Source organism: Oncorhynchus kisutch, linkage group LG2 (assembly GCF_002021735.2).
Source record: "Oncorhynchus kisutch isolate 150728-3 linkage group LG2, Okis_V2, whole genome shotgun sequence".
Classification (NCBI taxonomy): domain Eukaryota; kingdom Metazoa; phylum Chordata; class Actinopteri; order Salmoniformes; family Salmonidae; genus Oncorhynchus; species Oncorhynchus kisutch.
Window position 1 is genome coordinate 25838805 of NC_034175.2, and position 121896 is coordinate 25960700.

Genomic DNA, 121896 nt, shown 5'->3' on the forward strand with positions numbered 1-121896 from the left:
CTACTGTAGTAAAGCAAAAGGAATCTTAAGTGATGACCTTGTTTTTTATATGCTTCCAAACTCACTCATTGTTTAACTTTGTGCGAAATGAATCGATGCTGTCTTGCCCGCAACAGAGTCACTTCTGTTACACAATACTGTTGGTAGATTGGAGAGAGTTTTGATGGATGTGGGTGGACTTTGTCACATGTGGGTGTGTTATTTTCTGCCGTGTGAAACAAAAGTAGAGGAGTTGATGAGAAACCGGTGTGATATTGTCCAAAGTCCAACATGTTTCATTTGCACAACTTTGAAGTGTGAGATCATAGCTGTTAAGAGACAGAAATACAGTAGACTGATCTGATAACAAGGTACTAATATCCAATAAAAGGGTCTGTTAACACTTTATAATAATATCTCAATGAGCAAACAATAACATAATAACTGTAATGCATTTCATCTATTATCTATAACAACTTTCATATATAAGAATGAATGAAATGCTATTATAAACTGGGTGGTTCGAGCCCTGAATGCTGATTGGCTGACAGCTGTGGTATATCAGACCCTATACCACGGGTATGACAAAACATGTATTTTTACTGCTCTAATTATGTTGGTAACCAGTTAATATTAGCAATAAGGTCCCTTGGGGGTTTGTGGTATATGACCAATATACCACGCGTAAGGCCTGTATCCAGGCACTCTGCATTGCGTCGTACATAAGAACAGCCCTTAGCCATGGTATATTGGCCATATACAGTGCCTTGCGAATGTATTCGGCCCCCTTGAACTTTGCGACCTTTTGCCACATTTCAGGCTTCAAACATAAAGATATAAAACTGTATTTTTTTGTGAAGAATCAACAACAAGTGGGACACAATCATGAAGTGGAACGACATTTATTGGATATTTCAAACTTTTTTAACAAATCAAAAACTGAAAAATTGGGCATGCAAAATTATTCAGCCCCCTTAAGTTAATACTTTGTAGCGCCACCTTTTGCTGCGATTACAGCTGTAAGTCGCTTGGGGTATGTCTCTATCAGTTTTGCACATCGAGAGACTGACATTTTTTCCCATTCCTCCTTACAAAACAGCTCGAGCTCAGTGAGGTTGGATGGAGAGCATTTGTGAACAGCAGTTTTCAGTTCTTTCCACAGATTCTCGATTGGATTCAGGTCTGGACTTTGACTTGGCCATTCTAACACCTGGATATGTTTATTTTTGAACCATTCCATTGTAGATTTTGCTTTATGTTTTGGATCATTGTCTTGTTGGAAGACAAATCTCCGTCCCAGTCTCAGGTCTTTTGCAGACTCCATCAGGTTTTCTTCCAGAATGGTCCTGTATTTGGCTCCATCCATCTTCCCATCAATTTTAACCATCTTCCCTGTCCCTGCTGAAGAAAAGCAGGCCCAAACCATGATGCTGCCACCACCATGTTTGACAGTGAGGATAGTGTGTTCAGGGTGATGAGCTGTGTTGCTTTTACGCCAAACATTTTTGCATTGTTGCCAAAAAGTTCAATTTTGGTTTCATCTGACCAGAGCACCTTCTTCCACATGTTTGGTGTGTTTCCCAGGTGGCTTGTGGCAAACTTTAAACGACACTTTTTATGGATATCTTTAAGAAATAGCTTTCTTCTTGCCACTCTTCCATAAAGGCCAGATTTGTGCAATATACAACTGATTGTTGTCCTATGGACAGAGTCTCCCACCTCAGCTATAGATCTCTGCAGTTCATCCAGAGTGATCATGGGCCTCTTGGCTGCATCTCTGATCAGTCTTCTCCTTGTATGAGCTGAAAGTTTAGAGGGACGGCCAGGTCTTGGTAGATTTGCAGTGGTCTGATACTCCTTCCATTTCAATATTATCGCTTGCACAGTGCTCCTTGGGATGTTTAAAGCTTGGGAAATCTTTTTGTATCCAAATACGGCTTTAAACTTCTTCACAACAGTATCTCGGACCTGCCTGGTGTGTTCCTTGTTCTTCATGATGCTCTCTGCGCTTTTATCGGACCTCTGAGACTATCACAGTGCAGGTGCATTTATACGGAGATTTGATTACACACAGGTGGATTGTATTTATCATCATTAGTCATTTAGGTCAACATTGGATCATTCAGAGATCCTCACTGAACTTCTGGAGAGAGTTTGCTGCACTGAAAGTAAAGGGGCTGAATAATTTTGCACGCCCAATTTTTCAGTTTTTGATTTGTTAAAAAAGTTTGAAATATCCAATAAATGTCGTTCCACTTCATGATTGTGTCCCACTTGTTGTTGATTCTTCACAAAAAAATACAGTTTTATATCTTTATGTTTGAAGCCTGAAATGTGGCAAAAGGTCGCAAAGTTCAAGGGGGCCGAATACTTTCGCAAGGCACTGTACCACACCCCCCCATGCATTATTGCTTAAATAAACTATTAATAAATAAGTATGTAATGTCATTTGTAAACATCTATAAGTATTTCTAATGATTGTTCATGAAAGTTATTATAAAGTGTTACCAAGGGTATTAATATTATTATAAATTATTATTATTGTTTCCTAACGTGAGCCCTTACATGTCCTCGCATTGGTAAATACATGTAAGTAAATTACTGAAAAGCATTCATTGAACAGAATTCTGTCCGTTTGATTTAATTCATTCATATTTTGACATGATCTCCATCGCTATTTTACCTTATTATACAACATAACATGGTCTCATTATAATCAGAACCTATGAAACCACTGTATTTACACCACAGATAATAAGATAGATTAAGAGATTTAAAAAAGTAACCTAATTATGGAATATTGTTGTTTTGATTGGTTCCACATCTGTGTAACAGTCTCAGGGAGGGAGGGAAGGCTTGTCGTCTGCAGCTGTTGCTGCTGCTGCTGCTGTGTGTTGCTCTGTGTTGCTGTGTGCTGATGTGTGTTGCTCCCTGAGGTAGAGGTTGGTGGTCTGTGTTCAAGGGCCGCGGGCCCTCCGTGACTCACTGTGGGGAGTCAGACACAGCCTATGTTCACACGCACACGCACAAACACACACACACACACACACACACACACACACACACACACACACACACACACACACACACACACACACACACACACACACACACACACACACACACACAACCTGCACTTAATCCCCAACAGAGAGGCTAGGTCTCTTCTCTGCTTCTCTGCTCCTGGAGAAACTCCATTCTCCCTGGTGGAGGAGAAACACCTGCGCTTGATTTACTACAGGGCCCCAATGTTCTTAAAGAGGCCCCAGGGGAACCCCCCAAAACATGTGGAGAAACTGTTTGTTTACTGTCTTAATGTGTATACATAATATGAATGCTGAGCCATGTGTGTGTTTCAGTGTGTGTGTGTGTGTGTGTGTGTGTGTGTGTTTGATTGAGTTTGAGTATGTGCATGCGAATGTCAATTAAAGACAATTAAAGAAATAATGTTTCGGAGGAAGGTTGTTGGTACTGTATGTTTCATGAGATACTAGTTATCATAGCCATGGTCTAGACTATATTGTATATGATCTGTACCTGTTCTGTTAGTCTAAATCCTCCCTTATCTTTTATGTCAGGCTACCTTTCTCTGCTACGGTAAGTCAGAGAAAAGAGCAAATATAGCTCAGTACAAGCTAGTTCTAACCACCCTCATCTCTAAAGTGCAGTAGTGATACTACCTGATTTCAACTTACCTGTCCAGTTATGACACCTATTGAATGATGGATGTACCTGAAGGTATGGATTATTTGACAATCTAATGTCAGCACTGGCAATCTGGCAATGAGTGAAGGATAGTTCAGATATGTTGTCAGCTCCTGGTGCTGCTTCCACTGGCCTTGGAGTTCCAGAAACATGGAAGGGTGTTTGTGGGGGACCACCCTACCCTGACCCACGCTCCCGCTCTACACACACACACACACACACACACACACACACACACACACACACACACACACACACACACACACACACATTCACATACACACACACGCACACAAAACATTAATAACACCTTCCTAATATTGAGTTGCACCCCCTTTTCCCCTCAGAATGGCCTCAATTAATCAGGACATGGACTCTACAAGGCGTTGAAATGATTCCACAGGACTGCTGGCCCATGTTGACTCCAATGCTTCCCACAGTTGGCTGGATGTCCTTTGGGTGGTGGACCATTCTTGATACAGTACACACCTTGTTGAGCAGTTACTTGACACAAACCGGTGTGCCTGGCACCTACTACCATACTCCGTTCAAAGGCACTTCAATATTTTGTCTTGCCCATTCACCCTCTGAATGGCACAAACACACAAACTATGTCTCATTTGTCTCAAGGCTTAGAAATCCTTCTTTAACCCGCCTCCTCCCCTTCATCTGCACTGATTGAAGTGGATTTAACAGGTGACATCAATAAGGAATCATAGCTTTCTTGATGTTTTCTTAATGTTTCGTACACTCAGTGTATAGCCTCACAAGAACGCATACAAGCACAAACAAACAAGTGCTCATTCTCACAAACACACACACTCCACTTTACACACTGCAGGTGTAAAGTTACAGTGCACCGATCGCTAATTACCACCACAGTGCCAGCATCCTCTGCTCTGGCTCCAAATTACACGGCTCAACCACAACAAGGGCGACGTGCCCGGCAGTCATTTGTCAGACTAATTATTTGTCTTTGGCTTGTAATTGCAGTGCGAACAGGTACTCAGGTAATTGTCTGGTGAGCTGCAATGTTAAGTGGATGCTTTCCCTCCATTTGCAGCCAAGATGAAAGGAGAAGAGAGGGAGTGCTGAAGTGCGTGTGGTTCAATTCGGCCTCCCAATCAGTTGTGTCGTGGATTCTAAATATAGCGCGGTGGGACTGAAACGTTTGGAGGTACGGTGATAAGAGAAGTGTACCTTGATGTTAATATTATCGTTGGTAAAGGCTCTTCACAACAGAATTTCGGCTTCATGAGCTGCTGCGAGTAATCAAGTCTCGGGAGTATAAGAGATTTTAAGTTCATTAATCACAAGCCAGAGTCAATGAGGGGGAAATATATTAGACGTAAAGGGAAATAGTTAGTGTCAGGGAAGATTTATGTCTCTGGGAAATAGTTGTTGTGCTTTAAAGGGGCACTTTTTACTTCCCGCAGTATTTTGCTGCTGTTTACAAATGTAAAAACACACAGGCCACTGTCATTTGCAATGACGTCTGGTCTGCTGCCACTGTCACCTATCATCATAATTACGGATTCGGCCTCTCTTCTTGTTATTTTTAAACGTGTATCCGATGATTCCTCACTGGGGTTACTCAAGGCCGACTGGACATGATGTCAGGTTGAATATTATAATGAGCAAAAAATAACTAATCGCGAAATAGAAACAGAATTGTGCATATTTGTCCTGAATCCAATAGCTAGACCCCTGCTGTCTCAAAGAGTTGTCTGATCTCCACGATGGTCCATGTGGATTTCTACACGTCTCTTCCTGAAGACCAAATCAGTCTCAACGCGGGATCGTCTCTGGCCATCTTGGTAATGTTGTGCTGTGCAGAATAGCCCCTGGCTATTTTCGTTCCTCATGGTGGAGAACGCGCAAGCTTTTGAAAAGGATCCATAACTACCCAAGACAGCCAGGGCCAGAGCAAGCTGGCCTTACAGAGAGAGGCCAGCTAGACATGAAAAGGTAGAGGCAGAATATAATCCTTTCACCTCCCTGTACTCCTGCTGTCGTCCTGCAGTGGTCCTGCCATGGTCCTCTTTTTGATGTGCTTGAGCAAAAGAATGTCGGCCATGCCACTAAATCATCAAATAGACATGACAGGCATTTTTTATTTCTCTCTCTCTCTCTCTCTCTCTCTCTCTCTCTCTCTCTCTCTCTCTGATAAGCGTGGAATTGAATTGGCTTTCCATCTATTTTTCTTGTCACTTTTTCTCCTGCTTTTCCTCTGCCTTACATGAGTGAGGTGCGTCATTCCAGCCATCTTTTCACTCAATACACGACAGTAATGTATGTTCACTTCGTGAGTGAGTGTGCATGCGGAGGATGAGAATGTTGGAGTAGGCGTGTTTTTCTTTCACTCCCGTCTCCTCGCGGAGACACACGGTGCCATCTGCTTTGCATTGGTTCAACAAAGATTTATTGTGCTGTGGCACACTAATCCAAAACACACATCTCGCCTTCTCCTCCTCATCAGAGACCAGGGCTAAGTGAGGGATGTGGGATTGGAGACGAACGCTTGGCTCCATTCTCCTCCTTTTGTCAAACTCTCACTTGACAGAGGAGAGGAAAGCTAGCTGGCACACAGAGGTGAGGAATGCCAATTCTGTACCCTCCTCTGCCTCCACAGAAAAAGACTGATTTAGAGTTACAATTATAAACGTGTCATGGACGTCGTGTGTACCGAGAGGCGAACGGAAAAGTACAGGACTTTGGGAAAAGAGAAGAAGGAAATCAGAGGTACAAAATTGCTTCGCTGTAGCTCTTCTAAAGACAAGGTCATTCATTTTTAATGTGGCGCAGTGGGCGTTACATGTGCACATTAAAACATCAAACATGTTACTGGATGTAGGGATTTCTTGCTTTCAGTGAAATGAGGTCAAAGAAGCTCTCAGGAACAGCGTTTTTCATGTCAATTTGGGGAACATGAGCATGTAGCCTAGCCTGTTCACTCTTCCGTCCTGTCCAGCCACACTCTGCTTTCTGGTGACTCCCGGTGCCCCCTTTGTCACACACATGCCAGGTAAAAGAGAGGGGTCCCTTGGGGGCAGAAGAGAGGGGCCCCTCATGGCCTTTCTACTGGTGGAGGCCACCCAAGAGGGTCGGTAAGGCCCCTCTGATACGACAGTGGGGTGAGAGGGCCTCCGGGATATGGCAGTGGGGTCAGTGTGTTGAGACTCTCCCGAAACACTCGTCTCCATGTTTCTCCACTGTTAGGGAGGGGTGGTGGAGGTCTCCATCTGCCAACAGGCATTACTACCGTGTTCGTCATTTGAGCACGAAACAAACACACACACAGAAGTGTGAAAACACACACAGACACACACACACACACACAGGAATGCATACTCTGCAAATCAGGATGTACCCATGAACTCCAGTGCCAGTGTAGAGTGGGGGCCCTCCAACCCTGGGGTGAGGCCCCTGCCAATTGAGCTGCCATGTCTGAACAAGGAGAGAGCTCCCAAGCCCAGTCAGGGCCGCCCTTACACTCACATAGTCAACGTGGCAGGTCAAGGAGGCTTCGCCCGCGCTTCCATTTCCTCTCTGCCAAACACAGCCCCCTGTCGCCACATTGCCCCTGCCTGCCTCTCAACAACCCACCCCTCTACCCCACACAGTCTGCCAACCCTAGCCTGCTCACCGTACAGGAAGTACATTTCAGTGGTGGATTGTACCATAAAGATCCTATAATACACCATAGAGATATATACAGTAAATCACAAAAGTGAGTACACCCCTCACGTTTTTGTAAATATTTGAGGATATCTTTTCATGTGACAACACTGAAGAAATGACACTTTGCTACAATGTAAAGTAGTGAGTATACAGCTTGTATAACAGTGGAAATTTGCTGTCCCCTCAAAATAACTAAACACACAGCCATTAATGTCTAAACCGCTAGCAACAAAAGTGAGTACACCCCTAAGTGAAAATGTCCAAATTGGGCCCAAAGTGTCAATATTTTGTGTGGCCACCATCATTTTCCATCACTGCCTTAACCCTCTTGGGCATGGAGTTCACCAGAGCTTCACAGGTTGCCACTGGAGTCCTCTTCCACTTGCACTCCTTCCACCTTCCATTTGAGGATGCCCCACAGATGCTCAATAGGGTTTAGGTCTGGAGACATGCTTGGCCAGTCCGTCCCCTTTATTCTCAGCTTCTTTAGCAAGGCAGTGGTCGTCTTGGAGGTGTGTTTGGGGTCATTATCATGTTGGAATACTGCCCTGCGGCCCAGTCTCCGAAGGGAGGGTATCATGCTCTGCTTCAGTATGTCACAGTACATGTTGGCATTCAAGGTTCCCTCAATGAACTGTAGCTCCCCAGTGCCGGCAGCACTCATGCAGCCCCAGACCATGACACTCCCACCACCATGCTTGACTGTAGGCAAGACACACTTGTCTTTGTACTCCTCACCTTGTTGCCGCCACACACGCTTGACACCATCTGAACCAAATAAGTTTATCTTGGTCTCATCAAACCACAGGACATGTTTCCAGTAATCCATGTCCTTAGTCTGCTTGTCTTCAGCAAACTGTTTGCGGGCTTTCTTGTGCATCATCTTTAGAAGAGGCTTCCTTCTGGGACGACAGCCATGCAGACCAATTTGATGCAGTGTACGGCGTATGGTCTGAGCACTAAAAGGCTGACCCCCCACCCCTTCAACCTCTGCAGCAATGCTGGCAGCACTCATACGTCTATTTCCCAAAGACAAACTCTGGATATGACGCTGAGCATGTGCACTCCAACTTCTTTGGTCGACCATGGCGAGGCCTGTTCTGAGTGGAACCTGTCCATTTAAACCGCTGTATGGTCGGCCACCGTGCTGCAGCTCAGTTTCAGGGTCTTGGCAATCTTCTTATAGCCCAGGCCATCTTTATGTAGAGCAACAATTCTTTTTTTCAGATCCTCAGAGAGTTCTTTGCCATGAGGTGCCATGATGAACTTCCAGTGACCAGTCAGTATGAGGGAGTGTGAGAGCGATGACACCAGATTTAACACACCTGCTCCCCATTCACACCTGAGACATTGTAACACTAACAAGTCACATGACACCGGGGAGGGAAAATGGCTAATTGGGCCCAATTTGGACATTTTCACTTAGAGGTGTACTCACTTTTGTTGTCAGCGGTTTAGACATTAATGGCTGTGTGTTTAGTTATTTTGAGGGGACAGCAAATTTACACTGTTATACAAGCTGTACACTCACTACTTTACATTGTAGCGAAGTGTCATTTATTCAGTGTTGTCACATGAAAAGATATACTCAAATATTTACAAAAATGTGAGGGGTGTACTCACTTTTGTGATATACTGTATGTAAATTCGATAGATTGTTCCTACTTTCCTTTACCGCCATTCCTCTGCCTTTTACCTGGTATTGTATTGACTTTTCTAGTGTTGCGTCATAATCTGCAAGGATAGCTCATGCGAGGACATCTTCCTGTTCCAATTCAACCACTAGCTGTGAGAAAGCGGTACAGTTTGGTCAGTTTGAGATGGCTTCCGACACTCCTCAGTGTGACTTGGCAAACTCACAAGGATCTGCATAAGCTCCTCAGTCTGCCCTTAGCTTGCAGCTACTGTCTGCCTGCTGTCACGGACACACAGGGGACACATCATACCTACAGTACATCTCACTCCTCATCCATTTCACCTGTACCCTTCCTCCCATACCCACGTCTAAATTAAAACAACAGCAGAATGGCACCAAAGAGCGGAGGAGGTTCAATGAGAGAAACGTTGTTGCTGTGCCTTCCTCTTGTTTTCCAATGGCTTCTCATTCTCTGTCTTGCTCTCTCTCTCTCTCTCTCTCTCTCTCTCTCTCGCTCTACTTTGCTAATTTACTCTCTATCCTGCTGCTTTCCCCTTGTACAATTACAAAGGCGCATGCTATTTAATGTGCACCAATAATCTTCAAGCTGAGAGGCTTTGCAGCTAATAATGACTTCTTGCAGAATGAGTTATGGTAGTCACAAGAGGTGTTCAAAACACCTACTGTTGTTCTCGTTCATTTTATTATAATCCGTGCAATGGATTGTCCACTCCCTCTGTTTAAGTCTATATCATGACATTTTTCTTTTGATCTATTAAAGGAACAGTTCTGTCACGACTTCCGCCAACGTCGGTTTCCTCTCCTTGTTCGGGTGGCGTTCAGCGATCGACGTTACCGGTCTTCTAGCCATCGCCGCTCCACCTTTCATTTTCCATTTGAACCGGAAAATAACATAACATTTAGAGGAACTGAATCAGAACCGGGAACGAAAGTGATCTATACTGTTCCAGAACAGAACCATTATTTGAAAAGCATGTGAACTGATAATAATGTTCTTTTAAATTCAAGGCATATTTTTCCAGTCCAACAAAAAACTCAACAAAGAGCCTATGCAAAGCCCTCACTCTGTCACTCATAAATTGATTTCAGTGTCAACCTGCCAGCTGAAGATCTTTGCCAATGTGTGCGTGTAGGCTACCTGCCCTCCTCCCCCCTCTTCTCTGAAGCATAGTGTACTGTATCCTACTGACATTATAAGCGTGATTCAGAAATGCTAGTAAAGGATGCTATAGTATTGAAATTATTAACTACAAAAAGGCTAGATGTGTTTTTATTTTAATTCTGGTGCTGCTGTGCACATACAAGTTTGTTAGCTAGCTAGCGCCAGTCCAACGTTAAGCCAACTCTCTGAAGTTTAAAAACATTCACTGTTCCTTCATAGAAGCCGCTCCTCTGTTATAATTGTGTGGGCCTAATTCAGATAATGCATGTCATAACAACAAGATGTTCCGCGCTTCAAACCAAGCCTCCTGCTCCACCCTCTCAATTCAATTCAATTCAATTCAAGGGCTTTATTGGCATGGGAAACATGTGTTAACATTGCCAAAGCAAGTGAGGTAGATAATATATAGAGTGAATATATAAAGTGAAAAACAATACAAATTAACAGTAAACATTACACATACAGAAGTTTCAAAACAATAAAGACATTACAAATGTCATATTATATATATACAGTGTTTTAACAATGTACAAATGGTAAAGGACACAAGATAAAATAAACAAGCATAAATATGGGTTGTATTTACAATGGTGTTTGTTCTTCACTGGTTGACCTTTTCTCGTGGCAACAGGTCACAAATCTTGCTGCTGTGATGGCACACTGTGGAATTTCACCCAGTAGATATGGGAGTTTTTCAAAATTGGATTTGTTTTCGAATTCTTTGTGGATCTGTGTAATCTGAGGGAAATATGTCTCTCTAATATGGTCATACATTGGGCAGGAGGTTAGGAAGTGCAGCTCAGTTTCCACCTCATTGTGTGGGCAGTGAGCACATAGCCTGTCTTCTTTTGAGAGCCATGTCTGCCTACGGTGGCCTTTCTCAATAGCAAGGCTGTGCTCACCGAGTCTGTACATAGTCAAAGCTTTCCTTAATTTTGGGTCAGTCACAGTGGTCAGGTATTCCGCCGGTGTGTACTCTCTGTGTAGGGCCAAATAGCATTCTAGTTTGCTCTGTTTTTTTGTTAATTCTTTCCAATGTGTCAAGTAATTATCTTTTTGTTTTCTCATGATTTAGTTGGGTCTAATTGTGCTGTTGTCCTGGGGCTCTGTAGGGTGTGTTTGAGTTTGTGAACAGAGCCCCAGGACCATCTTGCTTAGGGGACTCTTCCCCAGGTTCATCTCTCTGTGGGTGATGGCTTTGTTATGGAAGGTTTGGGAATCGCTTCCTTTTAGGTGGTTATAGAATTTAACGGCTCTTTTCTGGATTTTGATAATTAGTGGGTATCGGCATAATTCTGCTCTGCATGCATTATTTGGTGTTCTACAATGTACACGGAGGATATTTTTGCTGAATTCTGCGTGCAGAGTCTCAATTTGGTGTTTGTCCCATTTTGTGAAGTCTTGGTTGGTGAGCGGACCCAGACCTCACAACCATAAAGGGCAATGGGCTCTATGACTGATTCAAGTATTTTTAGCCAAATCCTAATTGGTATGTTGAAATTTATGTTCCTTTTGATGGCATAGAATGCCCTTCTTGCCTTGTCTCTCAGATCGTTCACAGCTTTGTGGAAGTTACCTGTGGCGCTGATGTTTAGGCCAAGGTATGTATAGTTTTTTGTGTGCTCTAGGGCAACAGTGTCTAGATGGAATTTGTATTTGTGGTCCTGGTGACTGGACCTTTTTTGGAACACTATTATTTTGGTCTTACTGAGATTTACTGTCAGGGCCCAGGTCTGACAGAATCTGTGCATAAGATCTAGGTGCTGCTGTAGGCCCTCCTTGGTTGGTGACAGAAGCACCAGATCATCAGCAAACAGCAGACATTTGACTTCGGATTCTAGCAGGGGGAGGCCGGGTGCTGCAGACTTTTCTAGTGCCCGCGCCAATTCGTTGATATATATGTTGAAGAGGGTGGGGCTTAAGCTGCATCCCTGTCTAACCCCACGACCCTGTGTGAAGAAATGTGTGTGTTTTTTGCCAATTTTAACCGCACACTTGTTGTTTGTGTACATGGATTTTATAATGTCGTATGTTTTACCCCCAACACCACTTTCCATCAGTTTGTATAGCAGACCCTCAAAACCCAGCCAAATTGAGTCAAAGGCTTTTTTGAAATCAACAAAGCATGAGAAGACTTTGCCTTTGTTTTGGTTTGTTTGGTTGTCAATTAGGGTGTGCAGGGTGAATACATGGTCTGTTGTACGGTAATTTGGTAAAAAGCCAATTTGACATTTGCTCAGTACATTGTTTTCATTGAGGAAATGTACGAGTCTGCTGTTAATGATAATGCAGAGGATTTTCCCAAGGTTACTGTTGACACCTCTCTCGCCCTCTCGCTCTCTCGCCACCCGTAAAATTTCAGTCGCATCTTGCGCCCTACAGTTGCCTGTCCAATGTATGTAAATAGCTTGCCTGCTCCATAGCAAGTTTCTCTATTGCACTGATAGGTGAAGTAAATTAATGTCAGGCAAAATGTAACAAAAAAAGCAGATATCAGAAGTTTTAAAAAGGAACAGAAAGGAAAGATATAAACCGTTCTTTTTGGGGTTTGAAGCGGTTCAGAACTTTAATTTACTGGTCGGAACAGGACGCAAAAAAATGATGGAACGAAACAATAGAAAAATTATCGAGTTTCCTTTAATTTGTTGAATTTGTTTCCTTTACCTTGAAAGGAGTCTATGGATAAGGAGTGACTGCTTTCAAGGTTTCAGGATACAAATATCTATGCATGTGATTCAGCTGAACTACCCCTTCAATAAGCTTGCCATAGGTTGACACCATTGAGAAACAATTATCAATCAACATAGTGTGACGTGACTGAACCATACAAATGATACCGTCTTGAAATACAAAACAACTATTTCCATAGGGGCTGTGGACGGGTATATACGTACAGCATTGTGTCCCTCAAAGTGTATCAAATTCCAATCTCAGATTGCCTTCTAGGATAATGTGGAAATGTTAGAAAGGCCTTGATCTAAAATGGAGCATGGAAATGAAGTGGCAGTGTGTGTGTGTGTGTGTGTGTGAGAGAGAGAGAGAGAGAGAGAGAGAGAGAGAGAGAGAGAGAGAGAGAGCACCCTGAGGACAGCCAGCCAACAGATCACTTCGTCAGGCAACCATACCTTTGGGAGGGACCGCAGTCTGCCTCTCCTCTCTCTACTATGGAAATACCCCATTCCCCACATTAGTCATACTGCCTTAGTCTATGCTAAATTCTGCCTCGCCTTTTTCCCCCAAGACCCTCTGAATGTGCTGGTGATAAAAACCTAAGAGACTCCCACCCCCCTCGTGCCATAAAGTGTATAGGCACACCAGTGCTTGACTGGTTGGACACCGCAGGTAAACGGTGAGATTTTAAATGAGTTTTATGGTGATATGGTGGTTGATAGCTCTGTCTTGAAACTGGGAAATGCCAACAAAGACATGGATTTGTTTGAATATAGTTACAATGAGATGAACTAAACAAAATACCAAAATATCTACGATTACTTGAAAAGGAACAGGATTTCTGTCTTTAACATAGGAGGTAGTTTGATTACTCCGACCCATGTAAGTCAAATTGTGGTTACATTTCACCGATCAGTGCCTCTGTATGGATCTTCTTTAACTTTAGATTTGTGTGTACTGTTGTGAATCGCTCGATATTACAGCACTGCTGTGGCTAGGAACACGAGCATTTCGCTACACCCGCAATGACATCTGCTAAATATGTGCATGTGACCAATAACATTTGATTTGATTTTGAAGGACCCGCCAGCCACGTACAGTACCTTACCCGTGTCACGCCGACCGCCATCAGTCCCCAGATCTGAGCCGCTATTTCCATTGTTGAGTGTTCAGGTCTTGACTATGCTCGCTAATTTATTCCACGATTAATTGGTCTCTTGCTGTACGCCCGATTAAAACCTGTAATCGGTTACATGGGAAATGAAATGAGAAGAGGGGGATACTGCTGCTGGTGGAATGACTCAATTAAACGTTCCCGTGTCCAGTGAAGCTACACTGCTTCCATGTTGCATTGATTTTCACAACAGTTTAGTAGGGTGTCAGTCATAATGGATGCGTAAGTATTTCTGTTACATTGTTAAGCCCATATCAATGCAGATCCCACTTCAATCCATACAAAAGAAATGTCCACTGTAAATGAGTACTTTCAGCACATATGGCTCAGTGCTGGTACGTCAACACACATGCCCTATCTGCTCCGAATGTACACACATGAATTTGACAGTATCTTACAGGAAGCTCGGTGGCGAGTCACATCCTGTACTTCATATTGCAGTACACCTACTGTAATCTAAATACAGTACCAAAGCAAGAACTGTGTAATGACACACTGTACAATACCGTAAAATTGACTGTATTATAATGTAAAAAGGGAAATGATACGGTAATTGGAACAAATTACCGGACGAATGGAGGAATGGATGGATGAATGGGATGAATGAATGAAATTCATTAAGGGGAGGGGTTTGTAATTCACAGTATTTACTGTAATTACAAGGGATTGGTGCAAGCAGGTTGCCTGCTAGGTAAAATGTTTTTCACATTACAGTATATTCATGGATTTGGTGTTTTATATCACTTGCACTTCTAGAAGCCTTAACAATGGCTTCCTAACTGACAGCAACTACAGGGCACAACAGACCAAAAGGAAATGGCATAATGCTCAACTGTTTAAGGATTAAGACTTGCTGCCACTGAATCTGACTCCTATATTACCCTATACATTCATAGGGCACTATAACCACATAAGAGTTCCACTGGTGCAGCATTCTCACTTACAGGTGCAACAAATATAGCCCCTTACAAGGCATGCCTCAAAATATGTTTAATGAGCCAGAGACAGCAATACCATCCGCTAGTGGCTAAAAGGTTCTTGGTGCTCCAAAGATATGGTACTATATTCTGTGGGGTGGAATTATAGTACCATTTAAAATACAGCATTTTTTTACAGTATAATGCAGTATTATATTTTTTTTAAACCTTTGATAATACCTAAAATGACTTTATAAATGACTGTTTCCCGTTACAGTGTAGGATACAGGGAATTCGGAAAATATTCAGACTTATTCGTCACATTTTGTTACGTTACAAGCCTTATACTAAAATGGATTCAATTACATTTTTTTCCCTCATCCATCTACACACAATACCCCATAATGAGAAAGCGAAAACAGGTTTTTAGAAATGTGTGCAAATGTATAAAAAATGAAAAACAGAAACACCTTATTTGCATAAGTATTCAGACCCTTTGCTATGAGACTCGGAATTGAGCTCAGGTGCATCCTGTTTGCATTGATCATCCTTGAGATGTTTCTACAACTTGATTGGAGTCCACCTGTGGTACATTCAATTGATTGGACATGATTTAGAAAGGCACACACCTGTCTATATAAGGTCCCACAGTTGACAGTGCATGTCAGAGCAAAAACCAAGCCATGAGGTCAAAGGAATTTCCGTTGAGCTTCGAGATAGGAAAGAGGGAAAGATCTCAGGAAAGGGTACCAAAACATTTCTGCAGCATTGATGGTCCCCAAGAACACAGTGGCCTCAATAATTCTTAAATGGAAGAAGTTTGGAACCCCCCAAGACTCTTCCTGGAAATGGGGAGAAGGGCCTTGGTCAGGGAGGTGACCAAGAACCCAACGGCAGATCTCCAGAGTTCCTCTGTGGAGATGGTAGAACCTTCCAGAAGGACAACCATCTCTGCAGCACTCCATCAATCATTCCTTTATGGTAGAGTGGCCAGACAGATGCCACTCCTCAGTAAAAGACACATGACAGCCCGCTTGGAGTTTGCCAAAAGCACCTAAAGATTCTCTGGTCTGATGAAACCAAGATTGAACTCTTTGGCCTGAATGCCAAGCATCACATCTGGAGGAAACCTGGCACCATCCCTGCGGTGAAGCATGGTGGTGGCAGCATCCTGCTGTGGGGATGTTTTTCAGAGAAGACTGGGAAACTAGTCAGGATCGAGGGAAAGATGAATGAAGCAAAGTACAGAGAGATCCTTGATGAAAACCTGCCTCAGACCAGGGCAAAGGTTTACCTTCCAAAAGGACAATGACCCTAAGCCCACAGCCAAGACAACACAGGAGTGGCTTCGGGACAAGTCTCTGAATGTCCTTGAGTGGACCAGCCAGAGCCTGGATTTAGTATAATATCAGTATAATATCTCTGGAGAGACCTGAAAATAGCCGTGCAGCGACGCTCCCCATCCAACCTGACAGAGCTTGAGAGGATCTGCAGAGAAGAATAGGAGAAACTCCCCAAATACATTAGTGCCAAGCTTGTAGCCAAATCGACTCCAGGCTGTAATCCCTTTGAAGGTGCTTCAACAAAGTACTGAGTAAAGGGTCTGAATAATTTTGTAAATGTGATATTTAAATGTATTTTTTCTTTCCAAAAACCTGTTTTTGCTTTGTCATTATGGGGCATTGTGTGTAGATTGATGAGGGGGGAAAAACATTTTTTTAAATCAATTTTAGAGTAAGGCTGTGATGTAACAAAATGTGCCAAAAGTGAAGGGGTCTGAATACTTTCCAAATGCACTGTATAGAGTACCAAAAGTTGTAACTGAACCAAGTTGAAAGCAATAACCTTGTAGATGTGGGCCAGATTTGGGCCATAATATTTTTACTGAGTAGCTATGTAGATTTCTTTGGTTTGATCATCCAACCTGATGAGGGTGTCAAGTGGAAGAAAAAAAATCACGACCCCAACATAGTAGATATGTACGTGCTGGTCAGATGATAAAGATATTTCACCCTTTTCAAGTAGACCCACAGATAAGTGCACCAGACATTTTCACTATACATGAATTGGATATGATTGCCTGTTCTCCGCAGGAAGTAGTTCTTTGACGTACAGTACATCTCGAAAGCGCAGTTTTATACCAATTCTCTCATCGTTTTTTTTCATCGCCAGTACATCAGTCATATTGGACAGAATCAACCAGATAATCGCTATTCTCATCATGCCCTTTAACAGTGGACTCCTGGCTCCAAAACCTCCAACCAAGTTAATGTCATTAAATAAATAATGAACGATATGTATTATCTATCACTCCACCCAACACAGGATTATCTATGTATTATGCATTACCTGGTCTAATTGATTCATCAAGAGAAAACGAAAGTCTTGTTAGCCTCATTTTCCAGACCCAATCTTTGCTTATGCTGAATACAGAGACACACTGTATTTAAAAAAAATCTTCTTTGTGTTGGGAACCACACAATCTCTCACAGTTAACGTCAACTAGCTCAACAGCGATAGTAGCATTGTCAAGTAAAACTTTTTTTCTTTTTTTTTTTACTTAGTGACCCGCTAACTACGTTATCAATCATTAATGCTGTTTGTTCACACCATTGACTAGCTATTGCTTGTAGTTTTCTGTACGTGTGAACTGGGGAAAGGTGTACCTGACACTAGTAGACGTTGTAGCACGTTACCAGTTACAATGTGTTTGTGTGAGAACATCTCCTCCACCCTCATATGTTCCCACACTCACGCTCGGGAATAAGTAAACATTGATAAAAATACAAAAAAACTGGTTAAAAACTCCAAGCAAAGGAAACAGGCACATTGTATCCAGAGCAGCATATGTGTCACACACGGGGTTGATTTGCTGTATGTCACAAGTGATCTTAGCATGTTAGTGTGATCTCTTCTCCCCATGTATGATATCTTTCCTTGCGGTTCGGACCACACGAAAACACTTCTCAACATACTTATCTCACTAGGCATAAATTACAGGATGAATCCCTTCTCCCCCCGAAACATCATCAAAGGATGGAGTCATTGTGTGGTGTGCTGTTTTGACACCGTAATGACACGTTTTACAATCCCCCCTTCTCCTTTTCATTCGGAGGAGTGGACCTATCCACTTCAGCCCGAGAGATATTAGCTTCTCAGAAATTACCACCGCGTCCCAGGGGAGACATAAATGAGAGAGTGACATTGAGGAGACCAAATGTCCAGCGGGGCAGCCCGGTCTCATAGACTAGACGTAACATTAGCATGAAATGTTACGTTTGGTAGGTTACATAAGAGACAAGTTTATTTAAGGCAAAAATGAAAGTAGGGTGGTTGGTCGGGGTGGATGGGTGGGCATATAACATGCTCCGGTTGCGTGTTCGAATCTCGTCCCGGACAACTTTAGCATTTTAGCTAATTAGCAACTACTTACTACTTTTAAACTACTTTGCACCTACTTACCATGTTAGCTAACCCTTTCCCTAACCGTAACCCTTTAACCTAATTCTAAAACCTAACCTTAACCCTAACATTAACCCCTAACCCCTAGCCTAGCTAACATTAGCCAACTAGCTAACGTTAGCGTTCGCCACCTAGCTAACATTCGCTACAACTAATTGGAATTCGTAACATATTATACATTTGCAAACGTGTAACGAATTGCAATTTGTTACATACTGTATGAATTGCAAATCGTAACATATCATACAAATTGAATTTGCCTTGGTTTACATTTACGATGTTTTATGTCTACCTCTGAGTCCAGGTTGAGCTGGAGGAGAAAAAAGGAAATGGTAGCTAGGAGCTAGAATGTTCATTGATGCAGAGAAGGGGAAATAGAGTTTGTTCTTAATTACGAATGGGGGCTGCTACACAAGCAAGTGCATCATTACTTACCTGAAGAAGTGCCACAATCACAACTCCTGCTAATGAATACTTGTTATGAAAAAACCACAGTGAATACAAATAAAGTGAATGTCTGTGGGAGGTGTGATCTAGACCAGGTAGATATATCCTCACCACAGCAACCCCTCTCTCTCTCATTACCGAGGAAGCCATGCCGAGCTGCTTCAGAGAAAGCATGATGAGCCTTGGGAGAAATATCTACTGGGAGAGAGAGAAAGAGGGAGAGATTTTAATAAAATCTACTGACTTGTCTTCAAAGGAGAAAAAATAATTGAAATAGGTGGTGTGAGATTGAGTGCCATTAATTGAGGAAGAGAGTTGAAAAACTGTGTGGTCCTAGACTGACACCAAACTGACACACACAGATTGACAGAGGAAATGGCGAGAGAGAGAGGGAGAGAGAGATATGAAAGTATGGAAAATTACATTGAAAACAATGAAATTGGTCAGAGAGTAATGTGATAAACTGTGGGAGAGCGAGAAACCGAAAGGGGCAAAAAGAGAGTGCGAGAGGAGGAATATATATATATATATATATATATATATATATAGAGAGAGAGAGAGGAGGAATATGTATATATATATATAGAGAGAGAGAGAGAGGAGGAATATGTGTATATATATATATATAGAGAGAGAGAGAGAGAGAGAGAGAGAGAGAGAGAGAGAGAGAGAGAGAGAGAGAGAGGAGAACGATGCAGAGAGAGAGAGAGAGAGGAAGAAGAGAGCAAGAGAGAGTTCAAAGTGTGCACAGACTGAGTCCTGTCCTCGTGGTGTCCTTCCTCGAGCCCCGAGTCACGCATCGCTCATCTTGTCACATTGAACTCCAGATGCTCCTACCCTGGAGAATGCACTGACGGTGGCCATTTTTCTTCATTCTCGCTAACAATTTGGTAATGAAATATTGATTTTTAGTTAGATTCATATTGATGCTATTAGGTTTGCATTGATAAATCACGTTTGGCTGCTTCTCTGTGAGGCAGAGAGAGCCGCGGCAGGGCCGGAGAGATTACAATCAAAGCCACTAACGTGTTAATTTGATGGATATTTCCCAGCCCTTTCTCTATGTCTCACTGCGTTTCATAACATTGTTATTTTTTATTACAAAGCACCTTGTGAGGATATTTATGTCCATGTCCGTTCTTCCTACAATAGTCTTTCAGACTCCTGCCCATGGACAGTGGATACAGGAGAGCAGAGTATAGATATATTCTCTCCATACAGTAGGCACACATTACAAAATAGCAAGGCCATTTTCAGATTTGTTGAGGCAAATAGAGGATGTATGATAGAACAGGACATGTCTCAGGAGTGATGTTACCAAATAGCTAGTTTCTGCGTGAAATTTTTATTTGCCAAAATATTGTGCTCATAGCTGAGTGACAAAACCTCCTAACACTCATTTTCAGAGAGAGGGAGTCAGTCGAAACTCTCTAAATGCTACAGCTATCATCTTGTAGATTAGGGAGGTTTTAAATGAGTCTCCTGCTGCTGTTGATGCTGCTGCTGCTGCTGCTACACCTTACAACCGCAATATGTGTCTGCACACAGTCATCCTCGTTAAAGGAAATGATGGCGTTCCCTTTAATGATGTCGAGTTCAAGGACTGCTTATTGTTCCAGAAAAAAAGGCATATTTTCATGCTAATACGAGTCTTGTTTTTTTTCACGCCGCAACTTCAGTTGAGAAACAGACAAAGAAGGTTAAATGTGCTAAACATGGAACGGAAATCGGGATGTGAAACAGATATATTGATAACACCCTTGAAGATCGCATCATTTTGATAAAGCTCTGTCCTCTATTCTTCCGCTTTTTTTATCTTCCTGGCGATTATGCAAAACAGAGCGTAATCATAATTATCGCAGACACACGGACCATCCTTTTTGTTTCCCTTCGATTCAGAAACTCTTCTACCACAACCATCAACTCAACCACTCCCTTTAAACGCCCTACACTCATCGCTAGCATCTCAGCTATGAAAAATCATTCAACCATTGACAATCCAATTTACAGCATATTTACTGCGCATGTCATAAAGGAGTTCCTAGTTTACATTTCTCTGCTAATTTACTGCACAGCATGGAGCGAATCCCCAACGTGCTCGTTCTCTAAATATTTTGGTCCAAATGTGATTTTGTTTGATAGAATGACAAAAGCTGGTATTACGAGGAGGCCGATGAGTCCCAGACGTCTGGGGTGCACTGACATTTACTCCAAACGTAATTAACCCAGAAAGTTATGGCTGCTATGTTTTCCATAGTTTTGCTTTGAATCCCATAGTGTCCCCTTCTGTCATAGATTATAGGGCCATTCTGGCTCCATTGAAAAGGCACTGCCCATGACGTTACCGTGCATACAGATCCAAATGGAGTGGAATGGGAGCGTAAAAGTGGGAGAATCTCAATTCCGTTTCCCTGACTCCTCACATCCTCTCTCCTCGCTTCCTTGACAAAACCCATTGGATAAAAAAGTTAGAGGTCCCTCCCCTCTGACGTTCTCCTTATATGAGTTTTGAGAAGGAGGAGAGGAGAGTGGACGCAAGGAGTCAAGGAATTGAAATTGAGATTCTCCCAGGGAGGTCTTGCTTACTACGTCACATACAGTGCCTTCGGAAAGTATTCAGACCTTTTGACTTTTCCCACATTTTGTCACGTTACAGCCTCATTCTGAAATTGATTAAACTTCCTTTCCAAAGGCACTGTATGTGCACAAGTCATTGCGCTCTCTCTTGCTCTGCTGTGTGTGCATCTTGCTAGCTGTCACAAATGGCAAAGAGCTGAACCCTTGTCAAAATCAAATCAAATCAAATGTTATTTGTCAACATGCTCCAAATACAACAAATACCGTGAAATGCTTAATTATAAGCAACAATGACAACAATCAACAATGCAGTTCAAGAAATAGAGTTAAGAAAATATTTACCAAATAACTAAAGTAAAATTTTTTATAAAAAGTAACACAATAAAATAAAATAACGATAACGAGGCTATATAGAGGGGGTCAATGTGCGGGGGTACAGGTAAGTTGAGGTCATTTGTACATGTAGGTAGGGGTAAAGTGACTATGAACAGATAATAAACAGCGGGACTATGTAAATAGTCCAGGTGGCCATTTGATTAATTTTTCAGCAGTCTTATAGCTTGGGAGTAGAAGCTGTTAAGGAGCATTTTGGTCCTAGACTTGGCGCTCTGGTACCTCATGCCATGTGGTAGCAGAGAGAACAGTCTATGACTTGGGTAACTGGAGTCTTTGACAATTTTTTGGGCCTTCCTCTGATGGATGCCAAGCAGTTGCCATACCAGGCGGTGATGCAACCGATCAGGATGCTCTCGATGGTGCAGGTGTAGAACTGTTTAAGGATCTGGGGACACATGCCAAATCTCTTCAGTCTCCTGAGGGGGAAAAGGTGTTGTCGTGAAACTCTCAACCCGCTGTTCGGCCCTCCTTTTCCTGTAGTCCATGATCATCTCCTTTGTCTTCGTCACATTGAGTAAGAGATTGTTGTGACGTCCTCCCTATACGCTGTCTCATCGTTGTCGGTGATCAGGCCTACCACTGTTGTGTTATATCATCAAACTTAATGTTGGTGTTGGAGTCGTGCCTGGCCATGCAGTCATGAGTGAACAAGGAGTACAGGAGGGGACTAATCACGCAGCTCTCAGGGGTCCCAGTGTTGAGGATCAGCGTGGCAGATGTGTTGTTGCCTACCCTTACCACCTGGGGGTGGCCCGTCAGGAAGTCCAGGATCCAGTTGCAGAGGGAGGTGTTTAGTCCCAGGGTCCTTAGCTTAGTGATGTGCTTTGTGGGTGCTATGGTGTTCAACGTTGAGCTGTAGTCAATGAACAGCATTCTTACATAGGTGTTCCTTTTGTCCAGGTGGGAAAGGGAAGTGTGGAGTGTGATTGAGATTGTGTCATCTGTGGATCTGTTGAGGCGGTATGCGAATTGGAGTGGGTCTAGGGTTTCCGGGATGATGGTGTTGATGTGAGCCATGACCTGCCTTTCAAACATAAGATATTACAGTTTTTAATGTCCCGTTGGTAGGATAGTCTCGACCGTAGATCATTGAGTTTGTTTTCCAGTGATTGCACGTTGGCCAATGGTAGTGGCGATTAACTCACTCACCTCCGAATCATCACAAGGCACCCCAACCTTTTCCCTCTGTATCTCCGCCTTTTCTTCACGCAAATGACGGGTATTTGGGCCTGGTCTCCAGACAACACCATATCCTTCACATCGGACTCATTAAAGACATTTCTTTCATACAGTTTGAGGTGAGTAATCGCTGTTCTGATGTCCAGAAGCTTTTTTCGGTCATAAGAGACGGTAGCAGCAACTTTATGTACAAAATAAGTTACAAACAATGTGAAATAAATACACAAAATAGCCCAGTTGGTTAGGAGGCCGTAAAACAGCAACCATCCCCTCCGGCACCATTAAATATCCTTGAGGGTTAGTGATTCTTCTTATAGAATCCTATAGTATTCTCACAATCTTATAGGATTTTGTGTCCCCTCTATCAGAATCCTATTGGACTACTTTTTTCCTATTGGAAATCAAAAGTAATCCAATTGAATCCTATAGGTTTTTATCGGACTTGTAGGATTTTGTCACCCTAATCAGAATCCTAGAACTTTTCTTTCTTATGTTTTGAGCCCATTCAATTATATGTTTGTTTTGTTGTCATGCGTTCCAGTACAATTAATTTCCGTTTTATTGAACTGTAAGAGAGCCTGTCCCTTTCACCCGTGTCTGTGCAGAGAATCTCACGTTTTCTAACATTATCATTCGAGTTGTTTTGTCCTTCAGTGAATGCAAATACTGTGAATCCAAGAACTGTGAGTACAGTATTTGTTTCCTCATGTTTCCTGATAAGTTGTCAATATTTTGTCATTGTGCAGCATTTTATGTACCCGTTTCTATACTAGCCAATAAACTACTGTTAGCCACATTGTGCCTGTCAGCTGACTAGCTAGCGAGCTAAATTGCAGCCAATTGTGTCTTGTTTTTGTATTGTTATAGCAGATGAGACATCTTGTTTGTTATTGCTAAATACAGTGCTGTGAAAAGTATTTGTCCCTTTTCAGACTTGATCTATTTTTGCATATTTATTTTATAGGGAATGTTAACAAGATCTTCAACCAAAACCTAATACTTGATAACGGGAGCCTGAGTTTACAAATGTTATTTGATTTAGTTTATGCAACACCCAATTCCCTTGTGCGAAAAAGTAATTTCCCCCTTACACTCAACATCTGGTTGTGCCACCTTTTTAACTGCAGTGACTGCAACCAAATGCTTCCTGTAGTTGTTGATCAGTCTCTCACATCACTGTGGAGGAATTTTGGCCCACTCTTGCGTGCAGAACTGCTTTAACTCAGCAACATTTGTGGGTTTTCAAGCATGAACTGTTCGTTTCAAGTCCTGCCACAACATCTCAATTGGGATTAGGTCTGGACTTTGACTAGGCCATTTCAAAATGTCAAATGTGTTACTTTTTCGCCATTTTCATGTTGACTTGATTGTGTGTTTTGGATCATTGTCTTGCTTCATGACCCAGCTGCGCTTCAGCTTCAGCTTACAGACTGATGGCCTGACATTCTCCTGTAGAATCCTCTGATACAGAACAGTACTCATGGTTCCGTCTATTAAGGCAAGTCGTCCAGGTCCTGAGGAAGCAAAGCATCCCAAAACCATCACACTACCACCACTATTGGAAATTAATGTTGAAGGTTCCATTTATATTCCTAAAACATAAGTTTAAAATGATTCAGTTACTGCTTCCCGTTGACAAAATCAATAATCAATAAACAGTTTGTGATATATTGAAAACCTAAACATAAAATGTACAAAAACAACCCAATGAGTCATCGTATTGATTAGGGGGGAAATCAGGTTGTATGTGCTGTTGAAACTAACACAACTCAAAAACCACATGGAGACTGGACATATTGTTACATCACTCATATAAAGGACAACCTGCTGAAGACAACCAGATATATTTTTGAGTGACGCATTTTGATTTGGGGGGGGGGGGTCACCAAAATGGAAAGAGAAACGCAACACGTATTCGTCAAGCAATCATATTGATCACATTGAAATCAATAGAACGAGAGGGGGGAGTCGGGTTGCACGTAGTATTCAAACTAACCTTGCTTAAAAAGCACACCGAATCTGTGTATAGCATGCATATCACTGGTTAGAGGACAACTTGTAGAAGGGAATCAGCTCCATTTTGGATTGTTGCATTTTGTTTCAAGTGGGTCGCCAACACAGAAAGCTAAATACAACGCTATCTTCTTCAGCACTCATATCGATATAAGTTTGTCCCTGGAGCAGCGACAAGACGTTTCACCGTGCATGCACCGTTTTAACCAACACAGTTCGAAGGCCACACTTCAAGTCATTTGTATATCACTCGTTGGAGGGGAATTTGCTGAAGATGGTCGCATGAGAAAACTCAACAGTACAAAACCAATGATGCTGGTCTGTTTGAAGCAATCGATTTTGTGTCCTTGTGATGACTATAAACGTTTACACTAACATCTCTAATCTGAGGTAGGAAAAGGATGCGTAAATTACCCTCATTTCAACGTGGTCCACCTACGGGAAATTAGACAAGTAGCTTTGTTGGAAACCAATAGCAAAATCCTATTAGACTTTGGAACCAGGCATGTTGGTCAGTCAGTCGGTCAGTCAGTCATGTTGGTCAGTCAGTCATGTTGGTCAGTCAGTCATGTTGGACTCCTAGGGGTTTGTAACTTATTGTATCCTATAGGATCCGATAAGATTCCAATACAAGAATCCAACAGAAAAACCCTATCAGATTCTGGAACCAATTCTATAGGATAAAATCATATAGGATAGGTTCCAAAATCTGATAAGATTTTCTATTGGATTCTAATAGGATTGTTTTTTATGACTGGGGACAACTCAGAAACCATGTGGGAACTGGAAATATTGTTAAATCACTCATTAAAGGACAACCTGCTGAAGACAACCAGCTGCATTTTTAGGGGTGATGCATTTTGATTTAGGGGGTCACCAAAATGGAAAGAGAAATGCATTAGACTCCTATGGGATTCCAATACAAGAATCCAATAGAAAAATAATATCAGATTTTGGAAGCAGTCCTATTGGAGTCCTGTAGGGAAGCTCATTGCCTGGAACTCGAATTCCTAGAGGGCTGGCCCACGTGAGGGAAAATGTAGGGGGAAATGGCACCGCACCGCTTCCAGTAAACATTCACCTTCAAACTAGGGACTTTGTGGTTAATCTTCTCATAGATTCTGCATGTATGAACTACACATTGACACATCCATCCCAAAGCGGGAGGCTTCAAAAAATACTTACTACTCACCAAAGTTCCAGAGCATGTCTTTAATAGAGGCTGAAAAAACGATGACTCAATCCACAGTATGTGATGACCCACTCTTGCTTACCCCAGTTGGTGTATAGCACCAGCCTGAGTCATATCACATATCAGTTCAAACTTCCATCAAGTCCAAGGGATATGTGTCTGTACTCCCCATTGATTGGTTAAGACCATCCCCTCTACTCCCCTCCTATCTGGAGAAATACTCCCACAGCTCAAGAGGATTTACTATTGATCTCCACTTCCTCTGGCTTGGTACATTCATCCACACATACACACGGGGGCTTTGCAGTCAAGGTGTGCAGCCCAGATATACGGTATAATGGAACTGGACAGACAGGGTCGTTTTCTGAGACACGCTTCATAGAAGTTGACCCAAGGTTCAATCTTGGGAGAAAAGTAATATATGCAACATTCTACAATCTTGGAACGACACATGGTCAACAAAAGATACCTAGCTCACTTGATCGGTCATAAGCTGAATGGTCATTGAATCTGCCTTATAAGGTGACATCTTTTTGTCCTAAAATATGCCCTGACATGTCTCTCGGTGTGTGTCATCCTGAGGTCATTGACAGGGAACAAGGCCCTCTCAGGAATTCTGATTGGCAGGGTCTACATTGATCAGCAGCCAATGACAGAGTGGCATGGCAGCTGTTTGGCAGGGGAGGGTGGGGAATTGTTAGCATTGTTAGCCAGGCAGTGGAATCAATATCTGTCCCCCAGGCAGTGCCATGTTCCCCAAACCGCGTAGAGAAGGCAACGCTCGGCCTGTCCCTCTGGAGCTCGACCAGCGTAGCTCACACACAGGGAACCGCAAGAGCTAAATGAGAAGGGGGGAAGCGAGGAGGAGCACAGAGAGAGAAAGAGGGAGTGGTGAGGCAGAGGGGTCTGAGAAGAAGACAGAGCAGTCAAACATTTCAGGCACACCATTCCAGAGTAATGAAGCATAACAAGAGAATATACCTGTACAACATTTGATAAAGATGGGCTGACACACCAGTCCAAATAGGTTCTTCTGCACGCCAGCACATGTCTATCCATCACCTCTCTGGGCTACAGACAGGAAGAAAGAGAGGGAGGGAGGGTACACACAGACAGGGAAAGCAAGACTAAATTGAGTGACAGACAGAAAGTGAGTGTGAGGGAGAGTAAGGGCGGGAGAGAGAGAGAGAAAGGGAGAGAGAGAGAGAGAGGCAGAGGGAGGGAGAGAGTGAACGACTGGTGTGTATCCTTGGCACCTGGTGAATCCTATCAAGGCTGAGTGGTTTGTGAACGAGGCCCTGGCGGCACAGGTGTCCTTGTACCCCACCCGTTTGTTTTCACTCCTTCCCTCTCTCTCTCTCCTTCCTTCCTTCCTTCCTTCCTTCCTTCCTTCCTTCCTTCCTTCCTTCCTTCCTTCCTTCTTTCCTTCCTTCCTTCCTTCCTTCCTTCCTTCCTTCCTTCCCTTTTTCTCCCAGGGCGAAAGACAATAATGAAAAGAATGAGTAAATGTTGCACATTTGACCTCCTTATCATCCCCTCCTTTCTGTCTCTTTTCTTCTGTCACTCCATCATGCCACGACAGATAAGGACAGATAGAAAGGGGGTGAGAGAGAGAAAGAGAGGAGAAGACAACGACAACAAAAAAGAAGATGGTTGGTCTGCAAGTGGTCTGTAAGGCTTATGTATACCGAGAGCTTGGTGCAAGGCCTGCTGGCTAGGACCAGGTATGCTGCTTCTTAGTAGTCTTTTGCATGATTAATGAAATCTTAACGCCAGGCTGGACACAAATATTCATCACCTCGCTGCCCCTATTGTACTACGTCTGGGGTAGCGGGAGCGCGACAGAGAGAAGAGAGGAAAGAGAGAAGAGGAAAGCGAGAGGGACAAAACACAACGCGAGGCAATGGGATTCCTACCAGGCCCGCTGAAACACACTGCTTTTTGTTCTCAAACAAAATGGAGGTGATGTGATTTATGGACAGCCAGCATCTGTTTAGTGCAGAGAGACACAGATTCATGTCTGCTATTATCAGCTGTATGTGTTACATGGGTTGAAATGGGTAGTGGGGCCATTTAGAGAAAGGCCCTAATGGAAAAGTACAGGGTGTCAATTCCTTTGTGTGCTGTTATTGTATAGGATGTCAGGGTGTGTGTCTCAGATACTGTGTTGTATTGTACTATATATCACAAATAGACATGACAAGAGCAACTAAAGGATAGTTTTGCAATGGTGTGTGTGTGTGTGTGTGTGTGTGTGTGTGTGTGTGTGTGTGTGTGTGTGTGTGTGTGTGTGTGTGTGTGTGTGTGTGTGTGTGTGTGTGTGTGTGTGTGTGATGTATATTATGTGTATATGTGTATGTGTAACAACACCCTAGAGTGCTCTCTGTTTATGATTGGCTGAGAGAGCGATTGTAGGATCATCTGAGAGAGAGAGACATGCTAGTAGGTTGATACCAGGCCTTCCCACTGGGCACAGATGTCAATTCATCGTAATTCCACTGGATTGACAAGGAAACAACGTTGATTCAACCAGTACGTACCCACCAGTACGTACTATGAACACGTGATGGAGGATATACAGTGCCTTTTTCCTAATTTTGTTGTGTTACAGCTTGAATTTTAAATAGATTAAATTGAGATTTTGCTTCACTGGCCTACACACAATACCCCATAATGTCAAAGTGTAATTATATTTTTGCAAATTAATAAAAAATGTAAAGCTGAAATGGCCTAAGTCATTAAGTTTTCAATCCCTTTGTTATGACAAGCCTAAATAAGTTCAGGAGTAACAATTTGCTGAACAAGTCACATAATAAGTTGCATGGACTCTTTGGATGGTGTATCAATACACCCTGTCACTGTAAAGATACACAGGTGTCCTTCCTAACTCAGTTGCCAGAGAGGAAGGAAACTGCTTAGGAATTTCACCATGAGGCCAATGGTGACTTTAAAACAGTTACTGTGCAGAGTTTAGTGGCTGTGATAGGAGAAAACTGATGATGGATCAACAATATTGTACATACTACACAATATAAACTTCAATGACAGAGTAAAAAGAAGAAAGCCTGTACAGAATAAAAACATTCAAAACATGCATCCTGTTTGCAATAAGGCACTAAAGTGATACTGCAAAAAATGTGGCAAAACAGTGTTTTTGTCCAGAATACAAAGTGTTATGTTCGGGGCAAATCCAATCCAATACATTACTGAGTACTAGGCGAGGTGCTGGCTAGCGGAGTAGACCACAGAAAAGGAGAGCCGCACACTCAAGGAGCTCAGATGCAATAATTTAGTAACCAACGTTTCGACAGACAAGCGGTCTTCATCGGGGGTATAATGACAAACACTGCGGGTCACTAGTTTATATAGTTTCAAAGGACACACAGGTGTCATGGCCGGGTGTGGCTTGATATCATCGGTTCATTTACAGATAAAGGCCTGGGGAATAGGGTTAAAATCGGAAATGGAGCAAAATCGTAGAGGGAAACCTGGTTCAGTCTTCTTTCCATCAGACACTGGGAGACAAATTCACCTTTCAGCAGAACAATAACCTAAAACACAAGGCCAAATATACACTGGAGTTGTTTACCCCAAAACATTTTTTTATTCAATTTTGAATTCACAATAAAATGTGGAATAAGTCAAGGTGTATGAATGCTTTCTGAAGTTTAAAGTGAGCTCACTGGTTTGTAATTAACATCACATCATCTACATAAATAACTATTTGCTTGTTTAATTGTGTACGGTGTGTCTGCTTTCTATGGCTGTGTTTGTGTGTGTGAGTGTGTGTATGTTTGCGCACACGTGTGTGAGTGTGTGCGTGTCTGTGCATGCGTGTGTGTGTGTTGGCGCTTGCGTGTGTGTCCACTGTAGCATTGACTTTTGCATGCTCCCAGTGATAGATAGTGATTAGGGAGCACAGCGGCAGGTCTCACACTGTCATTGGCATGGCTGTGGATGGGGAGGAGGGCTGAAAGGTTTCCCACACATCACTGATCCCTGTCAACATACACACTAACACACATGGCATCACCCAGGAATGTCTGAAATGTGTGTGTGTGTGTGTGTGTGTGTGTGTGTGTGTGTGTGTGTGTGTGTGTGTGTGTGTGTGTGTGTGTGTGTGTGTGTGTGTGTGTGTGTGTGTGTGTGTGTGTGTGTGTGTGTGTATGCGTGCATTGATGTATGTATATGTTTGTGCTTATGTATGTGAACTCAGATTCATTCCTCCTCTGTTTGAGGTTTAAGAAGCCTGTTTTCAGACGTTATGCTTTTCACAGGCACACAGACCATTCTTTTGTATGTTCTAGCTTCTTTTGTATGTTCTAGCTTGTCTATCTTGTCACGTCTGTTCTTTCAGCCATATTTAACATCCCTGAATCAAAAGCCTTAGAAAACAATTATACCAGCCCAGTTTTGTTTTGTTGGGATCTTTTCCTCCAGGCAGCAACAGAGAAAAAAGGCCTTCATTGTTCCATTGTTCACACTGTGTCATTCTTTGCCTCCGAACAGCGATTGTTTGCTGCATAGTTAGGAACACAATGGTGTTCACATAAAAAGCAGCCACTTAGCTCACACACTAAATTAGTACAGACGAGGAGTCAGGCTTTCCTAAATTCGCTTATTCACATTTTCCTCTCCTTATTCCCTCATAAAACCGAGGTTGCTGCTGAGGTGGACAGAAACTGGGACAGCTCAAAGTGAAAGTGGCATCGTTCTCCAGCGTGTCATGATCGTGTCTCAAATGATAACGTCATGATACTAATCAGAATCGTTCTGATCCTTATGATTGGCGTCACCACCTCCGCCCTCATCGTTTTCATTGTCCTCTCCTTCATCGTTGCATATGTCATTGTTAACATAACCTTCCTTCTAAACCATCATCCCCCTAAACCAACATCCCCTAAACCATCTCTCTCTGTGGCCCATGCTACTTTGATAATAACATGGTTAGCATGTTGCTTTGCCGTAGCTTTAAATCAGAAAGGTGGCCATGAGGTGCTCCTGTAGGTGACGTGTGACTGGAAAGTAATTGTGTCACCTGCGCACCCCCCACAAAATATTGACGTCCAGGAGAAGTCGATTTTTCCCAGGCACCGTTAAAAAAAAAGGTTTTGCATCAGTGCCTTTGCACTTCCCGTTAGTAAAACATGTCTCTAAACCCTCCTACTGCTGTGACCAAGAATGAAGTACTCTCCAGAGCCAGAAGAAAATCAATTTCTCACTTTGGCAAATTTCCTCCAACCATATTTTTCTGTTTGGCTGTTTGCTTTTAATGCTGGCATAGACTGATTGGTTCAGGAAGGCCGTAATGTGGAACTGCATAAACGCAACCTCTGACAAGCACTCAAAATTCTATTGAACTTTCATTCATTTCTCCGTGTCAGCCGTAACTTTTGGAGGCATTGTCAACGAAGAGGTACCGGTATGAATTCCTACATTGCTCAGGAAATGGCAGCCGGAGATATATTTGAAGATTTCTGCACACAGATCCATCTCTGTCTGTGGGAAAAACAATATTTATCATTGAGATCTGAATGACCTGTTAGAGGACAATAATCAAGTCAATACGGAACCAGCAGCATAGCAGGCAGAACCGCCCCACAGGGAAATCTGAGGCAGTGACACTCCATCCAACACCTCCATCCCTCCCACCTGTAGCCTGTACCCCCCGCCCCCTAACTGCAACAACACATCAGCTAATTCACCTGATGGGAACAGGAAGTGACATTAAGGGTCTCAAGTGTTCCATATTTCTGCCTATACTAAATTAATATTTAGTAAACATATGAGTTGGCGGATACAGTTATCCAAAGGCACTTACAGTACACTGAAATATACATTTGCACATACAGTAAATTCGAAATGTCTTGTGTAAGCAGGTGATCCCTGCGGGAATTTAACCCACAGCCTTCACGTTGCTTTCCCCACGTTATAACCAACTGAGGACCACAGCACGGTACTAGTATATGAGCCCGTGACTCATTTTCTCTGCTTTTCTAGTGCTATAGTGTTGGCTCATTGAATGCTGTACGATTAGTAACTGAGCCAAACCGCGTCCTTCGCTCACGCTCCGAGTGTGACATTAATATGCGGAACGATCAGAATCGTCCCTCTAATCTATAAGCTATAGATTTAAAATACTCCCTAACTGTGGTGCGTCTGCAGTGGAGGAGCCCGTTGTGCTCACAGAACCTCTTTTTTTAATAACATAAAAATCCCCTTGTGAGCAATCAGGCTCCCCAGTATTTGCCCGAAATGGGTTTCACACGGTTGTGACCCCCCCCCCCCCCCTCTCTCTCTCGATTTCCATGAGAATCACCGTGGTGATTAATCACTGGCGTTCCTCCATTCACAGACGTCATTCAGCGCTTTTTAAAGCCATCACCCCTCATGATGTTTATGGGAGGAGAAAGACATGGGCCCCCCCCCCCTCCCCTCCCCTCCCCAACCCTTTCCGCCCCTCCCTCGGGGATCAACACACAGTCAAGGACTGAACTGTCCCAGACCATCCAGAATCCATCCGCCCTTCCCTCGCCGCCAGCTGCCTCATGTCCCCACTGCACTACAGAATTTCTCAGAAAACCTTCCCCCTCGCTTCTCAAGACGCCGACCGGAGCCCTCCATTCCATGTTTGGGATGAGGCTGCTGCAGCTTTTGATGTCGCGAAGAAGAAAAAAAAAGCTGTTTATTTTAGAAATGTTTTCCTCGCAGAAATGTTTGGTGAACCTCTTTTTAGATACATTTTTCAAAAAGGGCAAGCGAGACAGGTCTTTTAAATGGTGCACAGTGACATTTTCCTTTAAGTTGGCCATTTAAATGTGTTGTTATACATCTATGGTGTCAGCTGTGTTATCCCCTGTGTTATCCCCTGTGTTATCCCCACTGAACAATGGAAAGCAAAAAGAAAGAGAAGAAGCGGGGGAAAGGTGAAGAATCCGACATTCTGCAGGTCCATCCTGATAACAGCACAAGCGTCAACTGTGTGAGTGAGGATGGTGGGAGGGGTGTATAGCATTAGCAGCTTTAGCTTAAAGACCCTGGGGAAGTCAACGACATGTTAATAAACACTTATGGAGGAGCTTGGGGGGTGGGGGTCGCGAGGGGCTTGTGTGAGGGGTGAGAAAGGGTGAGGAGGGGGGGTCAGGCTCACGCTAGTCAACCCGCTGTTTCCTCCTGGGTAGGAGAAAGGAGTTAATGACACCCTAGAGCTTCACGCCCTTCCGCTCCTCCCTCTCCTTTATGGGCCTGTGAGCGACACCACACAGCCCTGCTGAGGTGAGGAGGCGACGGAGACAGCGCTCCCATCCTACCAGCCTGCGAGTGGGAGACTCAAACAAAAAAAGGGAGAGGAGAGGGGGGATCCGGGCCACAGATAGCTGTGATTATTATGACTAAATATAATATAAGCCGCCAGCGAGGGGGCGAGAGAACGATCCACCCTCCCGCCCCCGCACGGCCCCTATTGAAACCTCAACACTAGGGCGCTGGATGAGGACAGGTTTACAGACAGTGCCTTTTCAATGCCAGTGAGAGGAGGGTTGAGAGGGGTGGGGGTGGGGAGTTAATGAAGGGCTTGGTGAAGAGAGTGTTCAGCGGGGCCAGGATGAGGGGAGGTGAGGCTGCCACGCTGTCCGTCTCATCCCAGGGAAGAGGTGGGGATTCCAGGAAAGATTCCCGGGGACGAGAGAGAGGGGGGGGGGGGGGCAGTGCAAGTCAAGGTCAAATAGGGACAAAGGGTCGACAGTCCGGTGCTCATGCGGCCACAGCTCTCCACAGGTCTGGACCGCGGCCAGGAACTCTGGGACGGTCCAACTATGACTCCCAGGCCCATAAATCCCTCATCTCCAATTCCAAAAATGCATTAATGGCTACACAAAGAGAACAAGAGAGGAGAGAGGGGGAGGCAGTGTGGCAGTGTGATGCTTCAGCGTATGCGGATGCCGGGCTGGTGGGGGATTATACTGGTATTTCCATTGTAGTGTGAAATTATAACGCTTTACCTGCTTTAATTTTCCAAATACAAATTAAATCCTCAGTAAGTTGACTGTAAATCAATAGTTTCATTTAGGGGCCAGCATGATTTAACAAAAATGAAAAGTAGCTGGTCTGGTCAATGGAAGTGGGTCATAAATCACAGAGCTTTGGGAGGCAAAAAGCCGATTTGACTTGTATATGGAGTGGCCCCTGGCCAGGGGGAGAGCAAGGTGGAAATGAACTCCTGGTTTACTAGAGCTCCTATTGACCAGAATCTGTTCTACCTCGTCCCCTCACGCACACACACACACACACACACACACACACACACACACACACACACACACACACACACACACACACAAACATACAGACTGCGTCACAACATCACACACCAACATCTTATTGAAAACCAAGAGATTTTCCAATGGAAAACATTTATTCCAAAAAAGTAATTCATCCCAAATGACAATACATTTTTTTAACCACTTAAATTTGGGCAAATATCTGATTAAAAACAATGCAAACTTTCAAAGAACAGAAGGGAAAACTTGACTATATTCTCAAAACAACAGACAAAAACACCAAACGCTGTGTAAAAAAAGCTGCCTGGTCTGGTTTGTGTTTGCACATCAGATCGACACACCGACATCAAGCATCTAATGTCACGGCTCTTCAGAGACGCCGACGAAAGGGATAGAGATGCAAGCCTCACATTGTCATCAAACAATCAAACAAACAGTCATCCGCTTCTCCAAACACCTAGGAGCTGAGCAGCTGAGCTGCAACCAGACAGCGAGCCAGACTACAACAAACGTCCCCCCTAATGTAACGCTAAGCAGTTAGCACTCCATGCTAACACCATTGTCACACAAACTATGACTCTGTTTAAGTTGAAGTAGTGGTTTGAGCGAAGGGCCCGTAATTCACAGAGCGTCTCAAAGTTAGTAGTGAGTGCTGATCTAGGATTAGGTTACCCCTATCCATATAAGCCTAATCAATATGATCTAAAATGCTAAACGGATCCTATATCAGCAATACTCTGAGAATCTTAGTGAATATGGGCCGGGGAGCGGAAGAACAATTATTAGAGTAAAGGATTTATGGCCCGGAGACAGGGGCATGTGTCCCAAACACAGGTTAGTATGACTGTTGTCATATCTCCGAGACTTAAACACTATATCACATGCCAACCTGATCACGTCCTTCCCCAGGATCCAACCGGTTGCTCTTTTTCGGCTATTCATCATTTAAAGGCAATACAACCATGCTACAATGCGGTTCTTCCGCCATCTGGATAAAATCCTGGCCTCAGTCATGTAAGTGGTGTATAAGTCACAGACTATCAGCATGATGGAATATACTGTAGGACGACACATCTCAAAGCAGAGCATTACGGAAGGCGACAGTGGATATTATCGCTGATTGTTAATGAATGGTTGTGAATGCCACAGTAAATCCATTACGAAGCTGTTATGTCCTACTTAAATTCTTCTCCAAAGTGTTGCTCATATATCTTTGCATTGGTTCATTATGGCCTTGGACAGGTAAAGCTTTCTGAGTTCTGCCCAGGTTGAGCCCCACATGCTGCCTTTGTGTTTCCACTTAAAAATAATGGACATCCCCTGTCCTACACCCATCAATCAGCCACTTAAAATTCTCCAGGAAATAGTTTTAGGGGTTACGAATTACAGTTCTAAGGGCTTTCTGACTCGGAATAGATTAGCGAGGCATTAACAATGTTTCATTAACCTTGCGTTAAGTGACATCCTCCCGTGATTAATGGACATTATTAACAAAAGGGAGATTGTGTTTCCTAAAATGAACCTTTCTGTAAAATGTCTGCTGCATTGTTAACAGATTTGTTTATTAATCATTCGTAAAAGCTAGGACCTGTTTCTTCAACAGATAGTTAGAAGTCAGAAGAACTCCCCCCTCTTGGCGCTTTGACGGGCAGACAGACAGACAGACTTTGCCCTGAGAGAGAGATAGAGAGTATCTGGGAGAAGATGCTGAGGGAAGACTGAAACCTGTTACATTGATTTTCAGCAGTATCGCGTGTGTGCGTGTGCATGCGCGTGCGTCCGTGCTTGCTTGCGTGCATGTGTGTCAGTCTGGAAAGGAGAGCTGTGTATTTGAGTAGAGTAAATTAAGGCAGGGACCTGAGCTACGGAGGTGTACTGGGGACAGAATAGCTGTAGTCAGGCTGTGGGAAAGGAGCAGTCCAACCACCTCAAACCCAATGCTTAGATACACCGTGACAGCATTCAAAAACACAAGAAAAGAGAGGCTTCATTTGCGAACGTTTATAAAGGATAGTACTGTATAATTATAGCCAACATCGGTTAATAATAAAAATGAAATTGTGAAATTAGATTGAATTGTAAGAATATAATAAAAATGAGATGTTTGCATAGGTTCTATTTCTAACTGATGTGCTAAGAAGACAGCACCACTGTTGTAAATCTTTACAGTGGACGTACTGACACAGCAAAAGGAGCGCACATTCCACACATTATATTTCTGTCAGTGATAATGTAGTGATTCCCAGAGAGAGAGAAAGAGATAGAGAAAAAGAGAGAGAAAGAGACATCATGAGGTCACTCTTCTCTTCTCGAGTTCACACTGGAGATTCTCTGTCAATCACCTTCAGTCCGCCAGGCCCTTCAGAGGATGGCTGTTCTGCGTGTAAGAGGCAGGCATGCGGTGAGGGGTGAGGAGAGGCAGGGAGGAGTGAGGATAGAGGCCAGAAGGTGTTGGTATCCATCCAGGTCTCCTGTCCTCCTGTCTCGGATATCTGCAGGCCCACGTGGGACCTCACCTTGCTGAGTGCTGTTGGAAAGACTGACAAACCAGGTTGCCATCACATTTGGTGTGTGTGTGTGTGTGTGTGTGTTGTGTGTGTTTGTGCATGTGTGTGTCATACTCTCTACTCCTCTGGGCCAACATACTGCACTCGCTCTCCATCTGAGTGTTGAACAAATCAAAATATATTTGAGATTATTCAAAGTAGCCACCTTTGCCTTGATGACAGCTTTGAACACTCTTGGCATTCTCTCAACCAGCTTCATGAGGTAGACACCTGGAATGCATTTCAATTAACAGGTGTGCCTTAATGCGTTTGAGCCAGGTTGTGGTGGTACACAGAATATAGCCCTATTTGGTTAAAGACCAACTCCATATTATGGCAAGAACAGCTCAAATAAGCAAAGAGAAACAACATTCCATAATTACTTTAAGACATGAAGGTCAGTCAATGCGGAACATTTCAAGAACTATGAATGTTTCTTCAAGTATTCATGAGGATTCATGAGGACCACCACAGGAAAGTAAGACCCAGAGTTAACTCTGCTGCAGATGATGAGTTCATTAGTTACCAGCCTCAGATTGCAGCTTCGTGCTTCACAGAGTTCAAGTAACAGACACATCTCAACATCAACTGTTCAGAGGAGACTGCGTGAATCAGGCCTTCATGGTCAAATTGCTGCAAAGAAACCACTACTAAAGGATGGCAATAAAAAGAAGAGACTTGCTTGGGCCAAGAAACATGAGCAATGGACATTAGATGTGTGGAAATCTGTCCTTTGGTCGGATGAGTCCAAATTAAAGATTTTTGGCTCCAACCACGGTGTCTTTGTGAGACGGTGTAGGTGAACGGATGATCTCTGCATGTGTGGTTCCCACCGTGAAACATGGAGGAGGAGGTGTGATGGTGTGGGGGTGCTTTGCTGGTGACAGTGATTTATTTCGAATTCAAGGCACACTTAACCAGCATAGCTGCCACAGCATTCTGCAGCGATCCGCCATCCCATCTGGTTTGTGCTTAGTGGGACTATAATTTGTTATTCAACAGGACAATGACCCAAAACACACCTTTGACCAAGAAGGAAAGTGATGGAGTGCTGCATCAGATGACCTGGCCTCCACAATCACCCGATCTCAACCCAATTGAGATGGTTTGGGATGAGTTGGACCGCAGAGTGAAGGAAATGCAGCTAACAAGTGCTCGGCGTATGTGGGAACATTCCAGGTGAAGCTGGTTGAGAAAATGCCAAGAGTGTGCAAAGCTGTCATCAAGGCAAAGGGTGACTACTTTAATTTGTTTAACACTTTTTTGGTTACTTCATGATTCCATATGTGGTATTTCATAGCTTTGATGTCTTCACTAATATTCTACAATGTGGAAAATAGTCAAAATAATCCAAACTTTTGACTGTACATGCACATACGAACACTGGCACACACACACACACGCACACGCACACGCACACACACACACACACACACACACACACACACACACACACACACACACACACACACACACACACACACACACACACACACACACACACACACACACACACACACACAATCACTCCATTATCCATGTCGCTTGTGGAGAGCTCTCAGCTCCCTGTCTGTCTGTCTCTGTACTGCTTGTGGGTACACACTGGGTTCTCTGAGCAGATGACTGACACTGTCAGAATGCCTGGCAGTCAAACAAGCCTGGCCCTGACGCTTTCTGGCAACACGATGTGACACAGCGAGCAGTATCTGGTTTCTCCTGCACAGAGTACATTTCATATGGCTCATAGGGGCTTAGAACGGCCAGGGGGAGGGTGTGTGTGCGTCTCTGTGTGTGTGTGTTTATATGTGTGCGTTTATGTGTGTGTTTGTGCACGTGAGCATGCATGCGTGTGTGTGTGTGTGTGTGTGTGTGTGAGTGTGTTTGTACACTTGTGTGTTCCAGTGCATGTGAGTGTGTGGAGGGGGGAGGTAATGGATCAGATATCAGAAGAGGATCTGGGAGAGGATGAGTATGCTGAGGGAAGACTGAAACCTGTCACATTGATTTTCAGCAGTCTCGTGTTTGTGTGTGTGTGTGTGTGTGAGTAGAGTAAATTAAGGCAGGGACCTGAGCTACGGAGGTGTACTGGGAACAGAATAGCTGTAGTCAGGCTGTGGGAAACGATCATTGCACTCACCACAAACCCATTGCTTAGATACACTGTGACAGCATTCAAAAACGCAAAATAAGAGAGGCTTCATTTACGAACATTTATAAAGGATAGTACTGTATAAATATAGCCGACAATGGTTAATTATAAAAAGAAAGGTTCATTCAAATTATGAAATTAGATAGAATTGTAGGAAAATAATAAAAAATTAAAAATGTTGTTGTTGCCTTGGTTCTATTTCTAACTGATGTGCTAAGAAGACAGCGCCACTGTTGTAAATCTTCACAGTGGACGAACCGACACAGCAAAAGGAGCGCACATTCCAAACATTATATTTCTGCCAGTGATAATGTAGTGATTCCCAAATCCCAAATCCGTATGCAATTAACCCAACTTAATGGGGACATTCTGATCATCCCTATCTGCAAATACAATTGGCTGTCTAAAAAGGAAAAATTACAAACTGCAATCAACAGAAGCTGTGCTTAGATAAAACTAATTGGACAATGGAAGAAAAATACATTTAAAAGGAGAATGTGCTTTTTGATACATTTTATAATAATAAAACTATGTTATTTATCAGGTGATACAAAGAGTACATCAGAATTACAAGATACTGGCACTGTAAAATATTACCTTCGATTAAAGAATGACATTTTCCTCTCTTTGGGGTGGATTAGAATAACTAAATTAGAGACACTGACAATTCACTTATATGAAAGACAAATAAGATAGTGACGTGTGCACTCAAAACTACAACACTTATACTCCTCTCTAGATGAAATGGACTAGTATATATATAATTATATAACTAGGCAAGTCAGTTAAGAAGAAATTGAAAATTATGTCCTTGGGAACAGTGTGTTAACTGCTTTGTTCAAAGGCAGAACAACATATTTTTACATTGTCAGCTGAAGGATTCGATCTAGCAACCTTTCGGTTACTGGCCCAACGCTCTAACCACTGTGCCAGTGCCTAGATAGATAATAATCCTCAATGCCATGGTAGAATGACCTCCAGTCCTTCACTGTGTAAGCAGCCAAGCTTGTTAAACAACAGGGGCAAGGATATTACATGTACACATTACATCTGTTCACATCAAGTGCTTCTCTTGCTCTTCCTCTATAAAACCTTACCAGCGGTGTGTTCAAAAAGGTGAAACGTTCAGAACGTTGCAGATAGAAATGTAACGAATAGAACTAACATGATCCCCCTATTCCACATGGCAGACAATCGGCTTTGTTCTACGCAGTACATTTCCATCCAAAAGTTCTGTCAGAATGTTGCAGATAGAAATGGAATGAGCAGAGGGGACATGATTCCCTTATTCTACATGGCAGACAATCGGGTTGGTTCTACATGACGCATTTCTATCTGAGCGTGCTGTAGTGTTGCACCATTCCGAACATGTAACTACAGAGCGGTAACAGCAACAGTAGCACATGCCTCAGTCCTACCAGTAGTATACTGTAGGCTACAGGCTACTCTCTTACCACTGTGTGCCATCTTTTGGTCATCTGGAGAACTGCACCATGTTGAGCTCATCTCTCTTCTACCTGGAAAATGAATGGAGCTAAAAATGACTGAACACCAGTGAAATGGGTGTCATCATCTTGGGATGCATGTTGGACTAATGGGAATGGTAAATTGAAAGAAATAGAAGCATCTTCTGCAACTTGTAGCTTGAATGGTAGTGCTGTGTCAACAGTGTGAGTTGTGATGCAGCCTGATCACTAGAAATAGACTTTGATTTCAGACGTTTCAAAATACGGCACTCGCAAAAACAAAGGAAAAAGATTGCCCAGCACTGGGGGAGAACTCGTGATGCTCAGACCCAGAGCATGCTGGTTAGACCACTGCTCCAACACATTTTACAGTGCTCTAGCAAGCCGTCAGAATACTTGATGATACTTGATGGTAATAGCGCATAGTTTTTTAAAATTATAGCGTTTGAAGCCTTCCCCAAACCAGAGCTCTAACCTTAACCACTCAGAATAAATTCCTAAACGGTTAACCTTTGAGTTGTTTCTGTTTTAACCCTGTAACCACGTGGAATTAATGCGTAAAAAAAAAGACGTTCTTTCATCATACGTTGAATTTCGAAGGGAAACGATGAGATCTTGTTGGCTGATGATGATGAAAGCGGCACATTTTGAAATACAGTACCACATTGTATTTTGGAGTAGTTTGTAATGATTATCTTTTCTACTTTCTCACAGAATGGAAAATAAACCTTACAATCAGAGATAAATCTATGTGTGTGCATATGTGTCTGTTAGCACACTTGTGCGTGTGTGTGTGCGTGTGTATGTGTGTGTGTATGTTTGAGTATTAGCGTGTGTGTGTATGTGTGTATGAGAGAGAGAGAGAGAGAGAGAGAGGGAGAGAGGGAGAGAGGGAGGGAGAGAGGGAGAGAGGGAGAGAGGGAGGGAGGGAGGGAGGGAGGGAGGGAGGGAGGGAGAGGGAGGGAGGGAGGGAGGGAGGGAGGGAGGGAGGGAGGGAGGGAGGGAGGGAGGGAGGGAGGGAGGGAGGGAGGGAGGGAGGGAGGGAGGGAGGGAGGGAGGGAGGGAGGGAGGGAGGGAGGGAGGGAGGGAGAGAGGAGAGAGGGAGAGAGGGAGAGAGAGAGAGGGAGGGAGGGAGGGAGGGAGGGAGGGAGGGAGGGAGGGAGGGAGGGAGGGAGGGAGGGAGGGAGGGAGGGAGGGAGGGAGGGAGGGAGGGAGGGAGGGAGGGAGATTCACCTTCGTCGGGTCACTCCTCCCTTCCTCTTTCTTGGCTCATTAAAAACAGGCCCATTAGCTACACTCCTTCAGTGCCTAGCTTTAGATATGCTTGTGTATGTCATCGCCACATCTCTGCCGTTTTGGAGGCCTCTCGGCAGCCTAGGAATACATTAAAAACCAAAGAGCCCCTTCTCCCTGACTGACTCCTGCTGGGAGTACTTAGCATTTCTGGGGTGAAACTTTCCAGCAAGGTTGTCAAACGTTATACAAATTACAATAGACCTAAATTGCTCTTGTTTATTTATATATTTATTTACCTCCGTGGATTGTTTATCTTAGCCCTGACAAAGCCTAGTCCCCTGGCGCAAAGCAGCACACTGTGGGCAATGTCATAGGAACAGGGCAGGGGAGGGGGGGGGGGGGGGTGAGAGAGGAGGGAGAGTGAGAGAAAAAGAGAGAAACAAAAAAAGAGAGGGGGAGAGAAAGATACATCTGTTTAGTTTCAAACATCTATAGGACCACAATTCACAATAGACCCGTCTTATAGTTGATGATATGACATTCAACATGTATTTTAGCCTCTAATAAGACTCTGTAAATAATGATTTCATAGTGTCTCTATTGCCAGGCAATCATTGAAGGGAGTGTATTTGATCTTTCACTAATCACTAACCCAGGGACAGTTCTATTCCTAGTCCCTACACAGCAGGCAACATGGATGTAAATTGGATTTCAGGTTATGAAGACATCTTGTAACCAGATTATAACCAATTGGTCTCTGTTATGCAGGTAAAGACAAAATCAGTGGGGAAACCAAGCCAACAAAAAAGGCATATTACAAACTATGCTGTGATAATTGAGTTGTTTGCTCTATAGCCCATTCGTTCATACGCCACCGTGATAAACGACAAGGCCGTGACAACAAAAAGACAACAGTCAAATAATGGCGGAATGAATTCAACCACGCGTTCATTTGTTTCATCACAAAACCCGGAGAGCAAAGTCCACAAAGCAAACATTCCAAGTAACAAACAGTTATGTGACCTGCAGCATGGTCGAGGAAGTTCCTGTTTTCTACGGTTTACTAAAACACTACTGATTTAGAACGAAGTAGTTACTGCAAGTCAGCACAAAGACATCAGGAGTAAATCCTCCGATATTCCAGGCCCATTTCAACTTAAACATTTAAACATCATCAAATCGACAAGGCTATACAGTACATGCTTAGTTTAGTACACTGAAAACAAATGTGAAAATACCAAAAACAATTTAGTCCAATGAATGTTGCTAAGTAGCATGGTGGCTGTCCATGGTACTGATTTCTCTGTGTGTGTGCATGTGTGCATGCTTATGAAAGTTTTAAAAAATTGGGGACTACATCTAGGCTACATATTGCGCTTCAGTCGTCTTAGACCAGTGGCACAACATATGAATTTATGGTTAGATCAGAATCGCAGTCGTCATCATTGTCAAAACCACAAATCCAAATGCACATCTCTATCCATGGCTTAGGCAAGGGCTGATTTAGCAAGCTAGATACTGCAGGACATCGACACAAGCAGACCGGAAACAGACAGGTTTATCTGACAATGAGGAAGTTTTGCTTAGGATGTGATTTGATTGGTGTGAAGCCAAATCTAAACTGGCCTCCATTGGGGGGCATTTTGCTCCACCAGGACAACCCACAGTTGAGCTCAGCTCAATGCTGATTGGCTAATTATTTACACTTTTTTTATCAAGCGAGGCCAAACGCTTGCTGGCGTCAATCAAATACTATTTTGTTCCACATAGAATCTGTCACATGGGCTACACATATTGAGACAGAGAGGCGCCGCTTCCCTCGCTCAGATGATTTCTCCAGTGAGATTCAGCCACTTGCAAATGTATGGGAAATTATGAAAACACAGAGAGGAGAATGAATAATTATTTTATCATTAGAATTTTTTGGTCAACAAGTACTTGGGTAAGCCTGGCTTCCCTTGGCCACCATGAATACACAGATTTATAAGTCCATATTGGGTAAAATGTCACTTTATCTCTGTTCTTTTTTTAAGCAGGTCAGTAAATAAATATCAATTACGGTCTCATTCTCATTTGCTTTTGACGGTACCAAGAATTAGAACAGGTCATAGTAGAAATAGCTTTAAATATTCAGCTCTGTGGTCCTGGAATTCTCTCCTGAACATTTGAAAAGGTGATGATCTCGTCACGTTGGTGGAGTTTAAACACTTGGTCGATGTAACTATCATAGAAGAGTGTAATTGTCTTTAGGTCAGCTGCTTTTTAGTTACGACATGTGCGTTTCTTTATGTATTATGTCATTGTTGTACTGTATGTGTGTCTATAGATCAGGTTCAATATTGTGTTCGTCTGTGTAAGTTGTTTTTGTCTGAAACTTTGTTCCCTCTACTGCTGTTGGACCAGATCGCTCTTGAAAAATAGTTTTTATCCAATGAAAAAAACCTGTAGAAATAAAGGTTACATTGTTCAAAAATGCCACTGATTACAACTCAATAAAGACAGCTTTTTCTTGTTGCTAAAAAGATGGTAGCAAAACCTTCTTAATACAACTAGTATACAACTTGACCATAAAGTCATAAAATACACCAAATGTAGGTTTAGCAACCAGTTTTGCCTATTTGGTATTGGTATTATACTGAACAAAAAATATAAACGATTTGACTGAGTTACAGTTCAGATAAGGAAATCAGTCAATTGAAATAAATTCATTAGGCCCTAATCTATGGATTTCACATGGCTTGGAATACAAATGTGAATCTGTTGGTCACAGATACCTTAAAACAAAAGGTAGGGGTGTGGATGATAAAACCAGTCCGTATCTGGTGTGACCACCGTTTGCCTTATGCAGCGCAACACATCTCCTTCACATAGAGTTGATCAGGCTGTTGATTGTGACCTGTGGAATGTTGTCCCACTCCTCTTCAATGGCTGTGCGAAGTTGCTGGATATTGTCGGGAACTGGAACGCGCTGTCGTACACATCGATCCAGAGCATCCCAAACATGCTCAATGGGTGACATGTCTGGTGAGTGTGCAGGCCATGGAAGACCTGGGACATTTTCAGCTTCCAGGAATTGTGTACAGATCCTTGCGACATGCATTATCATGCTGAAATGTGAGGTGATGGCGGCGGATGAATGGCACGACAATGGGCCTCACAGTATCTCTGCATTGAAATTGCTATCGATAAATGCCCATACCATAACCCCAACACCACAATGGGACACTCTGTTCACAGTGTTGACATCAGCAAACTACTCACCCACACGACACCATACATGTGGTCTGTGGATGTGATGCCGTTTGGACGTATTGCCAAATTCTCTAAAACGACGTTGGAGGTGGCTTATGGTAGAGAAATGAACATTCAATTCTCTGACAACAGCTCTGATGGACATTCCTGCAGTCAGCATGCTAATTGCACACTCCCTAAAAACTTGAGATATCTGTGGCATTGTGTTGTTTGAAAAAACTGCACATTTTAGAGTGGCCTTTTATTGCCCCCAGCACAAGGTGCCCCTGTGTAATGATCCGGCTGTTTAATCAGCTTCTTGATATGCCACACCTGTCAGGTGGTTGGATTATCTTGGCAAAGGAGAAATGTTCACTAACAGGGATGTAAACAAATTTGCGCACAACATTTGAGAGGAAAAAAATTGTTGTGCTTATGGAACATTTCTTGGATCTTTTATTTTAGCTCAAGAAACATGGGATGATCACTTTAAATTGTGCGTTTATATTTTTGTTCAGTGTAGTTAGTTTTGAGAGGAGACAGTTGGTTCCAGTAAGTCAAGAAGAAACAGGGGGTTGTCCAATCCGGATCTCCTCTGTTTCTCCCTTGGTTTCCTCCATTAGATCTCTTCTGTTGGTGTAATGAGGGATGCTGGGTAGTGTCAGTGATTGTCTCATTGGGACGTGCAGACAGAGAGTGGTTGGGGGGGAAATCGTGAGTCTCTCCCCTGCTCCCCACCACCATGCAGTCATCCATTAAAGCTGAACCTGGACTCAAATACTTAACCCGTCAGAGGTGCCAATAACGAGGGGCCCATGGAAAATTACAAGGGAATTTAAGTCTGCTGGCTAATGGCATTGGCACAGACAGTTTGCCAATATACATTTAGCACTGTAGCGGCTCGGCCAGCCCGGGTGCCTGAGGAGAGTGACACGTCTCTCTTGAGCCTGTCCAGGCGGGAGATTGGGCTGTCCGTCAGCGCCAGTTCCCCTGCCATTACCCATGAGCACCCACCACCACCTCTCCCCCATCCCCCTGCCTCCCCTGTATCACCCCTCCACCTCTCCTCTTCTCCCTCCCCCAGGGGAGAGTGACCAGTTAGAGAGATTAGATGTAACAAGAGGAGATGTGCTCAGCTGCTGTCCTCGCTGTCTCCTGCTCTGACACTCAGTCACCGGGCAATGCTGATGTGTTCATCTGCACGTTTGGTTTACACACAAAGAACACATGGTACTGCCAAGACACAGGAAGGGATTGGCTGCTCAGTGCTCGATGTCCATGTTTCTCTTCTTTCTGTGCAGTCCTAAGAATGAGTAGGAACACATGGCAGCATTCCTCCGCTGATATTATATCCATTGTGTGATTTGGCTTTGAGAGGAAGACTATAGGCACGCCGCAGGGTTGGAGTTTGAAGACGAAGGGTATCGGACAGCATTTGTTTAAAGAGGGGGAGCGGAAGCTAAAATTAGAGATGTGCACAGAAGAGACAAGAGAAAGCGAGACCCCGCTCTTAATCTCTGGCGACGCTGATGCCAATTGGTGAAGAGTTTGCGACCTACAGAATAGATTCGAAACTTAAAAGGGTTTTTTACTACAATCCACAATCTCTAACTTTAAGTCTTTCCCTTCTCCTTCCTTGTTGTTACTCCTCAAAAGAAGCAGGGTGGCTGTTGGGGAGAGAAAAAGTTAAAGCGACTGAAGGATTTCTGCCAAAAGTGTTCCATTCCATTTAAGCTGTAGGAGGAAGCAGCCACAAGCATTAGCTGGTTAAGTATCAGTAGAAAAGGGGGAAATGAATGTGGGGAAGAGGGGAAGACATATGAAACGTCATTAATGTTAATTCTAATCACTTTTTTGGCTATTAAGCGCAAATTAGTGAAGGCGATGTTAAATGTCATGGTCTGTCCAGGGAATCATGCAGAGGGTGTGTGTGTGTGTGGGGGGGGGGGGGGCAGAATAGGTTCTCATTTGCATACTGAAGATCCAACTGAATTCTTGTCAGGATTGATATAAAACGAACCAGAGCACTAAACCGATGATGTTGACACGTGGTGTTAAAAAACACATACGTTCTTTGGCGGCTGATTGCTCATTGTTCGCTGGCTCAAGGTTATTTTCTTGAGCTTCTCATCACGAGAATGTCATTCCCTTGAATAATTCCACTCAGGCTTCTCTTCCTTTTTTTTGGCTTTAAGGTTCCAGGGGTATTTAAGACCAATCACGTCAGTGTAAAAAATAATTCATCCCGCCTAAGAAAAAATTACATGACTGGAATGTATGTATTTCCTGATTCTGTCTCAGAATTTAGTACCCTGCAGTGTTTTAGGACAGGGCTGTATATAGTTGCTTATATATGGCTTTGGTTTGGTGTAAAACTATTAAACAGACTGATATATCTTTAAGAAATAATCACTATTCACAATTCCGTATTTGTGAGTTTTATGAACAAAGTCTGAAACATCCATCCATGAAAAATAAAACAACAAACATGACATTTTATTTGACAGATCACCAAAGCGAAGTCCACACAGTCCTCCTATGCATAGTGCACAGAGGGCTCTGCATCGCTCTCTCTCTCTCTCCTCCCCTCTCTCTCTCTCCCTCTCTCCTCTCTCTCCCTCTCTCTCCCTCTCTCTCCCCCCTATCTCTCTCTCTCTCCCCCCTCTCTCTCTCTCTCTCCTCTCTCTCTCTCCCCCTCCCTCTCTCCTCTCCATCTCTCTCTCTCTTTCTCTCTCTCTGTCTCTCTCTCCCTCTCTCATTTCTCTTTCTGCTTGTGGTACATATACATCCCCTTTCTATTCGTTACTGTCAACGTTGGTGGAGTTGCAGGAGGCGCAGGGAAGCACAGGGGGCAGAGGTCACCGTGTGAAGGTCCTCCTCAGGCAGGAGGGGTGCCTGTGGAAGCTGTCACTCTGACCCCCTCTCCCTCCCGACCTCCCCCTCAGAGCGCCTTCACTCTCCTATTACCACAGGCTCCAGGTCATAACCTTTTCTGTGGCATTTGGCGATTCCGGAACCCTTTGATTAGTGCAATATTTACATATTTCTCAGTGGAGAGGGCATTCTCGTGTCGCCGACACTTGAAGTGTTGTAAAATGTGTTTGGCCTTTTGCCTGGATTCCCGAGCAGAGCTCTACTGTTCTGTGTATGTGAGTGTGTGTTTTAAGTTTATTTAGACCCCCCCCCACCCACCCTCACACGGTACAAGTGTCATTTGGTCTGGGTTGGTGTTCGATGTGGCCCTTGTCCTCCTGAAGATGGTAGTTTAGTGACCATTAGAGCAGAATGCTGCCCTCTGGTGGCATGCTCAGATCATGCCCACGGACACAGCCACAACAGAGACAAGAGACACAGGAGAGATAGTCTGAAGAGACGGTGCAGACATGTTTACATACTAGAACAACAGCAAAGAGCACTGAAGATATGGCTGTGAGTGTGAGCTGTAAGGTATACTGTACATACAGTAATACTCCCACTAAGGTCCGAGCTGTGTATTGTAAAGGGAAACGTGATCTTTTGTGTCTGTCTGTGGGGTGAAAACAGACTGTATGATCACAAACATTTATAAAAAATAGGCCTAATGAGTTCTTTCCATAGGTGGTTTTAATTGGCAATTTGTCTTTATTTTTCATGGTTGGACTTAAAAGCCTGTAAAAACTCCAAGAAATCAGCTCCAAGTGATTTAACTTTTAACACATAATATGGACACGTGATCGTAAACAAATGTAAGCCAGGTTTGAAATGATTATGGTTTAGTCAAATATGATATGTTTGAGCATCTTGAGGTCAATTTGCAGTCTACAAATGATTTGTAATGATGTTCCGTCCCCCCAACTATCCGCTCAAGACAAAATCTGCCAGCGGCTGAATCAAGTTGATAATCCCTGTAGTACTCTACCCTGCAAAAACTGCATTTCACAAGTTTATTCATGTTCAAATGGATAAATCTATTCAGAAGGCACATATCATATCAGTCATCAAAATGGAGTCTGCTGCCTGAAGGTTGATCCTCTTTCCTCTCTCTCTCTCTCTCTCCCGTCAGTGAGACAGAAAGCAGAGATGTCAGGGAACAGGTTTCTCAGTGAGTGCTGCCTGCGTGGCCGTCATGTTACTGAGGGGGGGGGGGGGGGGGGGGGGGGCGACAGGCAGCTGCTGTCTCTCTGTCTTTCCACCGGCCTGCAGGCCTCACTGGCATTAACGTCATGTGCCATGTTCTCTGGGAAAACCTGTCACTCACCACTCAGTCAGTCAGTCCTTCAGTCAGTTAGGTCTCAAAGCACACAGTCACAGGCTAGTACATGAAAAGGACTGGTAAAAGTGAGGAGCAGGTCTGTCAAGTCCTAGGGCAGTCAGTGTGTCTCTGCAATAGGTGGTGAGACTGGGAGTCCATTTTTGAACATCGCCTCAAATGGACTTAGGCAAAACATCAGAAATAGAAACAAGCTCAAGCTATTTTTCCACATTAAAGGCCAAATGCAGCCATTTTTTTAAATCAAATCATTCTGAGTATTAAGTACCTCTACTGTTTCATTTTTTAATTCAAATTGGCAGAAATAGCTTTTTAGCAACAACAAGAAATGCTCAAGCAAGAATTTTGCTAGGTGTGTCTGGGAGTGGTCTAAGTGGGGAGGGGAAAACTAGTTGTTACTGGCAGAGAGGTTTGGAACACCAATTTACCACCTTGTGATGCCACCAGGCAAGCCGAAACGTCCGCCCAAGCAAACCTTCTGATTATAGAAGGCCCTGTGTAGATTGTATTTTCAAACAGCAACTATCAGGAAATAACACTGATCAAACACAGGGGAAATACATTTTGACTGAACTGGGCCTTTCATCACACGTGTCAGAAAACATCTAATTTCAAGTGTCACATGTGGTTCATAAAAAAATATGGTCAACCCCTGAAAAGGTATTTTTGTTTCTTCTTAGTCTACTACCATGCTTGCATCTGAAAATGGTTTCTGCCTAATGTTACGAAGTCGAAAGTCAGTTCTCTGTATTATAAGAATAGTTGAATAGTCGTGTTCATTTAAGGCACGAAACAAAACAAATACGTTTTAGAACCTTGTGCAAACGAGTGTTTGTTTTTGGACAAGTTCAGGTAGTTCTTCCCTATTTTCTTCCATTTGGTGCCTAATGAACATGACCCAGTACCTCTCTGGACCTGTAGGGGAGAGTGGGATAAGTTGAGATAAAGGGGTAAGTTGAACAACCCTTGTTTCTAAGGAACCACACACAAAATGAATGATTTGACAAAAACGTTAGGAACAGGTAATCATGTCATGGAATTGGTGAAGGAAGCAACCACATGGAGAAAGTGGTAAGCAAGTCAGGTTCAAAAACTAATTTATTCTGTTAAAAAAAAAAAAAAAATTGTTTAACTAGGCAAGTCAGTTATGAACAAATTCTTATTTACAATGACGGCCTAGGAACAGTGGGTTGACTGCCTCGTTCAGAGGGTAGAACGACAGATGTTTACCTTGTCAGCTCGGGGATTTGATCTCGCAAACCTTCCGGTTACTCGTCCATCCTTGTAGCTGTGTGGGCTAATATAGTCAAAATGTTTGCCTTGTGGTAAAGTGGCCATGGGCTAAATTTAGCCAACGGTTGAGCCAATGGCAAGTTGAGCAAATTGAAGTGTGTTTTTTTTCTCCCCAGGTGTAATGAAAGGCGTTATCACTGGAATGATGTTCAAAGTGTATTTAAATAGTGCCTGTTAGGTGTTAACCCTGTGTTAAATTATGCTTAAAATGATTACAAGACAAAAAAAAGTGATGTCGAATTGAATTTGGGAAATAACATAGACATGGTTTTAAAAAGGTAGTGGGAATATTTCATTCAGTCTAAGAATTTGTAGGCATCTTAACCCATACCCAGGGTAAGTTGTGCCAAGAGACCACTTTATTGGACAAGCTATATTTTCAAAACTGTAATGTTTACATGAATTCCGATTATTTCCAGGGATACACAACATCCTGAAATATATGTAGATACCTTTGTCAGAAAGAAAACTATATTTCCCTTGACGGAGTGATCCTTAATGTAAAAATAAATAAAAAATGGCACAACACTTCTTTCCCCTACAGGATGCTGCTCATTCTGTCACATGAGAGGAAGGGAGACTGATGAAACCGGTTGAATGGTGCCATGTTTTGTGTATTTAATGTGGACATGACATTTTCTGCAACGATGTACAAAACTTTAACAGAACTGAGAAGGCCTCAGACGAGGTAGAGCTTTCACATCGGGGACAGTGAAAACAAAGTATAAAAACTCATCAGAAAAGAATCAAATGAATCAACTCCTGTCTGCTTCTGCTCTGATCCTTGTAACTAATAAATACAGTTGTCAACCAGATACATTTCAAACAGTGTCATCTACGGGAAAATGACAATGTAGTTCATTACAAATAAAAAGCCAACAGACACACACGACTTGGAGGATTTGTTAAAACCCCAACCAAATAGAAATAACGACTTCCACCAAGTTCTTTGGGAGGGCACCCCTTGGATAATCTACTGAACAAGTCCTCATTTTTTTAAGCAAAGAGAGAGAGAGAGACTAAAAACACACTCTTTATGAAACATATTTCTGCGCCTATCATTTTCCATTAGAAAACTGAACTAATAAGCAGTGTAATACAAACCCAAACGCCTAAAAAAAATTCAAAAAAACATAGCAAATGAAATGAAATAATTTATATCTATAATAATAGAATAATAATCATTAAAAACCAGAGGTGACATTGAACTGAAGCACCTTAACCAGTCAAAGACTGAATGAAATGAAGACAGTGAAACGTGTTAAAGCAGTAACCTAGTCTAAGAGCACCGGAAATGCCATTTGGTATCTAACGCTGTAACGGGTTTGGTAAGATTAAAATACAGACAGACACACTTACATATGCACGCACAAATACTCACTCTCTCACTCCCGCGTGGTCTGCTCATATCTGCTAAGTCACACTTAGGGGTACAAATGTGTATTTTAGGAGTTCATCTTAAAAAGGGTCATTCAGTACAACGGTATTGAAGGGCACTAATTATTAAGGACACTACTTGATAGGCTATATTATCCGCTTCAAGTATTTGACTATCCTCATCGTTAATATGCACATACAGTAAGTGTAGCTATATTCAACACACCAAGTAACCGACACAGAACTCCTTTCATCTTGTGTTCATGTAAAAACTACTACTGAGGTCTCAAAGTAGACAGTATTATATCCCATGACAATAATTCCATATCTTTGACCCCCCCCACCCTACACACACACAAAAATATTATTCTAAACAGCTGATAATTATTCATTATTTTCCTATCTATCTCTGGCTCTCTGTCTCACACTTGGACATTTGCAGTGTCATGTACAGTGCACGTGGCCTTGCGTGCATACAACGTTTGCTCAAAAAGACCGTCTGACCAATCGTCTGCTTGTCTGAATGAACATGTTGACATCCTTGCACCAAAACAAGAATGACTAACTTATTAGAGCGTCACCTCACCTGGGCTGTGTTCATTAGGCACCAAACGGAAGAAAGTGGACTGAAACAGGGAGGGCGCCCATCTGGTTTTGTCCAATCAGAAACACTAATTTTGGTTTCCCGTTGCAAAATGTTTTTTTTGGTGTCTGCCCTAACAAACAGGACCCAGGTACTTACATTTCAATGTAATCCAATAGTCATAGGCATGGCTATTAATCCAGGAGGCGTTTTATGAGGGCAACTTTGAGAAAAGAAAACATCACACATATGGTTACAGTGAAGCCTCTCCTTATATCGTATATACAGTATGCAAGCATGGCTTTGGTCCTCACTTCACACCTGGCCGTATAAAAACCAAAACAAGCTTTTATTGCAAAGGAGGTAGTATGCAAAGCGTCTAAAAGGGAGTCTAATACGCAGAGGTAATCAAGAAGGGGCAAAACACGCACACACACACAAGCCGCACACACACACACACACACACACACACAGCAACCCTACGACGGCGCTGCAGCCATCAGAAGCAAAACACTGTCTTCATCAATGCTCTCTGAAAGCTTTAGACGCCTGACCTCTCAAAAGCCACTGTTGTGAGGACTAGCTTTTAGTCTTATTCAAGTAGAAAGGAGAGCAAGGGCAACTTGAACCAAACAGTCTGACCACTTTGTTCCTGCTAAGAGGTTTCAGTAAGTGGGTATAATTTGAGGTTGGAGGTGTGGGTGTGGGAGGAGGACTACGCTCGGATCAGAGGGATCAGAAAATACGGCCTCCTCTTCTTCTCCTCCACAATAATTGAACGAGCGTTAAAACCGCACGCTCGTTTATACCCCCCATTAAAAGCGCACACTCTTTTTAATGAGCGGTAAAGCAGGCACCTCCTCTCACACTGTCATTAGCCCTCTCTCCTTCCCTCTCTCTCTCCTTAATGACCGGCCAAACAGCCTCGGAGTCAGATCGTGTAGTGGTCACTCCACTTCAGCCAATCATACTGGACTCATTATAGTGGTCCTCGAGAGGATGGAACACACACACACACACACACACACACACACCGTCTTAAGCTTGTCAAGTTAGCTGTCGGAGGGTTAGCCAAGTGTGTTCAGTTCAGTCAGTGTAAGCATCGCCAACTTGGCTGCTCCCTTCTGCCGTGTGTTTTTAAGGGATCAGTGTCCTGAGGAATGCACAAAACCATTTCATCACAATCTAAATCAAATGGGGAAAAATAGGAAAACGGAAAGCTATAGGGACGCCGCCATGCCGTCCTTGCCCATGGGTCCGCAGAGGGAAAAAACAGCATTTGTTTGCACAGTGTCCGATTTTTCTTCTCTTTCCAAGAAACCCTTTTCTTTCTTTTTTAAACACATTTCAAATAATCATGGTCATATTTCAAACCAAAACGGCAACGGGGGTGAGTTCACGCTGATGTCACTCTGTCAGGTGGTGTCTCTGACACAGCTCTCAGTTCTCTCTGCTGTCTGTGGGGAGGGGCTGGGAATATGGATGGAGTCTCCAGCTCTATCTTAGGCCCTGGGGATGTCACGTTGGTGGGTCTGTTATTAGGTCGCGGTGGGTCGGTGGTGTTGGGTGAGAACCAGTCTCCCGGCTCCTCCTCCTGATCGTGGTCCAGTCCCGGTGGTCTGTAATCAGGGTACTGGGCGTTGTCGAAATGTACGTGGTGGACACTCTGGACGTGGGTCTTCAGGTTCCCTTTCTGAGAGGCTCGGTACGGGCAGAGGCGGCATCGGAACGGTCTCTCCCCTTTGGGACACACACAGCAACACACACACACACACACAGAGGTCAGAGGTCACACAGAGGGCAGATATGGCATGACCTTTCATAGAGTACGGGTGGTGGCAGAACTCTCCCCTGGAACGATTTCATTTGAGGGGGATTTAATACAAGGAACAATACATAGAATGATGTAAACCATGCTGGGACTGACTGTAGGTAAACAGCACAATGAAGAAGACCTGTATACAAACACACAGTTATAACACAAACAGGCACAAAAATGAATTTAACCCCAAATCATGAAACTTCATGGCAACAGACGTCTAACCATTCAAATATACTGCACCTGATTCCAAAAGCAACACGTCAACTTTCCTCTTTTCTAACCTACATGAACCTGCCCTCCTCTCCTGTGACCATTCATTTCTCTCTCTCTCTTTCCCTCAAGTCAGCCAGCTCCGCCCACTCGCTTTGCTAATTAGACTGACCCACAAACGGGCTCTGGCGCCAATCACATAAATAAGCAACGGCACACCTGAACTAAACAAATGAAAATGCCGTTTAATTGCGCCTAATTATCATTATGATAAATGGAAGAATATAAAATGGGGGAAAACAAATGACTCCTTCTGCCCTCAACCTCTCATTCCCTCTCTCTTACCTGAAGAAGAGGCAGAAAAATATGTGTGTTATCATACATCATTATCATGAGGGAAATAAAAAAAAAAAAATACACAATGAATCAAAAAAGAATCTAGAAGCAGAGCCTGGCGATCAGGCGGGCAGGTTGAGACGTGAGCGGAAAGCGAGCACCTCTAGGACACCGTCGTCCTGTTAGGAAGCGAGGCGGGGAGGCAGGCTGGTTGGGAGTGGTGCACTAAATTACACTAAAGGTTATCGTCACCGTAAAGCACCGCCAACACTACATCTAATTGGACCCCGACGCTGTTTCTTCTCCCATCATTCATAGCGTCGCGATACATTTGCGGATGGGTGATTCATTAAGATGGAGGTGCGGCTTGCGGACCTGGCTCTCTCCGAATGTCAAAGCAGAGGAGATTTACCTCACCCAACCCTCTCTCGTTCTCTCTCCCCCCCTCTCTCTTTCTCTCAGAAAACGTTCATCTGATGCAGAGAGAAAAAAGAGACATTTTGTGTGTTCTCAGGGCCAATCCTTCACACGGGGACAGACTACCCAAACTGTATTGTTGCCGTCTACGGTTCTAGTGACTTGGTGACATCACGAAATATGTGGAGTCTGAAAGCGGATGATTCCCGGAAGGAAACATAACTCATAGTGAAAATGACAGAATGAGTAAAAACAATAAGGACAGAAGCCCAAGCAAACATGCAGGCATGCAAACATACACAGGAAAACACACATGCACACTAAACTGACGGGCATGAGGATACGGGAAGCAGCAACCCAATGTGAATCTAGGGGAGCAACATACTTGTTTGGGAGCTTCCGAGGAGTTGGTTTGAGCGTCAGCACCTCGGAGTCCGTTATAATCAAACACGACTGTGGGGAAAAAGGAGGGTGAGGGGTGGGGGTGGGGGGGGGGGGTGGGGTACTTGTTAAAAAATAAGTCTCCATTCACCTGCATCACCATTAGCAAACGCTACCATCAACCACAGCAACAACCAGTTAGTTAGAGAGAGAAAACACAACAACAGCAGAGCAGAGTGGAACTAGATGATGATGATGATGATGGTGATGATGATGATGAGACCTGGTGGAGTGAAGCCAGTGATTTAATATGACACAGACATGCTAATGGGAGGCTTCGGGGTGACTGGCCTTTCGCGTGAGGGATGACATCCATGCTGAAGAAAACCATCGGTGACAACATTAATTACAGCTCACTCTCTGTGTGTGTGTGTGTGTGTGTTTGTGCGGTGTGTGTGTGTAGGGTGCGTGTGTTTACAGTGGATGCTGGGGGGGGGGGGGGACTCCCTCTGCATCCCTTGTAGTTTGGCTCCTGTCACTTAGCATCACTGGCTGTGCTGCATATCATTCACACTCTCCATAAAGAAGTTACTTATCTCACTGTCTACCACTATTACAGCTGCCCCCCACTGATGGACACGGCCAGAGAGGAGAGGAGAAAGAGGACAAAGGAGAGCAAGGAGGCACAATAACTGGTTTGGCGGCTGAACAAGGATGCGTGATAATGGAGACATATGTTGGCACGATGGACAAATACTACAGTTCACTAGCGTGCACAATTCCTTCTCTCTATCTGGCACGTGATTAATAACGTACACCATTTGTCACAGGTCAGCAAATCATATTAGTTTAAAAAGCTATAGACAGCTATCCTGGTCAAGGGCAAAGAATGGACCCACAGGCTGAGGAGCGCAAATGAACAAATAATGTAGTTGAATGTTACTGATGTTCAGTATTGGATATGTTATTGTATGCATTGTATATGTATGTGTGTATATGTATGTGTGTGTACACGTGTGTGTGTGTACGTGCATCTGTGTTTGTGCGCACATACATATACACATGTGCATTTATATACACACCTGCTTGTGTGTGTGTGTGTGTGTGTGTGTGTGTGTGTTTTAATCCCCATTTACCTGTGTGGGATCTCATGTGTGTGCGGAGGTGACTGGGCTGACTGAAGCTCTTCCCGCACTCTTGGCAGCCGTATTCCCCTTGTCGACCCAAAGGCCTCAGCATCCCTACAACAGAGAGAGAGAGAGAGGAACACAGATTAAAACGTCCTCTTTAAACACACGTCATCCGGGAGAACCGAGAGAAGGATATGGGAAGGGAGAAAGAGAGAGGTAACAGGTACAGGGTGATAAAATAAGAGTAAGGGTCAATTGGGAATTTGGAGAAAAAGAAAAAAAAATGAAAATCCACACAAAAGACCTGATGACCAAAATTAAGATGTAGAGATGGATGGGAGGATGGAAAACAAGAGGGAGAAAAGCCGGGAAGAACTAGATGAAGTGCACACGGTCCGCACCTGCTGCCTCGACCTCTGAATGCTCGGCTATGAAAAGCCAACTGGCATTTACTCCTGAGATGCTGACCTGTTGCACCCTCTATAACCACTGTGCTTATTATTTGACCCAGCTGGTCATCTATGAACATTTGAACATCTTGAAGAACGATCTCGCCGTTAAATGGCCATGTACTGTTATAATATCCACCGGCACAGGTCAAGGCAGAGATGGCGTGACCTTCCAGAGAGGACAGGTGGTGGCAGAACTCTCCCCTTGAGCGGTTTTATTTGGGAGGGATTCAATACGAGGGAACAACACATAAAATGACGTAAACTATGTACTGTTATAATCCCTACACAGCCAGAAGAGGACTGGCTCCCCCTCAGAACCTGGTTCCTCTCTACATTTCTTGCCTTTCTAAAGGAGTTTTTCCTAGCAACCGTGCTTCTACATCTGCATTGCTTGCTCTTTGGCGTTTCAGGCTGGGTTTCTGTGTCAGCACTTCGTGACATCTACTGATGTAAAAAGGACTTTGGAAATATATGTAATTGATTGATGGATTGATTGGATGGATGGATTTAAATGAATGGAACACAGGGCCACCGACAGACATGGTCAGACTAGTCTCTCGTCTCTGGCTGGTGAGAACTAGCCTCAACTCTAGTAGAGAAGAGTAGAGTATAGAGAGGGAAGAATCATTAGTATGTCTAATGTGTCATTATGGGAGGCTACCTCCAGGGGTTGGACTGCAGCTGTCACACAGCATCATCTCAGGCTCTGACAGGCAGACACACACAGCTACACGGCCGCCGCATAAATTACAGCCAATTAAAACGCCCCGGCTGTGATGTGCCCGCTCCGCCGACCAGCCCGCGTGTCATCACATGTCAGGTGTGTGTGTGTTTGAGGGAGAGAGAGAGAGAGAGAGAGAGAGAGAGAGTGTGTGTTCTGTTTATTTGTACGCGTGTACATGTGCAGAAGTGGGAATATAAAAGATCTTTGATGATGCAGGAAGACAGCAGGGAGACGAGAGAGACCAACTTGGTCCATCCATCGTCCATCCATCGTCACATAACTCCCTTTCCTCCCCACCACCGCCACTACCAAACCCCTCCTATGACCTCTTCCCCTGCCAGCCAAAAAGCCCCGGGGGTGTGTGCAATGAGTGAGGGGGTGAGTTCCCAGCCCTGCCTTGGCATGTACCTGGGCTCGTGGTGCCCGCCGGTGGTATGGGTGACAGGGGAGTGGAGGTGACTGAGAGTGTCTCTGGCAGGCCTAACCCTGCCTGGCCCCTGGAAACATCCAGCCAGACTCACAAGCCTCTCTCTCTCTCTCGCCGAGGCACTAATGAAAGACAAGTGAGCTGGACTAAACACACTAATGCACACATACACCCCCCCCCCCCGCCACACACACACACAACACACACACATCCTGGCTTTCTCAAAAAAGGTCACTTTATAGCATCTGACTCAAAGGGCTAAGGCGGAGCGTGACGGTATCGGCCTGGACGGGTGACAGCGATGTCATACGTCTGCCTCCCAGGCTGTTTTCTCTCTCTGGAACATGGGGAGGAATAGAAGCCTGCCAGCTGGGTGTCTTAAGCAGAGGCCCACTTGACCTTAGGAAAGTAGCAGCAGAATACGGGGGAAATATAGGATGTTTTGGTAATCACCATTTCTAAAGCAGCTGCTGCTGGGTTAATTATTATCTCACGTCTCTCGCTCTTTGCCTCTCTCTTTCAATCTTTCTCCCTCTCTTTCTCTCTCCCTGCCCTTCTCTCGCTCGCTCTCTCTCTCTCTTTTTATATATATCTGTAGCTCTCTTTCTTTCTCTCTTTTTACATATCTCTCTCTCTGTCTCCCCCCGTCTGTGAGAGTATCATCAGCCGGAGCCCTGATCCAAACAGTTGCGACAGGTCAACGGGAGAGTGGAGATATGCCTTGCAGAACAGAGACCCACGAAGGTCCTGCCACATCTTTCACTGTTATAACATCACTCCCTACCAGTGGAGGCTGGTGGGAGAAGCTATAAGGAGGACTGGCTCATTGTAATAGAATGGAATCAATGGAGCGGATTCAAATATGTGGTTCCCATATGTTTGATGTGTTTCATACCATTCCATTGCCGCCATTACAACGAGCCCGTCCTCCTATAGCTCCTCCCACCAGCCGCCACATCTCCCTACATATAGAACACACACTGCCCCAGATACAGCTTTTTTACAATATAAAGTACCTCTTGTGCTCGTACACACACACACACACACACACACACACACACACACACACACACACACACACACACACACACACACACACACACACACACACACACACACACACACACACACACACACACACACAGCTACTTTAATGCATCTCCCTTTCGTTATTTATGCCCCTGTCAGTCTGGCCAGTCGTCCTGTCTATCAATCATCTTCTGCCAGATGGTGCGTGTGTGTGTAGACGTGCGTGTGTGTGTGTGCGTGCGTACAACTGAGCCTACGTGTTCGTACTGACCACCTCAGGGGCCAGTCCCTCTGGTAGATCCAGTCCAGTGACGCCAGCCCACCACATGTGATATAAGCTGTCAATCAGCGAGCCAAAAAAGGGCTGCTCAACATCTCCTGGCATCTGGCCTTTCCTCTAAACACATGATCCCGAGGCGTGTTTATCATCATCCCTACTGCCCTTCTGACTGTCTCCCCTTCTCATCACAGCACTGACAGGCTACTCACAAAACACCGACTAGAAATATATCTGAATATTATAGTAGTGTTTGTGAAAAGGGTGACTTTTATGCCAGAGGGTGACTTTACAGTCATTAAAGATATCTTGTCAGAGTGGACAAGATGAGTGGACGTTCCCTCTGCTTTCTTGATGTTATTTTGTGTCCAGGTCATGTGCCCAGTTCGCTAAACATACTTTCCTATCTATTTAAAGACCTAAGGTTGTTTGACAGCTCTGCCCTGGCTCTTACCTGTGGGGTCCAGTAGGGGGTTGGCGGCGCCCCAGCGGTGGTAGAGTGTCGCCAGGTCATTGGAGTTGCAGCTCTTCAGGAAGCTGAGGATGTCCATGGGCAGCTCTGGTGTCTCCACCCTCCGTGCCTCCTCCTGTTTCACCTCCGCACGCTGGGCTGAGGAGGAGGAGGAGGAGGAGGAGGTGGAGGATACCTGGACGGCGCTCCCATGTGTCTGGGAGTGGGAGGCTCCATAGCCCTGGCCTGCCGTGGTGGTGTTGTGGGCTGGGCGCTCTGCCCTGGGTCTGCCCTGGGACTGCGTGTGAGACTGGGTGTGGGAATGGGAGCTCCTGGGCTTGGGCTTGGGCTGGGGCTGAGGCGAGCTCCTGGCTCTGCTGTACTCTGCAAGGCCATGTTTGCTGGACAGCATGAATCCCAGGCCTTCCCGAGGCAACATGTACCTTTCCACCAGCCTGGTGGTTCCTCCGACACTGGGGCTAGGGGCTGAGGGTCGATGGGGAGCCCCAGGTGCAGTGCTCTTCTCCAGGGAGCCGGTCGAGCAGCCTCCCCGTGGGTAGATCTCCACCCTGGGCCTAGAGTTGGAGCGAGAGCGCTGGCCCTGATCCGGCACAGCCTCGCCTCTCTGTCTGCTGCTGCCTGCCCTGGGAGGCCGCAAACTCTGGGGGCCTGAGGCAGAGGAGGAGGAGGAAGAGGTGCTGGGTTGACTGGCTGCCCTGTCCCTGCTGTCCTTCTTCTGGCCCCCATTCAACGATGGGGGGCGTGTGCGGGGGGTGCGCACCACAGGGGGCAATGGGGGACACTCCCTCCCATCCAGAGCGGGAGGAGGGCCCGTGCGTCTCCTGGAGGACGAGCCCTCTCGGGGGCCCTTGAAGCTATTCTTCAGGAGGGCCCATTTGGGGGCCAGGGCGCTGCTGTTGATGCGATGGGCGACGGTCTGGTGCATCCACAGCACCTCCAGGTAGTGGGTGGAGTGGGAGCAGTAGGAGCACTTATGACTGGGCAGGCCCTTCTGCTGAAGAGCTGAGGAGGCCGGGCCCCTGTGGCCCTCAGCTCTCACACACAGGTCTAGAGGAGCAACACGGTGAGAGTCAGTGGGTGAACTGCTCTCGGCGGTGCATCTGTCTCTCGACGGTCGGGCAGAGAGGTAAGGGTGGGGGGTAGAGGATTGAGCAAACCCGTGGAGGAGAGCCCTCTTCAGCTTGGGGAAGCTACTCGGGGTGCCTCTCTCAGAGCTGGAGCTGGGGTCGGGAATAGGTCGGCCGTCACTGGTGTGCTGGAGACGTAGATGGGACAGGAAGGCAGAGGACTCTGTGCTGACAAAGTCACACAGGCTGCAGACGTAAGGCTTCTCATCTGTGGAAGGCAAAACAGAACAGAGATGGTTTGGTCACTTCTCTGAAACATTCAACAAGTGGTGGGAAAAGCACTCAATTGTCATACCTGAGATACTTGAGTCATTTTCTATAAATAAGGTAAAAATGAAAGTCACCCAGAAAAATATTACTTGAGTAAAAGTCAAAGTATCTTGTGTAAAAAAGTAGAGTAAAAAGTAAATGCATCAAATTCTTTATATTTTATTAAGCAAACCAGATGGCACAAAGATATTTTATTTACATTTTCTTACGGACAGCCAGGGGCACACTCCAACAAACAGTAGCTAATAGAGCCATGACTACAACGAACTCTTTCACATCAGGTAGCATAAAAACATATAAAACAGCACCTTGTGGCACAAAGAGACACACCGTTGTACATTGTAAATGTGTGATGGTGGAGCAGTGTACATTTGTATAGCGCACAATGTCCCGTGTGATGTGTTGTTATATTAATGATGTAGACAATGTTTTTTGTTGCCATCTGTTGCGTTATTCCTGTTTGGACGCCAGGAAGAGGACAGGCTGCCTGGGTAGCAGCTAATGTTGATCATAATAAATCCAGCGGTTGTGTTTAGTGAGTCCGTCCAGATCAGAGGTAGTAGGGATGACAAAACGTTATATTGATAGGTGCGCGAATTGGACCATATCGCTCCCCCGCCTGAGCACTCAAAACGGGGGAGGGGGTTTATAGCTTACAGTGCTCACTGCTTTGCAGGTCAGTCTATATCGGCAAGACATGCGTTATCCAAAACAAAAAAAAAACGTTGAGCAGCAGGGCAGCCTAGTGGTTAGAGCGTTGGACTAGTAACCGGAAGGTTGCAAGTTCAAATCCCCGAGCTGACAAGGTACAAATCTGTCGTTCTGCCCCTAAACAGGCAGTTAACCCACTGTTCTTAGGCTGTCATTGAAAATAAGAATTTGTTCTTAACTGACTTGCCTGTTTAAATAAAAGGTAAAAAAAATCTGCCTAGAGATTTGCTGGAAATAGTAACTGACAAGTTGAATTGAGTCATGTTCCATGAAAAATGGGGGTGTTGTGCTTCCTCATGACCAATTGGTGGCAGTGTTGGCCTAAATACCAAACAGTAAGAATATATGGAGAGAATCTGAATTGATACCTCACGTCCCCTCTCCTTGCCTCCTTCTCAAAACCAAATTGGAGCACGACGTCACCCAGATGAAACTGAGGGTTTGCACAACCAAAGAATTTCTGCTCAAACTGCCAGAAACCATCTCAGGGAAACTCTTCTGCGTGCTCGTCATCCTTACTTCAGTGGGCAAATGCTCACCTTCGATGGCCCTGGCACGCTGGAGAGGTCACGCTGCATGAGGCAAAATGGTGGTCACACCAGATACTGACTGGTTTTCTGATCCACGCCCCTACTTTTTAAAGTTATTTGTGATCAACAGATGCATATCTGTATTCTCAGTCATGTAAAATACATAGATTAGGGTCTATTTCAATTGACTGATTTCCTTATCTGAACTGTAACTCAAGTGAAATCGTTGAAATTGTTGCATGTTGCGTTTCAATTTTAGTTCAGTGTATATTTCTACTGGTTTGTAGAGTGCAGTAGTCAATGTTCACCACACGGTGGCATATACACAGAGTCCCCCCTGAACACACATAAACAGAACCCCACAATCTGTCACACACAAACATGAATACAAAAACACTCACACATCCACACTACTCCAGAGCATTGATCCCCCACCTCTCACTCTCTCTCCCTCATACAGGAAGAAACACAAACACACACAAATGTTCAGTAATACTTCCTGAGGCCCCTTCAGGCGGCAATCAGCAGTTGAAACAATAACAACGTGTGCTCCTCGCCCCTGGAGATGGGACTGGAGATATGCAACCACTCTCAAATTCATAGACAGAGCAATGGATGCAAGGGCAGACCTTCCAGGACATCAAAATGATAGTTTTAACCATGTTTTGACGCTATAGTGTGGATTTAAGTGTATTTTCTTTACAAACATTAGAGTCAAGCAAGCTTATATTCTGGGTTATGCTGGGGTACCGGAGTTGAACTAAGCTCATGGAGCATTTATAAGTTATATCCTTCAAGAATCAAATGGGCACACATCCTTCAATTATCATTACAAAAATGGATGAGGCAACTCCAGATTGCCCCCTTTAATTAAGGATGTGCCAGTGCCTTCTGATGTACAAGAACTCCCTTGCCCACCGAAACAAATGGACGCACACACACACACACACACACACACACACACACACACACACACACACACACACACACACACACACACACACACACACACACACACACACACACACACACACACACACACACACACACACACACACACACACACACACTTCGTAATTAGAACATGCCATTGCCATCTGCTTTTCATTTGGCTTCCCTATTGTCCACATACTACAGTGGCTAACACCCAGCCAGGGTTGAGCTGGAGGCTAATCCCTGTGTGTGTATGTGTGTGTTTTACATTTGACATTTTAGTCATTTAGCAGACGCTCTTATCCAGAGCTACTTATAGTTAGTGCGTTCATCTCAAGATAGCTAGGTGAGACAACCACATATCTCAGTCGTACATAGTTGGCTTCTTTACTGAGGAAAAATGTACCATCACATAAGTCAGTACCAGTAGGTGGTGTGCATGTCTGTGTTTGAGAAGGGGAAAGAACCTGGTTCCCATAGAGCTGTCGGTGCCAAAACCTGCTTTGCTGCCAAGGGGAAACCACGAGGGGGGGGGATAACATCCATCTGACATAAACAAACACTGGCTGGGATATCCGCCGTTAACTGCACTCCTCCCTCCCTCCTTCGCTTGCTCCCTCCCTCCTTCCCTCCCACTCAGCAGTCAAGGCAATCGAGACTGACACTGTAGCTCCTCTCCTCTACATGTGCTGCAGACATACAGGTGATCCTGGAACCCAGAAACCAAATCTTCCTTGCGCTCGCCAGTCTGTCGCAAGAGGCTATTGGGTGGGACTAGGAGACTAGATATCCAGCGCCTACAGAAGCCATACAAACATTCTAAACGTACATTACTCAGCCATTTAGAAAGCCGATCCACACTTCACAGGTAACGGCCTGAAAATGATCATGTTCTCCTGTACAGTATGTACTGTAGATAGTAAATAGGTTAAAGACAAGGCCTTGAGATACCGTCTCTGTCACCTCCCCTCCATGGACCTGATCATCCGAGCAGCACACTCCCGCAGCCATTCAGTCATGTTCCTTGGCACTTCCAAACTATAAACAACACCGTCAACACCGCAAACCTTGAATGAACCCCCGATTTGAGCGACTTAGGGACCGATTCAATCCAATCCACTTTAAGCAACATCCGCCTATCCGATGTTTTGACGGTGTCTGAGTTGGAACGGCGTAAGAGCTGTCAAATCCACAAGAGGCTCACGGTCCTAAAGCGGACATGGCCATTGGTTGCACGGAGTCGCATTAAGAGAAATCTTGCAGCCATGCAGCCTTGTTAACTGGAATGTGAGATGTAATCTACACCCTCATTAGGCTGATATAAATCCTTATTATTTTGTTTAATGATTTTAATTTTGAGCCTCATTATTTCTATACAACTGTCTCGCTGTGAACTTCTATTGCGAGTGGGACTGGTGTGGCTTCGTGACAATGGTCACATTTGACAGCTCCAACGTGGTTCCACCTCCGACACCTCCAAAACATCAGCTATGCGGTTATCGCCGGTTAACACTTGATCTGATTGAATCTAGGCCTTTGCTCACCTTCCAACCAGATCACCTGTGTCAGGACACTCAAGTGAAGTCTGGGAGTGTGTATGTGTTTGTGTGCATTTATTTGACGGTTTTTTGACCAGGTATGTTGACTCACGATACATTCTCATTTACAGCAACAACGCGGGGAAGAGTTACTGAGCAGAGGAATGGGATGAATGAGCCAATATTGGAAGCTGGGGAAGATTAGGTGGCCATGATGGTATGAGGGCCAGATTGGGAATTTAGCCAGGACACTGGGGTTGACACCCCTACTCTTATGATAAGTTCCATGGGATCCTTAGTCACCACAGAGAGTCAGAACACCCGTTTAACATCCCATCTGAAAGACAGTGCCCAACACAGAGCAATGTCCCCAATCACTGCCCTGGGGCAGTGGGAGACTTTTTGTTTTAGACCAGAGGAAAGAGTGCCTCCTACTGGCCCTCCAACACCACTTCCAGCAGCATCTGGTCTCCCAACCAGGTACAACCCTGCTCAGCTTCAGAGGCAAGTCAGCAGTGTCATGCTGCTGGTGCATGCTAGGTGTGTGTGTCCTCTGAGAGTATGTGTGTCCATTAGTAGTGTCTCTATAAATAACAAATCCCTGAGACGTGGGGGAGCAGGAGAGGCATCAGGGTGGCTGGATGGCGTCAGCGGGGATTAGGTAACTAGCCAGTGGAACATAGAGGGTATAGATAGGGCAGAGGACGCCCTACCAGGCCCTGTTACCTGACTGTCTGACAGGGGATCTGAGGTAGCTCTTTCCACCTTCTCCTCCCTACTTAATCCTCCACCCCCCTCCCCCTCTCTCCTCCCTCTCTGCAGATGACTTTGTCAACCACTTTGAAAAGAAGACTGACGTCATCCGCTTCTCATTCACTCAGCCTATTGAGTCCAGTGGTCCCACTGAACTACCCTATGCCTTGACTGCGTTCTTCCCTCTCTCTCCAGATGAAACCCTGCAACTAGTGAGGTCCGGCTGCCCAACAACCTGCCCACTTGACCCCATCCCCAGGTGACGTGGAGAGGATCTGTATCTGCAAGTACTCTCACTACTGGTGTCCCCCAGGGCTCGGTTCTAGGCCCTCTTCTCTCTATATACCAGGTCACTCGGCTCCATCATATCCTCTCATGGTCTCTCCTATCATTCAACTACTCAACTACTTTTATCCTTCCCCCTTCTGACACCCAGGTGGCGAAACGCATCACTGCGTGCCTGGCAGATATCTTAGCTTGGATGTCAGCCCACCACCTCAAGCTGAACATCGACAAGGTGTGGCTGCTCTTCCTCCCGGGGAAGGCCTACCCGCTCCAAGACCTCTCCATCACAGTTGACAACTCCACGGTGCCCCCCGCCCCGAGAATGCAAAGAACCTTAGCAAGACCCTGGACAACACCCTGTCGTTCTCTGGAAACGTCAAAGCAGTGACTCGCTCCTGCAGGTTCATACTCTACAACATCCGTAGAGTACGACCCTACCTCACACGGGAAGTGGCGCAGGTCCTAATCCAGGCACTTGTCATCTCCTGTCTGGACTATGCTGTTGGCTATCACCCTGCTTGCGCCTTCAAACCCCTGAAACTTATCCAGAATTTTGCAGCCCGCCTGGTGTTCAAACTTACCAAGTTTTCCCGTGTCACTCCGCTCCTCTGCACACTCCACTGGCTTCTTGTCGAAGCTTGCATCCACTACAAGACCATGGTACTTGCCTACAGAACAGCAAGAGGAACTGCCCCTCTCTACCTTCAGGCTGTACTCAAACCTTACATCTCCAACCCGAGCACTCCATTCTGCCACCTCAGGTGCCTTGACCCTCCCAGTAGCACAGCAGAGTCCCTGCCCATCTTCCCAAAAACATCTGAAACCCTACCTCTTCACAGAGTATCTTAAATAATCCCACAGCACTCCAAAAAAAGTTTTGTGAACTCCCCAACATGCTCACTCACAATCCATTGCTGTGATCTTAAAATCTCCTCAATCTCTCATTAGCCTGGTCCCAGATCTGTTGGTGCTGTCTTTGCCAACTCCTATGGTCATTGTGATGACAAACATGTTGAGTTGTCTATACTGCACTAACAGTTCTGGAACCAGGAACCCATGGCTCTGACTGTACGAGTTAATATTCTTAATGTTCTCATACATAGGATGTTATGTGCAGTAGCCTAAGGGACATGATAAGTAAGATCCATTCTCTGCATACTAACTGACTAAGTAAATGTTCCTGTCTGAGGATTTAGTACATGAATGACAAAACAGGAAGTTCACAACAGACATGAAAAGGTGTTTTCTTTTTTTCTTGTGTGTGGACAGTACGGCGAACAAAAAACCCTTCTCTTTTCTTTCTTTAGTCTAGTGAAGTTGCGTGTTCTCGTGCTATTTCTCAATTTCTCTCTGCTCCATTTTCAAACACTCTCGTGTTGAAAGCCGAGAGGGGAGAAAAAGGACAGATTTCTTTTCATGTAAAAAAAGGAGAGCAAAAACATATTCGCACAGATAAAAGGGGGGGGGGGGTTTCCTGAGACAGGAAAAGCTGAAATAGCACACTGCTCGAGCACGAAGAAAAGCTACTTCTATTTCTGACATTCTAAACCGCCAGGGAAGAGAGTGAAAGAGTAAGCTCTGATTCTTCACTGTGTATGAAAACATGATAAGCAGAGACATATTTTCAACAAGTTAGTGCCAACACTGACACCCACTCAAATACCTGTCTGTACCCTACTGAAGAACATACATACCAAGCCATCTTGAATCTTAAATCAACCAAGATCTATATGTTTATCATTAGTTGTTCCCAGTGTTTATTGCTCAAAGGGGTGAAGAAATGATAGGCATTCCAAAAATTCCATCTCCATTGTAAAGCCACTTTCAAAGCACAAGCTTTCATCAAACCACCCACTGACTTTTCATCGTGGTCTGCTTTTGTCAACTGTCTTGTTGTTTTCAACAGTGGCTTGAACACAAATGAGAATATAATGACCTGACATGATACAGTCTATCATCTTGTTTATGTAAAGCACACTCAAAAACAGATCCTGAGCAGTTCCGACTATCGCCACAGGGTGGCTCATGTCCCCACTCCATGTGGGGCTGAGTTGACGAGATGGAATCACAATGATAGGGATCTCACCAACAGATGTTTGCTAATGGGAGACTGTCAGGAACAGGGGCCTTGAAAGAGCTTGAAAAGGAATGAGCTCCTACAGCATGCTTAACATAGTCCTTACATTGAAGCTTATCTCTTGGATCTGTTGAGAACAGAGCTAAATATCTTGCTGTTGTCAGAGAAAGGGTTTGTTCACATTCTATTTCCTCTCAAATATTGCCCAATTCCCCCCTCACTAATCCAACTACTGTCACACGACAGAGGGCTTAAATTAGGGTCAGTAACTACTTAAATAACAGTTGAGGTATGTTCACTAACCTGTCAGTGGGACTGCGTTGGCGGTGCCCATCTCAGGGGCGTCCTCTCCCAGGGTGGAGGCTGGTGGTGAGTTCCCGTACCCTGGGGTGCTGGGCCTGCTAGGGGAGCCTGATTCGGGATCACTGGTGGATCCCCAGCGGTCCCCTCCTTGCCCTGCCCTGTTGTCCCCTCCGGACCCGGAACCCCTGCCCCCGTCTCGCCTCTGGTGGACCCGCTGGTGCACAATCATCTGGTGGCGGCTGCGGAACACCTTTCCGCACTCGAAGCACTCGGTGGACTTGGACTGGCTCTGCTGGGAAGAGGAGGAACGTCGGCCCTGGCGGGAGGAGGGACGGTACTCTGAGTCGCTCAGGCTCTCGGGAGTGTGCTCCCCAGGGGACGTGTGGTGGCTACTACCCCCTCCCCCACTGGCGCTGCTGCGTCTCCCTGAACGTCGCTCCCTCTGCTGACCCTCCAGGATGTAGTGGCTGCTCTCCTTCTCGTACACCACGGTCCCTCCAGCCAGGACCTCATCCCCTTCTCCACCTGCCTTTATACTGTATGTCTCCACAGGCTCAAGAACCCTGCCCCGCGTAGCCAGCTGCCAGGCCTGGTAGCTACAAACTGGGTCCAGCTCGGGGATTCTCTGGCCTAAGCGCCTCTTCTCTTCCTGGGGTTTTTCTTCGACAGCTGGCCGGAGGCTGAGGTAGTCCAGGAGGCGCCTTTTGGCACCGAGAGAGTCCCCGTTATCGCTAGGTCTTCTCTGGCCCTGTGTCAGCTGCTTAGCCTGGCTGTGGATCTTCTCGTGGGCCTTCAGACTCTCTCGGTCATGGAACAGGTTTCCACACTTGGAGCAAACCTGGTAAAGGCTTGTGGAGGTCACATTGGTCTCTGGGTCTTGGGCCACGTCGTTGATGGTGGCCGCGGCCTCTTGGGAGTCTGCCTTGGGTTTCCCCCGGCCGGAGGCCTTGGAGCCATTGTGGGTCTTCATGTGGCTCTTGAGGAACCAGGCTTCCCTGAAGCGGCGGCCGCACACCCGACAACAGTGCTCAAGGAGGCCTGCGTGTTTCTTCATGTGGGACTTAAGGAACCAGGCCTGTGTGAACACCTGGCCACATGTCTCACAGGGGAAGGCCCCATCAGTGACCTGAGTCCCTGCTTCTCCCTCCGTTGCCACTGCCTCCTGACTCACTGGGTTAGTCTCGTCCTCCATGTCGGCTGTGATGTGGACCTTCTCGATGTGACTGAGGAGTTGGTCCTCGCGCTGGGTCTGGTACCCGCACAGACGGCAGCAATATGGCCGCTGCTCAGAGCTCGACTTCTCCCTTTTGACGCTCCTCACCGCCGTCTTCCCTATGCCCTCTTCTGTGTTAGCGTCTCCGTTGACGACCCTGTTACAGGCCGAGCTGCTCTTCGTCGGACTGGTTCCACCGTCCAGGCCCTCAGACACACCCACTTCAACTGACCCGTCCTCTTCCTCCTCTGGCCCCTCCTCCTCCTCGGGGTGGTGGCTAGTGAGCGTGCGCAGCTTGTGGCTGCGGATGTGGACCTTGAGGTTGCCCTTCTGGGAGGCGCGGTGGTCGCAGTAGGGGCACTTGTAGGGACGTGCGCCTGTGTGGCGCCGCATGTGCTGCGACAGAGAGCTCTGGAAGGGGAAGCTGCGGCCACACACGTTGCAGTCGTAGGCTGAGGCCTTGTCTTCTTCCCCCTCTTCTCCATCTCCTCCGTGGCTGGCTTGGCCTCCCTCCTCCCCCACCTCCAGCCCTCCCGCCTGGGTCTCCATGGCCTCCACTCCTCCTCCTCCGCTCTCTCTGGGGTTCATGGTGCTAAGCCTCCCACTCCCACTCCCTGCCTGCGCTAGCTCGCTAACAGTGGATCTGCACTGCTATCTGCAGTAGCTCATCTAGCTCTAGCGTTCTCCGTCTGTATCAGCCAATCCCAATGCTATCTGTCCGTGCTCATCCACTGCCAACTGTAAGTGTGCATCCAGTGTTATTTAGCCCGTGTTCAACAGTCTTTTGCCATCTATCTTCAGTATGCCATCTATCTGTCTTCATCCATGCCCTGACAGTCAGTGAATCCAACACTGTCAATGTCTCTGTACCTGCTATACGGCCCTTTGTAAAATAGCTTACACAGCACTATCAGGAATCGTACATCTCTGGGTACCGTACACTGTGTCAGAAGGAATCAGTCATGGTATATGGCAACACATTAACAAGCTCTATCTCTGGCTGACACTGTTACTCCATGTCTCCTTTCTTTGGCTTTATTTTTCAGCATATCAGCAGCTTCCAGGTTGCATCACTCTCTGTGAGCTCTCTGCACAGCCTGTGCAGGTCCTCACCCTGAGAGAGAGAGAGAGAGAGAGAGAGAGAGAGAGAGAGAGAGAGAGAGAGAGAGAGAGAGAGAGAGAGACAGATCAAATGAAATTGAGTACTCACTAATTCTGATAAATGTTTCTAAATGTCTTTTATATCTTATTGAATTGTCAATAATCAACATAGTTATTTTGGCAATACAGAAAAGGAGAGAGAGAGAGAGAGCGAGAGAGACAGAACAAAGAGACAGCGTAAGCATAGCCAAAGCATGCCACTTCACCCACAGTGATCTGTTACACATTTGCATATTCATTAGTCCAGGTATGTGTCAGAGCATGCCGCACGTGCGTACGTTTCTATGTAAGTAGTGTGTGTTTGGGGTGATATCATATGTAGGTCTGTTGAAGTGTCAGACAGAGAGGGCCACACTGTGTGTGATTGTGCATGGCGCTGCCACTGACGCCACTCCAGCTGAGTCGACACTTTGCACACAATCGCACCGCAGTGCAACGTTCATTCACATCAGCAGGATCAGCGCCAGCAGCCTGAGCCTAGCCACCATATTCCCCACGCCCGCTTCAACTGACACTATCACATGGCAGGGATCTTAAGCACACAACAGGAAGTGGCTCTTTCTACTCTTCCAGAGTAAAGAGAGAGAGTGAGAGAGAGAGCGAGAGAGAGAGATCATTTATGAGTTGCTTTACACTCTCTCTCATGTCTCAATCTCACTGTTGCAAGTTCCACAATTCTGAATGTGGACTCAACAAAAGCCCAATTGAAGTGCAGGACACATACCAACAAAGGACAAAGGCACCAATTAATGTGAACTTTTTTACCTCGAAAATCCCCTTACTGTATTCAGATTCATTTCAATTTGAAAAGATACCAGAAGAGACTAAAAGGAATAATACATATATAGAAAGGCAGAATGATAGAGGAGTGAGTTGGAGTTATGAGGAAGGATGATTGACAGCATGATTACAGGTTATTACATCATCCACAGCTCATAGCTCACCGGGCTGAGTGACTGACTATCGTTATAAGTGTATAAATCGAGGATGAGGTGGGAAATGACGGGCTATCAAAACGCACACACACACACACACACAGCCATCACAGTGAGTAAATGGTGTTGCTTTAACACGGGGAGAGTACAACACCATATGTCAGTTTAACTGTGCCTGTGCAAGTTATCACAAAGCAGCTCTCATCTGCTGCACATGGACATCATACAGCAATATGTCAACAGCAAGTCAGGCATGAATGCGATACGTATTGAGGAAAGCCCATTGTACTTGTATCAGAGAAAAGTTAAAACCGGTTGAAGACTTTGGTTTCACCTCTACCCCCCCCCCCCCCCAACAAAAAAAAAACGAAGCACTAGTGGTGGTGTTCTCGAAGGTGCTGAAGACAGTATGTTTCATTGAGGATTTACTGAAAGATTCAAGGTCTGAATGCCAGGCACAGCCTAAAATGCTAAACACTCACTGTTAAATAAGTGAGACTGTACAGGTACATCAAAGCACTCTACCCTTCCCCTTAAGAGACTGCTTCCCTATGTACACAGCCATTGAACACTGGACAATTAAATAATGTTTACATACTGTTTTTACTAACTTTATATGGATATACTGTATTGTATTCATGGCTTATTCTATATACCTAGAGCTGTACACAACTTTTCTATTCATATCCTGTCCACACTGTCTATACACACCATTTATATACTCTGAGTGTACAAAACATTAGGAACACCTATTATTGAGTTGCACACTTTTGCCCTCAGAGCAACCTAAATCCGTTGAGGCATGGACTCTACAAGGTGTTGAAAGCCTTCCACAGGGATGCTGGCCCATGTTGACTCCAATGCTTCCCACAGTTGTGTCAAGTTGTCTGGATGTCCTTTGGATGGTGGACCATTCTTGATACACACGGGAAACTGTTCCGAGTGTTGTACCTCTTGATACAAACCGGTGTGCCTAGCGCCGGCTTCCATACCCCTTCCAAAGGCACTTCAATATTTTGCCTGGCCTATTCACACTGAATGGCACAAACCAACAAAGCATGTCAGAATTGTCTCAGGGCTTTAAATGCTTCCCTTAACTTGTCTCCGCCTCTTCATCTACACTGATTGAAGTGGATTTAAAAAAGGTGACATGAATAATGGATCACCGCTTTCACCTGAATTCACCTTGTCACTCTATGTCATGGAAAGAGCAGGTGTACCTAATGTTTTGTGCGCTCAGTGTTCTGATATTTCTTCATTTCTTGTTATCCTTTTTTAACTTTTGGGATTATGTGTGGACTGTTATTGTATTGCTAGATATTAGTGCAACGTAAGAATTTCGCTGCACCTGCGACAACATCTACAAATCTGTGTTCGCAACAAATACACTTTGATTTGATTTGATTAAAGTCAAGTCTAAGACAGAATGATTTTACTGGCAAAGCATTGAGCCTCAAAGAAAATATATTAGCAATCACAAAAAAAAAACTAAGAGACTATAAACTTGACTAAATCACACTAAAACAAGCCTTAAGCTAATTACATAAGGGCATTTCCATTTGTGTATGAAGTATTAAGTGATTCAAACTCATAATTCCTTTACCAAATTGGTAACGAAATTACCCAAAAATCAGTAACGGAATTACCGCAACTGAATTGGCTACAACGGGAAATCAGAGTAGTCACAAACTAGCTCTCTGTCCTCCCTTCCACTGGCACACTGTTATGTTCAGTTGATAACAACCCCTCCCTCTCTCTCAGCCTCTCTCTCCAGTTAATGTCACCTCTCCCAGCACTTACTGACACCTGCCCATAAGGCACCTCTCTTTCCATTTAATGTAACCAGCATTCTCACCCACTAAGCACTGGACCTGCATGGACATTGAAAAGTAGTTGAAATGTGGTCAGTCCACACTGGAGTTGATGTTAACGTCCACAGACAGACGGGACTGGACCAAATCCGAACCTATTATAGACGTATGATTGACAAGTTTGGAGTATTCTTTTTTTTATACGAGAACTACACTTTACTGTATTGCACGGAACTCTACTGCACTTTACTGAACTCAACCCTGCATTACTCTACCCTACTCTAATCTATTCTACTCTACTGCCCTGCTGTGCTGTTTTGAACTGCACTGCACTCTACTGTGCTCTGCTGTGCTGTTTTGAACTGCACTGCACTCTACTGTGCTGTGCTGTGATGTCCAAACTTGTGAAACATGAGGAGAATGAGATTCAGATACATAACTATGCATTTCTGTGCAGTACAGGTCATGTAATTCCGTTACCGTAATTCCGTTACCGGGTGTATATCCACTTCAGTTACTGTAGTTCAATAACCGAGAGGTTTTTTTTTCTTCAAATTCAAGGTACCATGTCATAGCTGACACCCCACTCTCTCTGCAGACATCTTTGAATTTTAATTCGGGGCAGATATTTAACAGAGCTTTTGGAAAACATGGTCACATAAAAACCAGAGGGAGATTTTACCCCAAACTCTGTTACACAAGTCTGTTACACAATAAATTAGTTTTTGTTGGATTTTCTGTAGCAATTGTTAAAAGTATTCCTTGTGCATAGAGTTGTACTTTGAAATCAATGGTTTTTGTTTGGCATCCGTTTTAAAGTCAAAGCGTCAATACCTTGGAATTGCCCATAAGGAATTCACATTGCTGGAAAGGACCGACAAGTAAACACCTAGATCTGAACAGATCTTCATTCTCCCACTTTTTCTTCCTTAATATCCCTCCTATCTGTCTCTTTCCCCATTTAGTCTGAGAGTTGTTACTATTTCTCCAGCCCTATTCCTCAGCTGTTTACCAAATCAGTGGTGGGGTGTTCACTTTGTTATTGTTCGAACTGCAGATTGCCCCTTTAATACTTCCTGGTTTATTTCTTCCTGTTTAAGTGTTAAAAAAAAGAGGATAATGATCTTATTTGTTATTAAATGGGGTTTGCTGATTGGGTAAGTTTTCAGCGAGCATTAAGCCTGTCATCCACCAGACGGTCACATGTCCAAATTAAACTGTAATGAGATTAGCCTAGCTGAAGGAGAAACAATGTGCTTCCCTCTCAACACAAAGTAAGAAAAAAATGACAAATTGGATAATAGTGTGTATGTGTGTCTCTGTGGATGTGTTTAACTATTCTTGTGGGGACCAAAAGTCCCCACAAGAATAGTAAACAAACAAAAATTTGACCAACTGAGGACATTTTGTTCATCCCCACAAGGTCAAATGCTATTTCTAGGGGGTTTAGGGTTAAGGTAAGAATTAGTGTTAGGGTTAGGATTAGGTTAAGGGTTAGAAGCTAGGGTTAGATTTTTGGGTTAAGGTTAGGGTAAGAGTAAGAGTACAGGTTAGGGTTAGGTTTAGGGGTTAGGGAAAATAGGGCTTTAAATGGGACTAAATTGTGTGTCTCCACAAGGTTAGCTGTATAAGATTTTGTGTGTGTGTGTGCGCGCGCGTGTGTGTGTCCAGAGGAACAATGTTACCATTCATTATTAGGACTTCTGTGATGAGTGTTACAGTAATGCAAAAACTACACCCACCACGGGTTTCTTGTCAAAGACTCGATTTCAACATGTCCACCCCCATCCCCCCCACACTCATTCCCCCCACTCCACTGACCCAAAAAGCTCCTCATAGCCTATGATAAGCCCAACCTTGAATTGAATGCCTTGGCTGTCATGTAGCCCACTCCATCTTGCTAGCGTTGATCCCAACCCTGATACAGATGCATGGTTTGAGAAGGGCTAAGTCTATTATACCATAGCTCTATAATAGCTCTATAAATGTGTCAGATATACCGATGCACTTTTAACATGTCGTACCATGAGTTTAAAACCCACATAAACCTTCCCAGCTGAGATAAAAAGGGGCTGTTAGTGGGGAGGAAGACAAAAACACATTTCCCCCCGCAAAAATGTTGAACTCAGGCAGCTGAAGGTCTAGCTGCTGTGCGAAACGAGGAAATCCGCTCCTATTTTTTTTTCCCCCCATCGATCCGGAGCCCTTCAAAGAAAGGAGGCCTATTTCCATCTCAGATCTCAGGGAGGATCTTGGGACATCTGGAGCTGGTCTTTCAGCACATTCTTCTGTGTGTCAGGCAGGGAGAGAGGCGAGGAAGGAGGGGCAAGAGGGTGAGAAGAGCGGAGGGCTGTAGCTGCACTCTCGTCGTTGTGATGGACGACACCGTCAGCCAGAGGGAGGGCTCTCAATCACAACAAACACCGTGAAGAGAGACGGAGACGTGCAACACACACATCTCCAAACACAGAGAAAGGAGGTGGAGTGATATGGCCGTAAAAAAAAACACACTCCTTCCAAACCACTATACACTTTATTAAAACAAATGGCTCAGGGCCATTTCAGTGTGGGGCATCGTCAGCCCTGCTGTCTGTTGTAGCCTCATTGAGACACAGAGCACAGCATTTAAGAAGAACACATACGGATAGAAAATGAAAAGTGGTCTGCTTATTCACACACACACGCGCGCGCGTGAACAAATGCACAAAACACGCACAGACACACGCACGCACACATGCCTGCACACGCACAAAAAAAATGTCGTTGCCAAACAGAGGGGTGCTTTTACAAAAGTTATCCACACAGATTTCTATGAGGTCCATGCACACTGTGAGATTTTAACACTGCTCCATACAGAGAGAGAGAGAGTAAGCTTTGAAAGCGACTGGTACATACTGAGAGCTTCACAGTCAGTCACATGTGTGCTTTGGGCATTAAACACAGAGAACTCTTTAAAATCACACACACACACACACACGTTATAGAGACAGGGGCTCATAAAGTGGACACATTCAGTGCTCAGGGCAGGACAGCAGTGGTGTGGACAGAGCCCCCGTCCCCTCGCCTCTCCCTCCATCAACCCCCAAGCCAGCAGATTCTCAGACCAATCAATAATCCATTATGAACAAACTGTGCTTCGCCTCCCCATTCCCGGCATGCAGACAAAGAGCCCTGCTGTAAGCCGTGTGATGGAGAGAACCAGAGAACGAGAAGAAGAGAGGGATAAATAACGACAAGAAGACAGGGAAAGCACAGGCTATTACTTCTGCATGCAACTTTTTAGACAGTGGAGTTATGGTATCTGATGACTTTTGTATGTATGTATGGAGTGCATGTTAATGTACATGTATGAATGACCAATTGGTGTCGCCTGTAGCATACAAACACAAATCGAATCAATTTGATTGTCTGTAGCTTACTTTGTTGTTTAACTTTTCTTGTCATGATCCCTGTTTATATAGCTGAATGTACTAGCTTGAATGACAATAATGAGGCTTTGCGTTCTAGTGTAGTCCCAGTCCTGCTGTGTGTGTGTGTGCGAGTGTATGCGAGTGTATGCATGCATTTGTGAGCCCTGCACTGTGTGTGGGTGGGACAGGCCCATTTAGTGTTTGGTTGGAGGGCAGCAGAGAAGTCCCACAGCCCAGCACCCTGTGGACTGGCTGGGCCTAGGCCTGGGACTGTCAAAGCAGGTCACGCTCAGACAGGGAGACCAGCGGGGGGCTCACGGCGTCCATTGTCTTCCCCCCCATTCTCCGTCCCCTATACTCACCACAACCATACCCCCCACCCAACCCCAGCCACAGCCCCAACAGAAACCCACCATGAATGTGTCAGCAGAGACAAAACAATGGAGGGATCCTCCCCCCCCCTCTCTCTTTCTCTCTCTGGTTGTCTCGAGACCCTTGAGAGTGAGGAGGGTGGTGGGTGGAAGAGGAGAGGGGGGGGGGGTCTCTCTATTTATGTGAGAAGGGTCTTACAAATGAAAAGCACCCACTGCTTGGGTGTGTGTACGAGGCCTGTAGGAGGGTACGGGGACCAGAGCAGGTGTTTGGGTCAACAATGTCATGTTAGATTTCGGAGTGGGCCATGCTGCTGGGGTGACCGCATGGTCAACGAAAGGAGAGAGGGGTTTTCAACAACAAAAAAACAGTTGTTCTGCAGTACCCGGCCTCCCACCACTAGAATCTGAAGTCAAATGTCTACTGTTTGCTGATGATCTGGTGCTTCTGTCCCCAACCAAGGAGGGCCTACAGCAGCACCTAGATCTTCTGCACAGATTCTGTCAGACCTGGGCCCTGATAGTAAATCTCAGTAAGACAAAAATAATGGTGTTCCAAAAAAGGTCCAGTTCCCAGGACCACAAATACAAATTCCATCTAGACACCGTTGCCCTAGAGCGCACAAAAAAAACTATACATACCTCGGCCTAAACATCAGCACCACAGGTAACTTCCACAAAGCTGTGAACAATCTGACAGTCAAGGCAATAAGGGCCTTCTATGCCATTAAAAGAAACATAAAATTTGGCATACCAATTAGGATTTGGCTAAAAACACTTGAATCAGTTATAGAACCCATCGCCCTTTATGGTTATGAGGTCTGAGGTTCGTTCACCAACCAAGAATTCACAAAATGGGACAAACACCAAATTGAGACTCTGCATGCAGAATTCTGCAAATATATCCTCTGTGTACAATGTAAAACACCAAATAATGCATGGTCGATGCCCGCTAATTATCAAAATCCAGAAAAGAGCCGTTAAATTCTACAACCACCTAAAAGGAAGCGATTCCCAAACCTTCCATAACAAAGCCATCACCTACAGAGAAATAAACCAGCAATCTGGTCCTGGGGCTCTGTTCACAATCACAAACAGACCCCACAGAGCCCCAGGACAGCAGCACAATTAGACAAAACAAAATCATAAGAAAACAAAAAGAGAATTACTTGGACACATTGGAAAGAATTGACAAAAAACAGAGCATGAATGCTTTGGCTCTAAACAGAGTGTACAGTGGCAGAATACCTGACTACTGTGACTGACCAAAAATTAAGGACATCTTTGACTAAGTACAGACTCAGTGAACATAGCCTTGCTATTGAGAAAGGCCACCAAAGGCAGACCTGACTCTCAAGAGAAGACAGACTATGTGCACACTTCCCACAAAATTAGGTGGAAACTGAGCTGCACTTCCTAACCTTCTGCCAAATGTATGACCATATTAGAGGCACATATTTCCCTCAGATTACAGATCCACAAAGAAATCGAAAGACAAATCCAATTTTAATAAACTCCCATATCGATTGGGTGAAACATATGTTTCCCATGCCAATAAAGCCCCTGAAATTGAATTGTTCTGTACACTTTGGAATCTGTTTGAGTTGTTCTCACATTTTTCTATTTTGCTTAGGGAATCAGTCTACTTTGCTCATTGATTAAAAAAAAATCCTTAATTCTTAATTTTACTACATTCTTGTAAGAAACCATACCAATTACCAAACAAACCAACTTAAAACAACAGTACACTCTTAGAGAAAAAAGGTGAAATCTAGAACCTAAAGGACAACCATTTGAAGAACCCTTTTGGGTTTGATGTAGAACCCTTCCCACAGAAGGTTCTACATAGAACCCAATAACCCTATTGGAACCGTTTTTCCTAAGAGTGTAGTGTGTTGTATACTTGTTGCCTGTATGTTGCGCTGTCTAGTCCAAGGCTGTCCCCTTGGTGGAAAAACAGTCCCCCGACTGGCCCACACATCTGCATGGTTAACTCCAGAGGGCTGTGTGTGTGCGCTCCCCCCCCCCCCCTGTCTGTTTTTCTCACACCACTCGTTAGCCCTAGCTGCTCCCACAGGAACGCCCTATTTGTATAAATCTGAGTGACCTCTACTCATGACAGCATTCCGCATAAAGATACAGAGTTGACCAGCTAACTTACCCAGAGACTAACTACTACTGAGCTAAACCACCCAGAGAGATTGAGAGATACAGCAGCGACTTGACATTGAAAGTAGCGATTCGGGCTGGCACAATGAACATAACTGATCAACTGACAGTTATGGAGGAAAATAACATTTAAACATTTGTTTTTGTTTTTTTACCATTCAAATTTCCAAGTTTGTTGTAATAATTATACTTCAATGTATGCTGCTGCATTGTGGGGGGAATTGCCAAGGCAACTGAAGACTAGTTTGCTACAACACCTTTCTTGTTTTAGCAAGGAGCAGCAACGTTTTATCATGTTAAGAGTCCGCAGAAACTGCCTAAATCACATGAACACACACATACATATATATATATATATATATATATATATATATATATATATATATATATATATATATTTATTTCATTTTTTGGGGGAGCAGCTGGTGGTTGACGAGTGGTGTGAGAAAAACAGACAGGGGTGGTGGGGGGAGGGTGGAAGAGGAAAGCACACACACAGACACACACACACACACGGCCCTCTGGAGTTAACTGCAACCTCACATCTGCAGGGTTTAAGGGACTGTCTTTCATAAGTGGGCAGCCTTAGTGTGTTTCACTTTCTTTCAGATCCTTCTCACGTTTGGATTAGACAGCCCAACATACAGGCAAACAAGTATCCACTACCGTTGTTTTAAGTTGATTTGTTTGGTCATTGTTATGGCCACATCAGCTCACATTGTTTGAGTGAAACGTCTACATCACCATGGAAATTATTGCATCAACTAACAGCTGACTGAAGAAAGGACGGCCGGGCAATTAAGTCAGTTTCTGCGGTAACATGGACTCTTAGCAATGTGATGAAACGTTGTTGTTCCTTGCTGAAACAAGCGAGGCGCTGTAGCAAACAAGCCTTTGGTTGACATGGCAACGACATCCACAATGCAGCAGCAGCACACATAGAATTAGAATAAATAGAACAGACATGGAACCGATAACCGTGGGCATTTTAATGGCACACCCATGGGTACACTAGCAATAGCACCCTGGTATCGTGACGCAATCATTTCCATGGTAATCTAGAATGGTAAACCCATGGGTACACTCGCAATAGCTGCCTGGTATTGTGATGCAATCATTTAGAATGTTCATTCAACTGATGTAGGGTGCTTTCTCTCTCTCACTCTGGAGTGCCCGAGTGCGCTCCGGGCGTTGGTAAACTCAGAGCGTTGTTTCGGAAATTCAGAGTGTTTTGCTCTCGGAGTGCTCAGAGTGGACCCTCTGGCCGAGGAGTAGGGTTGATCAGAGTGTTCTGATCACACAATGGCAGTCAAGCACCCAAGCTAACATTGGCTAGCTTTCTAGCTACTTCCAGACACAAATGAGAGAACACCTCACTCAGATGAGAGTGCTCTGAAATCGGAGTAGATAGCCAGAGCAAATGTACGTACGCACCCTCGTAAACTGATATGGCTCATGTAATGGAATGTATTTTTTGTAACGTCAGATGAGTTGAATCAACAAATATTGATGGGTACACTTCCTGCTTTTATTTCCTGATTTGCCCCTATAGATACACTCACAATGGCTGCCAGTCCACCCATTATGCCATCACTGACTTGAATGGCAGCACATGCAGTCAGGAGCAGAGGAGAACATTTGTCTCTATATTTATTTTTTATGTGTGTGTGTGTTATTCTTTTTTTAGTTTTTGCTATTGTTAGCTAGCGCTAGTCGACTGCACTTGAGCCAAACTCTGGTCCATCCCATAGCTTGTTCACCATCTTCCTTAAAGAATAGTGAGCCAACATGTTTTCAGTACTTTGACTGATCAAAACTAGTTGTTTTCTCATTCTATCTTTTGTCTCTGTGCAGCAGATACACTGAACAATTCGTTCGTGACATCAAATCGCAATAAAACACAATATCGACTTGCAATCGTGAGAATCGCAATACATATCGTATCAGCACCTATGTATCGTGATAATATCGTATTGCGAGGTCCCTGGCAATTCCCAAGACAAGGTTTAAGCTCCCAAGACAAGACATCTGGTTGTACAGATAAATGAAAACAAAAATAGAAGATGTTGGAACTGGAAACACACTTGGACAGTTGATAAGATGCATTTGTTTGTTTTGGTCATTTCGTGTTGAGCTCTTTGCCAAACCAGTTCTAACAGGTTTCTTGTGGACTAGTTGTGACTGAGGCGAGGGAGAGCGTAGTAGGCTGCGATGAGACTCCCATATGAAACCTCCATCCCAGGGTCTGTCCCAGGGTCTTCTCTCCCTACGACCCCCTGTGTAGGCAGCCCAGAATAACCCCTGGAACAGCAACCTAAATGAGCCTCTCTGGAATGCAATTAGGTCACTGAACTCCCCGTACATTTCCCCTCCACAGCGCAGGCCCACGAGAGGCACTTCCAGCCAGCCCCACAGCAACACACACACACACGTGGCCACAAACAAAACAGGAACAAAAGTAATGGACGGAAAGAAGGACATTATCAATGTATAGCTGTGCCAGGGTTTCTCCTATCTTTTCGTTGTTGTCTAGTCCCTTCTAATCCTTTTTAATCTTAGTCTAGCGTGAAAGTCAAAACCTGACGATAACATAGCATGTACATCTCTCTCTCTCTCTCATGGGCGTGGTTTCACAGAGAACTTCTCAGCTCAATGGAGACTGTGGATGCTCAAACACTAACTTGGTTCAAACTGTTCAAAACAAATACAATAGCACAACGAGGTGCAACCTAAATAAAATAACCAGTGGGTGAAATCCAATTTCTTCGCAACAAACACCTTGTTACTGTGACACGTAGTCCACTTCACTATTGGTCTGGGAACAGAGAGAAACATCTGCCCGGGGCCTCAGAACCAGCATACAGGAAAACCACTACTTTAGGTGTTTGATATAAAACAGTTTCACACAGGACTTTACAAGGAGTTCACAAGCAGACCTGGGTTCAAATATTACTTGAAATCTTTCAACTACCTTGAGCGTTTGCTCTTGCCTTCCAGGAGTGCCGGATTGGCAAGGTTTGGAACTATTCTATTGGTTGATTGAGCCAGCCAAGATCAATCAAGCTCAGATAAAGTATTTGAAATGATTTAAAATAGTATTTGAACCCAGGTCTGTTTACAAGGAATCAACATGTAAAATAGTTCCTTCAAACTGCCTCTGAGACATTACAATGATGTGATTGATAGCAGAACCATGGACATCTGTGTCATGTCTTTACAGGGCTGACTGATTCCCGCTGGTGAACATCAGCCTTGGTTGTTAACTCCCCAAGTGGAAAGTATAAACTAAGAATGAAAGCTCCCTCTGAAAAGAGAGAGAGCGTGAGCGAGTGAGATATATAGATATATATATATATATAGATAAAAATAGTATGAGAAACGAGATAAAGACAAAACAAGAGATTATGTGAATGGTTGAGCAAGAGAGATAGAGAGAGGGTGAACTGCAAGCGCCAACCACAGCAAGGAAATGCTACATGCTCTCCAATCGCCAAACACTCCTAGCCCAGAAAGCTCCTATGGGGTAGAATCTGATAGGATTAGGCTTCCTCTTTCTGTCAGCTTATGGCTTATGGGTGCTAGATGCATGTTGAAGACAGGAGTCTCTTTCTGCATCCCAAAGGCAACACAGAATAACACCAGAGTCACTGTGTGTTAGTATATAACATCATGACTCTGCATAGTTTGATACTGCATCTACCCAAATGTCTCCTCGTGTTGCGTGGGATTTGCTAATACAGATACATTCAAATGGTTTGATTTGGAGGCCCCTTCTACTTGAAATGCTAAAAGGTCAACGTTCAGATATACGAGGTTAAAAACAAGCAGAAGTAAGGACGTAGTGATGGCTGTCACAGGTGGTTTCAGAGGACGTGTCTGATCCAGAAAGACCAGCACGATACATTGGTCTGCCTCGAGCCCCTCGAGGTCTCCACGCTGCTTTGTTCTCTAAGAGAGAGAGAGAGAGAGAGAGAGAGGGGAACCTGGGCTGGTGGATTGACTTGAGTCTGGAGCCACAACCTGCCTGCGCCAGAGAACACTAGACTAGACTACCAGTGCTTCTGGAATACCGTCGCCCAATCCAAAAATCGACCTATGACCTGTGCACTTGTATTTTTTTAATTCTCTTTTATTTTCTAAAATGTGTAGAAATTGTAAAATGTTGGGCCTCCCTTGTGAAAAAGACCTCGGTCTCAATGGGACTCCCTGTTGCATTAAAAGGTACAATTAACTGTGACGATCAGAGAGGATTTAATTGACGAGGGTGATATGGTTCTAAATCCATCTTGCCCTTCGATAAGCTTGGTGGAAAGTTCACTACATTGCTTAGACATACGTCAGTGTTGGGGATCCCAAGGGTTGGACGTTTCGGTTTTTGCCCAAACACTACCACTGATTCGTTAATTATATGAATCAGATGTATGGTGCTAGGGCAAAAGAACTAGATGTGTACCCCTTGGGGTCCCCGGGACCAAGTTTGGGAAACGCTGATGTATGGGGGGCAAAGGGGTCGATTTGAGATAATGGTTGTAAATCTACGGACAGTGTTTGAATGTAAACCCAATGGAAGTGTTATAATACCACTGAATGTATTTGAAAACAGAACGGAAGTACTCTGAAACGCAGAAATAGGGATGTTTTAAAGGCCGTCTTGTGAAAACCATTGTTAGTGTTTCAATGCATGTAAAAGGCCACATCAAAACACAAAAAGCTGATTTTGTCAAACTGTGCCTCTCATACAATCACATGGTTAGAAATGCTAATAGTTTATAGCGTACATATTGACTCTTTAACATTTTAAAGAAGACACTGGGAATTGAATATTTTTCCTAGACAATGGCACTAATTACAGGCTACAGTTGCCAGGCCCATTGTGAGATTATAAATGATGTTAGATGGATAGATGTTACAATCCAAAATATTTAGGGCTATGTAAGTCATAGCAGCAGAGGTAAAACGAGGTAGCAGAACACATACATCTGCAAAGAAAAGGAAGCATTTGAAGCTTCAAAATCATGTCCTGAAAAACACATTTTGTGCTCATGAGTTATTATCCTGGACATACGTTAATCATTTGTATTTTCACAAAACTATATTTTCGTGCATCTTTTGTTTGAGCATAATACTGTACATTTGACCTTTGGGAATGACCAAAGAGGCGTTTATCAGCACACCGTATAAGAGCAAGGAATATACAACAAGAGGAGGGACTCCCATTTACAGTATTTGGAAACTTCAGAAGAAGGGATCTTATTCTGCACTAGACAGGACTCGAAACACAATAATAGTGTACTCAACTTTTTCCCAGTCTCTTGCAAGATGTTGCCCAACTCTTGATTAAGTGGTGTTACAACACACTATGTCGTGTTTCCGAACACCTCAGGATGAATGTTTCAGAACACCGTAAATCTGTATCATTACCCCCTTACACCCATGCGTTTCAAAACTCGAGGAAAGTTAAGGTTTCGTCTCCTTAAAACAATGGTGGCAGCTTAGTTGCAACTAGTTTTAGTGTTACAAAACACTTCCTTTTTACAGTGCATCAGTCACCTATAACAGAATGTCCTGGTGGGGTATATTATAAATATACCTGGGGTGAGATAATGAGATTTCTGCAATGGTTTTTAGTATGGTAATGTGAGGTAAACGATGAGTAAGGTAAAGTAACATAGACAACGATGCCATCAGAGGGTTGAGCGGACTACTATGCACAGCGAAGCTGAACACACGCAGCTGCACATTACCATACAGGTAAACAGCGGTGATCACGGCACGTCTACAGGTTCTCTGGAGAACTCAAGACAGTCAGTGACGGAGCTCAGCGATTCCAACGGGATTCACCTGGCAGGCGGGCCGCCGGGTTGGCGTGACGACAGAGACCTGGGCTGTGCGTGTCTCTCTCTCTCTCTCGGTCTGCCCAAGCGATGATAAACAGTCAGTCCTGTTACACAACAAATAAGCGAAAGGATTTGCTACTCCTTTTATTGTTTTCACATCGGGCCGAGCTTCTGCCCTGCTTTACACAACACACTCTGTCTGTGTGTATATGTGTGTGTGTGAGTGGGAGTGTGCTTTTGCAGCATTTAGGCTAGATGTCTAGCATGGTTTCACGTACATATCACGTTGTGACCTTAGTTCTGTTGTTATGTCTTTGTTTTAGTATGGTCAGGGCGTGAGTTGGGGTGAGCAGTCTATGTTCTTTTTTCTATGATTTGGAATTTCTGTGTTTGGCCTGGTATGGTTCTCAATCAGAGGCAGCTGTCAATCGTTCTCCCTGATTGAGAACCATACTTAGGTAGCCTGTTTTCACCCTTGAGTTGTGGGTGATTATGTTCTGTTGTGTGTCTTCACCAGACAGGACTGTTTCCTTGTCATTTCGTTCTTTCACTTTGTTGTTTTGTATTTTTGTATTGCGCTTTGGTCCTCACCTTCTGCCACCAACAACGGCCGTTACAGTACAGTTGAAGTCGGACGTTTACATACACCTTAGCCAAATACGTTTAAACTCAGTTTCTCACAATTGCTGATATTTCATCATTGTAAAAATTCCCTGTCTTAGGTCAGTTAGGATCACCACTTTATTTTAAGAATGTGAAATTTCAGAAAAACAGTAGAGAGAATGACTTATTTCAGCTTGTATTCCTTTCATCACATTCCCAGTGGGTCAGAAGTTTACATACACTCAAATAGTATCTGGTAGCATTGCCTTTAAATTGTTTAACTTGGGTCAAACGTTTCAGGAAGCCGTCCACATGCTTCCCACAATAAGTTGGGTGAATTTTGACCCATTCCTCCTGACAGAGCTGGTGTCAGGTTAGTAGGCCTCCTTGCTCGCAGCAAAGCACCCCAGCAACATGATGCTGCCACCCCCGTGCTTCACAGTTGGGATGGTGTTCTTCGGATTGCAAGCCTCCCCCTTTTCCTCCAAACATAACAATGGTCATTATGGCCAAACAGTTCAATTTTTGTTTCATCAGACAGAGGACATTTCTCCAAAAAGTATGATCTTTGTCCCCATGTGCAGTTGCAAACCGTAGTCTGGCTTTTTTATGGTGGTTTTGTAGTAGTGGCTTCTTCCTTTCTGAGCGGCCTTTCAGGTTATGTTGATATAGGACTCGTTTTACTGTGGATATAGATACTTTTGTACCTGTTTCCTCCAGCATTTTCACAAGTTTCATTGCAGTTATTCTGCGATTGATTTGCACTTTCACACCAAAGTCAAATCAAATAAATCAAATCAAATCAAATTGTATTTGTCACACATACACATGGTTAGCAGATGTTAATGCGAGTGTAGCGAAATGCTTGTGCTTCTAGTTCCGACAATGCAGTAATAACGAACAAGTAATCTAACTAACAATTCCAAAAAACTGTCTTATACACAGTGTAAGGGCATAAAGAATATGTACATAAGGATATATGAATGAGTGATGGTACAGAGGAGCATAGGCAAGATACAGTAGATGGTATCGAGTACAGTATATACATATGCGATGAGTATGTAAACAAAGTGGCATAGTTAAAGTGGCTAGTGATACATGTATTACATAAGGATGCAGTCGATGATATAGAGTACAGTATATACGTATGCATATGAGATGAATAATGTAGGTATGTAAGTATGTTCATCTCTAGGAGACAGAACGCGTCTCCTTCCTGAGCGGTAGGACGGCTGCATGGTGTTTATACTTACGTACTAATTGTTTGTACAGATGAACGTGGTACCTTCAGGCGTTTGGAAATTGCTCCCAAGGATGAACCAGACTTTTGGAGGTCTACAATTTTTTTCTGAGGCCTTGGCTGATTTCTTCTGATTTTCCCATGATATAAAGAAAAGAGGCACTGAGTTTGAAGGTAGGCCTTGAAATACATCCACAGGTACATGTCCAATTGACTCAAAAGATGTCAATTAGCCTATCAGAAGCCATAACATTATTTTCTGGACCCACTGGAATTGTGATACAGTGAATTATAAGTGAAATAATCTGTCTGTAAACAATTTTTGGAAAAATGACTTGATGTCCTAACCGACTTGCCAAAACTATAGTTTGTTGACAAGAAATTTGTGGAGTGGTTGAAAAATGTGTTTAAATGACTCCAACCTAAGTGTATGTAAACTTCAGACTTCAACTGTATATACCGTAGCTGTGTGAGGATGCATAACTGATGGAAACATCAACAAGACCTGTACAGGTGTACGTTCTCAAATTTGATCCCACGGTTGTTGCAGGAAATGCAAACATGTAGTGCAACGGTATTCAACTCTTACCCTACGAGGTCTGGAGAATGATGGTTTTCTTTTGTACCTGATAATAAATTGCATCCACCTGGTGTCCCAGGTGTAAATCAGTCCCTGATTACACGGGAATAATGAAAAAAACGCAATGGCACTGGCTTCGAGGTCCATATTTGCATTTGAGGGGTGTAGTGTATCCAAGGTTTAAAACTGCTTCTAAAGTTAGCAATTTCTCCCGAGTGGTGCAGCGGTCTAAGACGTCACTACAGGCCTGGGTTCAATCCCAGCAGTGACCAGGCGTCCCATGGGGAGGTGCACAATTGTCCCAGTGTCATCCGGGTTAGAGGAGGGTTTGCCGGGGTGGCTTTACTTGGCTCATTGCGCTCCTTGTCGCTAGAGCACGGTATGGGGGTATGGAGGACGCATGACTCAACCGTCGCCTCTCCCGAGCCCGTTGGGGAGTTGCAGCGATGAAACAAGATCGTAATTGGATATCATGAAATTGGGGAGGAAAAAAAGTGTGTGTGTGTATATATAGTGGGGCAAAAAAGTATTTAGTCAGCCACCAATTGTGCAAGTTCTCCCACTTAAAAAGATGAGAGAGGCCTGTAATTTTCATCATAGGTACACTTCAACTATGACAGACAAGGTTTTCACACACTGTTGCTGGTATTTTGGCCCATTCCTCCATGCAGATCTCCTCTAGAGCAGTGATGTTTTGGGGCTGTTGCTGGGCAACACGGACTTTCAACTCTGGAGATCTGGAGACTGGCTAGGCCACTCCAGGACCTTGAAATGCTTCTTACTTTGGTCCCAGCTCTCTGCAGGTCACTCACTAGGTCCCCCCGTGTGGTTCTGGGATTTTTGCTCACCGTTCTTGTGATCATTTTGACCCCACGGGGTGAGATCTTGCATGGAGCCCCAGATCGAGGGAGATTATCAGTGGTCTTGTATGTCTTCCATTTCCTAATAATTGCTCCCACAGTTGATTTCTTCAAACCAAGCTGCTTACCTATTGCAGATTGTCTTCCCAGCCTGGTGCAGGTCTACAATTTTGTTTCTGGTGTCCTTTGACAGCTCTTTGGTCTTGGCCACAGTGGAGTTTGGAGTGTGACTGTTTGAGGTTGTGGACAGGTGTCTTTTATACTGATAACAAGTTCAAACAGGTGCCATTAATACAGGTAACGAGTGGAGGACGGAGGAGCCTCTTAAAGAAGAAGTTACAGGTCTGTGAGAGCCATAAATCTTGCTTGTTTGTAGGTGACCAAATACTTATTTTCCACCATAATTTGCAAATAAATTCATAAAAAAATTCTACAATGTGATTTTCTGGATTTTCTCCCCTCATTTTGTCTGTCATAGTTGAAGTGTACCTATGATGAAAATTACAGGCCTCTCTCATCTTTTTAAGTGGGAGACCTTGCCCAATTGGTGGCTGACTAAATACTTTTTTGCCCCACTGTATATATTTATATATATAATGTCAGACTTGATATCTCTTAACAAATGTTTTTATCAACCCCTACAAAAATGTCAATTTATTATAATCCACACAATAATTCACATTGCCTGTTGCTGCAGGATTATTTTTCTGCTGTGAGAAACATCTGTATGTCTGTGTGTTTGTCTTATGTACACTACCGGTCAAAAGTTTTAGAACACCTACTCATTCAAAAGATTTTTCTTAATGTTATACTATTTTCTACATTGTAGAATAATAGTGAAGACCAAATAGGGCTATCTTCTGGCTATTTGAAGAATATCAAATATAAGATATATTTAGATTTGCTGAACACTTTTTTTGGTTACTACATGATTCCATAGGTGTTATTTCATTGTGTTGATGTCTTCACTACTATTCTACAATGTAGGAAATGGTAAAAAATCAAGAAAAAGCATGGAATGAGTAGGTGTTCTAAAACTTTGGACCGGTAGTGTGTGCGTCCATAAGCACAGAGAAGGGCGTCGTGTGGGTGTGTATTCTGTGTAAATCAGCAGCATGGGACTGCACAGTGGAACGCAACACACAGAGCAGCTCTGTGCTACAGCACCCTGCACAGAGCAATACACTAGCCTACACAGAACTCATGTCAGTGATGTCTGCACTGCACAGAATTAGGTGATTTAGACCAGAATAGATGAGCACCGAGGAGAGGAGAGAATAACATATTGGCACAGCTGAAGACAGTTGAAGACATACAGTATAAGGTAGTGGTGGTACACTGACTGGAAAGATCCACAGAGACAAAGAAGCACTCTAACAGCAGCACAACAGAACAGGCTGCAGACAATAGAAGTGTTCACATCACAATTGTCCGCTAGCATTATCTGGGCCAATGACACCTGTCTACAGCCCTCTGTAAACTGACTCCCTTTCTGCCTTAACAGCAAGGGTCGTGTTCATTAGGCACCGAACAGGAGAAGACAGACTGAACCAGGGAGGGACTACCTTGACTTGTCCAATAAGAAACAGACATTTTTTGTTTTCTGTTACGGAATGTTTTAAAACATTTTATGCTTCATGCTCAAATGAACACGGCCCTCCTGTAGCTTCCCTCGGTTATGGCGGTGAACAGATTTCTCCACCCACGGTCATGGGGCATGAATTGGGTGATTTTGTGGTCGTCGGCAAGGTATAATCTGATGGGATTGGTTTGCTCTTTAAATAGAGTTCTGTGGCCAGGGATTAGATTATCACGGCCAGGAGCCTCAAGAGCAAAGAGCCTCTGTCTTGTTGACTTTGTTATGGGAATACCATGACAACAATTATTCCCGAGCAAGATAGTGGTATTAGAGAGAGTCTGTGTGTGTGTGTGTGTGTGTGTGTGTGTGTGTGTGTGTGTATGTGTGTGTGTGTCTAATCAATAATATTCTGACAACGAGCCCTGATTCTCCGAGGTCTATTTTAGATTCCATTCATATGTGGGCTCAGCAAAAACAAAATGTAGTTTTTTTGCATGGCACGGTTTTCCTGTGGTGACATAGGTCCAACTTGAAGCAATGCTGGAGACCAAACAACTGAATTTCTACGATTCTCATGGAAATATTTGTCGTACCTGTCTATTTACCACCACAAACCGATGCTGGCACGAAGACCACACTCAACGAGCTGTATAGGGCCATAAGCAAACAAGAAAATGCTCACCCAGAGGCGGTGCTCCTAGTGGCCGGTGACTTTAATGCAGGAAAACTGAAATCCGTTTTACCTCATTTTTACCAGCACATGACCTGTCCAATTGGAGGCGAAAATAACTCTAGATCACCTTCACTGTACACACAGTGAAGACGCATACAAGCTCGCCCTCGCCCTCCTTTTGGCAAATCTGATCATAACTATCCTCCTGATACCTGCTTACATGCAAAAACTGAAACAAGAAGTACAAGTGACCTGCTCAATAGGAAAGTGGTCTGATGAAGCGGATACTAAGCTACAGGACTGTTTCGCTAAGACAGGCTGGAATATGTTCTGGGATTCATCCGATGGCATTGAGGAGTTTACCACATCAGTCACCGGCTTCATTAATTACTGTATCAACGACATTGTTCCCACAGTGACCATAGATACAGTACATATCCCAACCAGGAGCCATGGATTACAGGCCACATCCGCACTGAGATAAAGGCTAGAGCTGCCACTTTCAATGAGCGGGACACTAATCCAGACTCTTAAATGAAATCCTGCTACGCCCTCCGACAAACCATCAAAAAGGCAACGTGTCAATACAGGGCCAAGATCGAGTCATACTACACCAACTCGTCGGATGTGGAATCAGAGGGCCGAACACGCCCCCATCCACATCGATGGGGATTTTGTGGAACAGGTCGAGAGCTTCAATTTCTTGTGTCCACATTACTAAGGAACTATTATGGTCCACACACATCAACACAGTCGTGAAGGCCACGACAAAGACTCTTCCCCCTCAGCAGGCTGAAAAGATTCAGCACAGGCCCTCAGATCCTCAAAAAGTTCCACAGCTGTACCATTGAGAGCATCTTGACTGGCTACATCGCCGCTTGGTAGGGCAACTGTTTGGCATCTGACTGCAAGGTGCTGCAGAAGGTAGTGCGTGCGGCCCAGTACATCACTGGGACCAAGCTTCCTGCCATCCAGGACCTCTATACCAGGCAGGCCCTAAAAATTGTCAAAGAATCCAGAAACCCAAGTCATAGACTGCTCTCTCTGCTACCACACGGAAAGTGGTACCGATGCCTGGAACCAACAGGACCCCGAAGAGCGTCTACACCCAAGCTATAATAGTTAAATAAATAGTTGGTTAAATAGTTAACCAATAAACTACCCAGAATATTTGCAGTGACCCTTTTTTGCACTAATCTGTTTTGACTCATCAAATATGCTGCTGTTACTGTTTATTATCTATCCCAATGCCTAGTAACTTTATCCCTACCTATATGTACATATCTACCTCAATTACCTCGTACCCCCGCATATCAACTTAGTACTGGTAACCTGTGTATATAGCCAAGTTATTCATTGTGTATTTATTCCATGTGTTGTTATACTTCTATTTATACCTCATTTGTTATTTTCCTATTTAAAAAATAGATAATTATTATTATGTTATTTGAAGTTAGTTCAGTTACAGTGCATCACAGAAACAAAACAAATCACGACAAAGTGTTTATTGTGATTCCTAAAGTGTTATAACCCAGTAGAGCTAAGAGAAGCTAGGTTAGATATCTCCAGGGCCCTGTTTGAATACTTAAAAAATATATACCCTTTCTCCCACCCTTGAAGTTATCACTGGTCTGACATTAATTGTGACAGCAAGAGTTCCATTCACCACTTGTCATGCCAGATAAGTGATTACTACAATGAAGGGAGGAAGGAAGTACACTTTTTATATACAGTATATATATATATATATATATATACACACACACACACATACATGGTATACAACTTCCAACGAAATGCTTACTGGCAGGTTCCTTCTTGACCCTGGAAAATGTAAAGTGTTTATTTAAATAGAAATACATGGAAATACATGTAAATTGAAAGTGGTGTGAGGGCATGGTAGTCAGTTCACCATGATGACATCTGACTTCCGTTCTCTCAGTAGTAGGGTCAACAGAGAAGTCTAGTGAATGAGTGTGTTTAATAGCAGCTTCAGATAATCTGAGTCTGGGCCTGGCTACTACCCCCCCCCCCCCACACACACACACACACACACACACACATCTGGATATAATGTGGGAACAGGACACCGAGGTCAGCGGGGCAGGGGAGCGTATGGGGGAGTGCAAGGAGATCTAGGTCTTTACAAAACACCAAGGACCAATGAGGAGGGGCGAGTGGGGGGGTTGGGGGTCATTGCTAAGAGCTCCCTGACTTTGGTTTCCCCTCTCTGAACCGCTACTACACCAACAAGCTACACCCAGGGCAAGAGATATAGAGGCAGCAGCTGGGAAACGTGCATCCCCAGTGGATAACACTGGCCGCTGGCTGCAGTAGCCCATGGAAGGCAGAGGGTAGAAGACAGAATCTGGACTAGAGGAAGGTGGAAAACATAGAGGGTCGGTTTCCCAGACTCAGATTAAGCCTAGTTTGGGACAATAGTGCAGCCTTTCAGCAATGAGAGAGAGACAGAGAGAGAGAGAGAAAGGGAGGGACAGGGACAGAGACAAAGAGAGAGGATGGGGGGGTGAAAGAGAACAGCCACTCAGGAAGCAGCGATCTTTCATTTTGTTTCATTGCCTTGGCTGATGTAGTGGAGAGAGGCCAGCAAAGGCAGTGGATCATGTGGTAGCTACCTCTGTCCAGCTTTACATTCAGCTCCACACGTGGCTATGGGGCAAGTTCATTAGCCCCTGGCAGTCATCATCCTCACCACCATCCTCAGTGACCTCAAAACCAGTCTGCCCCTGTCTCCCTTCTCCACAGCTCGCTCTCTCTCTGAATTTCAATTTAAGGGGGTTTATTGGCATGGGAAACATATGTTTACATTGCCAAAATAAGTGAAATAGATAATAAACAAAAGTGAAATAATCAATAAAAGTGTCATATGTCTAGTGCTGTAACGATGTAGAAATAGTTCAAGTACAAAAGTTAAAATAAATAAGCATAAATATGGATTTTCTCTCTCTCTCCCTCTCCCTCTCCCTGCCTCCATCTCTCTCCCTCATTCTGAGAATGCAGACACAGCTGCTGACAGAGACAGAGAAATCAAATAACCATCCTAGACTATCTCTCCCTCCGTCTGACTTTTCCACATGAGTAGCTTTGTGAGAGAGATGCTTACTAAGAGAGAAGACAACCATAACGAACATTTCAGTTTTTTTGGGGGGGGGGGGGGATACTATAATGTGCATGAAAGCAACATTGATTATCACTTTATTACTTTATTACACACTTGCGTACGTAGGCACACAGAAACACACTTCTAGTGAAGCAATGTGTTTAAACACAGCTGGGCCTGGTTAATGGGGGACCCCTCCCTCACACACACACACACAAGCATGAACGCACACACGCATGTACACACACACACACACACAACCCAATACACACCCATACAAATAGGAACATAAATATCGCCCTCCGTCATGCAAGGTTGGGTTGACATCAGTGGCTAACGATCAGGTCCTCTTTAGTGAATGATCAGCTGTAGCCCAGAGACATTTCCAGCTTGTTTCCCTAAGTCATTCAGACATCGAACATCACCAGGCTTCAAAGAGCACAATAACTAGGCCTACATCCATCCTGTTCCACTCTCAAAGCACACATCTACCCAGTGTCCTCGTCTAGAAACTAGATCATCCTCGTAGAACTCAAGTTAAGTGGAAAGCAGAGACATAACTCGGTTCTATTTCGAGTTACTTGTCATACACAATTATTAGGGATGACGAAGCAGATCCTTTGTTTTAGGTAAACAACATATGTTTTGGCTCACGGGTGTGGAAATATATGCCCCTTTCTTTCAAATGAGGTATTTTCTTGACAATATTTCCGTCTGTTTTACGTGACCCCTTTTGGCTCAAGAGCAACCCAGAGGCAAAAGTTCTGTATAGCCACTTTAAATATGCTTCAATGAGTCTGCTGGGCTGTTTGTATGTGTGACTGTGACTATTGGGTGTGGTCTTTGTGTGAGCCTGTCCAGCCTACGATGCCGTGCTAATCTAATCTAATAAGAGCATTCACTAACCACCACGAAGCAGCCTCACTCACAGCAGGACCACGTCTCCTGCTGTTCACTTCATGGACCAGCAGAAATAACATGCCAGCTAGTTGTCCCACTGTACATAAATCTCAGCTAAATGACGTGTTTGCTTACAAGTATAAGAGCTCTAGTACCCGACTGGGATTCAAAGGAAAATCGAAGCACCACTTTCGTGGCAGAAAAACAGTAGCATGTGTTTTTAAACCAGCGTTGTTTTTAAAAAAGGGGGTCGCCTCTCGAGATTCGAATGAGATATAGGCTGAAGCCATCGTTGCCCCAACCCCCCCCACCCCCCACCCCCCCCCACCCCACTTTGTTGACCTTCAGAACACAGGGTTTGGATTAAGTTTGTAGTGTCCTCATCTCTCCACCCAGTCACCCTTCTATCCCTCCACCTCTCTACCCCTTTACCCCTCCCACCCTCCACCTCTCCTCTCTTCAGACCTTACGGTTGGGTGTTTAGAGCTGGCTGGGGCTTAGCGACTCGCGGTGGCTCATCAAATAAGAACAAGGTCGTGAGGAAGGCCACAGCCTCCGTCACACAGCAGAGACAGACGCAGAGGCATGGCCAGTGGAAAGCCGTGTCAGGATGAATAGTGTCAGGCCACTACTAGTGTTAGGTAGAGATGGGCACGGTTATTTGAACACCCGAACGGACATTAGCGTTTCAACACTTGCAAAACCTACAGAGATGTCACAAGTTTGTTGTTATTGTTGGCAAATCAAAGTGGTACCGTCAGTGGCTCCATGTGTAGCAGCCGACGTGAGAAATCTCTAATCGATGCAAAAAAATGGAATTAAAATGACAGAATGAAGTTAGTTAAATGAGAAGGAGGTAGGCTACAACGAGCAGCCACCGGGTAGGCTGCTGTTTCATCTGAATGGAGTTGTGGTGGACAAGGATGGGGAAGTGCAACAGAATAGCGTCAATTAGCCTAGGTTGCTAGCTTGGCTAGCTTCTGTACATCGATCCGATGCGGTCAAGACAGTCCCTACCAGATGGGATGATAGACAACCTATGTTTTTATCTCTATCTGCATAGAGAGATACCAAAGGCTAAAACAAAGATATCGAGGACATATTACCTGTTCATGTAGACAAAACAGGAGCAATGACCTCCTTCATATCCCACTTATTATTGATTTAATGATTTTCATTTGATCGCCTGGGACTTTTTACCAAAAGGTTTTCTTTGTTGATGGAAAAGTCATGTTCAAAAGCTAAAGGCCTAATTCAATCAATTTCATTTGATGACCTTTGTCATTTGAATTTTAAAAAAGGCAATGGAAGAAGGTAACTGATCAAAGACAAAATATGATTCTATTAGCGAGCGTTTCATCACAGTCATTTTTTAACTGTATCATGTTGGTTTTATTCAACTCAACGTCTGCTTATAATGCCATTATTCTATTGAGCAGTGGGTCTATAAAAAAAGGGGATCGATAATACCAGTGAGCTAGTCGCTAGTGACATCTGGGCTGGACAATGAGCTCGCCCCAGCGCGCACACACACACAAAACACAGAGAGTCTCTTTCCAATCCCTGATTGCATCCACGTGACTCAGGGCTACTTCTCCCTAATCGTATTTCTCTTCTTTAATCCCTTAGCAATCAGAGCAACAATGCCACCATTGGTTCACAGAGCAGGCAAACAATCTATTAGACATATGCTCCTTTACTACAGCATACCACAACCGATGGGGATTCAAATAATTACTGTGAGTATTAATCACAGGAGTGTTTTATGAATGTATTTGTGATCTGCTGTGGGGGTTATTGACTCGCCAGGAGTGGGGCAGATGCATAATCAACATGGTGTTGTTCAAGCATTCTCTCTCACTCTCTCATGTGAGACGAATGGCCAATAATAGGCATGATGTGTTAATTGGAAGGGAAGCATTTATGTGTCAGAAGGACACTAAACACACACTAGGTAGTCTCAAAATCACCCAATCAAATGTTCCGTTGAAACTCCTCATTCAATCTCAGATTCAGCATTCCAAAATCAATCTCACTACAACAGTCCTTGAAACACAACGGTAACACTTTTTGACAATGCTTCTAACAAATAATGAAAATGTTATTTTTAATGCTTATTCATGAAGGTGTGTTATCAAGGGTTACCAATACACCATATTACATGTTACCCCATCACAATAGCACAGCCTCTTGACTAGCTAACCATGCAGTCTCAAATGTGCCATGTTAAATCCCTCGGCCCCAGACTCCCCCCGACCTCATTCCAACCCCGCTCCTCTCCTCTAACCCCTAATCCCACGATGACTAAATCATTTTCTTCGGGTCTAATATGACCAGATATCTTGCTAGATAGCTTACTATCAAGCCCATGCTTACATAGCATGGCATTTCATTGATCCAGCCATGGGGTTGCAGGTGTGACCCAAATATGGGGATTACACACCCACCTGTTACCCTTTGCTCAGAATTAGGAGAAAACACGTGTGTGTGTGTGTGTGTGTGTGTGTGTGTGTGTGTGGTGATGATGAGAGAAGATACAGCAGTGCCTTAAAGGGTCTGCAGTCAGTCTTTTTGCCAAATACATTCCTTTTGATTATACTGAGGACATAAGCAATGAGTTTCCTATGGAGGGGCTCATTTATAATTTAATCCAGGAGCCACAGTCTTTCTGAACTGGCAGAGAGAGACTGCCCTTTCACAGGAGGAGTCTTACTGTGCAGCTGAAATCAATGCCATGGCCACAAACTAACACAGCCAGGTACCACTACCTATCTGTCTGAGATAAACTAATTGTGGGATTGTCTGTAGACACCCGCCAGGTACAGATTCCATTACAGTAAATTAATTTAATAAAAACAAATAGCTGTTTTAGCTGTTTTACCCAAACCAAGTGAGCCACACAAAAAAATGAGTCAACACTGTGTGTATGGATAAAAGACTATAGGAAGTATTTTCTACTCTGGATACAGGTTATGCAACAACATTACATATCTTAAATCTCCTAGAATGTAGTAGAGGTGTGGTGTGTTTACCACATCAGCCTAGCCCATTAAGGTGTTGCCATGGTAGACAAAAATTGAGGAAACAAAAGACACACAACTGTTGAGTGTTGCACCTCAGGTTATCCGGACAAAGAGATGGGATACACAGGAAATTAAGATGCATAACCAAATGGGGTTCTATGGATCTTCCATAATGTGATGATATAAAATATAGTAAGATGTGTATGTGTGTGTGTGTGTGTGTGTGTGTGTGTGTGTGTGTGTGTGTGTGTGTGTGTGTGTGTGTGTGTGTGTGTGTGTGTGTGTGTGTGTGTGTGTGTGTGTGTGTGTGTGTGTGTGTGTGTTGTTCAAAAAGCCCAATAGGAGTAATCAGTAATGAAAACAGCAGAGGGAGTTACTGGTGCCATTCAGCTAGGGCCTGGTGCGATTCAGCTAGGGCCTGCTGCTGTGGAATGTGAGGCACCATTCACATGGGTAAAAAATGCATTGCAGCCACCACAAAGGCCTGCCTTGTCCTCATTGTTTCACATAGGCCGATAGAACACATTCGGCTCAAAAAATGAAATCACTAATTTGACTCCTACAGATAGAGAACGGGAGGGGGAACTATGACAAAACGTCTTTGAAAGACATTTCATGGTATAGTGTGTAACGTTTAAGTGTGATAGGCCAAGAGATGGAAAGTAAAGTAAGCACACAATCTACTTAAGGAAGACTAACATTTCAATTTATTCGTCATTCATTTGGAGTCAAGATTTTTTTTTAAAAGCTTGATGGTAAAAGGCAGGTAGCCTGGTGGATAAAAGCATTGGGCCAGTAACTCCCTGAGCCAGCGAGTTGGACAAATCTGCCATTCTGCCCTTGAGCAAGACAATAACAACTGCTCCCTGGATGCCCATGGCGTGGTTGTTTTTAAAGGCAGCCCCCCGCACATCTCTGATTATGAGGCTTTGAGTTAAATGCGGAAGACACATTTCGGTTGAACACATTCAGTTGAGCAACTGACTAGGTATCCCTCTTTCCCAATCAAATACAATCTCTGTTGGGTCATGTATGTGCTACTGTGTGACTTCATTGCAACAGGGCTTTTCCACCAGTGGCTTTCTTCTGTGAAGCTGTGCATTTTTGTAGCCCCAACATGATCAGCTGTGGATCATGGTACAGTATGTTGCTACAACGTTGATCTTTAAATAAATAGATATTTAATCAAGATGGAGAAAAGCATGTTAAACATGGCCACCGTGTTCCTATTTTCATATATTTAAACTTATATTTGTGAGATTTGGAGATGCCACATGCACATGCATGTCATCACAAATCTCTGAACATTTATATACAGTACCAGTTTGGACACACCTACTCATTCAAGGGGTTTTTCTTAAATTTGTTACTATTTTCTACATTGTAGAATAATAGCGAAGACATCAAAACTATGAAATAACACACATGGAATCATGTAGTAACCATAAAAGTGTTTGTGCACATAAAAGTAGTGCGCATAAGAACAACTTTTGCAGTTAAATTCCCATGTACCTAATTAAAAATACAAATGAAATGGGTTTCCATCGCATTTTCAACTCCACTGATGTTTTGTCACATTGTTTGTTGTTGCTTTATTTAGCTAATGTGCCCACTCCGGTATTGGCACACTCACATGTGCTCTAGTCAACATCTTGTGTGTAGGGGCGGCAGGTATCCCAGTGGTTAGAGCGTTGGACTAGTAACCGGAAGGTTGCAAGATCGAAGCCCCGAGCTGACATGGCAAAAATCTGTCGTTCTGCCGCTGTGTTCCTTGTTCTTAAACCTTCATTGAAAATAGGAATTGGTTCTTTAACTGACCTCCCTACTTAAAACAACAACAAAAAAGTCAACAGGGCAGGTATGGTCCACATGATGAGATTAGTACAGACAAAAGAGCGAGTTTAACAAATAGTTTGATTTGTCAAACTGCAACCAAGTATTGATCATCATGTCACCAGAATAAGACCCTCGATATTTATTGGAAAAGTGCATCAAGCTTGCCACCTTGCACTTTCACCAATCTGTTATTTCATCTGTAGCCTACGAAACTGCAAGCCTTGCCGAATCGTAGTGGGAGCATCAAATAACATGTCATTTTGGGACTCCAAATGTACTTCGATATAAAGGTTATTATACCAATATTTGCGCACAAAAGCGTTCCCAGAGCCATTTCTCGCATCATTAATTGTGCCAACACAAAAAGATCACACCATGCCTTAGTGTATTTGTTTAGTTAACATTTGGAAAGCTTACCAACAAATGTGATGTTTCCATCAGGCCTGTCATTACATGTTTTTATGCAACATGTAATTTACTCGCATTAAAAGGTTGGATTGAAACGTTTTTAACTGTAATGAATTTGAAAATAATATGTAGGCCTATTACGACAGGTGGGCTCCAGTGGATTATCATTCTAATTTCGTTGGCTACTCAGTTCTGAGGGAGAATGCAATTGGGCTACATCGTGTGTTACGATCATGACCAAAAGTCACGGATGATTTTGTGTATCTAAAAGAAAAAAAACTATTTTCATCAGCGGACTTTTGAAAGGTGAATACAATTTTCCTATACGTCTGAAACCTGACGCCGCCAGAGACAACAACAACCGCATCCTGTAAAACACGTGGGAAGTCTAAGGACACTGTCCCCCAATGCTGCATTCTGCACTGTTATTAGCCTGCTTTGTATCAACTACGTCAAATTATTTTCCACCTTTCAAGTTTCTAACTATATCGTAACTTTTTTTTCAGCACGCAGGGTCATTCAAAACAATCAACTCTGATTTTACGCTACATTACCAACGAAATGTAGCCAGACAAATTCACTGCTATACTTATACGTTGTTGCAATGTCCTCGAAACAAAAACAGCCATGTTTTGATGTTATGACATTCTTCAAATCAGGGCACAGGCAAATAAAACAAAATAGTAGCCTAATTGAATGACCACTCCCATTCCTCATCAAGTAACACTGTATTCACACGGAGTCAAATACGTTGGTCTGAGGCTATAATACCATTCCGACCTGCAACCAGCAACAATAATATGTATTTAACGACTTCCTTTCCCAGTAAGACAGTAGACAACCGTTTTCCCCTTAGGAGAGGTATGGTTATGCAATATGAGGGAATTACTCCAGATAGGCCTACGGCTACTTGGGGCACTATATTTTGAGAGTGCCGGTTCCACTCATCTTTTGATTCTATTAATGACTTATTTACATTGCATGGCACGTTTCTGGCGTATTTTACTCGCGGTGGTCTCGTTGCCGTAGGACTGTACAGGTTCAATGCTCTCTGTCCCTGTCTGTTTGTCTGTCACCCTCTGTCACCGGCTCTCTTGTGTCACCTCTCGTGTCACTTGCGCTAAGAATGTAGAGCCCCGGCGTGACGTCCCTGCAACGTTATGCATCGCATACTAACCTACAGCTGGCTTAAATGGCTTGGAACTTCATATTTCACTTGTTAGCCTATACGGCAATAGATTTGGGTATTGTGCCTATAGCCTTTACCGAATGTTAATCTTTGTAGTCTGCTAGTAAATAAAACCAGTCAAATAAGTAAATACATGTTCATTTTTAATTTTTTAATTTTTATTTTTTATATATGAGGTTTGAATAGGCTAAGCGTAGCCTAATTGTTTCTACCAGACATCTGTGCGCAGACGTGTGATTTGCTCCCTTGCCCTACGTGGACACTACTTTGTGATTGTGACGTCACAGCCCTCCTGCTTTCTTTCCTTCCACAATGTCACACACATCTCCATGCATAGGAGAACGGGAGAATAGTTGTTTGTTTAGGCTTCCCCATATAGAGCATAGGACCTCCGTCTACAATGGCGCATTGAAGTTTATAAAGGACAATAAGACACGTAGTTCAAAAGTTGTGCTCCATCTGATTCCGACACCCCCCACCCAGCATCTTTCGACTCCACACCCCCGCCACATGTTTTGCATCCCCCCCACCATAGACTCGAATTTGTAATGAACTTCAACTAATTTCGTTGGTAGGCTATTTAACATGTTGGCGACTTTTGAGTCGGCGAACTCAAAATCAGTTATTATGAACGGATGAAATTTGTGTCATGTTCCTCTCACTAAATGACAGCTATGGCATGTCCATTAGACCTATGTGTAGGACATTCGACTTCCTAATATGGATGTGCTTTCATCTGTCTCTGCCTGTTTTAAGGAACAAACAACAAAGTCGATTAAATATCCATTTAATAATTGACTACGATTATAAAAACAACAAACATGAATCTAGTCAACCATGCACTTCCAATAACGTTCCTCCAATCGGATTAATCCCTTTGGGTTTTGATGTTGCATGATTTACAGAACAACCTTTTCAACTTCACATTTCAAGAATATGACAAAGCAAAGGTAGCCTATATTAGGGCAGCTCTATCCAACCCATATGATATAAACCACGTACGCATGTTGTTATAGATCCAGACTATTGATAATGGAATGTTTGTTGTGTTTGTTTGATATAGTCTCACGTAGGTTAAATTAATAGGTTCGTATTTGCTCCAACTCCTACTCTTCGACTCGGCTGCCATTCAGAACCCTCACCAAACACACGGAAGCGAAACATCAATGTCATCTAATATTGTTTACGTACCTGTGTGCAAGTGTGTGATCAAAACATATCCTGGAAGCACTCCCGAAGAATAGGCGAACGCAAAAGGTGAAAGCAGCATGCGCTGTATGTTGAAGTGCATATGATTGAGTGAGTCGAAACCACTGTGACACGGGGATAGTCATCGGTCTCCCAAGTATTCAATGCACTAAGAGCTTGATTCCTCTCGAGCGATGACGATAAGCAAAGCCTCCAATTGCTTCTTTAACTCCTAAGTAGAGCCTATTTCCTGGACTGTGTTCCATTAGGAGCAAAACCAAGACGTTTGCGCCTCGGTCGTTTCATGGATACACCTTTCAGTGCCTGTGGATGGTCTCTCCCGAATTAAATGAACTATTTACTATTGTCTCCATCAGCACAAAGTTCTTGATACTATACTAAATCAAATATTCGGTTGACATACACGACGACATGACATGTTGGCCCAACACTTGTATATTCGCCAACATATTGACTATCAATGTGTTATCATTTGGATTCAATTCAGTCAGACAGGTTCTCAAACCTGCTTACGCACGTCGTAGATAGAAGCCGTTTGGAATGCATGCAGTTACAGACAGAGGAATCAGATAAATCCCAAACAAATAGCCTAGATGAACTAGTCTAACTTCTAATTGCCCTATGTAATTATAAGTAATATACTGTAGCGACCCACGCTATACGATTCCCACCGAGTTAACATATTGGCAAGATGCGTAGGGTGTATACCTTTCACAGCGACCCGGGTTCGCTTCCCACGCTCAAAATGAGCTATATCGGTGTCAGAAGTGGGGCAATGGGATTGCACCGTGAGGCTGAAGTTAGTTGAAGCACGGGGACGTACCTTCCTTTTCGAATGGGGCAGTGTAGCCCTCGTTTAATGAGCCATATTAAAATTCCACAAAGTGAGTTTACCCTATTGGTGCGATGCATACGGTGTTCTGCCTTTCCAGAGACCCAGTTGGTTTCCTGTTCCATTCGTTCGCTACAACACCATGGCATTTAAAAAATGTTTTATCATTCATTAAACATGTATTAGCTATATTACAATCTTTACGAAGCTGTAATTACGTTTTTATTCTGTAATGATTGGTAAAAGCAAAGTGTATTAATTTGTTAGTTGCATTAATACAGGATATGTTTGTAACCTACTCTATTGTTTTTGATACAGTGGAATTCCCTTGTGCTGTTAAAGGTAAAATAGTAATATATTGTTTCAGTGAAAGAAATGATCTGCGTGGTAGGTTGGCCTATTTTAGTAGACTCACTAGCATAGGAAGGCTGTATAAGCACACCGATTTGAAAGATACATTTAGGGTTATCTCTTGATCCGCCTAAATTGACTTTAGACTATGGTAGGTTGAATTTAAACGAAGAGGCCTAGATAATATGAGACTACTTTTAAATTGTGCCACTTTGAGTTCAATTTATGTTGTGGGTAGATTCATATCTGCATTGCAGTGAGTAAGCCCTGGATATAGGGAGGGTGTTTGCTTTGCATGCATAGGGAAGAAGCCTTCTTCCTAACTTCTGATGTACCAGTGATTTAAGCCACTGAGTCTTATCAACCACAAGCCTTGAATCGGTACCCACTGATACACCACACTCCAGCTCACAATGGCTTCCCTGAGCATACACATACACACTGCCTTCAGAAAGTATTCAGACCCCTTGACTTTTTCCACATTTTGTTAGGTTACAGCCTTGTTCAAAAAATTGATTCAATATGTATTTTTTTCAGCAATCTACGCACAATACCCGATAATGACAAAATAAATACCTTATTTACACAACAATTCAGACCCTTTGCTGTGAGACTTCGAAATTGAGCTCAGGTGCATCCTGTTTCCATTGATCATCCTTGAGATGTGTCTGCAACTTGATTGGAGTCCACCTGTGGTAAATTCAATTGATTGGACATAATTTGGAAAGGCACACACATGTCTATGTAAGGTCCCACAGTTGACAGTGGATGTCAGAGCAAAGACCAAGCGATGAGGTCAAAGGAATTGTCCGCAGAGCGCAGAGACAGGATTGTGTCGAGGCACAGATCTGGGGAAGGGTACCAAAATATTTCTGAAGCATTGAAGGTCCCAAAGAACACAGTGGCCTCCACCATTCTTAAATGGAAGAAGTTTAGAACCACAAAGACTCTTCCTAGAGCTGGCCGCCCAGCTAAACTGAGCAATCAGGCCTTGGTCAGGGAGGTGACCAAGAACCCTTTGGTCACTCTGACAGAGCTCAAGAGTTCCTCTATGGAGATGGGGGAACCTTCCAGAAGGACAACCTTTTCTGCAGCACTAAACCAATCAGGCCTTTATGGTAGAGTGGCCAGACAGAAGCCACTCCTCAGTAAAAGGCAGCCCTCTTGGAGTTAAAGGCACCTAAAAAACAAGATTGAAGCCTTTGGCCTGAATGCCAAGCGTCACGTCTGGAGGAAACCTGGCACCATCCCTACTGTGAAGCATGGTGGTGGTAGCATCATGCTGTGGGGATGTTCTTTAGCTTCCAGGACTGGGAGACTAGTCAGGACCGAGGCAGAGAATAACAAAGCAAATTACAGAGAGATCATAAAAACCTTTTAAAAAATCTGCTCCAGAGCTCTCAGGACCTCAGACTGGGGTGAAGGTTCACCTTCCAACAGGACAACGACCCTAAGCACACAGCCAAGACAACTCAGAAGTGGCTTTGGGACAAGTCTCTGAATGTACTTGAGTGGCCCAGCCAGAGCCCGATCAAACATCTCTGGAGAGACCTGAAAATAGCTGTGCAGCAACGCTCCCCATCCAACCTGACAGAGCTTGAGAGCATCTGCAGAGAAGAATGGGAGAAACTCCCCAAATCCAGGTGTGCCAAGCTTGTAGCATCATACCCTAAAAGACACGAGGCTGTAATGACTGCCCAAGGTACTTCAACAAAGTACTGAGCAAACAAAGTACATAAGCAAAATACTTATGTAAATGTGATATATAAATATATATATATATATATATATATATATATATATATATATATATATATATACAGTTGAAGTCAGAAGTTTACATATACTTAGGTTGGAGTCATTAAAACTGGTTCCAGAATTAAAGAAAATGATGTCATGGCTTCAGAAGCTTCTGATAGGCTAATTGACATCATTTGAGTCAATTGGAGGTGTACTTGTGGATGTATTTCAAGGCCTACCTTCAAACTCAGTGCCTCTTTACTTAACATCATTGGAAAATCAAAAGAAATCATCCAAGACCTTAGGAAAAACATTTTAGACCTCCACAAGTCTGGTTCATCCTTCGGAGCAATTTCCAAACACCTGAAGGTACCACGTTCATCTGTACAAACAATAGTACGCACGTATAAACACCATGGGATGATGCAGCTGTCATACCGCTCAGGAAGGAGATGCATTCTGTCTCCTAGAGATGAACGTACTTTGGTGCGAAAAGTGCAAATCAATCCCAGAACAACAGCAAAGGACCTTGTGAAGATGCTGGAAGAAACAGGTACAAAATCAAATATCATCCAATGACTTGTAATATATTCTGTACAGTATTTTGCCATATTTGGAATCTTAACATTTCCCACTCACGATCCACAGTAAAACGAGTTCTATATCGACATAACCTGAAAGGCCTCTCAGCAAGGAAGAAGCCACTGCTCCAAAACCGCCATAAAAAAAGCCAGACTAAGGTTTGCAACTGCACATGGGGACATAGATCATACTTTTTGGAGAAATGTCCTCCAGTCTGATGAAACAAAAATAGAACTGTTTGGCCATAATGACCATTGTTATGTTTGGAGGAAAAAGGGGGATGCTTGCAAGCCGAAGAACACCATCCCAACCGTGAAGTACAGGGGTGGCAGCATCATGTTGTGAGGGTGCTTTGCTGCAGGAGGAACTGGTGCACTTCACAAAATAGAAGGCACTGTATATTCACACACGCACACACACACACTTCACACACATATACACACACACACACACAAAAAAAAGACAAGTGACTAAATCATTATTTGGGATAGATAGTTAGCCTTTTAAAAGTGCATATGCATTGAACATGTGTACAGTACACACAACGCCATATGACAACGACATGGCCATAGAGCCCCCTTCCTCTTTAAGCTTCTCTGCAGTGTCTTAGACTAGTGCTCTGAGATGCTTCTTGTCACAATAGAGGGGTCGTACTCAATACTCCCTTCATCTCTACCATCTGAGAGGCAGGGAGGGTCAAGAGACAAGGTGTCCTCTGTAAGCCAGTCATTCAAGAGGCTTCTCTGTCATTTGTCAAACGTCCTATCGCGGTTCTTTATTTACACTGCAATAACTGCTTCAGGGTTGTAGCAGAACTTCAATGAATCATTCAAATCAATGTCACCCTCTAGGTTTCATTCATACTCATACACAAGTAACGAATGTAGTGCACACACACACACACACACACACACACACACACACACACACACACACACAAAACACACACACACACACACACACACACACACACACACACACACACACACACACACACACACACACACACACACACACACACACACACACACACACACACACAAAAACACACATGCACTCACACACACACACACACAGACACACACACAAACACATGCTGGTCCTAACCTCAGGGCGGGCTTTTAATAGCTATTCTACTTGTATTCACCACAATGCCTTACACTATGTAATATTCCACTCATACAGGAACGCGACAGAGACTATATTTATAAAAGTCCTGTAGTTGGGCTAGCTTGCCGTAACAGTGAAGGTGTGTTACACAACTGACTGACACCACAGCCCCTTGTGCTCAATTAGCTCCCAGTACATTATTGACTCCTTGCTAATTGTCAGCTGTTTGGTGTGCACCGAGAACCTTACTGCCTTACCACAGGGATTGAAGGGGAGTGCTTTGTTACCTCACGGCCAATGACCACATCATGAGCGCACGCAATCCCCACCATAATGCTATACAATATCAACTATTAATGTGATGTGTCAGATTACTTGTTTTGAATAAGAGGCAAATAACTAACACTTTATTTACCCTCTGTTTTCTATCCTCTATCCTTTGTCATTTTTGATCAGTTCCTTAATGTGCTCTTCCCTCCCTCCTCTCTCTCTGTCTCTCTCTCTCTCTCTCTCTCTCTCTCTGTTTCTGTCCTCCCCCTCGCTGTCTTTTTAAACGCACTGTTTGATTTTCCCTCTTATCAAGTTCCACTGCGGCCTTAGAGAGGGGATCCGCCCCCACCATTGATCATGCTATTTTAGCCACGTCGTTGAGGACCGGGAAATATATCCGACCACAGGCCTTGGCCGTGCAACACGAGGCATTACATCCCAACAACCCCTGCTATCAATGGCAACAGAACAGGTAACCAACCCGAGTTGGTCGTGAACACCACGCGGCGTCACACAAACATCAAAATGCTGTTCTTCTGTAAAAATGTGATACAGGTCCATGTGGCTGTGGAAAATTAATTGTTTATTGGGTGTGTGATTGTGTTGACAAGTCTGGCCTCAGATAGGGAATAAGGCAATTGATTGGGAAGTCCCAGGTTGCATCCTCCTCCGCTAATATAATCATGTGGTGTAATCATGTAATATCATGCTAATCCTATCTTGGATGAGAAAGTGGACTCCTGCGCAGCCAGCAGCCAACCCAGGAAGTGAACCCATTTCCTGTGGGGGCTGTGTGTGTGTGTGTCTCTGGCAGTGCATTTTAAACAGCAGTGACTGCAGAAGGAGGAGGAGGAGGAGGGAGCCTGATGGATACAGCACACAGTGATGCTGCTGCAGCACTGAGATTGTCTTCTTCAGCTCGCCTTCCTCCACCCACCCCTCCTCTGCCTCTCTTCACCAGAATTATCACTGTCTGAAACCCATTCTCCTCGACATACACATGCACGCCAACTTGCACGCAGGCACACACTCACTCATGCAGATAGACACGCATGCACGCATGCAGGCACACACACATGCACGTACGCAGGCACACGCACACATGCCCCCCCCCCCCCCCCCACCTCACTCACACATAGAATCCCGGCTGCCACAAGTAGAAGAACGAGATCATTCAAAGCAAGGGAAGCATGCACATAGTTCAAGGTGCTGCGAGAACAAAGAACAAACACAAAACATCAAGAGTCCGTGAATGTATGTGTTTTATACAGTAAGCTGCCATCCTCTCAATACAACTTGAGAGGATAATATGATTCCTGAGCTGAGGGGGTTGGACTGCACATTGTCATCGTAACCTACCTTTACAGCTTACATTGTACACATATCCTGTTTCGAGAGCACAGAGGCAGGAAGTACTTTCTCATTCTTTGCCATGCATGGTTTCTCTTTCAATGATAGCCTCATCATATGTAACTGAGGAGAAAGGAAGGATACACTCTCCCCTTTCATCAGTGTCTTTTAAGTACAGGGCTGGGTTTTTTATTTTACCTTTATGTAACTAGGCAAGTCAGTTAAGAACAAATTCTTATTTTCAATGACGGCCTAGGAACAATGGGTCAACTGCCTGTTCAGGGGCAGAACGACAGATTTGTACCATGTCAGCTCGGGGGTTTGAACTTGCAACCTTCCGGTTACTAGCAGGGTCATTTTTAGCTGTTTGAATGCATTAAAACAACTTTTATTTGTTGACAAATAGTTGAATAGACCATAGACAGCTTGTCGAACATCTCGTTCCAAAATCACGGGCATTAATATGGAGTTGGTCACCCCTCTTCTGGGAAGACTTTCCACTTGATGTTGGAATATTGCTGCGGGGACTTGCTTCCATTCAGCCGCAAGAGCATTAGTGAGGTAGGGCACTGATGTTGGGCGATTAGGCCTGGCTCGCAGTCAGTGTTCCAATTCATCTCAAAGGTGTCCGATGGGGTTGAGGTCAGGCCTCTGTGCAGGCCAGTCAAGTTCTTCCAAACTACTTCTGTATGGACCTCGCTTTGTGCACGGGGGCATTGTCATGCTGAAACAGGCAAGGGCCTTCCCCAGCAACAGGTGTGGCTGAAATAGCCAAATCCACTCATTTGAAGGGGTGTCCACATACTTTTGTATATACAGTGTATTTGATGCTATTCATTGTGACTAAATAATGCATAATATGCACTTATGCATTTAGGTGTATAGTAACTTTAAGATGATTGGGATATGAAGCTCAAATAATGCTAACGTGGGGGATATTGAGTTGTATTGGTTTTGAAATGCTAAGAAGTTAGCTTTTAAGGATAGTGGCCAGGTAAACAAAGCCAAAGCATGGATTAATGTCTTACCTTGTCCATAGACCTCTTACAGGGCAAGGAAGCCAATGTTTTGTAAATTGGGTGAACTATCCCTTGAATCATGTTGAATACACTGTGTGTATGGGTGTGTCTCTGTGCCTGTGTGAGTGACAGCTCAGCTCGTGAAAAGTTCTGATTATCAAGCTCATTTTGCACGGACACACTCCAATAGAAGACGTCTACTATCGTATTATAATGTCACTGAAGCTAGTTGGTTGCACTTGCCGCTGCTTAGGGTGATCAATGACACCAACACCATCATCATCCCAGACACCCTGGACCCACTCTAATTCGCATTCCACCCAACAGATCCACAGATGACGAAATCTCTATTGCACTTCACACTGCCCTCTCTCACCTGGACAAGAGGAGCAGCCATGTGAGAATGCTGTTCTTTGACTATAGCTCAGCATTCAACACCATACTGCCCTCCAAACTCATCACTAAGCTAAGGACACTGGGACCTAACATCTCCCTCTGCAACTGGATCCTGGACTTCCTGACTGGGCAAGTCAGTCAGGAACAACTTCTTATTTACAATGACGGCCTACACTGGCCAAACCCGGACGACGCTGGGCCAATTGTGCGCTGCCTTATGGGGCTCCCAACCTCGGCCGGTTGTGATACAGCCTGGATTCGAACCAGGGTGTCTGTAGTGACACCTCTAGCACTGAGACGCAGTGTCTTAGACCGCTGCGCCATGCTGACCCTCAACATGGGGTTCCCTCAGGGGTGCGTGCTTAGTCCCTTCCTGTACTGCGTGGCCACGCCACCCACAACTGCGTGGCACGCAAGACTTCAACACCATCATTAAGTTTTCTGACGACACTACGGTGGTAGACCTGATCAGAGCTGATCAGCCTAAATTATAGGGAGGTCAGAAAACTGGCAGTATGGTGCCAGGACAACAACCTCTCCCTCAACGTCAGCAAGACAAAAGAGCTGATCGTGGACTACAGGAAACGGAGGGCCGAGTACACCCCCATTCACATCGACGGGGCTGTAGTGGAGCGGGTCGAGAGTTTCAGGTTCCTCTGTGTCCACATCGCTAAGGACCTATCATGGTCCACACACACCAACACAGTCGTGAAGTAAAGGCAGAACAATGCCTCTTCGCCCTCAGGATGCTGAAAATATTTGGCATGCACCTGTAGACAAAGTTCTACAGGTGCACCGTTGAGAGCATCCTGACTGGCTGCATCACTACTTGGCATCCGACCACAAAGTGCTACAAAGGGTAGTGCGTACGGCACAGTGCATCACTGGGGCCAAGCTCCCTGCCATCCAGGACCTCTATACCAGGCAGTGTCTGAGGAATGCCCTAAAAATTGTCAAAGACTCCAGTCACCCAAGTCATAGACTGTTCTCTCTGTTACCGCACGGCAAGCGGTACCGATTCACCAAGTCTGGAACCAACAGCACCTTGAACAACTTCTACCCCCAAGCCATAACTGTTAAATAGTTATTCCACGTAAATAGCTCGTCACTCTATTCCTAGTTATATGTATTGTACATAACAACCTCAATTACCTCGGACCCCTGCACAGCGACTCGGTACTGGTACCCCGTGTATATAGCCAAGTCATCGTTACTCATTGTGTATTTATTATTGTATGTTATTACTTTTCTATTATTTCTCCATTTTCTTTCTCTCTGCATCGTTGGGAATAAGTAAGCATTTCACTGTAAGTCTACACCTGCTGTTTTAGAAGCGTGTGACAAATAACGTTTGATTTGAATTTTGATTTGATTTGATCACCTTTTCACTCGACCATCTCGGCAGCTCCTTGCCCTGAAGGTCTTGATGCACACCACCGTCTGGCATTAGGGTTCTATTAGCCCTATTGACTGGGCTCAACCAGCCAGCACGCTGCTGGTTGAGATATCCTCAGTAGACACACAACACAACCTAAGCACTCATTCTTTAACACAAATGTGTCCCAAAATAATGTAAATCCAATGCCTTGCTTGTTGGTGACTATAGAATTGAGGTTTCAAAGTACAATTATATTGCAAGACCAGTATAACACATACTAGGAAATTCACAGGCTCAATGTAGATCTATTGCTTATCTCTTTGTCTCTTCACTCATCTTGATCACACTAATTACGTCTAAGTAAGTACTGTGTGTGTGTGTGTGCTTGTGTGTGTGTGTGTGTCAGAGACAGCTGTTGTTTGTGTAGGGCTGAGTGCTCAACCCGTCTTGTAATTAGACAAACGCTTCAGTTTAGTGAAAAAATAGAGGAACTGGAATCCCCAATCTCCTATTCCTCAACACACTACCCCTCCCCCAAACGGACACATGCACACACAAAAGAACTCACTCACTCCAGACAATAATGGCTGAAGCCAACAGAAGCCCAGCTGACTTTGAGATATATAGTATCATCCGACAGGTGAATGAGAAAATGTTTCTAGCTTTAAGAGTGAGATACGAGCACATTTCAGAATTGAGCGACTTCGTCTACAATGTTGTGTGATATGTATTAACGAACAAAATACTATTTTTTTCCCCCCACATATTTTTGGGGAACCTGTCGCATTCTTCACAGGACTGAGTTTATTTCACATCAGGGCAACTCAATTTGTTTGTAGTTGAAGCAGCAATAGCCCGAAGTGCGAGAGGCTCAGACGGAAGTATTTCAGAAAAAGAAAGAGAGAAAGAAAGAAGAAAAATAAGAACAGCGCCAACATCAGAAGGTAAAGGAGGAAATCATGGAGCTACTGCTTTTTGTGAGAAGGGGGGGGGGATGGGTGGTTGTAGATTCTCCCTCCTCCCTCTTCCTCTGTTTTCTCCTCTCATCTTTGTTCGAGTGCTTGATGAAAAACAGTCTCCACACCCTGAAACACAATAAGCAAGTGAAGGACGACACATCTCAGACTTCAACAGGAGAGAAAACAAAGTAAACGCACTCTGTCAAAAGTACTTGTGTCAGCGTGTGGTTATAGGGCATGGAGTCAATATGCACCTTTGGTTACATTTAGAGGACATTTCAAAGCATTTGGAATAGATTTATACTCATTTTAAATGAAAGGAAATGCATGTTAACAATAGGATGCAACACAGTTGACACGTAATGGATATTGGAAATGACACCTTCTTTTCAAAACCTTTGACGCTTTTACAGTTCACAGCGATCGTCATCGTCATCACCCCCCGCCGCCTCCCGTCACCCGGGGTCAGTCCTATGCTTTGAGACGGTCCTTTACAAAGGAACGATCACATCCTCTGGTTTATAATAAGTCCTTATCTAATGAGGAGGGATTGGTCACAGCAGGGTGTCTCATATCCTCCTTCTCTCTGGGCTGGGGACACACAACAATAGCCTTGATCTGGGTCTTGTCTGCTCTGTCTCAAAACCTCCCTCCCGTCTTCCAAGAACTGCCCCGCATGCCTGTCATCTGTAAATCCCTTTTTAGAATTATGACACGGGCCTCTTCATAGATTCTCAGTGGTTTTCCCAAAGTTTGTGGCAAACGCCATTCATAATAGGAGTCGTATTAAATATTGACGGTAGTCAATCTTTTATTTTATTTAACGAGGCAAGTCAGTTAAGAACCCATTCTTATTTACAATGACGGCTTAACTGCCTTGTTCAGGGGCTGAACGACAGATCTTTACCTTGTCAGCTCGGGGATTCGATCTAGTAACCTTTCGGTTAGTGGCCCAACGCTCTAACCACTTGGCTACCTGTCGATCTACCCTAATTCAGCGAGAGCGTATTCAAAGTAGATAACATGTGTGCGTGTAGCCTAAACATGTTGTCAATGGTAACCAAACAGATTTTGATCTTAGCTAAACACCAATCAATGTGATTTCCTAACCATATTTTTAATCTGAACAAAATAATGAAAACAGTACTTCTGTGAAAATGCACGGGAGGGGAAATTGAGATCAGATATAAAAGTCATTGTGTCTTTTAGAGGTTACACTTACATTACTATGGCTACCAAAGCTGTGAAATAATTAGAGACCAGAGTGTTTAGTGGATTAAAATCCAAAACAAAGGCGTCTTGTCAACAGAATAATCCCACAGGAATATTTCTGTTGTAGAATTGGAATTACTGGAGGCTTTCAGTCATGTGACGGTGTTATCAAACTGGGTTTAAGGCATGCTTTCACTTAGTGTGTTGAACCATGACATGTTTGGGCTCTGAATACAACCAAGGCGATTGCCAATTGGAGAATAGAGATTTGCAATGTGTCACGTTTACCATCATAATGATAATATTAATCAATATTCAACATGTTTTACAATGTTGTGTTTGAATTGTAAGAATTCCGACATTTTATTGTATGACTCCTTATTTTAGTTTTAATGTCTTTGGATACATTGATTTCATCTTCCATCAACACAAACACAAACAACAGTCAGAAATCAGTCAGAATTGTACTTTTCCATTGCATACAGGAAGCTGTTCAGCACTTAGTTTATGAAAGGAGAGAGAGAGAGAGAGAGAGAGAGAGAGAGAGAGAGAAAGAGAGAGAGAGAGAGCGAGAGAGAGCGAGAAAGAGAGAGAGAGAGAGAGAGAGAAAGAGAGAGAGAGAGAGAGAGGGAGAGAAAGAGAGAGAGAGAGAGAGAGAGAGAGAGAGAAAGAGAGAGAGAGAGAGAGAGAGAGAGAGAGAGAGAGAGAGAGAGAAAGAGAGAGAGAGAGAGAGAGAGAGAGAGAGAGGAGGGGCAAAAATACCCCTATATGTATTTACTCGATACCCACACTGCGTCTTGACACTGTTCACACTCCAAGGCACAAACTGAACTGAATCTTCTGTGTAGGAAGAGTGCTGCATCTGCTGCTCCAGATTTGATATTTGAAATGGATACAACTGTCATGCAACGGCCCCAAGCTTTCGTGATTTACCTTAAAATACGGTCTCATGCAATATTAACGAGGTATACTTTGTCGAAGGATAGATCATTTACTCCCTCCCTACTGCCTGCTTCCAACATCCCCATTAAGCCAGCGCTCACGCTCAAATCCCTTCTAGAAAACAGGGCTGGGAGAACCTATGTGAGGAGGGAGTGGAGGTGTTCTCTCTCACTCCACACTACCACCACTCCACTACCGTTCTATTGACATTTCTGTTTCCCCCTTGGCTTCAAAGTTTATTCACTGCTGGTCTCTCACGGCGCCGGCTAGTTTGCTTTTCGCTCTCTTTCTTCTCTCCCCCACCTCTGCTCTCCCGTGTCTTTTGTATGAGGCCATTGCATCATCCCCATTGTCATGTTAATGACCTGTTTGTTCTCTTTGCAGAGGCCTTACCATCCATCAAAGCGTCTTCCAGCTTTTCATCTCGCCCAGACTATCTATACCTGTAATTAGGTTTGGGTGAGGGAGAAGATGGATTTGGTTTGCAGCACCATGCAGAGAAAAACAAGACATCAGGAAGTCCTTACCGCTGTTCTGGGACCAGCCCTTAATGGGTGTCTAATTGACCTGGTCTGTCATGTGGCCATGGCTTCATGCGGTCAGGGGGGCAGTTATCTATATGTGTCATCCTGAGAGGATTAGCATTAGTAGTGCGTGCGTCTGTCTGTCTGTCTGTCTGTCTGTCTGTCTGTCTGTCTGTCTGTCTGTCTGTCTGTCTGTCTGTCTGTCTGTCTGTCTGTCTCTGTCTGTCTGGTTGTGGGTGATGGGTGGCATCATGGGGTTCCTATAATTGCCTTCCAGATGAGATGTGAGTGAATCAGGAAAACATGAATGAATTAACATAGTACCCTTCTACCTAAAAGTCAGGCATACAACACATTATCTGAAAGAGGACCGCTAAAATCTATTATCCAAATGCTCTATAAAATAGGAGTGAATCCAGCATCTCTATTTACTTCCTGTCTCTGGTGCAGCTGTACTGCAGACACGCACATCGCTTCAGTGACCTTCAGGATGATCTGAAAACCAAGAATGATGCCTCCGGTGTGTTACTGGTGTGTCTCCTCTCCCAAGATGGACAGCCGAGCATTATTGATCACAAAACACTTCAACAGTGCTATATACTGTGTCGCCTATGGAAGCACATTTAAGAGAACATGTCGTAGCAATTCACGTTTTTTTCTGCTATAAAGCGTGTGATGAAATGGTGTTAATTGGTTGCGTCGGTTTGTTTGTTTGTTCGTTGTTATCTCTCTTCCCCACGGTCTCTCTCCCGACCCCTTCTCGTTTGAAAACCCACAGGGAGGCTGGATGGTAGAACTGCAGGGACAACTCCCTTACCTCTCCTCTCGGTTCTGTTGTTCACAAGGCTACGGTCCCTTCCATAACAACTCCACCTCATCTACTTTGAAAAAGAGGGCCATTTCCTTTCTGCTAGCTTGTTTTCCTCTACTGGCTATGTTCAACATGCAGTCATAGTCTGAAGCTCATTGCAAGCATTTGGAAACATGTTGAAAGTGCCCAAGTAGTTTGTAATACCAGTCTATTTGTCAAATAAATCCACATCCTTCTACAGGAGAGAGCAATGCAATGCCCTTTTCGCATAGTATGAAACCTATTTGCCTATTGACAGATGTGTCTTTTCTTCAAGGCAGGTAGAGCAGACCTTTAATGGCACATACAAATGGACTCTATACACCCTGCTATGCAAGCTGGCAGACACTATTTGATATCAGCCAAATAAGTGTGTGTCCATGTGTGTGTGTGTGTGAGAGAGAGATATGGAGAGAGAGGAAGAGAGAAAGAAAGAAAGAAAGACAGAAAGAGAGATAGAGAGAGAGAAAGTGAGGTCTATGTTGTCAGACACAGGAAAGGGCTCCCAAGTGTCACGTAGAATAGATATCTCGTGCATTGACTCACAAGTTGCTGCATACTAAGTGGAATAACCTAACTTAATATGAATTAAAAAATACAAGACAATGTAGAAATATGAAGATACTATTTTTTTTTTTTTAAACAAGCGACATTGATTCTAACAGTGAACACATTGAGTCCTTTTGTTTAGTTGACCTATTATCTAATATTTGACCTAATACCCACATTTATCAGCCTACATATATCAATTCAATTTAAATTCAAAATAAATAACTATTTATTGATTGCAATAATATTGGTAATCATACATGCCCTGTGGGAAAATGTGATGCGTATTTGGAATGTCCAGTTCACAGTAATGCACTCAAGAATCCCTGAGTTTAATTACTTTATTGTACCATTTCACAGGGGAGGTAGATAGAGACGCTGAGAGGCGCTGAGAGCGCATGGCTGTGCTTCCTTTGTCCCCTGTCGAGGGGCCACAGGGGAGGAATGCCCATAGCGAGAACTGAGCCACCCTGTCAGATGTTATTTCCATGATGCCTAAGAATGATTGAGTTCATAGATCCAATTGCCCCTCTCTGACAGCAGAGAGGACACATCACCGTGGTTACCACACCTGGGACATGATGTATGGGCAGGATGGTAAACGTAGTCAGTACAAGGTCATACCAGATGTCGTCGACTCATCCCTATACCTGTCACACATCATGTATAATCCATATAATTATGCCAAGTCTCACTAATGGACAAAATAATATATATATATTTTTAAAAATTGTATTACCCCGTTTTCTCCCCACTTTCATGGTATCCAATTGGTAGTTGCAGTCTTGTCTCATCGCTTCAACTCCCGTACGGACTCGGGAGAGGCGAAGGTCGAGAGCCATGCGTCATCCGACAACCCAACGAAGCCGCACTGCTTCTTGACACAATGCCCCCACAAAACCCGGAAGCCAGCCGCACCAATGTGTCGGCGGACACACCGTGTACCTGGCGACTGTGTCAGCGTGCACTGCGCCCGACCCGCCACAGGAGTCGCTAGCGATGGGACAAGGACATCCCTGCCAGCCAAACCCTCCCCTAACCTGGACGATGCTGGGCAAATTGTACGTCGCCCCATGATGAACAATACCCCCTCAGCAAACAAGATTCATTTTGACCAAACTCATCTTTTTGTTTTCTTATTATTTACAAAATTCATTGATATTCAGGTCATCACAACATTATGTCGGCCGAACCACTACTGCTCTTTCTGGTGTTAGCCTAAACAGTAGCTGTGCATGGGTAAAGCCAGGGGAGAAAAATACATTTGAGGTTGTTTGCTCTATAGCTTGTGAATTCATATTCCTTGCCGACCGTGGTATACAGGCCCAAATGTCGAGACAATGAGAAGACACAGTGGCAGAATAAATCCAGCCACAGCTCTGGTTCATCACAAAACCGGAGAGCAACATCTGTCCGGTGAAATCCACAAAGCATTTTGACATATAACAAACATGACCTACAGCATGGTCAAGCAAGGTAATGTTTCTGACATTTTCAGACTACTAAACAACTCTTGATTTAGAACCACAGAGAGTTACTGCAAGTCACAAAGAAAACAGGAGCTGCCTCCACTATTCCAGCATCACTTCAACTTCAACATTTCAACATCATCAAAATCACATACGCTTAGTTTAAGACACGGACAAAACTAAAAGATACCAAAAACAATTTAGTCCAATCAACGTAAGCTAAATATGAACTTGCTGTGTGTTTTTATTTTATTACCTTTATTTAACTAAGCGAGTGTGTGTGTGTGTGTGTGTCTACTCAAATTTGTCTGTCCAGCCCTCCACCCACCATGCCTGTCTTCACCATTGAACACAAATCACTGGCAATAGTCCCGTCATTCAAATACCTGTGCAGCAGAAATACTTGCTAAGACCTGCAAGAGTATGAAGGCCATGGTCACCCAACACCAACTGTAAGAGTATGGAGGCCATGGTCACCCAACACCAACTGTAAGAGTATGAAGGCCATGGTCACCCAACACCAACTGTAAGAGTATGAAGGCCATGGTCACCCAACACCAAATGTAAGAGTATGGAGGCCATGGTCACCCAACACCAACTGTAAGAGTATGAAGGCCATGGTCACCCAACACCAACTGTAAGAGTATGGAGGCCATGGTCACCCAACACCAACTGTAAGAGTATGGAGGCCATGGTCACCCAACACCAACTGTAAGAGTATGGAGGCCATGGTCACCCAACACCAACTGTAAGAGTATGGAGGCCATGGTCACCCAACACCAACTGTAAGAGTATGGAGGCCATGGTCACCCAACACCAACTGTAAGAGTATGAAGGCCATGGTCACCCAACACCAACTGTAAGAGTATGGAGGCCATGGTTACCCAACACCAACTGTAAGAGTATGGAGGCCATGGTCACCCAACACCAACTGTAAGAGTATGGAGGCCATGGTCACCCAACACCAACTGTAAGAGTATGGAGGCCATGGTTACCCAACACCAACTGTAAGAGTATGGAGGCCATGGTCACCCAACACCAACTGTAAGAGTATGGAGGCCATGGTCACCCAACACCAACTGTAAGAGTATGGAGGCCATGGTCACCCAACAACAACTGTAAGAGTATGAAGGCCATGGTCACCCAACACCAACTGTAAGAGTATGGAGGCCATGGTCACCCAACACCAACTGTAAGAGTATGGAGGCCATGGTCACCCAACACCAACTGTAAGAGTATGGAGGCCATGGTCACCCAAAACCAACTGTAAGAGTATGGAGGCCATGGTCACCCAACAACAACTGTAAGAGTATGAAGGACATGGTCACCCAACACCAACAATAAGAGTATGGAGGCCATGGTCACCCAACACCAACTGTAAGAGTATGGAGACCATGGTTACCCAACACCAACTGTAAGAGAATGGAGGCCATGGTCACCCAACACCAACTGTAAGAGTATGAAGGCCATGGTCACCCAACACCAACTGTAAGAGTATGGAGGCCATGGTCACCCAACACCAACTGTAAGAGTATGGAGGCCATGGTCACCCATCACCAACTGTAAGAGTATGGAGGCCATGGTCAGCCATCACCAACTGTAAGAGTATGGAGGCCATGGTCACCCCACAACAACTGTAAGAGTATGAAGGCCATGGTCACCCAACACCAACTGTAAGAGTATGGAGGCCATGGTCACCCCACAACAACTGTAAGAGTATGGAGGCCATGGTCACCCATCACCAACTGTAAGAGTATGGAGGCCATGGTCACCCATCATCAACTGTAAGAGTATGGAGGCCATGGTCACCCCACAACAACTGTAAGAGTATGAAGGCCATGGTCACCCAAAACCAACTGTAAGAGTATGGAGGCCATGGTCACCCCACAACAACTGTAAGACCATGGAGGCCGTGGTCACCCAACACCAACTGTAAGAGTATGAAGGCCATGGTCACCCAACACCAACTGTAAGAGTATGGAGGCCATGGTCACCCCACAACAACTGTAAGAGTATGAAGGCCATGGTCACCCAAAACCAACTGTAAGAGTATGGAGGCCATGGTCACCCCACAACAACTGTAAGACCATGGAGGCCGTGGTCACCCAACACCAACTGTAAGAGTATGGAGGCCATGGTCACCCATCACCAACTGTAAGGGTATGGATGCCATGGTCACCCAACACCAACTGTAAGAGTATGAAGGCAATGGTCACCCAACACCAACTGTAAGAGTATGGAGGCCATGGTCACCCCACAACAACTGTAAGAGTATGGAGGCCGTGGTCACCCAACACCAACTGTAAGAGTATGGAGGCCATGGTCACCCAACACTGACTGTAAGAGTATGAAGGCCATGGTCACCCAACACCAATTGCGCTGGCTTGGGCATGCCATTAGAATGTCTCAGGAACCCTTGCAGCAGAAGATCCTGTATGGCCAGCTACATCTTGAAGCACTACAAGGACCAGCTGAAAACATTGCTGAAGAAGTGCAACATCAAACCCACAGACCTGGAGGATTCTGCTGCTGACCGTTCCACCTGGCGGCAGCTCTGCCAGAGCGATGTACAGAGGTGGGAAGACAGGCGCACAAAGAAACAGCAAAAACAGTTCAGGTGGAACACCAACACAGACTGGATATGCCTCACCTGCAATAAAGTTTGTGGATCTCGGATTGGACTCTACAGTCACCAAAGAATTCACCTTTAACTCAGAAGTGGAAGTCATCATCGGATAAGAACTAAGTAAAACCACAAGTCCAAATCCCTAGTCCATTCATGGTTAATTTAGGAAAGGGACATTTTAGTTAGCTAGCTAGCCACTGGAGGACAACAACTCAACGAGAAGCAACAGTTTTTTCTGTAAATTACATTCTGCATTTGATGTGATGTGATTGGTGTGAAGCCAAATCCAAACTGGCTTCCGTTGACAATTTCTTTGGTGTGCCAGGACTATTCACAGTTGAGCTCACTCAGTTTAGCTCAATGCTGATTGGCTATTATTTTATTAAAACATTTTCATTAAGGGAAGCCAAAGGCTCGCTGGCCACCCTTGCATTCAATGCTATGGGCGGCAACAATGTCATACTCTTTTTGACCAGACAGCATTAGATAGATGGGCTTGGGCTTCACATACTGAGAAAGAGGGGCGCTGTTTTGCTCGCTCATATGCTTTCTCCGGTGGGATTCATTCAACCTCTTGCGAATTGAAGTAAAATTATGAAACACAAAGAGACGAAAGATAAGTTATTTGAATTGTTTTGATTTTTTTTATTATCGGTCAATTTTGGGGGGGGAAGCCTGGCTTCTCTTGGCATCCATGAGTACATGCCACTGAGCCTATAAATATAGACAATCCAAACTCCAATACATCACACACCACAAGCACATGTCCAGTACAGACAGGACAA

General features: G+C 44.2%; 1 protein-coding gene and 1 long non-coding RNA gene across 3 annotated transcripts; one reads left to right on the forward strand and one right to left on the reverse strand.

Moving 5' to 3' along the window:
* Window positions 1-51253: 51253 nt before the first annotated feature.
* On the reverse strand, window positions 51254-103644 carry LOC109903926 (zinc finger protein 516). 2 transcript variants are annotated; one of them, XM_020500943.2, is made up of 6 exons: window positions 102935-103643; window positions 68825-71151; window positions 60280-61632; window positions 56923-57027; window positions 55791-55858; window positions 51254-54360 (listed from the first exon to the last, which is right to left on the reverse strand). In XM_020500943.2, exons 2-6 carry the CDS (start codon window positions 70623-70625, stop codon window positions 54301-54303), a joined length of 3387 nt encoding a protein of 1128 aa, XP_020356532.2. In that variant the 5' UTR covers window positions 70626-71151; window positions 102935-103643; the 3' UTR covers window positions 51254-54300. The 2 variants fall into 2 exon arrangements, with proteins under 2 accessions (XP_020356532.2, XP_031647863.1); XM_031792003.1 differs by lacking the exon at window positions 55791-55858 and having other exon boundaries at window positions 102935-103644.
* An 8892-nt stretch (window positions 103645-112536) lies between these two features.
* On the forward strand, window positions 112537-116303 carry LOC116353972 (uncharacterized). The gene is made up of 2 exons (XR_004203380.1): window positions 112537-112924; window positions 115478-116303. It is a non-coding gene; the product is annotated as an uncharacterized LOC116353972 (long non-coding RNA).
* Window positions 116304-121896: the final 5593 nt, after the last annotated feature.

Excerpts from the sequence above, each read along its gene's own strand:
- LOC109903926 (XM_031792003.1), bottom strand. The coding sequence starts at position 70,625 with ATGAACCCCAGAGAGAGCGGAGGAGGAGGAGTGGAGGCCATGGAGACC. Across the intron at positions 61,633-68,824 it reads CAACGCAGTCCCACTGACAG|ATGAGAAGCCTTACGTCTGC; the intron begins GTTAGTGAACAT and ends TGCCTTCCACAG. Across the intron at positions 57,028-60,279 it reads CCCCCTACTGGACCCCACAG|GGATGCTGAGGCCTTTGGGT; the intron begins GTAAGAGCCAGG and ends TCTCTGTTGTAG.